This window comes from Lemur catta, chromosome 14 (genome assembly GCF_020740605.2).
Source record: "Lemur catta isolate mLemCat1 chromosome 14, mLemCat1.pri, whole genome shotgun sequence".
Lineage (NCBI taxonomy): Eukaryota > Metazoa > Chordata > Mammalia > Primates > Lemuridae > Lemur > Lemur catta.
In genome coordinates, this window is record NC_059141.1 from 13,749,046 (window position 1) to 13,871,559 (window position 122,514).

The 122,514-nt window shown below is 38.3% G+C and overlaps 2 protein-coding genes across 9 annotated transcripts; one reads left to right on the forward strand and one right to left on the reverse strand.

The window, feature by feature from the left end:
• Positions 1-50,229: 50,229 nt before the first annotated feature.
• On the reverse strand, positions 50,230-101,499 carry NHLRC2 (NHL repeat containing 2). 8 transcript variants are annotated; one of them, XR_006739304.1, is made up of 13 exons: positions 101,075-101,454; positions 97,744-97,896; positions 84,953-85,408; positions 82,446-82,567; positions 77,754-77,883; positions 67,265-67,364; positions 63,936-64,167; positions 63,240-63,362; positions 62,116-62,325; positions 60,817-61,036; positions 57,591-57,834; positions 57,250-57,384; positions 52,949-53,011 (listed from the first exon to the last, which is right to left on the reverse strand). XR_006739304.1 is itself a non-coding variant. In XM_045568852.1 (12 exons), the coding sequence occupies exons 1-12, from the start codon at positions 101,250-101,252 to the stop codon at positions 52,951-52,953; spliced, it is 2,229 nt and encodes a 742-aa protein (XP_045424808.1). In that variant the 5' UTR covers positions 101,253-101,499; the 3' UTR covers positions 50,230-52,950. The 8 variants fall into 8 exon arrangements, 7 of the variants coding, with proteins under 7 accessions (XP_045424808.1, XP_045424811.1, XP_045424810.1 ...); XM_045568852.1 differs by lacking the exon at positions 57,250-57,384 and having other exon boundaries at positions 50,230-53,011; positions 101,075-101,499; XM_045568855.1 differs by having other exon boundaries at positions 50,230-57,384.
• Positions 101,500-102,451: 952 nt separating this feature from the next.
• Positions 102,452-120,347, forward strand: DCLRE1A (DNA cross-link repair 1A). The gene is made up of 9 exons (XM_045568302.1): positions 102,452-103,457; positions 105,398-107,134; positions 108,632-108,765; positions 110,189-110,307; positions 111,677-111,817; positions 113,368-113,513; positions 114,336-114,490; positions 118,539-118,680; positions 119,763-120,347. The coding sequence occupies exons 1-9, from the start codon at positions 102,992-102,994 to the stop codon at positions 119,921-119,923; spliced, it is 3,201 nt and encodes a 1,066-aa protein (XP_045424258.1). The 5' UTR covers positions 102,452-102,991; the 3' UTR covers positions 119,924-120,347.
• Positions 120,348-122,514: the final 2,167 nt, after the last annotated feature.

Here is a 122,514-nt window from a genome sequence, read left to right on the forward strand (position 1 = left end):
CCAATTCCATTGATTCCGTTGGGATGAGACCAAACTCTACAGAGGCATAAACAGATAAAACACAGAAGTAGTCAAATGATTGAGCTGGGAGGAAAGAGAGAGAGACAGAGACAGACAGCAACAGAGAGACAGAGAGAGACTACAAAGTCAAGAAAATCCAAATTGCCTTTGTTTAAGTGTAGTCAAACATTTCTGAATTCAATACCTAACTCATAATAAACCCAGCCACTGAGATGTGAACCTTCTTTTTCTTCTTCTTTTTTTCCTTTTTATTTTTGAGAGCAAAGCACGTGTTTCCCCCTGCGTCAGCCAGTGGGACAAATGCTGAGTTCAAGGCAACCAAAGGACATGAACTTGAACTAAAGTTTGAAAATATAGACTGTCCTAGATAGAATCTCAAGATTAGGAGACATTTTGATATAGAGCTGAACATAAGTCTTTTCTCCTCCAAAGAACCAGTTACCCTTTGTTCTGGAAGCAGAAACGAATAGTCTATGTTTCTCAGAATGAAAAAAAAAAAATTTAAGTCTCCAATTGAGCAAAAATCATACTTTTCCCAAGACTTATTTTGGTTCTTTATCTTGGGTCAGGGAGGACATTAGACCTTGAGTTGGAAGGTACGTTTGTAAGGGTGAAGGTGTCTCTAGGGATGGAACTTGTAGGCTTTAGAGTATTCTAGAAATGCACAATGACCCTTGGTGGCTATGGGTTAACTTGTGGTCCAGTGGTACCGTGAGGGGTCACATTTAAAAAGGCGAAGGGGGCAATCTAGGAAACAGCCAGGCTACCGTCTCAGCACAGACCTTGTAACAAGATAAAAAGCGCTTTAATCACTTACTCTGCTCCAGATCTAGAATCTTCCAGGGTCTGGAATCTTCAGAATGAGGACCGAGAGAGTCTGATAGCCCAGAGGGCAGGGCTCAGCCCCAGCTAGCAAGTCAGGCTGGGCCATCTTTTAGCTCAGCCAAACTGGGAGCAGAATAGAACTTCAGAGAACGTCTGAGCCCCCTTTCTTACTTTACAATAAGGGAAAGTGGGAGCCCTGCGGAGGGAAGGTGTTTTACCCAAGGCGTTGTGGTTACTGCGTTAGTCTGGTCCTTCAACAAGCATACTCCAAGGTGAGATTCAAGGATTTTATTAGCAAAACCACGCTGAGAGTGGGAAAATGAGGAGGTACCAGGAGAAGATCACGATGCATGTCTGGTCCCTTCAGGCTTAGGAGAAGAGCAGCCGAGGCTCCCACAGTTGCTGGGCCCAGGTGCTTCACTATCCTTTGTGAGTTTCTCTTTAACCCGACCACACCTTTGCAATAGTCTCTTCATTAAACTTTCTTCCATTACCTCATTTGAGTGTGCTGTCTGTTTTCTGCCAGGACTTTGACAGATGCAAATACTTTTATCATAAGTCAACACTAGAGGGTTTATTAATTAGCACAAGGATTTTTAGAAATGATTTTTATATTGGTGAAATAAGTGGTATTCAAGGTATTAGAATTAATTGGCTAGAGTTAGTGTATAGGTACTTCTGTCCTTGCTTAGAGTATGAGAATCTAGGAAGTTCAACAGCTTATTCCTTCCGGATTGCTATTTTGGGCCTAATATCCACTAAACGGCTTGGCCTAGGAACCCTGACTATGACTGCATGGTTGAAAGTTGCCAGTAGAATACTCCTGCATTCACCTCAAGAGAATCTTTCATGCCAGGTGCTCACAGAGTCCAAAGACAGATTTCTGGGACTTTGTCAAGTATCCAGGCAGGTTGTATGACTACTTTGTTTTGTTTTGTGCCTGTTTGCTTATAAACGTTAGTAGGTGTGTCAGAATTTGGCTCAGACTTCTGGATTGTGGGGTGAGAGACCTATAGCCCTCCTCTACCTCAAACTATTAGAAGCTGCTAACACCTGAAAAAACAACTGGATAATTGTGAACCATCAAACTGGCTTAAATCAGACCACAACAGAGAGAAGTACTCCCCCTCCTCCCTGATAGGGAGGGAAGAGAATTGCCTTTCTAAACACTGCACATCCCCAAAGATCAAAGACCACAATGGCACTGCCCTTCACATATCCTTTGTGGACTGATGTGGGCGGAGGAAGGAAGGGTTTGGCCACACCTCAGTCAATGCTGGATTGGGTGCCTGGCCTCGCATTTTCAGAGGATGGGCTACATATAAACTTTGTTTTCAGCTATGAGCCCTCGTTACCAGTTGGGGCCACAAGTAGTATAATGTCTTCTTGCAATTTTTATTTACAAACACAAATTTTATTGGAAGAAACCTCCAGAGAGATCAGATGTCTAACTAACATCCTCCAATTGCAGGAGGGGAAACAGAGGCGGGGGAGGCTGAGCCACTCTTCCAAAGCCACTTTGTATTTGGTGGACAGAGACGTAACTGGAGGGCAAGTTGCCCAGCATGTCTGGTGTGCTGTGTGCTGCTGCCCTGTCTGTGCAGGGAAGCCTCTCAGAGTAAGTTTAAGTACGGGATCTTATGGAGGCACAGTCATCAGTCACCAGGCATGCACCCAATAGTTATTATGTGCCCAGGACTATGCTGTATGACATAGATGAAGAAGAGAAGATCCAGTCCCTTCCCCGGAGAGTTTACTGTCTGGTTTGGGAGGTACAGCTAACACCTAACACAGGAAACAGCTAAAAACTAGCTCACTGGAGTCGGAGTAGCTCTAAGAACGCAGGAGCACAAAGAAAGGTAATTCAGGTGGTGGTTAAGAGACCTGCTTCAGACTCAAATACAGCTGGTTCAAATCCCAGCTTTCCTTAGGCAAGTCATTTAAACTTTCTAAATCTCACTTTGCCCATCATTTAAATGGGAATAACAACAGTACCTCGGTCATAGGATAGTGCTGCTAAATGCTGAACACAGAGTTGGACAACATGGTAAAAGCTCTGTTGTCTAATTAACATCAGTCAGTTAATTTACTTAGTAATCAAAGAGGAGAGGGATGCCTTCAGCGTACGCCTTGCTTCTTATTAGGCATCACAGTGCATATGGTACTCCAGAGGGGTCCATGTGTGGGGTGGAACAGCCCTGAAGAATGCTAATTAGATGACTGAGATGACCTGCCAAGTAAATATGATCTAGAAACAGGATTAGCCAAGGGTCAACCAATTATGGCGGGATTACTCGGCTGCTGATTTGTCAGGGGTGACTGAGCGTCACACAGCATTTGCGGAGCAGTAATCACCTGCTTTCCCACACACTTCCTCAGCTGCAGCCTTGCAATCTGCCCCAAAGGCAAGCATGGTGCCAAAAATGACTAAGAAATCCGTTTTCAGAATTGTCTTTGCAGAGCAACTGCCATGCTGCTACGCAGAAAAGGATTATTTGTTCTTAGGGTTTCTGTTTGCTAATCTGACTAGCTTCACAAACACCCCAAGGTCATGTTTAGTCTTAGATCAGTCTACAATAATATCATGAGACCAGAGTGCACTCCTGTCCCGGAGTTTTTCATGAGTTAATTAAAAAGATGATCACCAGGTGATCGCACACAACCGGAACTAGAAAGAGAATGCCCGTCTGTCTAGCAAAGGGACAAACATTGCCATATAAAGGAAAATGGAGTCAGAGTTCCAAGAGCCTGAAAAGGTAACTTGGGCTCAAAAGCCAATATGATTTAAATCTGAAAGATGTTATCAACTAGAGAACAAAGCCTATAATCTGGCGTAGACACTGTAAGGAGCCGTGTGGTTTAACATTCAGGATATTAAACTTGGGCCATAATCTATTAACACCTAGAAAGAATGTACACCTTAGCACCTCCAGTGGTGACAAACCTGTGGCCTTTTAAACCAACCTGTGAAGTGACACTGTTTTAACAAAGGAAATAAGAACAAAATTTACCATGAAGAGAAATTCCATCATCCCTGGATTTGCCTGGAGAGGTCCACGACTGATCATCCACTTCTAAGGAAGGTTAGTTCAGCTTCATCTAGCCCTCATCATTGAAATTCCCCCTGGGAATCCTATTTTCTCACTTACCTAGAAGAAGGTTAATATAAACTTAAAAAAAAAATCAATGTAATAACCACTTCACACCCACTAGAATGGTGACTACTTAAAAAAAACCCAGCAAAAAAAGAAGTGTTGATGAAAATGTGGAGGAATTGGAAGCTTTGTGGATGGAATTGTAAAATGGAAAACAGTATGCAGCTTCCTCAAAAAACTGAAAGTTAGAACTTATAATAATCCAGCAACCCCACCTTTGCTGGAAAGCAGGATCTCAAGTGGATATTTGTACACCCATGCTCGCTGCAGCATTATTCTCAAGAGCCAAGATGTAGAAGCAACCCAAACGTCCACTGACAGATGAATAGATAAAGAAAAGGCAGTATCTTCATACAATAGAATATTATTCGGACTTCAAAAGAAAGGAAATCCTGTCCTTTGTGATAACGTGGATAAACCTTGAGGACAGTATGCTAAGTGAAGTAAACCAGTCACAAAAAGACAAATATTGCATGATTCCATTTACATGAGGTCTCTAAAGGAGTTAAATTTATAGAAAAAGAAAGTTTGAATGGTAGTTACCAGGGGCTGTGGGGCGCAGGGGAGGGAAGAAGGGGAGTTGTTCAATGGATATAGAGTTTTAGATTTGCCAGATCAAAAAGTTCTGGTGATCTGTTTTACAACAATGTGAATATACTTAACGCTACTGGGCTGTCTGCTTTAAAATGGTTAAGATGGTAAATTTCATGTTAGGTGTTTTTTTTAACCACAGTAAAAACATCAATGTAATAAACACATCAAAAAGCTAAGATAAATTCACACATGGAAGAATAGATAGATGGACAGACAGGTGATAAAGAAAGTATAGTGAAATGTTAATTGTATTCATAGAATCTAGGTAGTAGGAACATGGGGTTTACTATAAAAGTCTTTCAACTTTTCTGTGTGTTTGAATATTTTCACAATAAAATGTTGGCAAAGAATGAAAAAACTCAATGTAGTAATTAATATTGATACACATGCACCCTACGTATGATACCTATACTATATATATGTAGCTAACATTTGTAATTATAATTTATTTTTCTTAAAAAGAATTAAAATTCTCTGCAAGAGTAAAATATTATAAAAAATAAAAGGATGATTCTTCATTACGTTGATTTGCTCAACATTTTTCCAGCGGATGACACAAACACGTCGGTTTTTAGAAAAATCCGTTGGCATCAAATGGCTCTTTAGTGAATAGCAACTAGGCTCTGCTCGGCCCTCTGCAATCCCAGTCCTGCTCCCAGAGCTAACTGCATTGAATCACCTCTGTTTTTTTGTTTCTCGTGGTTATTTCCCTCTCTTTAACTAAAATGTTTATATCACCGTTTCTTATTTCATTGACTCCAGACATTGTCTGCTGATGTCCTGCTCTGTCGTCCACACACCATCCCCACCGTCATCCACTCCACCCCTCTCCTCCTCTCCTTCCTCCTGCTAAATGTACCTCCCTGGGTTGTGCCGCCAGCTCTCTCTGCAACTTCCGATGCACACCTAGACCACCATTTTTTGGGCTGTCAGTCATCCCTATCCTCTCTTGACTCTCTGTTTGTAATTGGGGATTTTGCTATTTCCATCCTCCCCACATATCTCTTCCCACTCATCTTCCACCCCTCAGGCTGTTCTCCAGGCCTCCACTTTTGTATTGTTACATTGATTTGAATGTGTCAAAGCGGAAAAAAAACCAAAAACCCTATAACGACTCCATGTTGAAAAATCTTGTTGCCACCCGGTGAGCAAGCACACTGCTAAGAAGCACACTGCAGGCCCCTGATAAACACCTGGGCAGTTGGGTACTGGTCATGTCTGCCAACACTAAGCTTAAAAAACAGGAACCTCGCCGTGGTCTCTTCATCCCTGGGAGGCAGATGGCCAGTTCATCATGATCCCAGGTGAGAACAAAGACCAGAAGCATTTCACGTACTTCTTTGTTATTTAAAAAAAAAAAAAAGGCACCACATCTACTCTGCATCCTTTCAGAGTCTGAAAGGCCTATGCGACTGCATTAGATTTTTAAAAATGAAATTAAAGAAATTCATGCAAGATAGAACCATAATGGACTATTAGAGGGAATTTGGGCATATTTAGGGGATGTCCTTGGCCTTGTCAGTTTGGCTGAGCTGTCCCCACTCTGTGTCTCTATTGGAGACATTGCAATGACCTGGATGGACCACATGCCTGAGCCCTGCAGCCCATCCCTCTCGAAGCTGCAGCCTTTTATATCCGGCCATGCATCTGAGCTACACACATGCTTGTGATGCCTTTCCTGAATTCTATAACTGCAATCCAGGGATTTGAGGGCTTCATTTCTCTTTGTGGTCTCCTTGCCCCCATTACCATTCCCTTACTGTCACTGTACTGAAACTCAATTCTTCTGAAATGCAGGCCAGTACACGCTACAGCCTTTCTCGAAGACGTCCAACCCAACCACTGATCTGGTAGCTATTTTCTCAGAAGCTGGTTGTTCATGAAGTGCCCTGACGTGCACTAGACAATCTCTGCGCCTGCTTCCCCCAGGACACTGCAAACAGCCTTGTCCCAGGGTTTGGTATAATGCTTTAGGAGTGTGACAGCCTCAAATCACTCTCTGACACGGCAAATGAAGTAGAGAGCCCTGCCCCTTTTTCTTATTTCCCCACAGGAGAAAGCACAAGTTCAGAGTGATCCCAGGCTCGTTTAGAGCGCAACAGCGCTGCCATTGCCTAATGGAGCTCAAACTGACCTCTGTTAATTCCAAGTCTACAGTCCTAGGCAGAATAATGGCACCACCTTCTAATCCCCAGAACCTATGACTATGTTACCTTACAAGGCAAAAGCAACTTTACAAATATGATTAATTTTAAGGACCTTCAGATGGGAAAATTATCCTAGATTATCCAGGTAACCCAGTCAATCCCATGAATCTTTAACATGGAGAAAACTTTCCCAGCTATGGAGAGAGGGAGACATGACTGCGGTTATGACATTGCCACAATGTGAGAAGGACTCGACCTGCCATCACTGGCTTTGATGGTGGAGGAAGGAGCCGTGAGCCGAGGAATGTGAGTGACTTTCAGAAGCTGGAAAAGACAAGGAAATGGTTTCTCCCCTACCTCCAGAATGGAACACAATCCTGCCAACACCTTGATTTTAGCCCACTAGGATCCATTGCAGAAGCCTGAGTATAGAACATAAATAATAATAGTGTGTTGCTTTTAGACACTAAGTTTGTTGTAAGTTGTTAAAACAGTATGAGACAACTAGTACGCTGCTCTAGTCCAGATTAGCATGCCCTCAAAAGATATAAAAGCAACCAGTTCCTCATAACTACTAGACACTTGAGAATTGCTTATATGTTATGTATGGAGAAATCTCAGCTACCTGGGACTCCTGCAAAATATGTCATGGTGATACCTGAGGTTTTATATAGCTAAGGATTTACCCATTTAAGACCCAAAACATTTATTTTAAACATTTTGTTAGATGAACATTTTTAACCTTTAGAAAGATTAAATCCTTTCTAAATCAGATAGATATAATATGTATATTATACCTCCATATATATATGTATCTCCATATATATCATATATGCTTCCATATATATCTCTGTATATATGGATTATGTATATTCATATATATATTCCTTTCTGCTTAAACAGAATATATTAAACTTTATTTAACATTTCTGTGATATGTGGGAGAACTTATTTTGGGCATTAATTACTTTCCAATATTACAGCATTGCTTTTGGGGATCACTGACTATCAGAAAACTACCATATGTTGCAGATTTTCTGGAAAGTTCCCAATTTTAAATATTCTGTCCTACTTTCCTTATTCTTGTCAGACTACCTTTCCTGATTTTTCGCTAGGCACCATGGTGCCTATAGCTGTAAGGCTACCTGTCCCCACAATGAATGTCCTCAAACTACCATCTAACAGGAAACCCTAAGCATGTGTTTGCTTTGAATACATTTAAAAGAAATAAAAATACTTTGCAGCTTCCTGTTTCTTGGTTTTTAACCCTAATAATTTTCTGCACACATTTTTTAGTTAGTAAACTCCTAGGCGACTGGCATGGCAATACTAGGTGCCTGAGAAGTCAACTGACTCTGATGTCAAGCAGGTTTGTAGTAGCTGGGCAGGGACGATAACTTGGAATCCCTTAGTTTCTGTTCTTGGACCTGCTGGTGGTGGACCTACTACCCAGCTATCAACTTAAGTAGCACACCCTGCATCTCTCTCAAGGAGCCCTTTAAACCAGACTGCAGACACCAACCAAACAAGCTAGCACGATTACGATCGCCCTCCTCAAAATCATGCTTCCTTTCTAAGCCTGGTCTCAGAAGATCTAAACCAACGTAGGCCTCCAAACTGTAACCATAGCCATCTTCAAAAGGAGTGTGAGAAGTTCCATTTCTTAGCGGTCCAGCTGCAGCTGCTGAGGTCACCACCTGCTTAGATGACTGAAACAGGGGGCTCCTTTCCAGAGGGTGAGGTGGCTGGAACCAGTTTTATACAAGCTTAGTGGCTTCAAGCTTCAGACTTACTTGATTCACTGAGACACCCCTGTGGTTGCTAATCGCACTTCATGCAAAGAGGTGTCAACAAGCCTGTGGGTACAGAGCTGGTCTTTTCTGAGTTTACCCAGCTTGGTCTAGAGAGGGAGGGGTGAATGTGTGTGCATGTGCACGTGCATATTTCTGTATATGTGTGAGTGTGTGACTGTGTGTGATTGTGTATGTGAGACTGTGCATGCTTGTGGATGATTGCGTGTGTGCATGCATGCGTGTGCATGTTTCTGCATGTTGTGTGGATGTGAACTTGGGTGGGATAGTGTGTGTGTGCATGCGTGCACTGTGTGTGCGTGCGTGCATGTGTGTGCTCATGCACACCACTGAAGGAGAAGCAGGAAGGGGAGAGATGGAAGCGCAGAAGGAAAAGAAAGCCAACAGGAAAAGGCAGAGAAATAGACACATGGAGGGACAGACACAGAGGGACTGAGCGAATGGAAGAAGCCAGGAGAGGGAAAACAAGTGACAGAGGGCAAAGGTAGAGAGAACAGAGGGCAGAGAGTCACAGATAGAGCGCAAGACACAGTGAGGGAGGGACTCAGAGGTCCAAGGCCTCCACTGTTTCTGACTTTAAATGCCCCGATAGGGGAGGCTGGTGGCCTCGGAAGCTTCTGAGGGGAGTGATGTCATCCCCTTGCCAGTTTTCTGTCTTGCAGTCACAGGATCTGCTGTCTTCATGCCCTGGTGCCCTGGCTCCGACCCCCACGGCCCTGGGAGATGGTGTGGTCCAGTCATATCTAAAACCTCTTTGTCAAGCCTGTGGTTTTATTTTTTTCTAAGAACTTAGCAACATCAAACAAAGGAAGTCACGCTTGTTCTCTGCCTCAGTAAGGTAAACAGTCACTGCCGCAGCCCAGGCGCCTCCCTCCCAGGACACACATGGGTGGGGACAGGGGATTGCGGGGGGCCTTGCGTTTATGGGGCTCAAGGGGCAGGGCCTGAGACCGAGAATAATAAAAGCCGAACCTGGGACTTAGTGCTGAGCAGCGAACAAGGAGCGGCCTGGACCTGGGGAAGGGCCCCGGCTCTAGGAGGACCCTTCTCAAGCCCGTGGGCCAGGAGGCCAACCGCTGCAGGTGACAGGAAGCACTCAGGCCCCGCTCCCCACAGACCTGCCGCACGACTTAGCAACACAGCTTCCCTTGCAGGTCTGGGGCTCTTCCTGTGCACAAGAAGAGGCTGTACTGGCTCCATGGTTTCCAAAGTGCTGTGGGGATTCCAGGGGTGTCCCCGGAGCCCCTCAGGGACGGTGGACGGAGGCGGGGAGGGGTGAGCAGGAGTCAGGTCTCCCCTCTGTGCTGACCCGAGCGCCTGGCCTTTCAGACCACAAGCCAAAGCAGATGTGAAGACCCCGGATGTGGGTGAGCTCCACCTCCCTGCCAGTCCGGCATTTTATGACCCACGTTTCTACAACAGGTGGGGAGTCAGGGCTATTAGGACTCTGGGACAGAGTTGACAATGAACTTCAGTACAGGAAGAGGCCCCTCTTCGTGTGCTTAGGGGACCTAGACGCTCACTGGCTGGCCCCAGCAATGGAAATTCACCTGTAGAGGCTGCCTCCTTGGGACTGCGGCCCGTCTGCACACAGCTGCAGGAAGTTGAAGGACATGGCCCACCCTGAAGGGCATGGCCTTGTCACCCTGGAATTTCTGGGCTAGGCAAATCATTAGTTGACATAGTATTCAGCCATAAAAAAACAGAGAAGCTACTTCCTTGTAGTCAGTGCTACCTAGAAGATTACAAATCCCGTGAAAAACCAAGGGGAAACCCAGATGAGATGACTCGTAGGGTCAGAAGGTCATGTTCAAGCTCCACAGATGGCAGTGGCCCGGCCTTCCCCACAGTGGGCTCTGTTTTGTGTGTCCAGGCCTTCCAACTGGTCCAGATTGGCTCTGTCCTTCCACACCTCACTGTGAGCTACCCACTTTGTCAACAAGTGACTCCTGAGCTGCCCCATTAATGTCACAGCAGACTGGTCAGTGCATGTTCTGGAAGGATCGGAAAGCAGGTACAACAGAAAAACCAAACATCCTCAGCTGAGTTCTCTTTGAGCTCTTCTCCTGGGGGGAGAGTGGGGACGGGCAGGCACCTACCTGTCTGTGTGCTCAGGGGCTGGGAGAAGGCGTCCACCGCCAGACTGAAAAATGACCAACTACTCAAAAGCCAGGTGGACCAATCTGCCGAGTCAGTGAAATTGCATCCTGTTCCACGCGGAGGGTACAGCAAACACAGATGTACACAGCAGAGCAGCAATTACATCTCAGAAGAAGATGCTAAACAGTTTGAATGCCTGCCTGGTGCCGATTCTTATCAGAGGGATTTTGTGGTGTTGGGTTTTCCAGGCAGTAAACTTGTGTGCTGCGTTATTTTTCTCTAACTCTCACAAAGTGCTGTGTCCTTATTTTACCACGTAGCTGGTAATATCTGTGTTGCCCTTATGTAAATCATTAGCTACCTCAAACCTCAACCTCAGTTCTCCCACTGGAAAGTTCTTTGCTGGAGTTGTCTCCTAGCCAGGGAAAACGCTTCAGAATTGGACCGTAGTTTATTTCTGTTTCTAGGAGCAACCACTGCAGATTTCTAGCGTGTGGGTGGTTTGCATACATGAGTCATGCAGACATTACGTTCTTCCAAAAGAGCCGGCCAGATCCTTTTACCAGGCAGGGCTCTCGTTCCAAGCTGCTGTGACCTGCGAGGTTAGCCCCACTACTGCAGCCGGAGGCGACCAATGAGGAGGCACAGAGGCCAGCCCCGGTGCCTCAAAGGACAGGGCGATTAGCCTGTGGAAATGCTCCAGGGGCCCTTGTGCCTCAGGTCACAGCTCAGCTTCACCTGAGACCCATCCTTGGCCCCTCCTTCCCTCACTCTCCTGGAGGTTCCCCCTGAAGGGCGCTCCTGGATAAATCACATGCCCCTAAATCCCTGTCTCGGGCTCTGCTGGAACCTGAACTAGGACAGGAAGCAGGTTCCTACATCAACGGTCCTAAGAGCCTGGCAGTCCAAGGTCTTTTGCCCTGTGTCATAGACAGCTCCCCTAAGCCAGTCTGGTTTCTCTAGTTCCCTTCAGAGCTCTGCCTGGTGGCGGGTGACGGAGGTGCCACTCTGGCATAGAGCAGGGAGACAGCAGGTCGCTGTAAAGTGTGCTGCCAGCTTCGGTGGAGTTCTTCCTAGGGTGTACCCGCAAGGCAGAGTGCTGCAGACCTGAAGGCCACAGCTCAAGGTGACGGACGGAGACAAACCCACCGCTTTGCGCACACATCTGAGGGGCAGCTCCGGATGGGTTCTCCTTTACCGCATGACGGCCGTCATCTGAAATTCCACTTTTAGAGATTTGGTCCTTTATGTTGAAACACAATGTGACTTATTACGCTGTCAGCTGTTAGCAGTTTCATATGAATTAGTTTGTCCCAGAGTCCAATGTGACAGCTGGTCCGGGCCGCGCGGGGTGGGGGCAGGGAGGAAAGTTAGGGCCAGAATAGAAGTTTGGGTGAGGGCACCAGTGCCAGGCGCTGGGGTGGCGGGAGGGGCCACAGCCAAGGTCTGGCTTCTTCCTGGGTTTGCTGGTGATGGTGGTGACAATGAGCCCTTTTAAACTTCTCCTTCCCTATTTCAGAGTCACACACAGTGAGGGACACATAGTAGGACTTAAAAATGCTTGCTGCTCAACACAAAGGCAATACTGAGTGATTCCATGTACACCAGGTGTCTAGAGTAGTCGAACTCACAGAAACAGAAGGCAGAATGGTGGCTGCCAGGGTCTGGGGAGAGGGAAATGGGGAGCTGTTGTTTCATGGGTATGGAAAGTTCTGGAGGTCTGTTTTACAACATCATGAGTATACTTAACACTACTGAGCTATATACTTAAAAGTGGTTGATGGCAAATTTTATTTTATGTACATTTTATCACAATTAAAATGCTTTTTTTTTTAAAAAATGCATGCTTTTTAAAGACAATTTGGGCTTTTCATATTATATAGTACATCCTCAGGAACTGTTTGTTGACTTATTTGCAGAACACATTTTTTTTTTTTTTTAAATCTTCCAAACCTAAAAGAAAAGCTCAAAAAGAAAACAAAAGAAGCAAAAAGGGCCTGAAGACTCTCAGCAACCCTCTCCCCAGTTCTCCCAGATTCCAACTCCTCCCATATTGGGCTGTTCCCAAATCTGTCTCCTCCCCACCTCCAAACCCGACCCCACCTTGGCCCTGCCACACTCCGGGTCTCTCTGGTGCTTCCCTCCTTCCAGGTTTCACTTCTGCCTTCTCCGATGTCAACCCTCGCCCTGTCCAAAGCCCGTCTTCTTTCATTGCCATCTTTCTCACGGCTCTTGGTGGTCTTGGCGCTCACTCATCACGTGCTAGCACAGGCCCGCAGGCCAATTTGGGGGTATTTACTGAATTCTTCTCGGCCAGGCTGGAGGGCGGGGGAGGGTGGAAATAGGGGCTGTAGGGGAGGGGACAGTGATCACACTTTCTAAGAGACAACCAATACACTTCCTATACAGTAATTTTCCCCCTATCAAATCAGGGCATTTATCCTTTATTTCTCAGATTTTTATTTGTTTGGGTCCTTGTTCAGATATATTCTCATGAAGTGGTGGAACGCCATTTAGTTTACCTAGTTCAACAGGCATTCTTGGAACCCGCTGGGTACAAGGTGCCATTCAAAGGGTCAGAAATGACCCTCAGGGTGCTTATGGTCTGGGTAAAAGGAAACAAAAGGTACATGGAAGCCTTCTTCCCAAGTCACATGTAGCCTGGTGACTCAGTCTTAGAAGCTCTCATGAAGCACACGGGGGTCTCCAGAACATATCAGGTTGTGAGAATGAGGCTCTTTCGCCCAGTGTTTCCCCAGGAGGGAGGATCTAAATGGACAGTTAAGACTGGACAATTCCTCAGTGTGTAGGGGAGTGCCTCGTGTGTTTTAGGACATTTAGCAACCCTGCCCGTGGACACTAAATGCTGGGAAAATCTCCCAGCCCTTTGTTTCAGGAGTCCTCCTGAGGGTCCCAAACATTTCCATATGTTTCCTAGGGGGTGATGTCGCCCAACTGAGAACCACTGAATTATGGGGTATGTATAGACCTCTCCCCATACATTGCTTTCCAAAGGACATGACCCTAGGAACTGCCCCACAACTCTTAGGCTCCAAATCCAGAACAAAGATGAATAAGAGGGGCTTGAATATGGCAGAACGAATGCTTGGGAGACACAGGGCTGTGCTGTGGGTCCTGCCCACCCCTCACCAAGTCTAATCCACAGGGATTTCCAGAGGGGCCCTTGAGAGCCTGACAATGTGTTGGTGCTGTTGGGAGGCTCGGAGGGCCGCCCTCCGACTCCATGGCCTGGGGTCCAAGCCCTGAGGGGAAATCTGAAAGCAGAGATGACTAAGCATTTTGGAGGTGCTAGAGAGCGGCTGGACTGGGGGTCCCTTGCTCCCCACATCTGTGGAGACAGGAAGGCAGTGGTGGGGCTTCTGTGGTTTGAATGCTTACGTGTCCTCCCAAATTCACCTTGAAACTTAACTTCCAACCTAACAGTATTAATGTTACCGAAAACTCAGCACTTGTCCCCCAGGCTGAGGACAAGTGATTTGAGGAGAAGGAAAGAGAGATTTACTAATTTCCTGGCAAATGAGGAAAATGGCAGACTCCTGTCTTAAAGTACTGATTCCTCATCACAAGCAGAAATACAGAGCTTTTAAACGGAGTGTTTTCAGTTCTAGGCTATTGTTGTTTAACTACAATTGGTGATCCTGATCGTCCCATCTCTGCCGTCCCATCTCCCCTGAAGACAATCCCGTGACCTCTGCCCAGGAACTCCGCCAGGAACAGTTCCCTTGAACCATCTCCTGCAGCACAAAGAACAAAGGACACTCCCCTGCCCCTCCCAGCCACTGGCCTGAGACAGGGATGCAGGTTTTAGTTCCCAAAAAGAGTGAGTGAGGTTTTAAAGAGACAGAAAACATTTTTGCTGGTTTTTTTCAGGCCATTCCCTCTGTTACATACTCTCCACTGTCAATTTTACCCTTCCATATCTATGGCAGGAGGGGCCACTACTCTGCTTCACAGGGACTTTGCTGGGTCTTGTCCAAATGACAACTTGGAGGGGCCAGGAGGTGCCAGCAGCAGGAGACTGGAGGGGTAAGCTGGAGGGTAGGTACCCCAGGTTGATGAAGGGGCCACTGGCAATAGAGATGTATCTGCCCCACTGAGGGAGCTCCTCTTTCGCAGTAGAGAGGGCCCATGAGAGCATCAGCTTCAACAGTCTGCCAGGCCCAGGGGCAGGCCCAGCTCAGGACCCCCGTTGTAATAGGATCTATCTTCTGCCTCCACTTCTTTTCTCTCTTCATCCCTCCTCCATCCTCCTCTTGCACATGATCAGAGAGACAGTAAAGATCAGATGAATCTACCAGGCTTCCCACCCAAAATAGTTCCACACTAGGGAGGAAGGGAGGACATTCTATTTATTACATTGAGACCATGTTTGGGCCTCAAGAGAATGTAGACAGGCCTGGGCGACCCAGTGGCAGGTGAAGATCACCCTCACTGGACAAAATTTGAAGACATGAAGACAGGAAAAGTCAAAGTTGTGTTTTGATCATCATGCAAATGTCACACTAGTTTACATACGTTTTCATATAGATTAATTTTAGCATAATTATTCTAACTCTGCTCCACTGTGCTCTGTGTAAACTGCTTCAGGGAAACAGGATCAGCTTACTTGGTAGCAAATATCCTGGCAATGGTACAGGGTCTAGCATCGCCTTCCCCGCTCCCCAATTCGGGCAACTGGGCCGTATCAGTCTTCATTTATATGAACAGGACAAGCTTCTGTAATTAACATATTGTTGTCAACTTGGAATGTCCACCCAGCTAAAAAACGCAATGTGTAATTTAGTGTGACTGGTTTTCATTGAATGGGATAGGAAAAAAAAAAAAGTAAATTGGCGATAAATTGAGAGAGATGGCACATGGTAAAACTTTATGGAAACTGCAACATTAGCAGTAGGAGAAAGACCACCTCCCAGAGAATGCACAGGAGAGAAATTTTACTTCCTGTGAAGCTCCACCAAATGCCATGAGTGTGAGAAACTCTGGTGTGAGAGTCAGAGGTACCAGGACTTGTGCTTCCAATTCTTCTGGTGGGGCGGGGGTGGGGCGGTGGAGAGAAATGATGGAATGAGGCTGTGGGATCATCAGGGCTGAAAAGGGCCACATCAGCTCTAGGCACTCAGCAGAGTGCTGTTTGTGGTCCATGCCCACGACTTTCCATATGGCTCAGAGGGAAGACCCTGGGGGGTTTGCTGCTTTACCTTCAAGGCCAGGCCAACACAATCCCAGGAGGTCTTAAACCAGCTTGGTCATCTTTAACAAAATGCCATAGACTTGGTGGTTTAGACAACAGACATTTTTTTCTCACAGTTCTGAAGGTTGGGAAGTCCAAGGTCAAGGTTCTGGCAGGTTATGTTTCTGGTGAAGACTCTCTTTCTGGCTTGCAGACAGCCTCCTTCTTGCTGTATTATCACACGGCAGAGAGAGGAAGCTCTGATGTCTCTTCCTCATGTAAGGGCACCAATCCCATCATGGGGGCTCCATCTTCATGATCTGATCTAAGCCTAAATACCTCCCAAAGGTTTGACCTCCTAACACCACATTGGGGGTTAGGGCTTCCTCACATGAATTCTGGGCCAACACGCACAGTAACTATCCTGGGTACAGATACTAGACCCTCTGTTGAATGCTCTCTGTCCTTCACCTTCACCAACACCCAGTTAAGAATATGGGTGCTTAAGACTGAGCTGTTTCCTTTCCCACATGCCAGCCTTTCAGGAGACAAAGGGAGGCAAGAAAAAAGTCTCAGTGACACGATCGAGGGCCTTCAATTATTATTTGTTGGGGTATGTGTGTCTTGTTCCAAAAAGGATTTAAGGTGGCTTGCAAGATAAAAATCTTAGCAGTCTGAGGGAGAGATGAGGTAACAGGACAAGGGTAGGGACAAAATATAGGGCCAAGCCTTAAAATAGAAAGCAAATTAAATCTATTTTTCTTAAGCAGGGAACAGTGCCATGTTTTCTGGGAAGCCAGTGGCATTCTGTTCCATTTCTCTTTTAAATTAAAAGTTAAGTAGTGTTAGTCTCAATTTAGGGGCCTGCATTTCGATGAGTTTGTTTTGTTTTGTTTTTTGTTTGGTTCCCTGACCTAAAATCTCCATTTCAATAAGAAAAGTGGGCTCCATCACAGGCAGTTGACAGTTTTCTTGTAACTGCCTTCCTCTCGGGATCTTTTGGTGTGGAACTTGGCAACTTAGGGGTAGTAGAGGAAGTCAAAGGTTAAGAAAGAATTGGACAGCCTGTACAATACAAGAACTCCACACTTTAAAAAAGAAAATTCCGGAAGGAACATTCATTTACCTCTAGCATTTAGATGGCTCAGGGTTTAAATATTTTGCAGAAGGGAGTAAGACTAGGTAGGCACCCTCCACTAGAACTAAAAGCTCAATAAATAAAACAGAATTATCTGGATAATTGACTTGACTTTTTGCTTTGGCTGTGTAGGCCTAGTGGAACAGAGCAGTGTTTATTCAATTCCGTGATATTTTTATTTGGCGGAACAAAGGCTATCTTTTATTTCAACCCCAAGCCTTGTTTGCCAGGATTCTCTTTATTTAAATGCTCTGTATTAATAAGCAACACCTGTACAGTCTCACGAAGCATAGTCATTTTTAGCCTCCGGAGTTAAAAAAAAAAACAAAACAAAAACCAGGGAAGTTGGGAGGGAATCGCTACACAAGTATAATATTTACACTGTAGTGATTTCTCATTATCTGCAGGATCAAGTCTAATTTCTTAGCCAAGGATGAAAGAATCTGTTGCATTCTGACTCCTCTAACTTGGCACCTCACTTTTCCTCCAAAACTTCCCTGCAGTGGCCCTTGGCTCTGTGTAAAAATCTGACAGTGTCGCAGGTTTAGGGGCTCAGAGTTGCCTCCTCAGGCACGAGGTCCAGCGCCTTTGGCTTGCGGGGCCGAGTGTGACGACTGCCTCTCTGCCTCCTTGCGAGCAGCCCTCAACCAAGGGTTGGCGGCAGCTGATGAGTAAGCACCTGCCCAGCGTCCACCCCGTGCTGCCTCTCAGGTGGAATCCCTTGGGATGGTGGTGTTATGGGCTACACTGTGGCCCCCGCCCCAAAGTTCATCCGTATAATCCCTCACCCCCAGTACCCCAGAATGTGACTGTATCTGGAGATAGGGCCTTTACAGAGGTGCTTAAGGCAGTGAGGGGAGCCCTAGTCCAATCTGACTGGTGCCCTTATACAAAGAGGAAAATTGGGCACACAGAGGGACACAGGGATGTATGTGTGGGCACAGGGGAAAGGCCATCTGTAAGCCATGGAGAGACACCTCGGGAGAAACCAAACTGCCATACCTTGATCTTGGACTTCCAGCCTCCAGACTGTGAGAAAATAGATTTCTGTTGCTGAACACCCCACCCCCGTCTGTGGTATTTCGTCATGGCAGCCCCAGCAGACTGACGCAAGTGTCCCCCGTAAAGACTTCCTTTCCACTGGGACTCATTTCCACTCTTCCTCTCAACCCATCGCAGTTATTTTCCGTGGCATTCACTTGAAAATTAAACCTCCAAGCCTTTGTTCGATCATGAACCAAATCTTTACTGAGCACCACTGCGTGCTGGGTCCCCTTCTAAAGCAAGGAGGTCGCTGGACAGGAGGTCGCCGGACCCTCCGTGCAGCTAGGAAAGCGCCACAGAGCTGACACACCCTTCCGCGTCGTAAGGCTTAGAGAAGCACAGTGTGTTTTCTTTTAAAAAGTCATTGTTTTTCTGATCATTCAAGGAATTAAAATTATCAAAGAATTTGAAAAATATATAGAAAAGCATTACTACAGAAATAGAAATCTCTCATAAAGGTCATCACCTGGGGAGAACTGCTGTTAAGATTTTGAAGAATTTTCTTCCAACCTGATTTAAAATAATATATATCAGGAGTATTTTTCCATGTCGGGAAGCAGCTGTTTAAAATTATTGTTAATGCTATAACAACATTCTATTGTATAGATTTGCTTTACGGTATTCGGGTCTCCGGAGCACTAGTCATAGAAATGTCTCTTATGAGATTCGAGTTAGGGCAGCACATAGTGATAATGACAGGTTTTATTCCTAAACGCTTCCTACCGGGGATAGCCCTGACTGGGCTGCTCATAAGTGGCTTTCCAAGCACCTTCCATGAATTGGTTAATTAGAGAACAATTACAAAGAGGATACTAAAATAATGAGTATTTCTAAGTAAGAGGTACCCTTGGAAAGGAAGGTCACCCCTGCAGGAACCACTACCATGCGTTGCCTTCGGAGAAAAATGAGAATGTAATTCCTTTTGGAGCTTATGGCTGATGAAAGCCCTACGCTCACCTCCTTTCTCAGGATTTTTGGAATGAATAATTAGTGAGAAGTAGAGCGTTGCTTTTGCTTATCTTGCAACCTGGGAAGAACGGGTTGAACATGGAAGGAAGGTGGCCGAGGCAAGATGCTGGTCTTCCTTTGTTTGAATTGAAAGACTTAGAATTCTGAGAAAATGAAGTTCTATACCAGCACTGTCCAACAGAACGTAACACAAACCATATCCACAATTTTCAAATTTTCTCGTAGTCACATTTTAAAAAGTAAAAACTAATGTTAGTAACATATTCTGTTTAACCCAATATATCCCAAATATTGTCATTCACCACGTAATCAAGAGAAAAATTATTATTGAGCTATTTTATGTTTTTTGGTTTGGTTTTTTTTTTTTTTTTTCTTTTGCCATCCAGAGCGTATTTTACACTAGCAGCCCGTCGCAGTCTGGACTAGCCACACCTCAAGTGCTGGACGCCACAGGTGGCAGGTGGCCTCTGCGTGGACAGCAGAGGTCTGCACAGCAGAATTCAGGCTCAGGTGGATCCAGGCCTGAGGGGTTGTTACCTCTTCCAGGTATCTTAGAATAGAAAAGATGATGTTGTCTTTTTTATGTCTTTTAAAACATCTAGCACTCAATGTGTCTAAGTGATTATTAAGAAGTGAGTGAAAGAGAGGGAGGGAGGGGGAGAGAGGGAGACACAAGTAAATTAGTCTCAGCTGGGCAATTCTGCACACTTGGCTGACAGCTTGAATTCATGTCCCCGAGTACCAACAGTCCATCTACTGCTGACCTTGTGGCAACCCCCTGAAGGCCACCCAGCTTCCCACCCGCCCCCCTCCCCGGGACCCTGCCATTAATCATACTCAGAGAAGCCTTGCCAGGGAGAGGAGTTGCAGACACAGTTCTAGAACAGGATGCCACAATTGGCAAAGGGTTTTTCTTATCAGGCACTCACAGTCAGAGAAAGAAAGTCTCCTTGTTCAGGGAGGGTTGCTTTTGTTTGCTTTTTCTTTTCTCTTTTAGCTGAAGGGAGTTCCTGGGAAAGATGAATGCCATTGGAAGCGGAAATTCTTGCCAGTAAGAAAAAAAACCTGCCCTATGCACGCGCTTGCCCCACCCAAGCGGCCATCCCGGCTTCAAAGGACTCAGCAACTGTCCCAGCCCCTCCTGCTCCGAGCTGCCGGAGGGCCAGTCCAGGGGGAGCTGGGCCAGGCCTTGCAGAGAGGCCTGCTCACTTCATTTCCTCTCCCGAGGGCTGGGGCTGCATGTAGAGCAGCTTGGTCCAGAGCCGCCCTTGCTGGTTTGGATCAGAGATGACAAGGCAGGCCAGGGAAACCTCAAAACTCTTGGATTCTGCAGGCGGGCAGGCCTGGAAGCAGGGACTGGTGCGGCCTGGAGAGGCCTGGCGACCACCACGCCTGCAAGGAGGACCCACAGAGGCAGAGGGCCCCGCCCAAGTCACACAGCCGGAGAAAAGACAGAGCTGGGAACTGAACGTGTCTGTGACTGGCAGCCCAGCCTTTCTTCCAATTCATGCAGCACCTTTTTGTAGAAGTTAGAGCCTTTTCTGTGATTTGCTGTTGAATGTCACCGTGTAATTGTGGGTGTTGGGGTGGGGCTGTGCACTGGGAACCACAGCCAAGCCCCACTATGAGGTGGTGCTCACAGCCACTGAAGCAACACTGCATCCCAGATTTACCACTTTATCATTCAGTGAATATTTGTTGTGCCCCTACCATGTGCCAGGTACCGGGGGATACCACAGTGAACAAAATAGGCAGAAACCCCTGCCCTTGCCTTCCCCCCCAAGTAGGGGGAGCAGGTAATAAAATAAGCAAATTACAGAGCAGGCTAGAAGGTGCCAAGCAGGGAAGGGGGCATGAGGTGTATGGGGAAGAGGAGGGGGAAGGGCCACCATTTAAAATGGGGTGGCCAGGGCAGGTCTCATTGAGAAGGTGACATTTGAGCACAATCTTCCTAGGCATGGAACGTTTAGGCAAGCTCCTTAACCCTCTGACTCCTGTAAAATAGCGATAGCAATAATGATACTTAATAATAGATAAGTCTATGTGGACTGTGTACTCTGCTCCCTTCTAAATTCTTTATATGCATTAAGCTCATTTAATCCCCATAACCCTATGAGACAGGTGCTATTATTAAGCTCATTTTACAGAGTAGAAACTGGAGGCAGAGAAAAGTGAACTAAGGTTGTGTGAGGCCACACAGCTGTAACACAGGCAGGCAGGCTGGCTCCAGAGCCTGCCCCTTTGTCTGGCACCCCTGTGAGGGCTGGTCTCAAACAGGTCTCCTAGGTGGTTCTCAGTTTCAAAGAGGAAATGCCCATCTGAAAATCTAAAGGACGCCTTTCCAAGCTGAGCACAGCCCGTGACCCGTGGTTGCTCTGGGTGCGTCCATGCTTCTGTCTCCAACACTGAGAGACTAAATGCTGCCCAAACGTCTACTGTTTAGGAAGCATCACACTGGACACGGTGAAGGATAGAGAATGTGACGTCAGGTGTCCTAAGAACACAGATCTTTGCTTTGGACAGAAACCCACTAAAAAGGCAGGATGAGATGTGACCAAAAGGCTGCACAGCCAATTTCCAAGGAGGTCAGAGGGGAGCAGGCCCTGGGTGCTGGAGGCATCCCCAAGATTTGCTCAGAGGCTTGAATGTGGGGATCTTGCCTGCCGGGAGGATGTGACTTGGAAGGGAGCAGGTTGGAGGACATTGCACAGGTAGGACGGGATGGCACAGGTACGGGGTGGGGGACAGTGTAAGGTGCATTAGAATGGTGAGGTTGCTCATCAAAAACCACCCTCTTTCATATCTGTTTCCCAGAGGTGTTGCGATTAATAAGCAAGAAACTGCTACCAAATGCCGATTATCTGTTCTGATAAGGGGGTAATAGGCTGCATATAACTTAAAAAACATCAGCAGATCCAAAAGTAATTGCCAGTTGGCTTCAGAATGCAGCAGAACTGACTTTCTGAGTGCATTGCCGCCCCAGGCGCACCTCACCTTGGGCCAGGTGAGAAACCACAGCGGCCCCAAGAGAAATCCATATGCATGCTAGAGAGGGAAGAGCTGGCGGACTAGACAGAACAGGTGAGTTCTGCTCCCTTCTGTCATTTACACTGAGTGTGTGGGCTTGGGGACAACTTCTCTTTGTCTTAGTTTCCCCATTTTATAAATGCAGGATATAATCCCTTTTCTCTCCGCACCCCTGCATTTTAGGATCCAGTGCGCTGGCCCAGGTGCAGCAGATGCTGCTGGCGCTCTGCCTAAAGTCTCTGTGTGTTCACCCCCGTTCCCGAGTGCTTTGCTGCCAAAGGCTCCCAACCTGAGACCTTCCCTGAAGACTCATCCTTGGGCCACTGCAGCTGCTTGTCCCACAAGCAAAGATCTGGAAAATCCTGGGAGTTCATGTCCCATCCTGGCCCCAGGGGCCTGTAGCTAATAAGAGCCCCGTGCTCCAGGGGGATGAACCCTGTGGAAATTTATACCCCAGGGTTCTCTTCGGCTCAGGCTGGGCTGGGACTGCACCTGAAGTCACGGCTTGGCCTCTTCCCACCTCATCCTCCTGTGAACCCCACTGACTTGCTGGCTTCCCATGGGAGCACGTCCACCGTCAATCACTTGGACAGGAATCTTCTTCCTGGTCTGTTCCTGGGGAATCCAACCTAAGATGGTGTGTGATGAAAGCATTTTGAAAATTTGCAAGTAAAACATTGACTTCTAAGGAGTTACCATCTGGAGTAATCGCAGGCTGGACTGTACAAATCTTACATCTCTGAATTTTCAGGGTTCAGGACAGAACAAGAGGTCAAAAGGAGACCTGAAGCCAGTTGTTCCACGATCTCCTCGGCACACTCAGCCTCCGTGACGACCACACCCCGACTTTGTGCGTGCCGTCCATCACCAGACCCGCTGGGAGCTGTAAATTTCCTGGGCCTCTGGGGGCCTCCCTGCGGCTCGGCCTGCACGGCCCACGCTGTTTTCCACCCAGGGGTCGCCAGCTTATTCCCACTACGCTCCCACTGTGACCTTTCTCAGGGCTCCAGGAGGGAGGCAGAGTCCCGAGCATAGGACAAGGGCCCAAGCTAGAATCATCTGAGCCCCGTACAAGGAAGGCATATGCTTTTGGAAATTGTCAAGGGGACAAATCATGAACCCAGAATTTTGATCAAGGAAACTTAAATAGAAACAGAGGCCATTCATTATGGATTTAGGACTTTTAATAAGAAACACATGCTTTAAAACTAGGTCCTCAGCGTTCAGCCTTGTTCTCACCCCTACTATGGCCTGATGGGTTTCCACATTTCAGTGACCTCCATGTGAGCATGGGGACGGGATGGACCCATCAGTACGTTTAGATCCTCTGAGTTTCCTTCTTCCTCATTTAGTGGGTACATTTCAACCCCCTTTCAAAAGTAGACCACTTGAAAGACATTAATAGATACTCATGGTTACCTTATGAGGGCCAGGAGCATTGCTTTCTAACGGCCAAATTCTTCACACCCTGTCCTGTGTGCCTCTCATGCCAACAACCTGAGAAATAACACCTGTGTCTGCATGGTTGTGTATGCACAGCACTTCTAAAAATCGTGTGTCCAGCCTGGCTCCCTTGATTTTGGTAAGACAGGGTAGCCTTGCTCTGGAACTAGACCCACCCAAGGGCTGCGGGGCAGTGAGCAGTGGGGAGGGGATTGGTGAGGTGGAGGTGGGGGAACAGACCTAGCTGAGACTGGGAGGGAAGCCAGAGAGAGGCGTGTTCTAGTGGCCCTCAGTCCTGGTGGGACACAGCTTGGGGATCTGAAGGTACATAGACTTACAGAATCAGAACCACCAGGTGCCTCACCCCAACTGAGTGCTGACGAGCCTTCAGCGCTGGAGTGTCTAGCCCAAGATTGTCATGTGTCCCAAGAGGTAGGCAGGGCAGGGACAGGGAATCCAGGACCAAGAACTAGGGAAGTGTGTCATAGACGGTCATGGGAGACAGTGAGTGAGTGAGTTTGCAGAGGAGAACAAAGCCCAGAACGTGGTGGGTAATGCCACAGCAGGTTACAAAGGACAAAGCCCAGATGCCAACCTAGGAAATGAGTGGGTGGTACAGCTTGAAGCTGAGAGCCCAGGGCTGGAGCTCTTTCCATCCGTCCTGGCGTCTGCAGGCCAGGCCAGTAATGATCCTTTCTGAAGGAGCCAGGCAGGGATTGACCAGGCCTGAACTCAAACCTATGGCCATTGAGCTTTTGGTTCAATGGCCCCATTAAGTGAAACCCCCCAGGACCAAATGCCAGAAAATCCTAGTTCTAATCTGCTAAGCCTGATCAGTCTGCCTCAAGGCACCAGAAAGTTTTTGTCATGTGGGTCCCATTTCTGGGGATGAAGAAACAGGAGAAATGCACCGGATGCTTATGGAACATTTATAAAGCATGAATCTGGTAGAGGAACATAAAACACTCGATATGGCCGAAATAAATCAACAGACAGCCTTGCTCCCTCGTAGAAAAGTCAAAAATCATCTTTTTCCAGTTGAACATATCAAATTACATGAACTCAGATTCCAGAATCTCTAGGCTCTGCTGGAATTTTGTTGTAGCAAATATTGACTGACGTTGGTGGGCCCCTGGCAGGGTCTCGTCAATGTTTAGGTTATCTGGAAACTCTCACGGGCTGCAGTGGAAAGAATTACGATCCAGGAGTAAGGACACCCGGCTGGTTCTGGCCCCGACTCTGTTACCAACTAGCAGCAGGTCCTCTGATGACCCACTACGACTCACTGCCCACACCGCACCCCCGGTTCCTCATTTGTAGGACGAGGAGGTTGGGCTAGAAGATCTCCAAGGTCATTTCCAGCCCTAAAAACATGTGATCTTATCACATAAACGGGGGCCCTGTGGCCAAAATTATCTGAACTTAAAATCATTCTGATAAATGTTTTCAGGCTCAGCACTGAGGTGCATTTGTGAGATCCAGATTGGCCTCGTCCAAACCCCAAGTCTACACAAGGCTCGTGGCCTTGGGGGACTATTTGGAGTCTCCCGGCTGGGTGGAGGGTTCAGAATTCGGTGCCACTGACAATAAAGATTGGTCCCTGTCGGCCCGGATCCTGCGGTAAACACCACCTGGAGTATTTCCTTTCCCTTTTTAGCTGGACAGAGCTTAGTTCAAACACTGAGCTGGAAATTGCAAACGAAGACACAAATATCTTATTGATAGTCTGTCGAGAATATTAAAACCACACTGGCATAGCCCAAGTCCAGGCTCTCAGGACAGACGCCGAGACCCTGATCTGGAGTCCCTGGGGAGAAGCAGGACAGCTCCTATGCAGGAATCCTCCAGCAGAATGTGCCCCCATTTCCAACTGCCGCTGTCCTTTCAGAAAAAGGGGGGAGGGTACAGTGAAAGAAGTCTTTCTTGTAGGGGAATGTCATCCAAGCAGCATGACAATAGGTAGCTTTAGACACACCGTCCAGTGTGATGGGAGGGGGGACTCTGCTTTAAGGAAACACCATTCACAAAAATTTTAATTCAGAAAAGAAAGGGTGAGGGACAAGGGGATTCTTCACTCCTCTGAAGTTCACTTAAGTCGGGTGGGATTCCCAGCAGGCTCCGTCCAGGTGGAAAGCAGAAAGCAAGCCCATCTGTGTGGTGCAGCTGTCTGGATTCTTGATGTGTAGAGGGTGGCTTGGTACCAGTGGACGCTGGGCCAGGCACAAGGCCAGCCTGGGGTGGTGATAAAGGGTGACCAGCTCTCTCCAACACTCCCTCTGGAAGGCCATCCTTTTGCTGTGTCTACCATGTGCACGCACGTTCAGGATGTGGGGGAGACTTTTTTCCAGCTGTGCAAACGATGTGCAGCATACAGAGCATCCCAAGGCCAACAGAGGCTCATAAACACTTGGACACCTCATTAAATGTATCTACTCATCCATGAAGAGTCACCTGGATGTCTCAATACCACAGATAGCCCCAAAATAATTTATATCAGGCACCCATATTATTGTCTTGTATTGTTTTTAAAGTCCCATTATAGAATCACATATTTTTTAATAAGAGGTTAGTTTGTTCCCTTCCCTTTTAAAAAATTGTGGTGAAATCATATAACATAAACTTACCTTCTCATCAATTTTTTAAAATAGAGACAAGTTTGTTCATGAAAAATATTTTTAAAACAAAATAATTTTTTTTTTTTTTTGAGACAGAATCTCACTTTGTTGCCCCAGCATGAGGGCAGTGGCGTGATCGTAGCTCACCACAACCTCAAACTCCTGGGCTCAAGTGATCCTCCTTTCTCAACCTCCTGAGTGGCTGGGATTATAGGCGTGCACCACCATACCTGGCTAATTTTTTCTAGTTTTTGTAGAGACGGGATCTTGCTATTAATGTGTTGTGCAGGCTGGTCTTGAACTCCTGACCTCAAGTGATCTTCTTGCCTTGGCCTCCCAAAATGCTAGGATTATAGGCATGAGCTATCACACTTGGCCCCTCATGAATTTTTAAGTGCACAATACAATATTGTTAGCTGTATGCACATTTTTGAAGGATCTCTACAACTTTTTCATCTTGCATGACTGAAACTCGAAACTCACAGAGTAAGTCTCAGTATCTCCTCCCCCTTTCTCCCGGCTGCGTACCAGCAACCACCATTGTACTTCTTGTTTCTATGAGTTTTACTACTTTAGATACTTCGTATAAATGGAATCATGCAGTATTTGTCTTTTTGTGACTGGCTTATTTCACTTAGCATTGTGTCCTCAAGTTGCATCCATGTTGTAGCACATGACAGGATTTCCTTCGTGTTCCAGGTTGAATCATATGCTATTGTATGTATATACTACATTTTCCTTATTCATTCACCTGCTGACGGACATTTATGCTGCTTCTACATCTTCGCTATTGTGAATAATGCTGCAGGAAACATTGGTGTGCCGATAGCTCTTTGAGACCCTGGTTTCAATTCTTTTGGCTGTATACCCAGGAGTGGGATTGATGGATCATATGGTCGTTCTGTTTTTAATTTTTTGAAGAACCTCCATACTGTTTTTCATAATGGCTGTACTGATTTACATTCCTACCAACAGTGTGCAAGGTTTTGAATTTCTCCACGCTCTCCCTAACACTTGTGATTTTCTGTTATCGTTTCTGATAGTGGCCATCCTAACCTGTGTGAGGTTGATACCTCATTGTGGTTTTGATTTACATTTCCCTGATGAGTAGTGTTGTTAGTTCCTTTCCTTTTTTATTTTATTTATTTTATTCTTTAAGAATAGCATTTGCCAGTTTCCTTGGTATAAATACCATACTTCCACCATGGTCAATTTCTTCATTAAACTTGTGGAGCTGGGAAGTGATGCACGAGGACACAATTATAGAGTAGTTCCGCCATAAAGGTGCAATAGACGTAAATAAACTGGAGCACAGATTATAGTAAAATGTATCATCGTAATTCAGAATCGATGAGTTCTGGGCATTTACTACCTTTGTTTTTAATATAATTTATTTAATTGTAAGTTTACATAATTTGATTTTTAATAATGCTGGTGTTCCATAACCAGCTTACAACATTCCTGAAAAATTAGCAGTTGGTTCTTATTAGCTGCTGTGAGCCAACTCTAGTACACTATTGGCTGGAGTGTCAGGGGAGCCTTTCTGGAGAAGATGGGACTTAAGCTGGGCTTTGAAGGATGAGTAAGAGTTTGACAGGCTTGGCAGAAGGCATTCCAAGTAAGGTAAAAGCATGGCAAATGTGTGGCTAGTAAAGCAGACAACATGAGTGACAATAATGAAGTTTTCTCCTATATCTGTAATATTTTAAGTTTAATAAAGTACTTTTTAAACAAATAAAAAACCTAAAGGGGGCCGGGCGCGGTGGCTCACGCCTGTAATCCTAGCTCTGGGAGGCCGAGGCGGGTGGATCGCTCGAGGTCAGGAGTTCGAGACCAGCCTGAGCAAGAGTGAGACCCCGTCTCTACTAAAAATAGAAAGAAATTATCTGGCCAACTAAAAAATATATATACAAAAAAATTAGCCGGGCATGGTGGCTCATGCCTGTAGTCCCAGCTACTAGGGAGGCTGAGGCAGTAGGATCGCTTAAGCCCAGGAGTCTGAGGTTGCTGTGAGCTAGGCTGATGCCACGGCACTCACTCTAGCCCGGGCAACAAAGTGACACTCTGTCTCAAAAAAAAAAAAAAAAAAAAAAAAAAAACCTAAAGGGGATAGAAAGATCCACTAGGCACTAAATACATTTAATAGGCATTTAATGCACATAAAGAATACAGGCCACTGAATATTCATGATATACTAAATATACATGTCATACAAGGCACTGAATATTCATGAGGCCTTAAAATGGCCACACATTGGTGTTACCCATTCTGGCCCCATATGTTCCCTGCCAGATAAAATTCACAGCTGTTTAGCAGGCTAATTGACAGCTACAGCTGTGGCCATGTGTCCTTGCCCCTGCATCTCTGTGATGGAGCAAGTGTGTGTTACTGGCCCAGGTATTTTCTGCCTATGGGTCCCTTTGCTCAAACCTCAGCTCTGGTTCTCAGAATCGAAGCATCAGTGGGGAAGACCGATGAGGCAGAGGGAGAAACTGGATATATGAATATTGTAAAATCCAGGGCTCAGATTGTGTGGTCCTTCACTGTGGTTGCACCCTACCCCATCTCCTTCCTCTGGTTTCTTGTTTTTTAAGTTGATTTAATAAACTGTACCAATTACCTATAGCCATGTAACACATTACATGGCTTAAAATAGCAAACATTCATTATGTCATAATTTCTGTGGGTCAGGAATCGGGACGCAGTGCTTTGACGCAGGGTCTCTCCCAAGGCTGTGATCAAGGCGTTGGCCAGGCTGCAGCGGTCTCAAGGCTGACTGGGGCCAGATCTGCTTCTAGGCTCACTTAAGTGGCTATTGGCAGGATCGGCCAGTTTCCCAGGGGGTGTTGGCCAGAGGCTTCCCTCGGTTCCTACCCATGAGGGTCTCTCCACGGGGCAGCTTGGGCACAGCAGCTGGCTTCCACCCCAGAGGGGAGTGAACAGCGGGAGAGGGCGAGCAAGACGGCAGCCAGAGTCCTTCATAAGCTAATCTCACAGGTGACACCCATCACTATCGCCAGCTTCCTTAGCAGGGAGTCGCTAGGTCCAGTCCATATTCACAGGGCCGGGGAGCGGAAGGGGTGGCATTACACTGGGAGCCACTGTGGAAGCTGCCTGCCACGTGAAGTTCTGTGACCTCTGACGGAGCCTGCCCGGTAGCGTACCTGGAAGCAGTCACTGCATTCAGATAACTGCCACACCACAAATCTCACAGTCTCGCTCACTGCACGTCTCACAACAAGCTTGAGATGTGGCTACTATTATTAATTAATATTATTATCATTATAGCAGAGGAAACTGAAGCATCGAGAGTTTAAGTGATTTCTCCAACTCCACCCAGCTAGGAAGTAAAAGAGCCAGACCTTGAACCCAGATCTCCTCACTTCTAGACTGTAGCCTTTGCCCTTTGCCGTGTGGTCCTAGATTGAACAGTGTCCCCTCCAAATTCATGTCTACCCAGAACCTCAGAATGTGACCTTATTTAGAACTACAGTCTTTGCAGATGTCATTAGTTAGGTAAAGGTGAGGTCATACTGGGGTAGGGTGGGCCCTAAATCTATGACTGGTATCCTTAGAAGAAGGCCATGTGAACACACAGAGTCACAGAGGGGCACACACACGGAGAATGCCGTGTGAAGAGGGAGACAGAGATTGGTGCGATGCAACCACACGGATTGCCGGCAACCACTGGAAACTTGGAAGAGTCCTGGAAGGATTCTTTCTTAGAGCCTTCAGAGGGAGTGAGGTTCCGAGGACACCTTGATTTCAGACTTCTCGCCTCCAGAACATGAGAGAATAAATGTGTGTTGCTCTAAGCCACACGGTTTGTGTTGATTTGTTACAGCAACCCTGGGAGACTAATGCACATAGTTCCTCTCTGGAAAGAGAGCCCAGCCACAGACTTCCCTGATGTCGGCAGAGGGTTCATGGGCTGCTCAGTGTGGGTCTGGGTGCAGCGCTGCCCCAGGTTAGGCCACACCTATAGACGCAGAGGCTCTATCTAGAATTCTTCCCTTGTCTCCTCCTGGCCAGCTCACATTCTGTCTTCTCTAATTCCAAGCCAGCAGCTAGCCCAGGGCTGGGGGCGGGGAAGGGACACAGCGAGGAGATTCATTGCCTGTGATCTCAGATGAGAAACATCACAGGACACAGGCATGGGTACGTGAGATTTTTCTTCTTCCCCCATGTGACAGGCCAGAGATGAAAATCTCTCTGCCCTTCTCCCACTCATGCTCTTGAACTTGAATGCACTTGAGCAATTGCTCACGGCAGCTCTGCATGTGTGTGTGTGAGCCTGAGTGTACGTGTGTGTAGAGTTCTTGGTGGCCTCTGCTGCTCGTAATTGCGCTGGCCTATAATAAGAGGTGGAGGTCAGGGTTCAGCGGGGAAAGGGGGTGGGTGTGGTGGCATGGCTGTGGGACACGTTGTTCTGTGCATCCAAGTTGGGAGGGTCACAAAGAGGAATCAGCAGCATCGGACAAAAGGACAGGGAAGCTGAAAGGATGTTCTTCAGAGTCAATGCCACAACAGGGGCTTGCGCTCAAATCTGCAGTTTTTGAAATGCAAGAATTTACTCTTGTGAGAGGACAAATAGCTCATCATGTGAATCATGATTAAGGTTTAAAGATTTTCCTTAAAATAGGGCTCAAAAATACCTGCCACTGTCTGGTTGACCTCCTGGTGGAAGCAGCTGTATCACTTGGGTTCGCCAGGGCCCAATGACTAGGAATTCACAATTTGTGGTCCAGTGGGCTCTCAAAGGGGAGGGGACCTTAGAGAGGGTCCAAACCCACTCCTTTGGCACAGAAGCTTAGGCACAGAGAGCCACTCTAGTGCCTTCCCTGTTCTTCACCCCCCCCAAGTAGGTGGACGAAGGGCCAAGCTCTCTGTTTCTCTCCCTTCCTGCCTCTCTGCTATCTTCTTAAATCCACTTCTGCCTGCATAGTCTGTGGTCCTACGTCACCAGTAGTTCAGTTGTGGGCTCCAGTGGGGTGTAACCATCCGTCTCCCCATTCATCTATCCATCCATCCATTCATCCCTCCTTTATATAGTTATTGAGCAAACTGTTATAGGTCCACTACAATGCACCATAGATGTAGAGAGTATTAGGGCAAGATCCTTGCAATCAATGAGATTACAGCCTAATAAGACAGATAAATTTGTATGCAAGTAACTGGCCTCAAACTAAGCTCCTTCACTAGAGTATAGACCAGGTCCCCATCATCCAGTTGAAGAACTGGAAGAAACACTGTTAGTAGAGGACATGGTCAGTCTTACAAGTAGGGACCATCTGCTGACCTGTATAATTAGAAATGGATATTGGGCAACCACACATCCTGAATTTTTAAAAATAGCTCTGATTTAAAATATTCTATTCTCTTTTTAGTGCATGTGTCCTGACTGTTGGTCAGGCAAAGCTGGATGGCATGCAGTCAGGCTTTTCTGTGCCTGTTGCAATCTTCTCTGCACCTTCCTTCTCTGCCCCCGACAGATTCATTCTTTGCACTTCAATCCTGGAGTCTCCTGTTACAATGCAATGTATCTGTTCTTGGAAAGGTAACAGCCTAAGCTGTATATTAGCTACATTATCAATTACTTGAAGCCCTCCTTTGGACCAGGTACTGCCAGTGGGCACAGAGCTGCATAAGAGTGTCAAGGAGTGCTGGGCCACTGAGCTGAACGAGGTGGAACGTGATGGAGATCACAAAACGCTCAGGGGCTCTTCTTACTGCCACTTGCAGCAAGTACTGGGGACAAGTGGGAAGAAACTTGGGGACGATCCTGAGGAGCCAGGAGAGAATCTGAGACTCTTTCATCCATTTCACCCCTTTTCCCAGTGTGAGCTCTGCTAAATGGGACCTCAGTGGCTGGGGCTGAAGACTCAGACCATTATAAGCAGGAAGAGTCTTTAAAGTCTTTGCACTTTAGCTTCATAGGTAAACAAACTCCTACTCTCTCTTTTCCCAACAGCCTAGAGGGAAAATAAGTCAACATTTCTCTTTGGATTAGTGCAAACACATTTTCTCTCTGTGTGGGGACAAATGGCTCCCTGAGAGGCAGATGTCCACTTAACCATGGACACATTTAAGCAGAAATTAGGCAGCATATCAAGTAACAGCCTGAAGTTACCTAGGGCTTCATCCAGGCTGGTAGCCGCGATATGTGTCCCTATGCCATCACAGATGTCCTTGTTTCCTCAAAGACTTTGCCCTACTGGTGTCTCAATTAGATTGTCCAGGTAATTTAAACATATGTTATAGAACATGCATATTTGAAGTGGATATACAAGTTAAGATAGCTTTGTTATAAATAGACATTTTTCCTTCAATCAAACTATTTTGTCCATTCAAACACACTTTGAGCACCAACTGTATACCAAACCCGAATGGGGCTGAATGGCCAAGAATCACCAGAATAAGGCTTGATGTGAGCCTTCCGAGAATGAAGCAGAGAGTGGAGGAGGTGTTTCCTCCTCAGAAACAAGCCTTAGGGACTTGAAACCTGTTCTATAAGGCAAGTCATCAATATAAGTCTTGTGGTAAGCTCCCTTAAAGTCCATGACTGGGAACTTGTCCCAGTGCTTTTCTTTTTTCTTTTCTTTTCTTTCTTTTTTTTTTTGAGACAGAGTCTCACTCTGTTGCCCTGAGTAGAGTGCCGTGGCGTCAGCCTAGCTCACAGCAACCTCAAACTCCTGGGCTCAAGCGATCCTCCTGCCTCAGCCTCCCGAGTAGCTGGGATTATAGGCATGCACCATCACGTCCAGCTAATTTTTCTATTTTTAGTAGAGATGGGGTCTCGCTGTTGCTCAGGCTGGTCTTGATCTCCTGAGCTTAAGCGATCCTCCCGCCTCATCTTCCCAGAGTGCTAGAATTACAGGTGTGAGCCACCGCTCCTGGCCCCAATGCTTTTCTTGATTGATATTGTCTGAAACAAGGTTCAGAAAACCTTTTGTCTTGAAAATGTGTGGACCTAAGCCTTTTGCTGTGGTGCTTCAAGCACTTGATGGGCTGTGTTTTCTCCGTCTCCAATCTTGCCTGTGGATTATGTAAAAGACTTCGGAGCAAGGCCCCAAAACATTCAATGACCTTTTCCAGGACAGACAGTGAGCTGGAATGCCGAGCATTGCCTCCAGCCTCACAAGTCTACCAGGTGACAGTTCCTACCATCTTGGGCTGGGAAGGACCTAAGATGGCCTATTTTGTGCCCAGGCTGTTGTTTTTCAGATAAAGAAACCGGAGTCCAGAGTGGGTTCTTGCTCATACACAGCTATGGCATCATGGCGTCTTAGAGTTGGAAGGCAGTTTAGAGCTTCTGTTATCTAGTGTCACCTCCAGCCCAAAGGACAAACACTTCCCACACACTCTTTGCCAGGTGATCACCTGGCCTCTGCTTGCACGCTTCCGGCGTTGGGGACTGCATGATTTTTCTGTCCATTCCATTTACAGACACATCTAATTGTAAAGCTCTTCTCTATCATCAAAGGAAACCCGCTTTGCTGTTGCATCCACTGACAGCTGCCTTCCAGGGCTACCGGAACAAAACCTGGCACCTTCTGGGTCCCAGGAGGGTTGCTCTCCCCATGGCATCCCTTAACCCTACTAGCCATTTATGTTCCCTTAGCTTTAGTTTTCTTGGAGAGTGAGGTCTGGACTGGCTTTCGGTAGGGTGACTTAGCTTGCTATGTTTATTTATTTTGCTTTCATTTATTAATGATAACCATCACCTTCTATAAGTCCCATCCATTTCCCTCTCTTTTCTGAGATGCAGAAGGCTCTCATTAGAACATCAAGGAGTTCACTGCACACTTTAAAATCAGGGCCAGGAAAAAAGCTTGAGTGTGCATCTCTTGACAAGGCTGCTTAAATATAATCATAGATCTGTCACAAAGTATGCAGGCTTATAAGGGGTTGTCAAATAGTTTTCCTTAAGTGGGAGGTGTTGGAGGTGTTCTGGGAAAATTTTTTTTTAACTTAGCTGAAAAGGAACAAAGAGGAAAAAAATCAAGGACCCAATGATTGTATAAAAGTTTTGCATAGCTAAAATGTTGCAAACTTTGCTTTGATTAATGATAATGCAGAGGATTCCTGAACAAGAGAAAAAGGAAGTTCTGAGCTGTACATGTAGTAATTGGTCTTGACCTTTCCATTCTAGGAGGTTTTTATGCTCTAAACCTCATAAGGAAACAGGTGAGGTGAAGGAATGGAAAGTACTAACATGCAGTCATCCAGATCAGACCTGTCCTGCTAGGGAGGACATCAGAGGTGGCTGCTTAATAAACACGCAGGTTTCTTTAAACGATGTTCTGCTGAAATGATTCCACGTATTAAGTCGTATTCCACACCACGACTGGAGGATTTATGAATTCTTAAGTGTTAAATATATATTTTTTAAATTTATTTTTAAAGCTGTTTGAATTTGTTATCTCAACACAAAGGAGAAAAATTCAGATCTCTTTGGGTCTGCAGATGGAATCAGTGGATTGCTCCTGGTTTTCTCCGTTTCTCAGGCCATCCTCCAATGACCTGTGGACAATGCCACTACCCCCAACTCCTGCATGGAGTCCTCTCTGGCCTAAGCATCTGGTTTCTTCAAAGGCCAGCATAGACACAGCCCCATGTAACAGGATTTGGAGGACCAATTTCAGGGAGGACGTGATGTACGTGAGCCTGGTGTTGTGTGGTTCCTTGGTGGCTCTCAGACTGCTTGCTAGGCAGTTCTAGAGCCCCTGGGGCATTATTATAATAATACATTAATGCATCACCCCTTCCTTCTTTGGAAGTCCATCTCCCAAGCACTCCAGTGAATATTAATCCTTCTGCAACTGGTCCACGTAAATAAAATCTCAGAACTCTTCCTGGCTTAAAATGCACTTTCTGTTTTCACACCAGCCCGCTTCTCTCACCCCTCTTTGCCCTGAATCAGAAGCATGTAGCAGACAGATTCACAGGACTCTAAACTGCCCAAATGGCATATTTCTATCTTCTAGTTCTCCAGTTCACTTCTTCCCTTTTCTTCTTCACCACACCCAGGCTAAATGAGAGCACTGCCAGCTTACCCTTTCCTCCAAATGAGAAAGCAATCTGACCCTTTTAAATGCCCAGGGATTGTAATGGGGATTATGAACGAGCACTGCAGACATCAATTTTCAAATGAAATGTAAGAACCCTTTTAAGTGGCTAAGCCTAATTGTAGACTGAGGCAGCATTATTGGAGTTGATTTTAAAAATGAGACTGATGATGCCTCAAATTAAGTTATATTGTACCAGTACATGCAAAAGAAAGGGACATCAAAGAAAGAATCAATTTGGATGGCAAACAGAAATAAATGCCTGGCTCAGACATTGAAGACATCTGGCCTTTTGGGAGTTTGATGTTTGTTTCTTAGGTGGGGACAATTAGTGACTTTAATGAGAGCTGGGTATGGCTTTGTGATGTCTTCCTCTAACCCTACTGTGAGTCTATTTCTGAAGGCTTCTTATTTCCAGGGCTGAAAGGATGTGTTGATTGTCTAATTTGTTATTCTCTACAACTTTTTTTGGTATTTTAATAAACCAATATCTTCTTTAGGTGAGAAGTCAAGGTTATGCATGCAAAGTCGCAATTAGATTATTTTAAAGGAAATGTAGTTTCATTACTTTCCACCTAGAGCAACAGAAAATTTCTTAGGAGAGGGAAGTCTTCTTGGGATTTGCTCAAATGAGAATATAACATTTGTAATTAATGTGCCATTTGTCTTTACATGCCATTTGTCTTTCCATGGACTTTGAAGTGTTTTGAATTTATTTTCACATGTAATTTTAACACTGCCTCCTGTGATCTTTTTATACTTTGATTTATCTCTATCTAACGTATGTCAGATTCTAAATGGATAACACCTTAATAAAATGGTTTTTGTTGCCCACGATGAAGCAGTATCAGTGGCTCTAGAATCGGCCAGACCTTGGTTTGAGTCCTGGCTCACGGCGCTGGCTGGGTGACTTTGGGTGTGCCATTTAACCTCTCCTGGGTTCTGTTTCCTCATTGGTAAGTGGGAATAATGACAGGCCTCACTTCCTGGTGACCTTGTGAAGATAAGATGACCTACTGCACATAGTCAATTACAACGGGGCTGGGATTTCTGGGGAAAATGGCATGGAGAGTCTCCCATTCATCAGGCAAACGCCTGAATCTGAACAAGTTTCTGTGCTCTATACCACCCTTCCTAGGCGGAAACCAGACAAGGATACCTCCTGCTGTGCCCAGGTTTAAACCCTAAGAAAATAACAGATTTAATCTCATGGGAAGCAAGTGCATTTTGCTATGGGTACGGAAACATTTTATCAGTCTTTGGACAAAGTAAACAGTAGATGAAAGGATGTCATTTTTTCCAATTTTTCTGATGTGTAGGGTGAGAAAATTGCACTGTAAGTTTCTGAGCAGCCTTAGATGCCCCTGTGGTACAATAAATAAAACCATGCTGGTGTTTATTTGAAATAAGAGCCCTGGACTGGGCTCTCTGAACGCCTGGGTTCTAAGCTCAGTTTTGCCACTATCTTAGTCCAATCAGGCTACTATAACAAAATACGTTAGCCTGGGTAATTTACAAACAACAGAAGTTTATTGCTTACAGTTCTAGAGGCTGAGAAGGCCAAGATCAAGGCACCAGCAGATTCAGTGTCTGGCGAGGGCCTGATCCGCATATATGGATGGTGACTTCTCGCAGCGCCCTCACATGGCAGACGGGGCAAGGGAGCTGGGATCTCCAAGACATTCATGAGGGTAGAACTCTCATGACTTACGCACTTTCCAAAGCCCCCACCTCTTAATACGATTGCATTGGGGATTTAGGTTTCAACATGTGAAATTTGGAGGGACACCCGCATTCATACCATAGTAGCCACTAACAATGGGACTGTGGCTTAGCCACAAGCTCCATGGGCCTGATTCCCCTGAGAATATGATGGCTCCACTAGTCGACCCCATGGTCCTCGGGCTCTTGAGTCCACAAACCAGCTCTTACAGACTGTCATTTCCAACTTTAGGGGTTAATAAAGGCATTTGATGACAGTGTGGGCCCATGTAATGAAACCTAATTTACAAAAAGGTGTTTTCCCTCTGAGATATTTAGTCCAAAGGAAAGACCCCTCCTGGCTGTGTCTGGGGTGACACAGGCAGCCGGCCACCACCAGGGCATTCATCTGGCAGGTGCCACTCAGTGCTGTTGCCCCGTGTCAGCCTGACAGGCACTGTGGTTAAATGGGGGTCCTCTACTTGGTGAAGGGACAACTTTAAGTGAAGCCTTTGTGATCATCCATATGGCCAACAAAGCTTACTCACTGCTTGATCAGAGTGACAGAAGGTCTTTACAGGGAGTTCAGGAACTTTCCATATTTAGTTCCAAATGGCACGTCCTTGTCTCCGTGCTGCAAGCAGGCCAGCTATCTCTCAGTGGGAGCGTGTACTGCTGTTTCTTCTAGACGTGAGTTTACATGACCCTGTGGCGATTGCTCTACCTGAGAGCCGGGTCCGCTTGCCTTAACCAGAAGCGCTTAAAAATCAAATGCTGATCTCTCACTTTTAGATGAGGAAGCTGCCTTTTGCGACTTGAAAATGGGCCACCAGTTAAGTAGGGTGTCTAGTTCAATTGCTTACTTGTCAGGGTATAGATATCATTTTAAAGTGCTATATAAACAGAATAAAAGCTTCATAGCAAACCACGAGAATTTACATGAAGAATGCATTTTCTCCGCATAACTCGCTCCCCGTGCAAGCTGTTTGCCGTCTGTCTGCTCACCAGCACCCACAACATCTGCAGGAAGGACGCTGTGAGAAGTCCCAGGCTTTGTTGTCGCGATGGGATTGCTCTCCATAAAATGAGTGATTCTCTTGCTGCTCTCTGAATCGTTCTTATAATTACTCTCTACATAAAAGACTCAAGTTTAAAAGAGAGAAGGCTCTATTTTATCCACCATCTTTTTAAAGCAGAGGGTGGTGTGAGAATTAGAGTTGGATGTGAGGTTCTAAGTGGCAGAAGGTGGATGGAAGATAGTGGTGACAAAGAAAACACTGAGCTTAGGAAACGATGACAAACCGTCAATGAATCAGTGAATGCCTATGCCTATGCCCAGGCCCAGTGCTGGGACGTAGGGCTGGCCTTTGGACTCATCTTCTCAGCCTTCTCACGCAGAGCAGCCCAGTCGATAAATCAGGTTCATTCAAGGCACCACACACCTTTGCTGGGCTAGCTGAGGCCTGCTTTTTTTGTTGTTTCTTCCTTTCTCCCTCCCTTCCTTTTTAAAACCAGAATGTCCCATCTGTATTGATTTTCTATGCTGCTATAACAAATTACCACAAACTTAGTGGCTTTAAACAACACAAATTTATTATCTTCGTCCTAGAGATCAGAAGTCCAAAATGTCTTAGCGAGCTAAAATTCAGGTGTCAGCAGGATTGCAAGCCTTCAGGAGGCTCTAGGAAAGAATCTGTTTCCTTGCCTTTCCCAGCTTCTAGAGTCTGTCCTCATTCCTTGGCTCAGGACCCTTTTTGGAAATAAGATTATTCCAACCTCTGCTTCTGTGGTCACGTCTCTTGGTCTGTTGCCCAGGCTGGAGTGCAGTGGCGCGATCACAGCTCACTGCAACATCAAACCCCTGGGCTCAAGTCATCCTCCTGCCTCAGCCTGCAGAGTAGCTGGTACTATAGGTGTGCAGCACCATGCCTGGCTAATTTTTTCTATTTTTATGAGAGACAGGGTATCGCTCTTGTTCAGGCTGGTCTCGATCTCCTGACCTCAAGCAATCCTCCCACCTCAGCCTCCCAAAGTGCTAGGATTACAGGTATGAGCCACCGTGCCTGGCTGACAATACATATTTTTAAGGAAAATATTTTCCTTTGGGGGCCCAGGGCTGTCTTTAAAAGATTCCTTCCCTTCCCCACAACCTAGAATCACAATCTCCAAAGGAATATTTTAAAAGAAGGAAGTAGATTGGATAAATGCTCATGAAATTTCCTCTAGACTGTTCTTACTTTCAGGGAGAGCATAGCCTGATGTGGATTAGGAGATTATGTTCACTTGTGATAAAGTTTGAGGTTAGGAAAAGTCCTTTGACAAAGGCCAATTTTATGTCATCATTTTAATCTTTAATCTGGTTACCATATGTTGTTTCTGAAGGATTAGTTAATTAAAAGACCTTATTTTCACAAATAGCTTGACTAGCATTGGTGGCATGCCAGAAAATGAGAAAAAAAAATGAACACTCGTCAGCTGCAGAGATGTAGAGGACAATGCTTAATAATTTTTTGCTTAATAAAATTTTATTTTGAATTTCAGTATCTGTTTATTGTATATATTTAAGGTATATGAGTTGATGAGTTGATAGATTTGATATACAATACATATACACCTAAAACTTCCCTAAAAAGTAGTCTATCTAAAAATATCCATTTGAGAGGCTCAACAGTAGAGGTTCTTTGACTGTAAGGGAATGAAATTAGAAATCAATAGCAGGAATAAAATGTGGGAAACTCACAAATATGTGGAAATTAAACAACACACTCCTAAATAACAAATGAGTCAAATTAGAAGTCAAAGGAATATCAGTCAGGCACAGTGGTGTGCACCTGTAATCCCTGTTACTCGAGAGCTAAGGCAGGAGGATTGCTGGAGCCTGGGAGTCCAGCCTGGGCAACATAGAGAGATTCCATGGCTTAACACACACACACACAAAAAAGGAAAATCAGAAAATATTTTGAGATGAATGAAAATCAAGACACCACATACCAAAACCTATGGGATGCAGTTAAAACAATGTTTGAGGGATGTTAATAGCCATAAATGCCTATAATGAAAAAAGAAAGATCTAAAATCAATAACCTAAACTTCCATCTGAAGGCACTGAAAAAAAAAAAACTAATCCTAAAACAAGAAGAAGGAAGGAAATAGTAAAGATTAGAGAAAAAATAATGAAATAGAGAATAGAAGAACAATAGAGAAAAATCAATAGAGAAAAACAACAGAGAAAAATCAACAAAATCACAAGTTGGTTCTTTGAAAAGATGAACAAAATTGACAAATTTTTAACAACCAAAGAAAAAAACAAATGAGAATCAAATTACCAGAATCAGAAATTAAAGCAAGGACATCTATATCAACTTTACAGAAATAAAAAGGATTATTAGGGAATACTATGAACAACTACAGGTCAACAAATTGGATAACTTAGATGAAAAGGACAAATTCCTAGGAAGAAACTGTATTAGTTTCTTAGGATTGTCATAACACAGTACTACAATCTAGGGGGCTTGAAACAACAAAAATTTATTCTTTCAGAGTTCTGGAGGCCAGAAGTCTGAAATTAATGTGTCATACTCACTCTGAATGCTCTAGCAGAAGATCCTTCCTTGCCTCCTCCTAGCTTCTGGTGGTTGCTAGCAAATCTTGGTGCTCCTTGGCTCGTGGGAACAAAACTCCAATCTCTGACATATGGCCATATTCCCTCTCACCTTAACTTAATTACATCTGCAAAGACCCTATTTTCAAATAAGGTCACATGCACAGATTCCATGTGGAGATGAACTTTGGGGGTACATCACTGAACCTAATCAAATACAAACTACTAAAACTGACTCAAGAAGAAACAGACTGTCTGAATAGATTTATAACAAGTGAAGAGATTGAATTATTAATAGTAACCAAAAAACTACCTGTAAAGAAAAGTCTAAGCCTGGATGGCTTCACTGCTGAATCTACCAAACATTTAAAGAATTAATACCAACTATTCACAAATTCTTCCAAAAACAGAAGAGGTGGGAACACTTCTCAACTCATTTTTTGAGGTCAGAATTACCCAGATACCAAATCAAATGTATCACAGGAAAAGCACAGGCCAATATTTCTTATGAATTCTACACAAAAATACTCAACATAATACTAGCAAACCAAATCCACTAACACAAATGAAACAAATTATACACCATGACTCAATGGGATTTATCTTAGGAATGCAAAGTTGGTTTAATATTCAAAAATTAATGTGTATTAATAGAATTTTTAAAAAATTACATGATCAACTCAATAGACATGGAAAAAGCATTTGAAAAAATCTGACATCTTTTCATAATAAAGATAATCAAGAAACTAGCAAAAGAAGGGAAACTCTTCAACTTGATAAAGGGCATCTGTGAAAAATCCACTGTTAACACTGTATTTAATGGTGAAAGACTGAATTCTTTATCCCTAAGATCAGGAACAAAAATTCAGTATTGGACTGGAGGTTCTAGCCAGGGCAATTAGGCAAGAAAATAAAATAAAAGGAATTCAGATTAGAAAGGAAGAAGTAAAACTATATCTACCAATAACATGATCTTATATATAGAAAATCCCAGGGAATCCACTAAAAAAAACTATTAAAACTAATAAAAGAGTTCAGCAAGGTTGCAGGATAAATGTACAAACATCAATTTGTATTTTTATACACTTGCAATAAACAATCCAAAAATAAACTTAATTGCATTCATAATAGTTCCAAAAATACATAGGAATACATTTATCAAAAGAAGTGCAAAATTTATACCTTGAAAACTACGAAACACCACTGAAAGAAGTTTAAAAAGACCTAAATTAAAGGAGAGAGATTCCATGTTTATGCATTGAAAGACTTAATATTGTTATGATGGCACTATTTCCCAAACTGATCTACAGATTCAATAAAATCTTTATCAAAACCCAAGATGGCTTATTTAATTGACTGCAAATGTGATGTTTATTTTTGGACTCTCAAATATATTCCATTGATATATATGTCTGGCTTTATGCCAGTACCATATTGTCTTGACTGTCCTAACTCTGTAGTAAGTTTTAAAATTGGGAAGTGTGAGTCCTCCAAAATTTGTTCTTCTTTTTCAGGATTGTTTTGGCCATCTGCATCTCTTAAATTTAAATGTGAATTTTAGGATCAACTTGTTAATTTCTGTAAAATAGAATGGAAGTGGCATAAATGAAATCCTTATCTTGTTCCTGATCTTGAGGGAGGAGAAGCATTGAGTCTTTCACCATTAAGTATTATACAATGTTAGCTGTGGGTTTTTCATAGATGCCTTTATCAGGTTGAAGAAGTTCCTTCCTATTGCTAGCTTATTGAGTGTTTTCATCATGAATGGGTACTGAATTTTGTCAAATGATTTTCTGCCTCTACTGATATTATCACGTGATTTTTGGTTCTTTATTTCATTGATAGGGTGTATTACGTTAATTGATTTTTGGATGTTAAACCAACCCTGCATTCCTGAAATTAATCCCACTTGGTCATTATTCTGACACCAACTTGTGTGCTGCAGTTCAATTCTGGCATTAACCAGTCAAACTTAGTTCACATCCCATAAATTAAAGCGTATGGTCCACAACAAGACTGCCCTTACTTCAGATTAACTGGCTACATGAGAGTCTGGGGGACTTTCAGGACACCCTTGAGTTAGACAATTCACTGTAATGATTCACAGAACTCAGGAAAATACTATACTTATGATTATAGCCAAATACAGAGTCATGTAGGGTGAGGTCTTAGAGGGTCCTGAACACAAAACTTCTCCCCATGGAATCAGAGTATATCACCCTCCTGACACATCAATGTATTCACCAACCAGAAGGCTCCAATCACCATATCCAGAGTTTTTATTGGGATTTCATTACATAGGCATGATTTGTTAAACATTGGTCATGTGATTCAACTCAATCTCCAGCCCCTGCCTCCTCTCCCTGGAGGTAGGGAGGCTAGGCTGATACAACCTGGCTCAAAGCCCCAACCTTCTAAATACATGGTTAGTCTTTTCAGCTCCCATCCTGAAGCTATCTAGGGGTACACAGCAAGTCACTTCATTAATAATAGTATAAATTCAGGTGTGATCCAAGGGGCTCATAAATAAAAAATACATTTCTATCACTCAGGGAATTCCAAGAGTTTTAGAATCTCCATGCCAGGAATCCAGGGAAAAGACCAAAATCTTTATTATGTAACAATCATAGTTCTTTTTTTATACGTTGCTGGCTGGATACAGTTTGCTAGTATTTTTTATTGAGGATTTTTTGCATCTATATTCATAAGAGATATTGGTTTTGTTTTCATGTCTTGTGATGTCTTTGTCTTATTTTGGCATCAAGCTCATAGAATGAGTTGGAAAGTATTCTCTGTTATTTTCCAGAAGAATTTTGTGAAGCATTGGTACTAATTATTCTTCAAATGTTTGGTAGAATTTACCAGTGAAGCCATCTGTTCTTCATTTTTTTTTTTTGTGGGATGTTTCCTAATTACTAATCAATATGTTTATTTTTAAAGGTCTATTCAGATGTTCTATTTCTTCTTGAGTCATTTTCAGCCCTTTCTTATCTTTATGGAAAATTCTGTATTTTATCTAAGTTAAATTGTTCATAGCATTCATTTATAATCTTCCTATTTCTGTAAGGTCAGTAGTAGTGTCCCCTCTTTCATTTTTGATTTTCTATGCGACTGTTCTGTGGAGGAAGTGAGGTCAGTGCCCTGCTTTTTTTGGAGCGACAGCCATGCCTTGTGAATAGGGCACTAGGGGCAGTAGCCTCTGGTCTTCTTGGCTTGCCTCTTCTGGTGTGGAATCTCTGCCCTACCAGTGAGCTGAGTTGAGGGTGTTGGGGACTCCAGTAATCTCAGCTTGCCATGCCTGGGGCAGAACCACCACTTTTTGAGTGAGGGTTCAGCTGAAGGAAGAGAGACCCTGGACTCAAGGCTGTACTCGCCTGGAATTTAGCCTTTTCAGTACACAGCTGGGAGAGATGAAGATGCTGGCACTTTACTGGGAACTAGGGGAGAGGGAGTCTCATGGCCTTGGCCATAGCTGGAGTGGAGCTTCCATCACGTTGATCTGGGCAGGGGGAGGGAAGAAAAGTCATGGCTCCAGTGCCACATATTCTCATGGTTCTTAACAAGATTTAGATTTTCTTGAATAAAAGTCTCATTGGCTGTATGCCCTTGGGACAATTTCCAGACAATTTAAATAGGTATTTTAACATATTTTTCATCAGTTATTGTTGTTTACTGGAGAGAGGAGCCTCACAGCCCCTCCTGGGCCATTCAGGAAATATGCCCTGATCCACAGAACGTGTAGTTTAATTCTTGGGTTTATAACTTCAGGTGGCTGTGAACCGTTCATGCGGGCTGACAGGAAACAGAAGACTGGGAAAGAGGACCTAGCAGGCATACATGTGGGGTTTTAATATTGAATTGAAGAAAATGGTAAAATATGAAATGATTTAACTTTGAAAAGAGGTTAAGGTTATAAAGAACTAGTATACATGTCCACTGAAAACAAACAAGTGGAATGCTTACAAGGCAGAACAAGATACATACATTAGACACAGGATAATCTCCTAGCAGGGCTGTTAAATAACAGAATGTACTTCCCATAAACTCTGCAGAATAGCATTTTAAAACAGGCTAGATCCTTATTTTCGTATGGTTTTCTTATGAGTGACTAAAATGCAGCTTCTCTATTACCTCAGTCATCCTGGCAGAATTTGACAGATGCACTTTATTGACACAAATTATTAATATGACTTTAGTGGTTTTTTTTTTTTTTTTGAGACAGAGTCTTATTCTGTTGCCCTGAGTAGAGTGCCATGCCATCAGCCTACCTCACAGCAACCTCAAACTCCTGAGCTCAAGCGATCCCCTGCCTCAGCCTCCCAGAGTGCTAGGATTACAGGCGTGAGCCACCACGCCCAGCCTGTGAATTTAGTGTTGTACCTTTTACCTACAACACTGACTCCCAGCAAAAACACCCAAGAGCTTGTAATAGGAAGCTGCAAGAAAACCAAATAAGGCTCTTGGACACATGGATGATTATTTTATTCTTCCTCCAGAAAGTTAAACCCATAAAAGCAGGTGTTTTCTTCTACCTGATTTTTAGCAAGGCTGACTTAACTGTTCTGTATTCCTGCCCAAAGACAGGGGACGGGGTAAAGGGCTTTGTTACCTCCCTTCCAATGACAGAATTCTTAGGGCATGCCAACTTCCTGAATGTGGGTAAGCTACTGTTGTTTCCTTTCCACGATGGGCAGATAAACTACACTTTAAATAATTTATCCTCCTTATCTCGCCTACTCTAATAAGGGACCTGGTTGTGGTGTCATTTCAAATGAAATGCCAAATATAGAATAATTTCAATTTAAAGAGATAGATACTATTTAATGAAATGACTCTTTTCAAATTAAAATCTTAAACATATTAGGGGAAATGAATGCTTCTCATGTGTTGGCGGGATTACAGAATTTAGCCTTTCTTGGGGATCCTCTCAGTGATTTCTTCAATAATGAGAATTAATAGCAGACACACCATATACAGTGATCATCTGTTAGCTTCCCTTAGCAACTGAACTTAAAATATGCTTAACATATTTTTAGTCATAATTTTCAAAGTTGGATTAAAGTTACCACTTATTAAAACTGTACCCTAAGATTCACTAGAATTGTGACTTTGGGGTCACAAAGGGAAAACTAGAAAGTGCAACTGGTCAAACTGACAAATTACACGCACACACACATATACATAAATTTGGCATGCATACATAATTTAGTATATATAATTTGTGTGTGTATATCTCACAACAGAGATACAAACGTTGTTTAAAAGTTACGAAGATGTTTTCAAACTAAAAGCTGAACTATCTCAGTTAAAAGAAAGTCAACTTACAGTGTTGTGAAGCACAGCAAAATGAAGTACAGTACTCATTAATGTCAAAAAATTTTCTCATTGTAGTTTCACAAAAAATTAATGATTTAAAAACTGACTTGAAGCAATCCCATTATTTACGCTGAGGGGCTTATCCCGCTGCTGGAAAATAATTAGGCAGCATCGACATGTTACTGGACCCTGAAGAGGGTCGCTGCACGTACTGAAAGGCAGATTCCTCAGTGCAGGAGTTTGGAAATGTTCACAGTCACTTCAATGAACCTCCCTATTACCTCACTCACTGTGGTAGAATATGACAGATGCACTTTACTGACACAAATTATTAATATGACTTTAGTGTTGTCATTAGATTAGATCTGCTCCTTAACAGCTGACGAGATAAGAAACGAGCACAGAATATCAAAAAGGTCTAGATGTATTCGATGGGTCATGAAAAAAAATCTTGTAACAAAAAGCAGTACATTCCTTGGAAAATTGTTAAGACTGAGGTCACAAATCTTCAAAATAACATGATTATTGTATGTTGGATAGCCCATGATTTTTTTCATAAACCTTCATTTCAATGGAGTTTTAAAATAGCCTCAGTAAGCCTTTATATACATGAAGGATATTTCAAATATTTTTCATGAACTATTCATAAAGAAAAAAAGGGAGGGGAGTGAGTATCAAATTTGATTTTTCTCAAGATCCTTTTAGGTCAGAAATTCCTTACCTAGTTAGGAGTTCAAAATATAAATCAAATTAGCTAGGGATTGGAGTTACACAAAATTATTTCCACTAACAAGATTGCATTTCATTAACTAAAAGCATTTTAGGCCTGGCATGGTGGCTCATGCCTATAATCTCAGCACTCTGGGAGGCTGAGGCAGGATTGCTTGAGGCCAAGAGTTCAAGACTAGCCTGGGCAAGGTAGCAGGACCTCGTCTCTACAAAAAATAATAAAAAAAAAAATTAGCTAGGTGTGCTGATGTGCCACTGTAATCCTAGCTATTTGGGAGACTGAGGCAGAAGGATCATTTAAGCCCAGGAGTTGGAGGCTGCAGTGAGCTGTGAGACCCCATCTCTAAAAAAATAAAATAAAATTTAAATAATTTTCTGAGTCCTATTAAAATTCTGTGTATCTGTAAATGTACTATTTGTATTGGTTTGTAGGGTCTCACTCTAAAAAATATTATAATGTCCTAAGGCATAAATAACAAATTATTTTGAAATAAGACTAAACAAACTTACTTTTCCATATATATATATATTCCAAATCAAACTCTTAGAAAGTCCTAGAACTTAAGGTCCTCTGGTTCCATTTGTGATAAATACTTGGATCGACTACCTTACAGACTCAATTTGAAGACATTCACTGGCAGAAAACTCACTGCTCTCCATGGCATGGATAATTCAACGTTTTGAGCATTTACTAGTTGTTAGTCACTGTGCTAAGTGTTTTTCTAACATTATCATAAAATAATTCTGTGAGGTATTAATATGCAGTTGCATAAATAGGAAACCAAATGTGATGGAGATGAAGTAATTTGCTCCAGGCCATTCTGCTAAGGGACAGTGTCGGGTTAGCTGCCAGAGTTGGTGTCTTAGACACAACACTATGCTGTGTGGCAAGTTTACTCTCACTCTATATTTTTCTTCACATACTCTAAGATAACCATCATAGGCTTTTTCCCCGCAGCCAACATTTATTTATTCCATACTGTCTCTTGTATTATTCCTCATTACCCTTCTGGCTTTTTCCAGAATGTACACAAAGCAAGTCGCATCATTGTGGGAAACGAAGTAAACTTTCTTCCACTTAATTTGTTTTAAAAAATTACAATATTAATTTGTAAGAATTCAAACAATACAAAAATACATAGTCAATAAATACTAGTTCCTTGCTATCCTCTTCCCCAAATTCAAGTCTATATAGTTGCTAGGAATTTGTGTGTCCTATTATTTCTATTTTTTTCCTATTTATATTTTCACATGTGTGTATATATGTGTGTGTATATATACATGCAGGCAGTCCTTGCTTTGAACAATTCTGATATGCACAATTTCTGTTACATGGTTTAAACATTAGTCTCCAAATAACACAGTTCAAATTTTACTTAGCATGGCCTATTAAATGTAATTACTAAGTACAAATTTTACCGTTGGCTCTTCAGTCCACAAATCACTATGTAATAACAGATGTGCCCCATGATCAGTAACCAATAATGTCACTTCTTTCAAAGTCTTTCAGTGACTGGTCACTGTGCATCTGTTATTCAGCTAATGCACAGACAGCAAAGTGCATAGTCATATTGCCTTCTTGTTTCCTAGTGATAGAGCCATATGACCTTTTACAAAAATGTCAAAAGAGGGAACTGGCCAACAAACACAAAAAATACAGCAAAGAAATGAAAAGGGATACACCGGAAGTAAAATTTGAGCTGACTGCAGGAATGCTGATACTGTCACTGTTTGACAGACTCCAGATAAGAAGCCAGAGAAACTCACTTGATAAGTTCACTTGAACTTATCAACATAAATGAGGAAAATGGTTGTGATGAAAAGATGATTAACATTAACATTATCATAAAATAATTCTGTGAGGTATTAATATCCAGTTGTACAGCTGGGAAACTGAATATCATAGAGATGAAGTAATCTGCCCAAGGCCACTCTGCTGTCTGTGCATGAGCTGAATAACATGCAGTGACCAGAGGAAGTGACACTGGCATAAAACTACACATTAAAGAACTCTTAGAGATGTCTTAACAACATTGAAAGCATCAAAGAAAGAAGTGTGACATTTGCCCAGGCATAGAAAAGGTAACTTGCTCTTATTTTAAATTATATCATTAGAAGAAAGCAAGCACTGTTTAAATACTCTTGCTAAGGTTTTTGACACATAAAAACTTGAATTCCCAATATTTGCAATGTTTTAAATTATGGTGCACTAAGTATTAGCTTTACTATATTTTTCATTTCCCCATACATTTATGATTGACAGTAAGAGGGCTTTTAACATTTTCACTTACATTTTTAAAGGTCATGAAACAATCGTGTTTTCCCCATTGATTATTGAGATTCCTTTGCACAGTTTCAGCTTGAATAATTTTTGTGCTCTTGCATTACTGTGCAAAGCAAGGACTGTTTATGCACATATGTATGAGCATGCACACATATGCATAGAGCTAGTTTTAAAAAAATTAAAAATGGATATTCACATTAATCCTGAAACCTGTGTTTTTTACATAACAAGTGAGTACAAACAAGTAGATGTTTGTAATTCTTTTTAATGGCTGCATTGTATTTCATTGTATGGATGGACTGTTGTTTACTTAATATTTCCCTGTTGAGAGACATCTAAGTTGTTGCCAGTTTTTCACTATTACAATACTGACACACTTTTGAGCACATATGCAAGTATTCTACTGAAATAATTTCTACAAGTGCAACTACTGGGTCAGAAAGGTAGAAAAATGTTCAGTCTCATTGGTGGTCATGGCAATGCAAATTAACACAATGAGATGACATCTTACATTTGAATGGCAAAAATTCAAGTCTGACAACAAGTCTGTATTCAATGTTGGAGAAAATGTGGATCCACTGGTTCTCACATACTTTGCCAATGTGAACGGAATTGGTAGAATCACTTGGAAAGCAGCAGCCTACACAGCCTCTGCACTTCCCGCAGGTGGGTGTATGACTGAGCTTTTTTCATCATTCAAATTTAACTGTGAGGCTTGGACATAAAACAGGTGTTCAATAAATAGCTGAATGAATGAACTTGCATTTCTTGATTTAGTGGGACTGAACATCTTTATATAATCTCTTCTGTGAATCCCATGGTCATATTCTTTGCCAATTTTCCAACTGGGGTGTCTTCCTCTTAATAGTTATAGGAGTTCTTCACATATGATACACATTAATCCTATGTCCATTTTATGTTTTGAAAATATTTTCTTTCAGTTTGTTATATCCTTTTAACTTTTTTATCATACAGATCCTTAAAATTTTTACGTAGTCACACACATCAATCTTTATAATCAGTGCTTTTGGGTTTTAGGTCATTTTCAGGAATGCCAGCCATCCTCACTGCCAAAACTACAGGTATTTTCCTTTATCATCTTCTGACATTTTTGTAATTTTATTTTTACGGTAAGTCATTAATTCCTTCCAAATTTTGTATGTATAGTGTCAGGGAGAAATCAATTTTTGCTGTTGGTTGTTGTTCTTTTTAAATGTTCCCAGTATCATTTACTGAATATATCGCCCTTTCCCAATATATTTTCTAAAAACCTATATATATAGCAATTATGTTATATGATTTGAAGTATTTGCTTGCAGAATTTTTTTAAACTAAATATTATGCTCCCCATTTCCCCAAAGTCTCAAATAGATCATAGCTTACAGGTTTCCAAGTATTAAAATTATCTCCTGATATACTTAGAAAGCATATTAAAAACAGAAACATGGTGTTAGAGAGAAAATATTTAATCTATTTCTTGAAAAAAATGTACAAAGCTTTAGAAAAGAGGCGTTAGGTTTCCGTGTACAGTATAAACCCATTCTCACTTTCTGTGATCGTTTGTATTACACTTCTTTTGAGTTGTAAAAGCCATTGCACTCTTATTCCAAACAGTCTTGTTAACACATGCACTTGAAAAAGTCACCAAAGAATACAGTCTTGAAACAAGTGTAGAAATACAGTGTTGTATAAAAATATATTAATCTGTCTACATGAAACACTTAAAAAATGGACACCAAGTAAATTCTTTTAGAACTAGACCATGTCTAGAAATATCAATACATGAACCTGTAAATTGGATTTTCACCGTACTTTTAATCATTGGAGAAAAAAATAAATATCAGCAAATCTTTGGAATGACAGACATGAAGTCAGCATACCAGACTAACTCTAATCTCAGAAATAAAACCACAAACTTTATCCACACAAAAGACAGGAAAGAGTGTGTCTAAAATTTGACAAATTTATGAAATGTTACAATTTGAAGCAGTGATAAATATAGATAGATCTCAATCACACAGCAAACTTTGATTTGTTCATAATCCACATGTAAAGCAATGACAGCAATTACAACATTTCTAAACTGCTCTCAGTGCACCTTAAAAGTGAGAATTCAAACTTTTAAAAAATATTAACCTATGTAAAATATAGTTAGAATAGTATACCTCACAGTAGGGAGAAATTAGTTTGAACTCACATAGGGTATTGTTGTTCCCTTCCTTTAAAATTTTAGGAATTCTAGGGAAAAAACTCACCATAACAAAATTCTTCTTGTCTGTTATTTGTGTAACCATAGTTCCTCACTGAAACTTCTATAGAAACTACTATTGTTTTTAATGAGAGGGAACCCTAAGGTGTGGAGAGGAAGTGGTAATTTAGCTTTTACAGGTATATACTGATGATGAATATAATAGGCATGCATGAACAATACATTTCAACTCTATACAGAGAAAAACTTCCTAGCGTTTTGAAAAGTGTAACAAACACACCAGGTATACCTGTACATGCTCAAAGAATGAATATGTTTCTGGTGAGACTAAGAAGAATGACTATAAATTCTAAAAGCAGAAAATAGTTGCATGGCAGAGTCCTAAATTTTCAGAAAGGAACATGTCTATTTTTATCCTTCATTAGCATAATCTATCAGCTAATGTTGTGTCACATTTACTTCAACATGTATTTCCCATGAGCTTAGCACACACTAGATAATTATTCCTACTAAAATTGGGCATATTTAAATCTGAGAGCTGATTTTTTTCTCTGTTTCTCAGCATCAGATTATGAGGTATCCTTTCACCTTTCAAATGGAAATATGTAACAAGTATATTAAAACAGCAAAAGGTAGTAAATTATGTTTGTCTATATTATAGTTTTAAGTTTTCAACATTAAAAAAATATCTGACAATTTTGCTTAACGCTATATTACTTAAAACCACCAGGCCTCTAAGTTGCTGTTTAAAGAGAAAGGAATTCACACCATGCCCTGACAGCTACAAGAATGCTTTTTGGTATAAGGCTGTTTAGTGCTCATTTGTACTTGCTTAGTGCTTTTTAGTATACAGTTGCCGGTATACGTAGGGAAGTATATTTGGAAACGCTTATGATACTTTCCTTTCGGTCCTGCTGCTTTCGACAGAATAAAATGTCCTTTGGTACACTTGAGAGCGACATGCCAGTGAAGAACAGGAACACACCAAACAATGAATAACTATAACTAGGCAAAGATTCCATAACAAGTATCTAAGGTTTTCATTTTCCAACTCTAACCTTTGAAAATAATTAAACTAAACCAGCACACTAAGAAGGGCTACAATGGAAGGGGTACAATCAGAAGAGCTGAGTGGGGCTGCCTCCTGTTCCATTTTACCCAGGCTCTCTGGGACCAGATCAGCCATCTGAGAGCCAGAGACAGCTGGTCTAACCTGCAGGTCTAATATGTGGAAAGGCCAAGGTTTGTTAGTTATGGAATACATATAGGCAGATTAGTCAAGCCTCTAACTTTTAATACAATTCTTTATATTATCCTATTGCAAAGAAGTGAGAGAAAAGCAAACTTTTAACTATTCAGGACAAAATAGTGACTTATGGCTAGCAGTAATTCTTCATTTAAATAAACTATGTGCCACAGGTGGAGGAAAAGGCAATCTTGGTAATTAACAGTGAATTCTACTTTTAAAGTATGACACTATTATCACTTTCTTAAATTGATATCCATTTCCTTATGGACTTCAGGAATGGGATTTTATAACAAAATCAACAAATTATTTACTGCACCATATTACTTAATTAGCAAACTATTTAGCAATGAAAAGATGTTTGCATTCTGTATGTGGATGATCATGAATCACAATCATTAGTATGTAGCACTTTGCTTCATTCCTTTTTTAATACTACCTAATGCTGGAATAATAGGTTGAACTTGCTGAAAACTTTACTATAATAGACTTGCATATATTTGAATTATTTAGGGGAGGTCTACATACCACTGTTATTTATGAAAAAAGAAAGGAGACTATATTTCTAGAGCTCACTTTGGCTAATAAAACAAAATCTTCTTAAATATGAGTAAGATTCTTAGGGTCAAAGACAGTCCTGTGCTAAGAATTCAGTGACTCTTTATGACAAGGTCCTAATTACCTTTTGAAGATCAACTGAAACAGCACTGTTGGGACTAACACTGGAAAGCTCTTTCTTTAATACATCCACCTGCCAAGAAAAACTCTGGATAATATCTGAAATAAAGAAAGAGTGGTACATAAAATCTTTTGAGAAACAATAATTAAAGTCATCTAATTAAATGGATTTATTTAAATTTCAGAAACCATCATTGCGAGGACTTTTGGGGTTCTATGGATCAGTTGCTATATAAAGTTCTGAAATATTTATGTTTAAAAAAAAAAACAAACTACTTTGAGAGGCAATACAGCAGGGAGTTGAGCAGACTCCCATCCAGGCTGTGCCACTTCCTAAAGGTGTGCTCTTGATATGCGGCTGTAACTGCTTAACCTGTGTCTCAGTTTCCTGACCAGTCAATTAAGCAAAAATAGTATCTCTTTCATAAGGTTATTGTGAAGATTAAATGAGTTAATACATGTAAAGCACTTAGAAAAGTGCTGGCAAATTGTAAAAACTCAAAAAATTTACTGTGATTCTTATTACTTGATTTGAAAGCTTAAATTTAGCAGTTTGTTTTCCCTCTATATCTTGGAATAGAGTTAGGAATTAGGAGACCTGTGCCTGCATTAAAGATCCACTATTCACTCTTAAATCATTTGACAGAATTGAGCACCTCCTGGCACCAGGAGCCACTTTAGGCACTGGGCATTATTCTGGGATCTTTCTGATGTCACCAATATTCCAAAGCTGTCTCATCTGCAAAATGGACATAACATCTACCTGTCTCCTTTATAAAGTTATTTTGAAGCTCAAGTGAGGCAATATACATGAAAGCACTTTGAAGATTTTGTAAAGCACCACCAGAGTGAAACTTTTTGGTTAAGACGTAAGTATTCTGGTGCAAGTTGTTGGGCACAGGTAGGAATGTGGTTCAGGATGAGTATGTCTGGACCCTTTCAAAGCAAGTTTATTACCCCCAGTTCCAAAAGGTCTTTTTAAAAATTTTAATAAAACTATAAGTATGCTGCTTTATTACTACAATATTGTTTACAAAATAGTAATATGCTTCTTCAACCCCAACTCTACAGAGAATATTAACAAATAGCTGTTAGGAGAAATATTTTCCTTTAGAAATTGCAGATGCAAAGAAAATGTCATGTCATGTGTGTCTATGGGCATAAATTACCATTATATTAACTAACCAAGGGATTACCAGTTTCATTAATTATTAAATGCTTTACGAACAATATTTCATTAAATACTTATAGAAATCCCATGAAACAGGTATATTAGCCCCATTTTATAGAATTAGATCCAGGTCACCACAAAGTCCTGGCTCTTAACCACTATACTATGTTACACAATAAAAACACCAGAACAAAAAAGCCATAATCATTTCTATCTTCATTAAATCACATACTTAAAGTAAAGAGAACTGGTAGATCAAAGGACTCTGAACTATGTTCTGATCTTTGGTAATAAAAGGGACTTTAAAAAAGTTATTATATCAGTGCTTACAATTCAGTTAACTTTAAATCTTTAAAAAATTTTAGTTTTCTCTGATTTTAAAAATAACACGTTGCTTACTGAAAATAAATGCAGAAAAGTAAAATTACAATAAAAATATCCATAATTCCATCTTTCCGGAGAACCATTACAGACATATTCCCTCTGCATATATTTTTATGTAATTGTGAACTACAGAATTTAGTTAGGTTTTGATGATTGTTGTTAAACATGCCAAATATAATGACTGCACTCAAGTCTTTTCAATTCACAGAGATAAATTGCAGTAAGTGTTTGGAAGGTAGAAATTATTGTATTATAGAGATATGTATTTTCAGTATCTTCCCAAATTTTCCAACTATAGCAAAACAAGCAAAGAATAACTTATCTCCGTGGTATTAGCTCCAAAGTATATTGGCCATAAAAGAAAAGTAATTCTTGAATTGATCTTTGTATCTTTGTATGTATATACACACACATGTATATACATATACACTACACACAGATACTCTTACACACATACTAAACTTTTTTTGGCTGTGTTAGGTTTATCACTTTCTGAAGACTTGATAATACTATAATATTAATAAAAATCATATATTATTAGAACAGTTAAAGGAGAGAATTTTCTCTGCCAAAGTTAGACTTATGAGTGATTAAACTGCAATGTTTTGCCTTATGAATAGGTTAAATATTTGCTTGAGACAGAATATTCAAAATAAGCAAAATCATTTACAGGAATCATATCAGTCCTGAGTATGAATTCAGAAAAAAATTCTACCATTTGTGAAATGATATCACAAAAGGGGAAGAAAAAATAGTGACAAATAGGCAGAATAATTTAAGGCAAAGATTTCAGGTATTATGTCAAAGTGTGTATAATGCCACATTACTGGTGACATTAAGGTGACTTACACTAAAATATCACTTTTTAAACTATTACTGGACATAATAATTTATGTGACAAAAAAGGGAAAATTTAAAAATATACAGAAATCCTCATAGAAAACAGAAGGCAGATATGGATCAAGAAGTTTTTAAAATAAACTTTCTAGTGTTTCCTCTTATGTAAGAGCTTTAAGCTAGTCATAAATTCCAGGAACCTATTTATATTGCTTTAGTGTGATTTATTCAACATCATACTAATCCACGATAAATAATATTTTTAATATAAAAACCAATGTAGACTGACAGTGGGTAAGAATAAGAATGTTCAAAAAAACTATACTTTGAAAGTCAAGAAAAGTATAATCTTGAGTGTAACCTAAAACTGTGTAGACAAAGGAGAATTAATAGATTCTAAAAAATATTTTTGGATTTTCAATTTACATGAATTTACACACACATACTGTGTGTGTATTATACTGAAAATCAGATTATCCAGTATTTCTAAATTAGCAAGTTAAAAGTGTATATACTTCTTTTGGAGAGGGAAACAAACCATTTATGTCCTTAAACAGGAAATTTTTGACCCAAAATATTCTCATCCTGTCCAACTAGAAATGAGAAATATAATAAATCAAATGAGATCAAAAAATAACTAAGGCCTATTCTCCATAAGAGAATATGAACGTTACACATCCTTTTTTAACAGAACATTATTTGTCTGACTGTGAAGAGAAAAGGCTATGAGGTAATTACATATAATTTTAAACAGGATTCCTTTTAATTTGACATTTATACTTCTCTTAAAAAATAGCTTTAGTAGGTTACTAACTAAATCAAAGTCATGATTTATACAATCTCTTACTTTAGAGATTTAGCTAACCTTATGAATAAAACAAACTATGTTTCAAAACTATATTTCAAAAAACTATAGAGAAATGGGCAGATACTTTAAATCTAGTACTGATTTTGAGGGGGAGGGAAGCATATTATGCCATATTGTCTATAAATATTTATTGAATAAATAAACATGGTTCACCTGCTTTTCTAATAATCTTGTAAGCTAATTAAATCACAAATACGTTGAATCAGTTTTAGGAAAAACAAGAATAGGCTTTTAAATAGTTATAAAGATAAATTTTGATAATAAAAAAACTTTTCAATTATCTTCAGTGGCTATTTCTCTTGGGGTTTAAAAAAACCAAAAATCAAAAAATAGTATCATCAAATCACTGTTTCAGCCTTAATATTTTAGAGAATAATATATTAGGATATATATAACTATTAATAGCATGAAAGTACTTCACATTGAAAATTTCACTTTGAAGGCTCAAAAACGATTTTTAAAAACATCACAATAAATGGTAATTTAAATTCTGAATATGGGAACCAAAAAAATGCACAACCAAACCCAATAAATCTGCATTCAATGCTTACAAGTGAAATGTAAATTTCCAAAACAACATATATAACCATTTACATCAGACTCAGCTGTCACAATAAATTCTTTATCACAGACAGTAATGTGTCCCTAACTTCCTTTTTCCTTAAAAGTCATAATATTTCTGGGGATTCATTAGTTACCTGGTAAGAATGTGTTCATTCAAAAACAAAGTTAAAGGAATAGTTCTATGTTCAACTTTATCTATATAAAGTTGTAAGGCATTAATAATATGTTAAAACAAATAATTTATGATGAAAATAGATCAAAACTCTCTTAAAAATATCTCAACTGAGACAACCACAGAAGAGACTAAAGATCATATTTACCACACATGCACTCTTTTAAGCTTATACTGTGATGAAAAAACTTCTTTTTTTGGCTTACAACAGACCTTATGCCTTGAACGGCAGGTGTCCTTACACAACCATGGACTGAAGCTTAAGTTCTGTCTAAAGTTACTGTGAAATTTACACATTCATGTGTGCTATTAATAAAGGTAGAAAAAGTTAGCTGAAATACCTGGTACTATTATTAGTAGTAGTCACTGCAAATTATCTTATGATAATGTTCTCTCCTATAGTGTGGACTTCAGTCTTGTGCCAAACTGCAGCATAGATTACAATGTCATGGTCCAAATGATGATCAATGATTTAGCTAGTATGCAGCCAGAACAAAGGAATCTGTTTACAATAAAAAAGTAAGGAGCACAGCTTTATTTTAACATCAATGCTAGAACTGTGCAATGGGTGTCTTGGTATCCAGAGGCAGAAATAGTTTTCTTTCATAAGTTACAGTAATGGTAAGCATGGAGAGTGGGGGCTGTGGTGACGGATTGCCAGCTAGCTTGCTAAAACACATACCTGAGCTCTACTGGAGCCAGGCAACCTTGCTCTGTATCAGTTATCTGCAAAGGCTGACTGAACAAAATTGCCTTCATCATGCAAGCACTGCTATCTGCGCTACAGTAATAAAGAAATACACTGATAGATACAACGGCTTCAAGTGACAAGCAATCAGCAGGAATCTGCAGCGAAATTGTCGGCTGATTGGAAATGTTCTCTATGTCTCCAGATGGTATCTTCCCTTGAAGAAGCCATTCATTGCCTAGAAAATAAAAAAGTAAATTATTAAGACTTCGTAAGAAGACAAGGAGGAAATCAGAAAAATCTTATGAAGACTTTATTAATTCAATCAATAAATATTTATCAAAAGCCTCTGAGTGCCAGGCATTGTATTCTGTGGGAAGGACATAAATACAATATAAATAAGATATAATGACCACTCATGAGAAGTTCCCACTCTGAAGACCATTTTATCTAATTATTATAATTCTTCTTTTGTTTGGACACTGTAAAATAAGTTATAAATTTATTTCTATTGAAATCAAGCTGAATATTACAAATATGGCTATAGAACCCTAATCTCTAAAGTTAAAAATGAAACCCATTAAGTTTAGAAATAAACAGGACACTTAAGAAAACAGATCATTTTTACGAAACAGATAAAAGTCTTCAGGGATATAACATAAAAACTTACAAAATAAGCTTTAGGGAATACAAATGTATGTACAACTCTTAGTGACCTTCTAATGATGAATTAATTATTGAATATCCAAAAATAGTAATAAAAAAAAAATCCACAGATTTCTTTAGAAACACATACCATTGCATATAAATTCTCCATGGGCTCAAACAATATAAATACTTAGAGATTTTATATACCTCGTTTTAATACATAAAATTCTTCCTAGACTTAAATATACAGATTATCTATATAACAAAAATCTAATAAACCACTAAAAATTTTTAAGCCTAACATTAAAATTTTCTTTAAATGTCTTCACTTATCTCTAGCCTTCTCTCAGAAGGAGCATACATGTCATACGGAGGGAGGACAGACTTCCACTGACATTCAGCCTAAGAGGGTGGCAGATACCAAGAGCCAGCATTTGGGGAACGTGTCTTTAATAGAGTACACTGAACATAATCCAACGACTCATCAGTGACTCGGGGCATCTGTACAAAATCTGGGCCATCTACTGAGCGGTGATAAAATGCCACGTCTGCTCTTTAGCTTTGCTGTCTCTTTCCTCTGTTCTCAGGATGAGTCACCAGACTCAGAGTACCTGCCTCCATCAGTCCTCTGGATGTCTCCTTTAGCTTATTGCTTCTAATATTTCGTTGACTGCAAAATCAAATTTGAGAAAAAGATGTTAAATGAGAGTAAGGAGAAGGTAAAAGGTAAGAATCTGAAGAGTTAAGTGCAGAGCTTTTTACATAGAAGTGTTTAAACAATTATTTTAAAAATCTCTTTAAAATTCTTTTGCTTTCTTTGCTTATTCCTGGACAGGAGTATCTTTTATTTAATGCTTGATTTTGCTAAAGAGATTAGTAGAGAACTTCTATTTTAAGTCAAACAAGTAATAAACGGTGCTATTTTAAAATATGTCCAAATCTAGAAATAAAACAGAAAATGTTTCTTTAGATATTTTTCATATACATCACACATAAGATCTGTGAAGTTATAATGTATGTTGGTACTTTTATGCTGCCTTTTCTTGGCTTAAAACTTTCACATATTCTAACCACTTTAAGATACAGACCAAAATTCAGTTAAAAATAAATGTTTCTGTTTCTAAATAGCCAGCTAAGAAGCGAAAATGTCCTTTAACCATAAGCGTACAAATGTACTCTATAAAATAAATAATTTTCAAAAACCCTAAATTATTAGGATTCTTGCCTGAAAGCTTATTTGCCCTTATACAATAAAAATGGAGCTAATATCTAACACAAGTGATAAAACAGCTAAGTATTTTCCCTACAATCTACTTCACTTTCTTTAATACTACCTGTATTTTATATCCCAATAATATACCAATATTAATTAATTTGTGACAATGCAGAGTTAAAATAAGCACGTTAATTTGTCAACATCCCAGTTTAAATATCAATACACTGCTATTTAATTACACAGAGAAATTAAATTAGTGATTTCCAATTGATCCAATCTTTCAGACTTTATGGACACAAAACAGTTAAACTGGTAGTCTAGGACTTGCTCTGAACCTATTACAGAAGGCTGTGGAGTGGCCAGCATTTGAGAACTCTTCTGTCGACTAAGCTCCAAACATCCTAGTACTATATGGTCAGCCCCCTCCCTTGTGGGGAGGGAAAGGAGGGCTGTTTCGCCACAGGCTCAGTCAATCACCCCAGAACCAGCCTCCTAAACTCTAACTAGCAGTTCCTCCCAGCTAGTATATCAAGATCTCTTTGTTCTTGGTTTGGACCCTGAGTTAATAGTTCCAGGCCAGTAGCTGCTGCCCTGAGAATGTATGAAGGTAAAAAGGCATGAAGCTAGGATTTGGGTAATGTACAAAAGAAAAGTGTGTGAGAGGGAATGAGGGAGGAGGAGTTGGGGAGGAAACGGAAACTTGAGTGAGAAAGTGTGAAAGAGCGTGGGAGACTAGGACAGAGGAAGATCATTAGAGACAAGAGATCATAATTTAGACATTCTGGACCACTAATATCTCACTCTAAAATTATTGTCCATTATGTTAGGGATGATGGAAAACACTACTGCAAGGCAAGCAGTATACTATTACTTATCACCATTAATGAAATAAGGAGCTAGTTCACACTGTGATTCATACACATAGAAGAAAGAGAGAAATCCATACAGGGGACTGGAAGGAAGAGGTATAGAAAAAGATCAAATAAGAAGGCTCCACTTTATTTCTCTATTTCAGACTTTTTAATTCCAAGAGGGTCTTTCTGGGAACACAAACAGAATGAAGAACAAGGTTAGAATAAAGGGAAGAGGTATAAGAAAATCTATATTCTAAGAAATAGTGCTGGCAACTGACATGTAACTTCTGGTGAGTTGCACTGTTCTTTAATAAAAGCGAGGTAAGAATCCTGAAGACTAAAGACAGCTGCTAAAGTGGAGTCAGATCTGGATTCATTGTTTCACAGAATCATGCAAATCTTGCCCAATTAGAGTAAAAACATCACATAACAAATGAAAAAAATTACTAGATTGAACACTGAGAATTTATGAGATATTTGCATCTGCAGATTATTCTCATACCGTCAGCTGATAGAAACCAGCAACTGGGTGCTTCTTCAGTTAGCTTTGCTCCTGACGGGAGTTCTAATCTTAGTTTGAACTGAAGAGTCTGGCCAGGACAGGCAGTCATGGGGGAAAGCCCAATGCTTGGAGCGGATTTAGGCAGTTTGGGTAATGTCCTTTGTTTTTCTGCTGGGAATGGGCCATCTACCATAGCATTTTCAGATGTGAAGATGGGAAGCTAGGAAATAAGAAAAACTGTTATTAAAACACAAGTACTGTATAGAAACTGTAGAGTGAGAGAGCTTATGTTTAGACTTTAGTAGAAAAATTAAGCTCTGTATCAATGAAACTAATTGCCATTCTAGTCTGAATTAGAATGTGTTTAATTAGATGCCCTAAAGATTATTTTGTATGTGCAGAAACATAGTTCATCTGAGCAAAAAAAAAAATTACCAAGACTTACGAATGAGACAGAATTAAATTAATTATCCAATGGTTATAGATGGCAGGAAATTAAAGCAAAACTTTATAAATTTAAATGTAGTAGGTATACATTCTCTTACAACTTTCATTGTCAACTATAAGAAGATGTTATTCATCATGTCAGAGATCTATGTAAAGAGAAATGACACATGTTATGATAGTAACCTGTGTTTTTTATTTTAAAACCTATACCTTGCAAATAAGTAGACTTCTAGGAAAAAAAAGTCTTGCATTTTTTTCTGGTAAAAGTAATACATCAAGAGGTAGCTTGTAACAGACATTTCTCCTTGAAAATTCTATAAAAGATCATGTCTGTAGCTTTAAAAATTAATTATAACTTATGTAAGTTTCTTCCAATTTGTCTTCAATGTCTTGAGAGATGTGGCTTCTAATGCTTCCTTTGGAAGATTATTTGGTAATGGACTCACCATGGGAAACAAAACTACACATTAACCGAAGGATCACTGAAAAAATAGAAACAAAAAGCTAAAGGTACTACATACATGGTATATGTATGTAGTGTGTGTCAGTATGTCCATACACTTAAAACCAGATCTGACTACTTTCCCTTTTTTTCTTGAAGGTTCATCAAATTCTCTCCAGCTTCCATTATCTTTCTCAAACTCTCAGCACAGATGGAACTTTTATTTTAAGAATAACAGGATATCCTTAAAGCAGTCCTGCTGATCTGGATACCAAAACCACAACACAGGCATCCACTCTACTATGCTGGAAATGGCCTACCCACAAATGCCTCCCTCTGTCAGTGCTGTGAGGATCTCAGTTGTCATTCTTAACACCACACCCTTTAACTTATACTTCAAGATTACTTACCACAGAAGTCATTTTTGTTTCTAAATCCATCACTTTAATTTGATGATTATTGGTGTCTGCTACATATAACAACCGACCATTCTCTCCAACACATAAGCCTCCTGGTTCATTAAAAGTTGACTCGGTAAAACTGGAACTGATAACATCATTTGTGTCTCCAGTTCCTGCTAATGTTGTACAGTTTTTTGTTTTTGGATCCACAACTTTAATCTAAAAAAGAACAAAAATTTGTATATCTGAAGATTTCATGTTTGTAGTACGGAACGGTGTAGTATTAAGCAAATTAGAGAATTTCTGATTGCCATTAGTATTCACAATAAATCTCACAAAAAGAACAGGTATTTCCATATTTTCTTGAAAAGCCAAACATTCAAATCAGTCTTAACGGGAGACTCTATTTTAAGAGCTAAAAACTATGTAAAACCCCTAGTTATATCCTGTCTTCTAGAAGCAATCTTTCAAAAATTATTTTTGGAATTAAAAAAAATTTAAATTGTATTGCTTTTCTTCACAATGGGACACACTTTCACAACTGAACTTTCTCCTCATGAGCATCTAAGTGTTGCCTGAGGATTTGCTACCTTTCCTAAATGTAATGATTGCTAGTTAGAGCTCAACTATATTACATTTATGGTCTCTCATCACAAAGTACTGTATTAATATTTATTATCCACTAATTTTTCTAAAAAAGAAAATCCAATAAAATTGAAACAGTTAAACTGACGGAAATCTTGCTGAAAACAAAATTATTTGCTAACAGGCACTGCAACTACCCAGCAGCTCAAAAATGTTCATTTGCTAATTGACATATCAGTTTCCCTGCCACTTGCCTTCTTACTTACAGAATGTGTTACTAAGCAGCTTTGATAGGTTGCAATTCCCAACTTTTGGTCACAGATAGCAGAATTGGTTTGGTGCTTTCCCTAGTTCAGGGTATCATCATAACCTCTTAGCAAAGAAAGGACCAAGAAAAGAACAGAACAAGCTGCCATATAGTCGTCAAGGACTGTTATTCCTCTCTATATCTTAGAGTGGCAGTTGTAGGAGGCTCACAGATCTTTCAGCATTTTAAATACCACATATGAAAAGCAAGGTATTATGTATTATAATTATATCAGACTCACCTTGTGATTGTAGGAGTCTGCCACGTAAAGTAAGTTCCTTTTCTTGTCCCACGTTACTCCAAGGGGGTGCTGAAGCTTTGCATTGATTCCTACTCCATCAACATCACCAAAAGCAAATAAATTCTTTCATTTTTTTAAAAAAGAAAGAAACAGCAGTTATTACAATTTTTACAGTGCTTTGTTAGAATATAAAGTGAAAATTAAGATAGTTGTATATGCTATTTAAGTTAAAAGGGGAAAAGGCCAGATTTTCATATAAATAGGGCTGGGTACTTAGATTAGAAAAAAAATGATAGAATTTTGATCTGTATTAGTTTGTGGTGCTTTGTAGTTTTACTCACAACAGTCACACGTCGGGTCAGGAAGGGGTTAGGTCTGCTGGTCGGATGTTCTTTCCACCCCACTGTCCAATATCTAATTTATACTTTTCTCTTCTCTCCAATAATCAACATTTCATCCTCCCTTTTGCCCTGAAGCCTCAACATTTATATGCAATCAAGTAGAGTCAATTTACTTTTCTTAGATGGTTTGTTACTTGTGTTTCTTTATATTCACATTTACTTTGGTTTGACTTCCATTTTAACTCATGGATGGGCTAAGAATGATCCCTCTCAAATCTTATTAACTTTAAACAATTCAGGAAATTGCCTGCTTGGTCAATGTCTGAGCACACTGCGCAAGAGTGACTGTCATTACCATGGGATCTCTTTCTCCTCCTACGAGGTGCTTCACTGCTCCGTCTTTCAGCGAGACGGTTCTCACCGTACTGCTCTCACTATCTGCTACAAATAGGCAGCTCCAGGGATCTTCAGAGGCCAGAGAAAGGCCTGAAGGTTGGGCAAAACCTGCCTTGTGAGGATATGCATTGTTTCGATTTTCTTCATTTCCACTTCCAGCAAACCGAAGGCAAGTTCCTTTTTTTAACTCACTGAAAAAGACAAGTTCATAGGTAGAGTCAACATGTGGTATATTGCTAATTCAGTTATTAAATAAATGAATGCAAATGATTAAATCAAAAGTGATAAACATTGGAAAAAAACAAACAAATAAAACTAGTGATCTTGGCCTAGTTAAATTGTGCAAGTCAGCTTTCACTGTCATTTTTCCAATCATTAACTTATTTAGCCACTGTGTAGGGACCTTTTTACTTTTCTTTGACACACACAAACCCGAAACTACTCTCAAAGGCCAGACAGGAAATCCCTGACAAGGTTAGAATTATAAGATAAATCAGATTATTGATGACATAGCTATTTTCCCACCTTCTTGACTTCTTCTTGGCTTCAATATATTAATAATATTAGGTTCTAAAAGGGAACTAAAAAGATCATGTAGCTTTTGAAAGGTTAAAGCTTAAATTTTCATTAAAAATGTTTTGTGACTAGCAAAGGAAACTAAAGAATAGTTTCTGAAAGATAGGTCAGGCATCACCATTTTAAGAAAATGATATTGGATGATTATGCTGCTTTAATGAATTAACTGTACAAATCAATTTCTTATATACAGCAGAGAAATTTCTATTTAAAGCACTATTGCAATGATTCTTTTTATAATGCAGAAAAGTTTTACCCCTTGGTTTCTAAGTTTATGCCAGAGAGATTGTAAGGAGGACACAGTATTGCGTTATGTTGAGGGAAGGGAAGAAGCTGACTTAGGATGCAAAATGAAAGACTACATGTATATCATTTCCAAATATGGTACAACATGCAAAAGTGTAACAGTACTATCACTTATTGGTTGATATGTTCCTCATGCTAAGTTAGGCAGGAAGCAGGGGACAGAGACAAAGGAATACAGCGTGTATAAAATATGGCCACTTTTTAAGGAATTTATAGAAATAAGCTAGCTAGAAAAATACATGTACTAACTAATACGCAAAACAAATAAACTGAAAAGTAATTACTATAAGGAGTCTTAGCACTTTAAAAAACGAGTTCCCTTAATTAAATAAAAAAGAGTGAGAAACAGTGACTTTTAAAACATTAGGGGTCATTACCCTCTGAAGATCAGTAATAAATAAAGCTAATATATCCTTAAAATTAAGAGGCAGGTCAATATTATCTGAGGGATTATTTTCCTATTATGAATGACAGTGACAGCTCTACTTGTCAGGAAATCTAGGGAGCTCTTGACCATCTATGTTCAAATCAGCCATCACCCAGAACAGCATATTCTGGCAACCTCTGTTACTTCTGTTTGCTATTTACAATTATGCCTCACCAAAATCTTACTGGTAACCTCACTGTCGAGGTTATTGTTATCTCTTGCCTGGATGATAGCAATAGCCTCCTCAATGGTATCTGTCTCCAGTCTTGTCCCACTAGAGTGCTGCCAGCATTCTTTCAAAAACACAAATCATGTCATGTCCCAGCTTAAAACTTTCTAAAAGGCTTGTAGAATGTCCAAATCTCTTAAAAGAACTCACAAGGCACTGCATGATCTGGCTTCTACTGACATCATTAGTGTCAACTCCTGCCTGGAAAACCTCCCACTCTCCCTAACTCCCACTCCTCTGTCAGGGCTCAGTTTAGCAGCCTCTTCCAGGAAGCCTTCCTTGACACCTCAAACCTTAGTGACATTGGGTGTTTCTCTTACTTATATAAGGAACAATTTTAATTTAAGGCACTATTGCAGTGATTCTTTTTACACACACTACTTTTAAATTGCTTGCTGATCTGATTTTTCCTCTGTAAGTCCACTGAGGACAGCAACCACATCTTTTCATTTTATCCTTAACATAGTGAGCATATCATTGTCATCTCTATTGCCCAGCATAGTGCCTCGCATACAGTGTGTTTAATAAATAGTTGTTAATGATTAAATGTTATAAAACATAAATGTGTTCCAAAGCAACATGCACGCATATACACACTATCTGGAAAATCTGATATTTTGGATTATCTATATTACTGTTCCTTACTACTGATAAAGGTAACTGAGATGACCACTTCCTATGGTTATTTGACAGCCTTTCTAGTTTAACTTTCTATCATTTATTTATTCTGCAAGCCCTTACTGAGCTCTTACTATGACCCAGATACTGTGCTAGGTACATGGTCCCTTCCTTTAACAGTCTAGTAGGAAGGAATAGTTCAAAATAAGTGCAATCAAAAAGAGAGGGAGGGGGAGAGAGGGCAGGCAAACTTATGAGTGCAGTGATGTAACTTTATACTGGGTACAGTGAGGTCATAGGGAAGAATATGGTCACATCTGCCTGGGGTGTTAGGGGAAAGAGGAAAGGCTCTATGGAAAAGATATGAGAAACTTTGTAGACACTAACCTTTCATCTTTATAGCCCCAACAGTGGTAGCAAAGCCACCTACGTTTACTGTATATGCCAGGCACTATGCTGAGCTCTTCTGACATCAAAACAAGCCTATGACATACTATAAATAAGGAAAGTGAGGCTTAGGAAGTTAAAGTGGCTTTCCTAAACTCACACAGATAGTAAGTGGCAGAGCCAGGATTCAATCTCAGGCCTGACTACAAAACCTGAGTTATTAACCACCCTGCTATGTGGTGCTCACCTATTGAATGAATGATTGGACATATCTGAGCTATGTCTTAGAAGATAAGGGGCAGGAAATATTCCCAGTTCTCCTTCTGGATGGTCAGGAGGATTGCTCTTACCTACCTTGAAGTTAAGTATGGCCATAAAACTTCCTCTGGCTGATGAACTGTGAGCAGAAGTGATATGTGTCATTTCTGAGTAGAAGTTTTAAGAGCCAGTGAGTGACTTACCACCTCTTTCTCTCTCATTCTGCCAGGATGACTGGCAAACTCCAGAAAGTGGCTACTTCGTCAGCTGGGGCAGCAGAATAGTGCTCCCCAGTGAACCTATGTGAGTGAGCAAGAAATAAGCCTGGTTTTAAACCACTGAGAACTTGGGCTGTCCGCTATGGTAGCGTAACCTAGCATATCCTGACTAGTACGGTGCGAGCTGTGTGGATATGGTGACTTTGGGAAAGAGAATTCTGTGAACTCCAAGTAGTACAGTCTACTCAAAGAGAGATGCTGCCACTTACTTTTTCTTGGGCAGTTTGCCAGAGTCCAATAGGAGTGCCCATATCTGATGAGTGCCTGCCATGGCAATCCATAGAATGTCATCTCTTTGGACGTCTGAACCTTTATAAAAATAAATAGTCATTATTATATACGTATCTGGTTAATACAAATACTCTGTTTCAAAATTTTAAATTCAGGGAAGATAACATGTTTATAAATCATCTAATAAAACAATATTTGCAATGTTTTAAATGGTTTTTGAAAATTTTGTTTTCTTTGTGAATGGTTTATTTCTTTAGATTTGTAATTTACCTGCGACAATTTCAAAGGAATCCAAAGCAGTCTTAATAGCAATATTTACCTCTGCATCTTTGGGCACAGTGTTCTTTAAACATCTGATTTCTTATTTTATGTGACAGAAGAAACTGGCTGACACATATTCTCCAAAGAGACTCTTTGCTAGTCAAGTACCTAGAGCTAACCACCTAAGTTATAAGCTTTAGAAATAGGTTCTTTGAACAATTTCCATGAAGAAACTGTATATTTTAAGAGTTTAAGAAACGTGTATTGACACCACAGTACTAGATATGAGACTGAGACATAAAATGGCTATTTAAAAATCCATTCTTTTTCAAAAAAATATACCTGACATACAAAAGTCAGAGTTCAATATATTACAATATAGTTCTATTTGCTAAAATAATTAACTTTCTATTTTTTAAGAGACCGATGTCACAACTTATTACAATGTGACAAAGCTCTATTTCTCAAATTAATTCTACTTTTAAAATATTCAATTATTTTAATTTAAAACATGTTCCAAAGTTACTTTTAAAAGAAATTGATTGAAGCTGATGCCTCCTTTAGAGCAGTCCGCTGTCTACCATCTTGAGAGTGGACTATACTTTCTACACTTTTGTCTTCAATAAATCTCTTTGCTTCACATGTGGGGGAAAAAAGTAATTGAGATATTTTAACTAAAATAATTTGGTCAGACATATCTTATGCTAAAAGAAATATCTTCGTAAAAGGCTATCTTATTTGTATTTCCTTTAACTTCAGGTATTTTGTGTCCAAAAGAAATTTTTCTTCCTTTAACTTACATTACTTTCTAGTATCTTTTAATTTAACAATAAAACAATGATGATGATGATGATGGTTCTCAATAAATTGTGGCTACTATGTGCCAAGTACTTTATGGAAATTGTCACTCATACTTTCTTGAAGGCCCCTGGAGATAGGTACCATTAGCAGACCTAGTTTACAGATGCAGAAATTGAGGCTTAGCGAGAGGTTAAGTAATTTCCCAGGATCACAGAGCTGGTAAACATAGGAACTAGAATCTGAACCCAGGCAGCCCAACAGAAAAATCTATGCCCTGAACCATTTCACATGTTGCCTATTTCTGTGTTCTTAATTGCTATCCAATAAAATCTAAAAAAAGTAATTTATTTTAATTTACTTTTTATACTCAGGTATGTTTGTAAACATAAATTATACTAAAAGTGACACTGGCGTCCATATATTCTGGGGACTCAGTCTCTGGTTAATCACTTTAAAACTAGGTCAAAGGCTTTCCATAATTAACTTTCAACATACTACAATGTTCCTTCAGTTATTCTAGAGGCACGATCTGAGACTAGTAGAATGAATAGGAAACTTAAGCTAATAAAATATTCCCTGTTATTTTAGATATATTGACACCCAAATGAAAGGCTCAAAGCATGTGAAGCATTTAGAATAATGCTTGGAGGAGGCAACTCTCAAATGTTAGCCATTATTATTATTTAATGAATCTGGATCTTAATTTTACAACATGTTGTATTAGGGGAATAGAAATACATTTACAAACTGAACAGCTCTTGAATAGACATCAATGAGGGTAAATAGTGTGATACAATGTCTTCTACTTAATTAAGTCTGTTGTTAATTTTACAGTGAACATTAACAATGCATGTATTACCAACAGACAATATTTGATACCTAAGAAAGCATTCATTTTAGAATTATTAGTGTTAAATCTACCACAAATCTAAGATTATACACTTTTTAGCATTAACCAATGAAAATGACTGAGTTTTATGTCTCTGCCTAGTCAACGGCATTATTAACTAAGGAAATGACCAAACAAAACAAAAACCTTAGTAGGCAGTACAAACAAAAGCCATAGAAAGTCCACAAAATGAATAATCTTATTCATTTTAACTTAATTTGGAATGTTTTCCATTCATAAAATTCCAAAGCCTTTATTTGTTCAATACTTTAAAAATGCTACACAAAGAACTATAAATAATTATGTATTCAAGTCCTCTACCCAGTTCTCCCATTTCTCTGAATTGAACTAAATTATTCTTATAGTAATTGTGATAAAACACTAAAAGAAGAGGGCTCCTGAAAGCATTTCTTCATCTAATTCCTTTGCTTTGTAACCAGCTGGGTCTGGATTTGAATTCTAATTGCATTACTTTCTAATTTGTGCCTCAATTTCCTCATCTGTAAAATGAGGATTATCATCACTTATTTCGTAAGATTTTGGGGAAGAATGAGTAAGACAACATAAGTATAGTGCCTAACTTGGGGCCTGGTACATGTTAAATGCTGTTCTTCAACTTCTATACCAAGCGTGCTCTCTCCTTCCTCTTCCTAGAAACCATGTCTCCAGATCCTAGCATTCATTCAGGTGTCTGTTCAAGTTTCTTTCCTGCTCACCCTACCTAATACAACACACATGCACATACCCCGTTTTTCTCTAGCCCCTTACCTTGCTTGATTTTTCTTTGTAGCATTTATCACTATCTTACATGTTACATATTTATTTATTGCTTTATTGTCTTTCTCCTCTACTGAGCATAAGGTCTGAGGGGCCAGCACATAGCTGTTTTACTCACAGCTCTATTATAGGCATCTAGAATAGTGCCTGGCACATGGCAAATGTTCAGGAAATATCTGTTGAATGAGTAAACTTTCCTCTAGATATCACAAGAGAATTGTTCTCTTTTTTGTCATTATATCTGGAAGCCCTAAAATTATCCTAATGACAATTGGTATTTCCTAACAGTACCAATGATTCATCACTAATCAAAGAAGTCTGCTATAAATGGGAAGCTGTGCCATCATCCCCTAAAACAATGATTCTGAATGGGACTGGTATCCGTCCTAAAAATAGCTTTGGCTATTTGATAGGTAATATATTGTATGACAGTACAGTCATGCCAGAACATTCACATATGAATACATTATTTTATTATATATTTATGCTTATTTCTTTATATTTACAAATATGTAAGTATAGGTGGATTATATGATCTATGAATTTCATTTTAGGTATGGTAAAGAAGGCTTTTCATAAAGTTTATTATATGAAGAGGATTTGGGAGCTGATAGGGCTGAGAACTTTAAAGTGACACATAAAAATAAGGTCTTTCAACATCTCTTAAGCTTGTTAGCTTCCATTCCTGATAAAAACTCAGCAAACAAGGATCAGAAGGCAATTTATTTAATCTTACAAAGAATATTTACAACAGAATCTACAGCAAACATCTTATATAATAGTGAAATACTGCAAACATTCCCCCAAGAATAAAAATGAGACAAAGATACCTACTATCAACACTTGTATTTAGCACATATAGAGGGCCTAGTTTGTGCAACAAAGTAGGAAAAAGAAGCAAAAAGCCTAAAGATTAGAAATAAAACTATAATTATTAGAAGATGACAAAATTATGTACATAGAAAATCTTAAAATTTTACAGAGAAACTACTAGGATTCATGCATGAATTTTGCAATGTTTTGGGGTATAAGGTCAATAAGCAGGAATAATTTTATTTATTGGTTTATATCAGCAAACAAAATTTATGATGACATTAAAAAACATCAAAACACCTAAGGGTTAATTTAACAGGAGATGTATAAGCCCTTTATACCAAGAATCATGATCGAGGGACATAACCATAGATTTTTATAAAACTTATCTACATTGAGAAGTCAGGCCTGGCCAATGTTAAGACCTTGTAGATAAGAAGACTGCAAGGTTGACCAAGAAAATTAAAATAAAAGGACTCCATCCTTTCAGCTTCTCAGGTCATAAAACCTGGAGTCATCCTTAATTCCTCCTTTCTCTCATACATCACACATGATCCATTAACAAATCTTGTTGCCTCCTCATTCAAAACACATCCAGGATCTGGTCAGGCATGGTGGCTCACACCTGTAAGGCCAGCACTTTGGGGGGCCCAGATGGGAGAATCTCTGGAGCATGGGAGTTTGAGACCAGCCTGGGCAACAGAGTAAAACCCTGGCTCTACAAAAAAAACCAAAATATATCCAGAATCTGACCACTTCTGACCACCTCCACCTTGACCTAAGTCACCATCAAGGATTACTGCAAGGATTACCTCCTAACTGGTCTGCCACCCTGTTCCCACCCAAATACAACCTCTTTATTTCTCTTTCACATGAATGTCCTACTCTAAGAAAATCTGGGAAGGATGAGTTGGGCAAATTTAGCTCTAAGTCTTAGGAACAAAAACATCTGCTTTTCTTGGTCTGCTTTTAGAGGCTCTGTCTTGGCAAAGGAGTGCTTTGTTGGTGTGTATCTGAGTGAAAAATCAAATTTAATTCCATTATCTAGTTCTCTAAACAGGTCAGACTAGTTTAGCTCAGGATTACTATACAAAGGCAAAATCTTCACAGTAATAAAGTGTGAGCATTTGTTTCCTGGACTCTGTACTTATTTCCTTTAGATACCTGAGGAAGGAGGAAAAAGTATAGAAACAGAGGCTGTGTCAAGTCAGGATTCAAGTGTTTGGGATTTTACATACCAATTAATGATGAGGATGGTGGTGATAATAACCACCCAGGAAACTTCCTACATTTAAGGCAATGAGCTAATCATTTTACATTGATTATTTCTTTTAACAGCCTTAAGAAGTCTTATTATCATCATCTTCATTTCATAAAGAAATTAAAATTCAAAGAGGTTAATTTGCTGAAATTCACACAGCTACACCTGGTATATGAATTCATTAGTGACTGACTCCAGATTACTGATGTTTTGATAAGAATGAAAGAGCTACAGAGGTGAGCATGTGCTGTTCCAGTTCTCTGTTTGGCATCTTTTCTCCCTCCCTTCTGCCTCTGACCCACGGACTTAACTCTGGGATCAAGCACCCTACTACACTTTTGTGTGTGATCAAAAATAGGGATCTGATCAAATGTACCCATCACTTCCTCCTCCAGGATATGTAGCTAGGTTCACACTTAAGCCCTTCTCTCTCTGTCGTCCCTGGGAATGGTCTATGGTTGGATAATCTCTTAGAAGTATATTTTCTAGTCCCTTGCCTTCCCATTATTGGTTTGGTTCAGACTATCAGCATCTTTGTGAGATTTATGACAGAATTTATTTTATAGCAAACACTTACATAGTACTTTCTATAGACCAGGCACTGTTCTAAGGGCTTTATATATATATTAATTCTCATAATTCTCATGATAAGCCTTTAAGGTAGGTACTAGTTATTATTTGTATCTTCAATTTAAATGAGGAAACTGAGGCATAAAGAGGCTATGGAACTTGTCCAAAGTCACACAACTACTAAAAACCCCCTAGAGTCCATTCTCATATCCACCTTGCTAGACCACCTCTCAAGAAGTTTTTACCCTGTTCAATTGTTTCACTGAGCACTGAAGAGTTTGTTCTTGCAAACAAAATGAGTTAAAAAAAAAAAAAAAGGTGGCCTGGCATTTATAATATCTGTCAAACTAATGATAGTCATATTAATAATTTATACTGTTCATCTTGGAGTCTGGACTCTAAAGCACACAGTTGCATCACTGCGTAGGGGTATTATACCATTAATAGTTTTTTTGTTTTTCTAACAAGAATGTGGTAATCATGAACATCTCAATTTTAAATTAAGAGTGCATACAAATTGAAAATTTTTAACAAAGGACAATGCCAAAAACTAAAAAGTTTTTGGAAGTATTTTTAAAGGCACACCCCCTCATAATTATCAACAAAGATTAGAAAAAAAGTTTCAGAAACAGTAATAAAATCAACAAAATACAAAATGAAAATTACTTGAAATTCAGCTTTTAAAAATGGTGTTATTTTAAGCAACTATGACTAGAACCCCCTTAACAGCATCTGTGAAATCCTCCATCAGTGTAAATACATTTGTTTCCACACAGTCTCCAAAGCTCCTATGATGCAAAGCCTTAAGCCAGACGGAAAGCAGCAAAGTCTGCCACTTCCCACAGGGCACAGGAAAAGATCAATTCCAGCAGGGGTAATGGCAGATGAAAACATTCTCTATTGACACCAAGTAGAGGTCTTACTCTGATGGAGAAGCAGAACACTCCCCAAACCAATCACAGACACAAGATAAGGGTTTAGCTGCTAGGAAGAGGAGGAACAGGAACAAAAAGTTCCCCACATCCTTTCCTTGAGGCCTAGGCACTCTGGGTCTTCCTAAGACTGAGGCTGGACCCACCACTGAGAAAACTGTCTGGCACCTAGGCCCCTGCACTGAGGCAAAATCAGGAGGCAACAGCATCCTATCTAGAGGGATTTGAAAACTTGGCTGCACTGACGGTAACCAAACAATAATAAAACCCAGGCCCAGCTCAGCTTCTGACCAAATTGACTTAACTTCTCATAATAATGGCATAAATCTTATTTATCTCAGCCTTTATAATTCTACACAAGATGATTAACACATAATAAACAATGAGAAGACTCACATAAAAGCAAGAAGAACAACTAGCCATTTTCAAATGACAAAGGAATGAACAGAATCAAACTCAGAGATGACCTGAAATTTGGAACTATCAGACAGAGATTTTGAAACAACTATGCATAGTATGTTAAGGAATCTAGAGACCAGCCTGAGCAAGAGCGAGACCCCATCTCTATTAAAAAATAGAAACAAATTATCTGGCCAACTAAAAAAAAATATATATATAGAAAAAATTAGCTGGGCATGGTGGCACATGCCTGTAGTCCCAGCTACTCGGGAAGCTGAGGCAGTAGCATCGCTTAAGGCCAGGAGTTTGAGGTTGCTGTGAGCTAGGCTGACGCCACGGCACTCACTCTAGCCCGGGCAACAGAGTGAGACTTTGTCTCAAAAAAAAATAAAAAAAAAAAAATAAAGAATCTAGAGAAAACAATGGCCAACATACCTAAATAGATGGGGAATTTCAGCAGAGAGATGGATCTATAAGAAAGAATAAAATAGAAATGCTATATAAAAAGGCATAACATTGGAGATGAATAATCCCTTCAACAGGCTCATCAGTTGGCTAGACACAGCTGAGGAAAGATCAGTGAAGATAAATCAATAGAAATTACCAAACCAACACAAAATGAAAAAAAGAAGAGTGAAATAAAAAGAATACCATATGTAAGGGTTGCTGGATATAGTATAAAAAAATTTAACATAACTGAAGTTCCATAAAGAAGCGAAAGAGAGAAAGGGGCAGAAAAAAATATTTGAAGTGTGAGGGTTTCTTGAAAATAATGAAGAACATCACACCATAGATTCAAGAACTCCAAACAGGATAATAAAAACAAAGTTATGATAGTAAACTACCCAGGAGCTTAAAAACAAACATGAAAATAAAGAAATAAATAACCTGATACTCAGGAAAAAAAAGTATAGCTATCCATAATACAGAGAATAGAAAAACATTTTTCCAGCAGATAATCAGAGGCATTTATAATATAGTAACTACCAGCAAAACCCTATAATAAAAACAAGTCCCATAAAGCTGGGTTTTGATTAAATAAATATGAAACACATACATATACATATAAATATAAATAAATATGATACATGTATATGTGTTGATATATTTTTAAATGAATGAATCTTACTAAAATACAATTTATAAAAACAATTGTAAGTAGAGCAAATATTCTATGATCCAATTTCTCCATATTCTAACAGTATACGTTAATCGAGGATAGGATTTTGGAGCAATTTAAAGCAGTGGTTCCTAAAACATTTTGGGGTACAATATCACTTTGAAAATCTGAACAGAATCTGACCAATTTCCCCAAATCTGAAATAGAATTTCTGGGAACACCCAGAAATTTATAAATATCTTACAAAGCCTAACTACCAATACCTTGGTATATAACCCAAGGCTAAAAGTTCTTGGACTAGAGTCGTCACTGTGATTGTAGGTCCTTCACCCAGTGCTTGAAAACCATTTTCTCTTAGCTAGCATTCTACAAGGTCAAGCTTATGCGGATTCAAGATTACTCCTTTTGCCAAGTACCTGGAGTGAAGATACTTTTAGTTATAAGTTAAATGCAGAGCCATGATCTGTTAAGCTAAGGTAGGATTCACCTTCTTTCATAAAAACTGAACTTAACAAAGATACTGGTCTCAAATCACCACTCCAATTGGAACCTGAGGGAGTACTTGTCAATAGGATCAAGATTTTCCTTGGACAGCAATTTGGGTGTATGCTCAATACAGAGATAAACAATCAGAAATTCCATGCCAGAAAGTATGATTGAAAAAATTTTAGTCTGGAAAAAATTTCAAGTACTACTTCACCTCAAATAGATCTCTTTTAGTAAAGCATCCAGTAAAGTACATCCTGTTTTTAAGCAATGTAAATTCTGATATATGTGACAGCTTGAATTATTGTTCTCAACTCCTCATTCATCTGTAAGTAATATGTACCTCCACACCCTTGCCATGGCCTCATCATAGGTAAAGTGCATATCCTGTGGCTTTGAGCTTCTTTACATGATTTATTTTAATAACAGTGGGTAAGCAAGTATGACATGAACAAAGGCTTTAAATGTGTGAAACAGGGCTTACCCTCTTGTGCTCCTACTTTTTGTCAAAAGAAGAATATGCCTCGGACAGCTACTGGCCCAAGGAAGTAGACTAACAAAGGGACCCGATCTGGACCTAAGAAACAGCTTGGAACCAAATCCAGAGTAGCTCAGCCTTTATCAGTTGAACCCCCAACTCCATATGTGAGCAAGAAATAAAGGTTTAGGTTTGTATGAGTTTTAGGATGATTTCTTATGCAGCATTACTGTGGCAATTACTGACATATACAGTAGATAAAGGTTGTATATTGCAAAATGTAAACATCAATAATTAAATTACTACATGAACTACTGGGTATAAATCATTGGGGGCTCACGTTAAGGGCAAAATTTTTTTCTTCCTTGAGAGATGGTAATAGCACACCAAGGCAACAATTCTCATCTACTTTGACTAAGTTATTGACAGATATTTTCAGACTGTTTTCCTATCTATAAGATTTATGGTCTAATAGCTCAGTGGTTATCAAAGGCAAGGAGGAAGGAATGATAAGTCCTGGGATTTAGCCCTGAAATTCTTTAGAACTGCTACTACATGGTAATAAAAAGGGGTTGTGTTTTAATTGATTTTATTATTATCTCAAAATTCTCTATGTATGAGGTATCCCCTTATTGCCTGGACCTGGGATGCACTGCTCCCACTATACCACCCACCTTGGTGACCTATGAAACAACCCATAATTGTTTAGAACATAGGATTCCAAAAGTGGAATTTTCAAAAATAATTTACAAAAAATACTTAAGTTAAATACATTAAATGCAGGTAGTACCAGAAGATCATTCATTCATCTTATTACTATTAAAAGCTTTATATAAAAGTTAATCACAATGAAAAAAGCAAGGTCTCTGAATCATAACCAAATTGGCATTATAACAGAAAATTATCTCAAATGTAAAGCCATTCAATCAAGCTAGTACTTACATAGTCTTTAAATATATTAAGACCACATCTACCATTTAGTCCCACATTCTATTTTCAATATATTCTTCCTTTATTCATTAATTTGATTTTAGATATGTAATCATCTCAGTAACACAAAGGGCCAATAAAAAATAAGAGCACTAACAACAGCACTCCCGGATTTCCTTTTTTCCCCTCCTAACAGTTCCTGAGGCACTTATCAGATTTCTTTTAGTCAATTAATATAGATAATAAAGATCATAAAGATGATATAATTTTATTTTATTATTTTTTTGTTTGACCTCCCCCCAAAAATAATTTTAAAAGTCTAAAGAAAAAGCAATTGCCTCTTTGATTTCTTTTTCAAATTAGAGTAAATAAGAACATTGTTAAGTGGTATAGTTCATGAATAATCTTTTGAAGTTCTGAAACTATAATCCTTTCAATTTAAGAATATTCAGAACTACATTAATTGGAAGATGCAGCTAAGATGAAATTCTTTAAATTTGAGTAATATATACTCTACCTTATGTATAAAATATAATATGTAATATATAATATGTACTGTAGCACATATAATACATACTCTATATTACTACTGCCTTTGTTTTTACACAATTAACAAACTCTAAGCCACAGATATAAAAGTATAAAATAACTAGCAATAGAATTAATCTAAATGAATATCTCAAGAATATTTTTAAATCTTACTTTTATTAAGCAAAGTTTACTTACATTTAATATTAAAAGTTTACATACCTGATGATCCAAAAACTACATCCCAAGGGGAGCTAATGGGTTGTTGTTCTCCTTTTGCTCCACCTTCCTTATCTGTACCTTGAATTCCAATGCCAGCTACAGTGCTCACCTTCTCAGCTTCTAAGTCGATCTACAGAAATTTAACGGATATTTTATGCAATGAATGGTGACTTTTGCTTTTGTCTTTTGCTATATAAAATATTTCCAACAGAACATTTAGAACATATTTGCAGCACAATGTTTAAAAAAAGGCTAATCAACTATAGGGTGAACTTGTTATTCAAATGCACACAATCAGTTACTTTCATTCCCCTCCTGTCCATTCCCCCAACTTTCCTTACACATCTCTCTCCCATCATGCCTTCACCAGAACTAGTGTTGACCTCATCTTAACTATGAAATATTTTTAAAGAAAATGAAATTTTAAAACACAATCTAGCAAAATACATATTTCTTAAAATTAAATGTACAGATTTCAGTTATGCTAAGCTAATAACTGGCACATATAGAATTTAATATTTGCCAAGCACTGATCCAAGAGTAAGCCAACCAACCAGCTATCCAGCCATCCTCATAATATAATTTTGATATTTTAGAGGACTATGACTATGATTTTGATATTTTAGAAGACACTGAGACACAGATCGTTAAGTAACTTTCTCCAAGATCTCACAGTTAGTAAGTCAAGAATCTGGGATCTGAACCCAGGCAGTTCTATGATACTGTGTTGGCTCTACTTCATAAACTGAAAATCTAATATATTCTACTGGAAAAAAGATATTCTGCTTTCATCTCCTGAGACCCTCTTCCCAAAATTCTATCATGAAAATCTTCAAACATACAAAAAAGTTAAAAAAAATTTTATAGCAAATATCCATACACGTACCACTTAGACAGAGTCTATAAATATTTCACTTAATTGCTTTACCATATATTTTTATCCAGCTATCAACAGAAAGAAATTTTCCTTATTTCATAGATATTTTATTCCCCAAAGCTACAGCAAATATTAAGCTTTTGGAGAACATTTATATGCATTCCCTTTAAGATGAGCATGACAAGATACCCATCATCACTGCTAACACTTAAAAACAATAGAGGTACTGGCCAGCAATATAATAAAAGGAAATAGTAAGTTTAAAAATCAGAAGGGAATTTTTTTTTTTTTTTTGCAGACAACATAATTATCCACATAAGAAGCACCAAAAGTTTTCGGCAGAAAGGGACAAACTGATCCTAAAATTCAAATTGAATTGCAAGAGACCCAAGATAGCCAAAACAATCTTCAAAAAAGAAAAAACAAAAAACAAAAATAAAGTGGGAGGACTCATAGTTCTGATTTCAAAACTTATAAAAAATTATGTCAAAACAGTGTGGTACTGGCATAAGGATAGACCAACAGAATAGACTTGAAAGTCCAGAAATAAACCCAGACATCTAAGATCAATTGATTTAACAGGTTGGCAAGACTATTTGATGAAGAAAGAACAGTCTCTTCAATAAACGGTTCTCAAAAAACTGGATATCCACATGCAAAAAAATTAAGTTGGACCACCCACTTCATACTATATACAAAAATCAACTCAAAATGGATGAAAGACCTAATTATAAGAGCCAAAACTATAAAACTTTTGGAAGAAAATACAGGAGCAAATCTTTGTGACCTTGGATTTAGCAATGGATTCTTATACATAACATTGAAAGCACAAGCAACAAAAGCGAAAAATAGACAAATTAGGCATCATCAAAATTTTAAACTTTTGTGCATCAAAGGACATGATTACGTGAAAAGGCAAGCCAAAGAATCTTTAAAAGTATCTGCAAATCATATATCTCATAAAGATCTTATAACTAGAATATATAAAGAATTCTCATAAGTCAATTATAAAAAAGACAAATAACTCAATCAAAAATTTGGCAAAAATTTGAATAGACACTTCTGGAAGATATACAAACAACCCATAAAGCACAGGAAAAGATGCCTGACATGCATATCAAAACCACAATACATGTCACTTCATATCCAGTAAGATGGCTAGAATTTAAAAAATGAAAAATGACAAGTGATGGGGAGGATGTGGAGAAGTAAGAACCCACATATATTACAGGTGGGAATGTAAAATGGTGCAACTGCTGGGGGAAACAATTTAGCAGTTCTCAAAATTAAATGCAAAACACGTAACTCTACAATTCCAGTTCTAGGTATCTACCCATGCGAAATGAAAATGGATGTGCATGTAAAATTTGTATATTAGTGTTCACAGCAAGATTATTCATAATAGCCCCAAATAGCAACAATCTAAATGTCCATCAATGGTGAACGAACAGATAAAATATCATATATCCATAAAACAGAATGCTATCCAACACAAAGGAATTAACTACTGACATGCTACTTCATAGATGAACTTTTCATTACACAAAATGAAAGAGGCCAAACACAAGAAAACATATATTGTATGATTCTATTTATATAAAATGTTTAGAAAACGTAAATTTATAGAGACAGAAAATAGATTAGTGATTGCTCTGGGCTTGGGGTGGGAATGGAGATTATCTATAATTGGTTGTGAGGATGAAAAATGTTCTAAAAACAATTTATGGTTATAGTTCGCAAAATCTGTTAAATTTACTAAAAATTATTGAATTGTATACTTGAAATAGGTATACTTTATCATATGTAAAATACACCACAATGAAGTCATTTAAAAAAAAACTTGCAAACAAAACATGTTTTACAGGGTCACATACAAATAAAAAGAGATGCACAAAACCAGAATGGTTGCCTATAAGTATGTTTATGTAAGGGGAATGACACTGAGAGTTGGGAACAGGTATGTAGGAGAATTTATAAATTAATAAATTATTCTAAACAAGAGAAGGGTCTACATGAAACAATGATGTTTGTGAGCTGTGAATGTAGGAGTATAAACAGCTCAACCCTCTGCAAATGAGGTCTTAAAGAAAAATAAAACACAATACATATTCTTATATTTTTAAAAGGAAGAAATCATAATTCCAATGCTATTTTTTTAGACACTAAACTAAGTCATACAATACAGAAAAACTTCAGGTAACCTAAATTTATTGTGATTATGCTATGTAAATGCATAAATATTTAAAATGCTGCACACATGGTCAATACTACAAAATCTATTATATTCTAAAGGAGGAGAAATACAATTAAAAAGGACAAGTACTCCCTGAATATTGCAGGCTAGCTACCTTATTACTTCACTATCACTTACTATACTGTTGGATGTTTATGACACTGATGAATTATAGATGCATACAATCCCCAAAAGATAAAGAAATACTGATCTTTAAGAGTTAATAATAGGTAACCACTTCCCCAAAGTATATACCTTGGAAACATTAGTCCTTCTCATTACCATGAGAAGCTCTGCCTATAAAGGGCTCCCTGGTCAAGTAAGCTTAGAAATACCGCACAAATATCCCCCCACTAACGTATTCAACAATATGTTAACATATTTAAGTCACCAAGACTTTTCAAAAAATACATCTGTTTTAGTTTATTAATGCACAAAATCCTTTTTTCATGTAATACCTTTTTGTATTAAGAGGGATATACACTTTTGAAAACACTTCATTAAAGAGGTGTTGTTTGCTCATAAATTCATTCAACAAGTATTTACTCAACATCTACCACAGGCCAGGTCCTGTTGTAGGTGCTAGGATTTCAGCAGTAGAGAAAAGATATTTCTTGCCCTCATAGAGATTTACATTATAGAGGATATTTCATATTCTCTATATGTTTTTTCTATTATATGTATATAGGTGATAATATTGTCAAATAAATGAGGATAAATGTCAATATTGAAAAAAATAGTGAGTAAAGCAAAGAAGTATTTGAAACAACGTATTTAGACAGGATGGGTTAGATAAACTATTTTGCAAATAGATGGCAACTTAAAGACCAATGGATTATAGCCAAAAGAGCGATCAGTAGGAAATGTTTAGAATAACTGGGTATATCTACAACGGAATGTGATACAATCATATCATTCATATGACTAATCAGGAAAAAAACAGAGAAAAACCTAAAAAACATTATGTATGGTATGATTCCACTTGTTTAAAAAAGTTCTCTATGAAGTCTTTTTAATATAAATTTATTTGTATATGAGTAGAAATGTCTAAAAAAGACATTTTAACGGTGGTTGGTTACCTCTGGGGAATAGGAATTGATTATCAGGGGAATTTTTTAGCTTTGTGTATTAATTCATTTCTTAAAAACAAGAACACACATTACTTTCATAATGAGATAAAACAAAATATAAGACTAATGAACTAATAAATATTTCCAGCCAAAGCATAAGAGTTGAAGGGAGGAAGGAGTGGTATAATTTTTTTCTAGTTTGAGAAAATTTAAGTGAAAAAGAACAAAGGATCACTTTGTAAACTAGTGGTTAAGAAAATACTTCAAAATGAGGTACTTTGGGGGGTTAGGCACATGACTTTGAAACAAAGTATTAAAAAAAGAATTATGTGTTCTTCTTCTGTGGCAACCACATTCAGATACAAAGAAAAACAAAACTAAAGCAAGTAGTTTGGAAAAAAGCTGAATAAGAATGTTTTGACATACTTAAGCATCACCCTTTAGCTGCAAATATTTAATGCAGCAAATAAATATCAGTTTTTCTGATCAGAAGTATTAAAATGAAAAATTACCTTTCTTATAAGGTGGTTCTCAGTGTCTGCCACATATATGATGTTATTCATTATGGCTACACCCTGTGGAGAATTAAAAGTTGATTCTGAAAATATTCCATCTTTTTTTCCGGGGTTGGGTCCTAAAAGACAAGACAGTCATAAGACAAAACTTTCTCATTTAAAAAGTGATCTCACAAAAAAATAAAATTTGTATTTAATCCTGGGATTTTAATATAAATAACATGATACTTCTACCTAAAAACTGAAATGTTTCCCAGGATATCTATTTTTCTCAAGAGTGAATTTTTGCTAATGACAGGGTTTACAGTGTAGTTACTAGTGCACTTAAATATAGCAGCATATATCAGAAGATAATAATCGTAAAGGCATTCTAATTACCTATTACCTAGACTAGAAAGATTTAAAAATAATTTCAATCTTTCAGCAACGAGATAAAACAATTTCAAAAGATATACTCCTTTGATAATACAATGAAAATTATGACCTTTTCCCCTAGAAAAATATACACACCCCAAAATGTTGCACACCATCCTAGATCCCAAGGACCATTCCAGTGTATCATTAGGAGTCCAAAGACCTCAGGTTAACAATCCTTCATATCTACTATTTTATTAATACTTTGTCACAAAGTCCAACAATATCTCACATACACTTTAAGATAGATGAAGAGTGATTCTGGTCTACTTCTTAGCTTTTGCAATGCAGGCGGAGTTGTATAACACAATAAATATACTTGTTATTTCCATGACAGGAGACAAGCCTCTAAGTCAGAAGTTCCAAACTGCTTTGCAGAACTCTGTTGTCCTAGATGTCAGTAGGAGATGTAGTATAACATAGTGGCTAGAAAATGAACTCAAGAGCCCAACCCCAGCTCTACCTCTTCGTAGCTAATGATCTGGACAAGTTCTTTGTGTCTCAGTTTTTCTCCTGTAAAATGGAACTAATAATATATCTAACTCATAGCATTGTGAGGACAAAAATAAGTTACTATAGGTGTGCTTAGAATAATACCAGGCATATAGTGTTTGCTGTAATTATTAATATTACTGATAATACTATTATTGCTATTGATAAGAGCTCCCTGAAAAAAAAAGGGGGGGAGTTCTGTGGTCACTTCAAGTTGGAAAATACTGTGTACTATAACCCCCTCTATTCATGATATTCGTGAGACACATTAAAAGGGTAAAAGATCTGGGAAGTCTTATGATACCACCACAACAAAAATCTGTTAAATCACATCAAATCCATGTTTCCTGAGTATATATGACCAAGCAATTCTTTTTAAAAAATTGAAAAGTAACTATTAATATATCACAAGATAATAGAATTCCTAGAAATATGTTTGGGAAATGTGGCTTGCTGCTAGTTTACAAAGAATATTCACCTATACTATTTTGGAAATTACAGAATCTACTAAAAACTCTTTTTTTTTTAAAAGGCAGAGACGATAACTTAGTTTGTTTATTAATCTATATATTTTCAGCATTAAGAAACTACAATAAAAATGATGGTACCATTAATATAGCCAATCCATATAATTAATAAATTCAAACTGCTACAAGACACTTTTTGAGTAGCAATTCTCATAAATGTCTGTCATAAATCAAAATACCAAGTAGCCAAAACAAAACAAACACCACAAAACACAATATATATTCTATCTTGGTATGCTAAGAATAACATTGGGGCGTGGGAGTATGATTAGCTTATCTGCAACAGGAACTCAGATCCCCCCACTTTGTGAACTTATGTTGCATATATTACTAAGCCAGGATTGACTGCAAAGAGATGAATTACTTTTCTCTTTGACTAATATGCTACTAGATATCAGTTCAGCCTGGATAAGCAGAATTAATAGAATGTACTTAGTAGATTTTATTAATTATGTAGAAGTAACCAAGAGGCATTTTTAGATCTAAGACTGGAGAGATATAGAACAAAATCATCTACGCTCGTATGATAATATTAATGTTCTGCTATACCCAAAGGAAATAGATCCAGAAGCATGCTTACACTGTTATGGAAGAAAGGAGAGAAAGGTAAAATTATGTGCCAATCCTAGCTTATTTACTTTATAATCTAAATCTCAAGTTCATAGGGTACTGTCGGGTCTTAAAAAAGATATGGCTATATTTTGTTGGAAAGTGAAATATAATACTCCCATTTAAATGTCTGAAATTCAAAGTGTATATAATTTCTTAAGACACAGTAAGTATGGCAGTTTTTTTAAAAAAATAAGATGGGATATATAATTATACTTAAAAGCTATAACTTAACAATTTTCTCCTTTTGACCTAGAGCTTTTTGGGCATTTTTGTTTATGAGGGTGTAAAAAGAGGTTAATTCAGATACCATACTTTAATTAACAAAATAATTTTGTGGTGAATTTAAAAGTCAATACGTATCACCTTCCTATAATTAGTTCTTATTTATAAATTTCAATTTTTATATATTTACCTATTTTACTGTAAAACGCATTATATATAATTAGAAGCAAACTTTACCTCCAATGCTGTATTGAATTTGTCCATTTTTCCAAACGACCAAAATTCTATGATGTCCAGTGTCTGCTATTACCAATCTATTGGTAACATGGTCTACTGTTACTTTGCCAGGAAACAGCAATGGTGAAGGTGGCAAAGAATCTTTATACAGTTTTATCCCAATTTTATTATCTCTGATCTGTCCTCTGTCTTTGTAATACTTTAAAGCAATTGAAGTATATAAAAATAATTTATCTTTGTGTCCCTCGCCAATCAAAGAAAACAACATGTTTCCACGGGGTCCAAGTACGACCAGAGTTGGCCAACAGGAAACTTCCAGTTCTTGCCACAGGCTGGCATCCGCATCATTAACCACAGGATGGGTGATATTGTACCGAAGAACAGCACTCTTAATGTTATCCAGGACTTTTTCATTTGGAAACTTAGCCGAGTGAATACCAACAATCAGAAGACCATCTGAAAGAGAAGAATGATATGTTAAATATTATGAGATATTAAAGTTTGCATATCATATTAGGTTTTGGGTCATTTATAAATATAAGCAGTCCACAGTTTTTTTTTTAAAAGTAGAACTACATTAGTATCTCCAATGCATTTAAACACACAAAAAGATTAACACATTTAAATCTTATGATAATCTTGATTACTACATAAAAACACATATGATCAAATTCATGAGGCTTTTGCAGGATTAAAACTCTTTATGTCCTCTATCTAGAGAAAGCTATAAAAAATAGTCTTTATTTTTTATGAAGATGTTGAAATTTTTTCCATCTAGAATAAGCCCCTTTGAAATTCAGAGTTGATTATGACTGCTTTTGTTGGGTATTTATTTCCAAATTATTCTCATAAATTTTCTGACCTAACATTAACATTACAAATTAATGGAATAAGATACTTCCATAATATGAGGTTTTTTATTTATTTAAAATTCCTACTATATAGTTCTTAGAATAAAATTTCTTATAGATGGAACTGCTGAAAACTAAAAACAACATTATTTCTTTTCCCTAATCAATACATTATTTCAAAAAGTTAGTACAAAAAAAAGTAAGATGTGTTAGGCTGGATTCAGAGAAAACATTCAAATTTTACCAAGGTAACAGAGGTAACAACAGCTATGTAAATTTAAATTTCCCAACATATCTATCAAAAACTAGTCAAACCAGCATGAAGAACAAATAAAACCACACAAATCAGGAGGTGTAATCCCCAACAGCTCACCATTCTATTACTATAACTAACTCTCAACCAGAATGCATACACACCCCTCTGCTCAAAGACTAAGAAAAGTAAAAAACCAAGGGGATTATGGAAGGGGGTCAAAACTTGGAAAAGCAAACCACACAAGGGTAAGTTTCCAATTTTATTTTGGCTGGCTTTGCCCTGAGAGTGGAGCCCAGTTTTAAAATCATACAGTAGCTAAAACTCCAATAGAAACCCCATTGCATTTCTGGCCCAGAAAACTGAACAATGTGGGAGAAACCTTGAGGGGAAGAGAGTTGAAGAAGGTGATTCCTCATTTCTGAGTATAAATACTCACAAGTCTTGGTTTAACCTCTAAACTACATATGTGTGAGATAGACCCCAAAAAGTGTAGCAAATGCTTAGAGAGCTAAGAACTGAATTATTGGGTTGACAAAAGGGGAAAGAGCTGCTGGAAAATGAAACAGAATTTATAATTTGAACTAACAGGGTTGAATGCCTACTAAAACAAAATTATCAATATTCTCTAGAGGACTATAACAGAACCCAGAATTTACACACCATAACATTCCAATGTCCAGGATACATTAATAATCCAAAATTACCTGACACTCAAAGAACACGGTCATGTGACTTATCAAGAAAAAAAAAAATCAACAGATACCAATGCCAAAATAAAGCAGATGTTTGAATTAGCAAAGATTTTAAAGCAGCTATGATAATTACGCTCCATAAGATAAAGAAAAACACATATGAAATAAATGAAAAGATAAGAACTATAAACAGAGAAATAAAAACTATGAATAAAAACTAAAAATTTTAGAACTGAAAAACACCATAAATTCACTGGATGAGCTCAACGGCAAAAAGGAGATGACAGGGAAAAGGTCAATGAACCTAAAAGATAGCTCAACAGACATTACCCAATCTAAAGAACACAAAGATAGAAGATTGAAAAAAACTGAACAGAACCTGAGGGACCTGTGGAACAGTTTGAAAAGATAAAGCACTGAGTCCTAGAAAGAGAGAGACAAAACCTCATGTACAATAAATAGCCATATTAAACATATGAAAAGATGTTTACTCTCAAATGCAATTTAAAATTGTACCAAGATACCATTTCTTACCTGTTAGACTGGTAAAAATTTAAAAGTATGTCAAAACATTTTATTGAAGTAGCAGTGGAGAAAAAGAGGCACACTCACACACTACTAGTAAAAATGCAAACTGGTACAACTCTCCTCGTGGGGAATTAGGCAATACCTAACAAGACTATATATGCATTTAACTTTGATCCAGCAATCCCACTTCCAGGAATTTATTCTTAAGATATACCACCAGCAAGACAAAAGTATATCCACAAGATTATGTATTGTTTGTAACTGCTAAATATTGGAAGCTTAGATAAGAGCTTCCAATACACACAGGAAAGTGGCTGAATAAATTATGGTACACACACATAGTGGAGTACTATGCAGTTATTTTTAAAAACCAAACAGTTCTCTATGAACTGATATGGAATGGTCAGTTACATCAGGATACACTGTTACATGAAAAATGTAAAGTGTAAAAAAATGTCTAATGGTATTATTATCCTTTTTAATTAAAAAAAGAAAAGGAAATTGAAATATATGGGACAGAAATGGGAAGGCAAGAATAGAAGGAATGGGTGGATAGAACGAGTATACCTTTCTATTTAGTTCTCACTTTGAAGACCATGTTGTTTTACACACTCAAAAACAAATAAAATCAACATAGATTGGAGGGGTGGGGCCTAAAATGGAATACAAACAACTGAATTTAACTGTACTTCAAAGGAATAACTTAACTTCATGGGGGTGGGAGGGACCGGCCTAAGTAATGTTTTAATTATTTGAGAAGGACTTGAAGCAAAGACACCCCAGTAGCAATGAGCACATTTAGTTCCCACATCTTGGTTTCCCTACACCATTCCCCACTGAAAGGAATCAGACCTCCTTAGAGAAATGGCTGGTTCAGGGATAGGGCTGGGAAAGTACAAGATGAATCTGGAAATATTTTGATGTGATAAGTAAGTGTGATAAGTAAGAAGCTCAAAAAGTGATAAGGACATGTCAAAAGAACAAAGGAGATAGCCTGAAGGGGATCCCATTAGTCAGATCATGGACAATTTGAAAATCAAAATAAATAATGAAAGTAATGAATAAGAAACTACGAGTTGAGTCAAGTCCATTTATATATATATATATGTATTACATATGCAATATTTATCATATAATATACTATAATGTATCACATATATTTTCCTTCTGATCAATATACCCCAACACTTCCTTGGAGAAGTGATGACTTCAGAGGTGAGATCTGAATGATGAGAATGTGTTAAGTAGGTGATGAGAGTGCTGAAGGCGATTCCAGGGAGAGAAAACAACACTGTGTGCTTCCTGTTAATATGTTCATATAACAGGAAGCATGAAGGATAGAAGACTGCAGAAGGTACGTGACTGAACACAGAGAACAAAGAAAAGCATGGGATAAAATGAGAATAAACATACAGCCTTGTAAGTCATGTTAAGAATTCATATCTTTATTCTAAGAGCAATGGGAAGTCTTAAGGACAATGAAGTATAAATCTCAAAGGTACTTCAAACTAAACTCATGGCCCTCCCCTCCAAACATGTCCTTTCCACAGTGTTTCCTGTCACTGAATAGTACCATCATCCATCCAATTATACAAGCAATAAACCTATGTAGGGTATCTCTGTGATAAGCAATCAGCCCTCCACCATCACCCATATTTAATCCACAATCAAGTCCTATTGATCTTATCACCTATGACCAGTTTCAAATTATTATGTCTCAAGAAGCACAAGAACCTTGTCACAGATATTCTACTTCCATTCCTGTCCACCAATTAGTTATCCACCCAGGAGTCAAACTGATCTTTCAAAAAACACAAATCTGATCACGTCACTTTCTTGCAGAAAATCCTTCATTGGCTTTCCACTGTTTCTAGTAAAACAACCAAATCTCATCTCTCCAGCATCTTCTTCACATACTCCTCCTGCCTCAGTGTTCTAGCAACTTGGCCTTCCCTTAGCTTTTCAAGAACCTCATTATTCCTCTTGCTTTAAGGGCTTGACACAGTGACTCTGACTGGAATATTCTTACCCTTTCCCACCTAGTAAAACTATTCTCGTCTTTTAGAACTCAAGCTCAATTTTTACTTTCATATGAAAGCTTACTTTAATTCTTCCAGATTAAACTCCATTATTTGTCTGTAATTCTCCTTCTTAACACTAATCAGAAATTATAAAAATATGTATGTGATATTTTGATTATATGCCTCCCCGTTAGACTGTAATTCCTACTAATTATATAGGGATCATGCATGTTTTATTATTTACCAGCACAGTGCCTAGTACATAAGTAGGAAATAAATGAATGGACAGGATATAAATACTAAAGAAATTCATATATTTGTTAAATACATAAACCATTTCATATTGTCCAAATAGGGTATCTATATTGATCTACATGTAAAGACAGTTGCCATATATTTACTTCTCCCATTTTGTTCAGTAAGAACCTTAAAGCACACAGAGATTTTTCTTAAATTATACTGCTTTTTCTGTTAATCATACACAGTAAAAACTGGGCATAAAAGATTCTCCCTTTTATGACTCTTTTGCCAACATAAGGATCAAAACTACTCCACTTAAAAGAAAATATGGAAGGAAGGAAATGGAAAGAAAGGAGAGATGGAGGAGGAAGGAAGGGAATGAGCACAGGAGAAACTGTACCAAAACTTTAATTGCTTCTGAAATATTAGTAATAAAATAACTTTTTGAAATAAATAATTTTAAAAGGACTTATTTTTTTAGAGAGGTATACATATATAGATTCAACTCTATTCAATTGCAATTGTATATACTACAGTGGAAAATATAGTTTAATCACAGCCAATATGCAAGGATTGAGAAGAGAATATTTGAGGCACTTTCAAAAATGTTTTTAAAAAACCTGTAAACTGAGACATTCTGGGATCTAAAAGGTAAGGATGACTGTACTAGACAAAAAGGATGAGAAAGTCATTCTAGGCAGAGGAAACACTGTGTCAAGGTGTTAAAGCAAGAGAAATAATGATATTGAGGAAGTAACGGAAAGCTAAGGAAGCTAGAACAGCCTTGAGGGAGGAGAAGGCTGTGAAAAGATGTTGGAAAGGTAGAATGTTAGTTTTTATACTAAGAACAACAGAAAGAAACATGAACTAAAAGAATCAAAATAACTGAACACTACTAAATTGAAGCAGAGATCAGAAGCAAATTTGAAAACCAACCAAAAATTGATGTCAGGCTGTTATCCACACTAAACATCCTGAAAATCTGCCATAAACTGGCCAATATTTTCACAGTCCTTTAACTATTTAAGAACACAGAATAATAAATAGATCAACTGCTGGAAAAGGAAAATATAAAATGTGTACATAAAAGAGTTAACAGAGCAGGCTTGATTGCTATCCTTTGAAAGGCCTGCATACCAGATTGGCTCTTGGCTGGCATCTGGGAACTTAGGTTTTGGGAGGGTTTTCACCATTCCCAAAACTGATAAGAGTAGCTCACTATACCTAACCTGTTTGTAAAAACAATACCATTTATGCTGAACACCTGCTTTCCTTCTGGGCTTCTAAAATTTTGGAACATGACAACAGGCAGAAGCTGCCTATGTATATAGTTCCTAAGAAAAACGTTAGGCACTGAGCCTCTAGTGAGTTTCCCTGGTGGGCAAGATCTCAAAGGTATTGCCACAACTCCTTGCTGTAGCACATCCAGGGTTGACTCCCCTGAAAGAAGACTAGAAACTTGCACCTGGTCTCCCCTGAACTTAGCCCCATGTATCTTTACCCTTTCCTGATTCTGTTTTGTATCCTTCCACTGTAATAAAGTATAGCCATGAGTCCTCCTAATGAATTATTGGATCTGGGGGTGGTTCTGGGAACCATGACACAAAGTGAAATTATATATTGACTCATTTAAAGGCTCAGTTTCACTATAAAATTAAAAATGCAATCTCCTAATTTTAATAAAGTGTTAAAAAAGGTATATACTACATAATGAGAATACTAGCACTTACTCAGTAGTAATATGAAATTCAGATTTCAAAAGCCTGATTTAGTTACATCAGCATGTCTAGAAATCACATGTTAAAATATGCAAAGTTTTCCTAATAGACATTTTCTTACAAAATAAGAATGCTTTTCCTCATATAATGGCTATTGTGCTAAATTTGAACATTATATAACATACAATTAATGTATACAGCAGAAAAAGGTAAAAAAAAAAACAACTCAGAAACTCTCTAGTAGAAAAGGGAAAAATATCACTGAGGTACCTGTCAGTTTAATATAAATGTGCTAAATTATTATGAATTAATAACAACCTCAGGGCACAGTTACATTCTTAAAAAATGTTTAAACATCAGAATAATTCATTACTATTAAGTATCTTTTACTCTTTGCTTTAAAACTCTTTGGCATTTGTAATTTCTCAAATGCCACTGTGAAAGTGATACTGGCCCCTATTATAAAACAGAGTTTAAAAGACGTTGCACGGAGGAAGGAGATTGATTATTAAATTAGGCCTCTTTCAAAGTGTTCTGAATTAATAAGCACTTCCTCACTCTGTGGATCATTTTTGGCTTTCTGATAAAATGAACTGAACAGTCCATGGAATTTAAAATACACTGCCAAATGTTGCTTCAAGAACATAAATAGCATCGTTGCAGATATGTTCAGAAATGTATCAAATAGTAATGAGAAGACAATTTAACTACAAGAAAGAACATTTAATTTAGTGACAGCTTATTGAATTGTTATGTGATCATATCTGGGTATGTCTGCTTTTGTGAATATGAATTTAACTTATCTTCTGATCAATATAAAAATCTTTTAAGTTACCTGGGTTTTTATATAGTACCACATTATTGAAGTAATATTTCTTTGAAATTACAAGGTTGAGACCACTTAACAAGTATTTTTTTAATGCTTAAAAATTTATTCCACAAATAGTATTCTAACAGCCAAATACAGAAAAACAAATTAGTCAGTATTTTACCACCCCAAAAATGAAATATTTGGGTAACATATCATACCTAGTGATATGCTAGTAAACTAGCTTTTTTATTCCAGCAAGGGTAAGAAGGGGCAAAAAGCAATTAAAAAAAAAACACACCCTGGTTTGTAGCATTTGTTAACATCCATAGTATTAATACTCCCATTGTGGCTGATTTCAAGCTTACAATTGGCTCATAAAATTTCTTACTTATTTAACAAATGGCTCTCACCAGCTCTTAGGAGTAGTTCCAACACACCATTGACTGTACCCCTCCCAATGGGGCATAATATTGCCCTTTTAATATTCATTTTAAAAATAAGGGTTAAAAACCCATTTTTGTGTTCTTCTAGTTTTTCTTCCAGAACATTTACTATTTTAATCACTTGTAAGTGTACAATTCAGGGTACTAAGTACACATTCATAGTGCTGTGCAACCATCGCCATCCTCCATCTTTAGAGCTCTGTTCATCTTGCAAAACTGACACCGAACTCAAGGAACAATGGCTCCCCAGCCCCTGGCAACCGCTATTTTACTTTCTGTCTCTATGATTTTGACTACCCTAAGTACCTCATGTAAGTGGAATCATATAGCATTTGAATTTTTGTGACTGGCTTATTTCACTTAGCATAATATCCTCAAAGTTAATCCATGTTGTCACAATTTCCTCTTTTTAATATTCAATAGTATTCCATTGTATGCATATACATTTTCCTTATCCATCATCTGTCGATGAATGCTTGAGTTACTTCCATATTTTGGCTATTGTGAATAATGCTATTAAATATAGGTAGGGCTATGTAGATTTACTATTTCTTCATGGCTCAGTCTTGGTAGGTTTTGTGTTTTTAGGAATTTGTCTATTTCACCTAGGTTACCCAATTTGATGGTATAAAAATGTTCAGAGTGCTTTCTTATAATCCTTATTTCTATAGAATCAGTAGTAATGTCTCCACTTTCATTCCTGACATTAATTTGAGTCTTCTTTTTTTATTAGTACATCTAGCTAAAGGTTTGTCCATTATGTTGATATTTTTGAAGAACCAACTTTTGGTTTCACTAATTTTCTCTATTATTTTTCTATTCTCTATTTTGCTTCTCTGCTTGAATCTTTATTTCCTTCCTTCTGTTAGCTTTCGGTTTACTTTATTCTTCTTTTTCTAGTTCTTTAAGTTATAGTTAGGTTGTTGACTTGAAATATTTCTTGTTTTGTAAATTTTTAGAATTCTTTGTAGAGGCAAGATCTTGCTATGTTGCCCAGGCTGGTCTTGAACTTCTGGCCTCAAGGGATCCTGCCACCTCGGCCTCCAAAAGTGCTGGGATTATAGGCATGAGCAACCATGGCGGGCCTATTTTTTTGTTTTTTAATGTTAAGTATTTATAATTACAAATTTCCCCATTAGCACTGTTTCACCATGTGCCATAAGTTTTGACATGTTATGTTTTCCTTTTCATTCATTTCTAAGTGTTTTCTAATTACCCTTGTGATTTCTTCTTAGGTCCACTGATTGTTTAAGAATGTGTTGTTCTAATTACCACAAATTTCTGAATTTTCCAGTTTTCCTTTTGTTATTGATTTCTAACTTCATCCCATGTGATTGGAAAAGACACTTTGTATGATATCTATCTTAAGTCTGTTGTGACTTAATTTATGGCCCAACATATGGTCTATCCTGGAAAATGTCCCATAGGCACTTGAAAAGAATGTATATGCCCTATTGTTGGGTAGACTGGTCTGTATATGTTGGATAATGAATTCTCCAACTACTATTGTAGCATTGTCCACTTCTCCTTTCAATTCTGTCAATTCTTATTCATGTATTTTGATGGTCTCTTATTAAGTGTGTGTTTATTGTTTTATCTTCTTGATATACTGAACTTTTTATTAATATATCATGTTTGACCTTTTGTGATTTAAAGTCCATTTTGTCTGATACTAATATAGCTGGTCTCTTTTGGCTAATATTTGCATAAAATATCCTTTTCTCTTTTATTTTTAAATTATTTATGTCCTTGGATCTAAAGTGAGTCTCTTGTAACCAACATATAGTTGGATCATGTTCTTTATCCATTCTGCCAATCTCTGCCTTTTGATTGGAGAGCTTAATCCATTTATATTTAAAGTAATTACTGATATAAAAAAAAGACTTCTGGTATTGTGCTATTTGTTTTCTACATGCCTTAGAGCTTTTTTGTCCCTTATTTCTTATATTATTGTCTTTTTTTGTGTTTAGTTGATGGTGTTTCACAGGTTCCTTAGGCTCTGTTCACTTTTCTTCTTTTTTCTGTTTGTTTCTCAGACTCAATCACTTTGTAAGTTTGCTGATTCTTTTTTCTACCTGTTCAAATGTGCCTTTGAATCTCTCTACAGTCCCTGACTTATGATGGTCTGACTTACAATTTTTCAACTTTACGACAGATTTATCCAGACGTAACCCCATTATAAGTCGAGGAACTCCTTACAACTTACAAAAGGGTTACAGTTTCCACTGAATGCATATTGTTTTTGTACCACCATAAAGTTGAAAAATTGTAAGTCAAACTGTCTTAAGTTGGGGACTGTCTGCTGTATTGCCAACATTAAATGCACTTCCAATGTAAGATATTTTCAACATACAATGGGTTGATGGGTTTATTGGGATGCACCTGTATTCTAAGTCAAGGAGCATTTGTAGTGCATTTCTCATTTCAGTCAGTGTATTTTCAGTTCCAGAATTTGTTTTTGGCTTCTTTTTAGATATTCTATCTCTTTACTGTTATTCCATTTTGTTCATATACTGTTTACTTTTTCTACGTCTTCCTTTAGTTCTTTGAGCATCTTTAAGACAATTGTTTTAAAGCCTTTGTCTCGTAGATCTGCCATCTTTTTCAGGGACAGTTTCTGTTTATTTTTTCCCTTTGAATGGGCCACACTTTCCTGTTTGTTTGTGTGCCTTGTGATTTTTCATTGAAAACTGGACATTTGCATCTAATAATATGGTAACCCTGGAAATCAGATTCTCTCCCTACCCCAGGGTTTGCTGGGTTTTTGTTCATTTGTTTTTCATTGTTGTGGGGTATCTCTGTGCCAAGGATCACCCTGAAGCATAAACTTAAGGTCTTTTCAGATCTTTTCTGAGACCGTGCCTTCCCCTGGGCATGTGTGGTTAACTAAGTTTTTCTGTACATCCAGTTGCTATTGAATGTACTATTCAACATCTAGCTCCCATAAGAGGAAAAAGAGAAAATAAAGTGGGGAAAAGGGTACTAGCCCTTGTAATTCCCTGGAAGTCACTTCAGCCAGGGGAAGAGAGGCTTGCAGCACTGTGAGAAGATGCAACAACAATGGCCACTGCCTCTTTGTCTGCACCTCTCTAATCAAAAGGAGCAACCAGAGAGCAGAGCACAGATCCCTGATATTTGGAAGATAAGGTCTTTCTTGCCCACCGTGGCTCCTGCATGATATGTGCAAACTGCTTCAGGAACATGTGCACAGCTGCCTGCCGTGGAGCTAGGGTTGGGAGATGGGTAGCTACTACTGTGCTGAGAGCTAAAAGTGACCGAAATTAACATTTTATAGTCCAAGCCCTCCCCTGGAAGTTGCAAGCCCTCCAATAGACTCCAGAGTTCCAAAACTATTATATCAGATTCTGTTAGTATAACTGTTGGCTAGGTGGAGACAGATTCCTGTTGTTTCCTACTCCTCTATCTTCCCAGAATTCTCTCTTCACTTACAAAGTCTTTTACTTTTCAGAAGTGTATTTGTATGTAAAAATATTTTTCATTTTTTGTCATAATGTGCTATAAAAAGAATGTTTCCAGTAAATTGGTAGGAGAGTACAAGGATCCATTCCAGGAAGTCACGGAATTTGCTGCAGGTATGGGGTTAAGCAATTAAGTTAACCAAATAGTCCTTTTGGGGTTATCTAAATGGTATGGTATGGAAATGGTTAACTTTGAGATTCTTAACCCGGTTGGTAATGACTTTCTAAAATATAAATGTCATCATTCTATTAAAAAACAAACAAATCAAATCAAAAACAACCTTCAACATCTCCATATATCAATGGAAGAAGTCTAAACTATTAAAAATGTTATACAATGTACTTGACAATGTAGTCCTAACCTATCTTTGTCTCCTTTTACTCCTATCATGAGCTCTTATAATCTTGCCACACTAAATTATTTACCTGTTCCTGGAGCAAGAATCCTACTCTTCTGTGCTTCCATGCTTGTTTCCCTCATGCTTCCTCAGCCAGGAGTGTCCCTTCTGCCTCATTTTCATTTTCAGCTGCACTCCTGCTCATTTTTCAAGTTCTAGCTCAATTGTCTGCTTCTCTGAGAAATCTTTTCCAATGTTTCTAGGCAAAATGAGTACTCCTTTCCTCAGGTTCCATAATGCTTTTTATTCAACTTTGTTACATATTTCCTCAGCAGTTAGCAGAGTACCCTGCACATAATACATGTTCAATAAATGTGATGGCTTGAACAAGAAACACTGGCATCCAAAACCTAGGAGATAATAAGATACCCAAATTTCTTAAATCCATACAGATAAATTTTTGAAAACATGATTCAGCTACTGGGAATATTTGAGTTCTTAATAAATCTTTTGATTGATAATTTTAAGATACAATCCATTACAACTTAAAAGCATCACCTAACGTTCTACCTGCACTGAAGATTTTATCTATCACTCCTTTTTTAAACTAAGTTTGAAGATATCCTTCATTTTTGTACATGTATAGTCTACTTCCATCTTTACTCTCACAAATCAGTGATCCTATCTCTTTTTTATCCACTCCAAGACTAGAGCTTCAATTCATTTAAACCTAATTAAATGGAAACTTGAATTAATTTCATTTACCGCTGTACTCTTTTTAGAAAGTAGATAAGACAAAAAAAATCTGATAATTTTTCAAATTTCTAGAGAAAATAAGTATAATCTTACATCTTCAGAATTTGTCATACTATAAAAGAGGATTTCCTAGTGTGCTCTGAAAAACATTAGCTGCAATAAATCATTTTTTAATGAAGCAAGGTCAAAGAAAGAGTATCTTTTATAACATTTTACATTCCACTGTAGCTGATGTCATTTGATATTAATGGAAGCCTAATCACATTTCCTAGTAAGAACTTTAAACCTTTACATCACAGTGAGAAGAACATAAAATTAATGTCATATGCTTCATTTTTTTCACAGAACAAATTTAGGTAAGCCTAGACATACAAAAAGACCTTTTTTAACACCTAATCATGAAAAAAGCTAAATTTTGCCCTTATCCTCAGAGAAAAACCATACACTAAGTGCTAGTTCTTTAGACAGGCAAATCATCATCACTAAGCTTAACCCTTCATGAAAAGGCACACAGAGTCCTTAATTCATAGATTAGGGATTACTTTTAGAATCACTGAAGTCTTGCCAAATGTTCATTCTCCTATGAGCGAATGAGTCAGCTACTCTTCTAGTGCCTATGCCAGGACAGTCTGCTAGAAACTAATTAAAGAGCAGATACCTTTATCAGAGTATGTGTGTTCTAGGGCATGGAGATCAGGCAATAGGTGAAGACAGTTTATGCAGCAGTAGGTGAAGAAATCAAGGACGACCACTTTTCCACATAGATCCTTATAGACAGACATAGGCTCTTCTGTGTTCAGCCATTCTAATCCTGAAATTTATACAAAATAAATTACAATGATTAAAGGAAAAGACAAAGAGAAAATTTATTTAAAACTTTACATTAAAATGTGAGCCTTTGTTTTTTCTGTGACTAATGTAAATAGTCAAACACCTTAAGAGATGCTAGCATTATATGAAGGCTGTGGCAGTTGAATTAATTTTTCTGTTTAAGAACGCTTTTCTATCAATAAATAAAAGAAATAAAAGACATGATGTATCTTCATGACTGTGACATAACAGGTATTTGTGATTTGAAGGAAAAGACCAACAAGGCAAATTTGTTAAAATTAAAGGCCCAAAGAGAAAAGAAAGAAGAGGATGGGGGCAAGGGTAGGCAAGCCAGAGGGGTAGAGGAGGGGAAAGCTGCTATTATGATGTAGTCTGCAAAAATAACAAGAAAAAGCTACTAAATTCTTTCAGAAATAGTATAACAGTCTGTCTGTGAAAGTTGGTAAAAGCAACACACCCAGGCAAAAAAACTCGGAGGAAATAACCTATATTGAGAGAATCTGATTACATAAACAATTAGGTATAAAACGGCTATTGAGAATGCAAATCAAGCTTAAAAACAGAAAGACATGACTAAACATCAAAAAGGAGCAAAATGTATGGAAGGATAGACATACAAAATGCCTAAGCAAATTTCATACAAGAGAAGAAGCTGAAATGTTCTGGATTTGGATAAGACCCTAAATACAAAATATTTTAAATGCAAAGTTAAGCAAACTATACTATGATTGCTATAGATTTCATGGAGGCAACACTAATATGGATGAAGAATGTGTTCCCTTCCCTCCAAACAGAATCTAATTAATCTGTATTTTTATAAATCAAAATTTATAAATACTTGACTATGATTCAAAATTTTAACTCTGTACTATAAAGATTTTGTTAAACTAATATTAAAAGCACTGCATCCCTATTTAAACAATTTAAGAAAATAAAGATAATAAGTTTGTTTATAAGTAAATAAATGCAGCTATTAAAACTATTATTTACACCTTGAAGCAGGTATTTGGAAATTACTGTTTACCAACTAAAAACCAAAATTGGGTGGAACAAGTAAACAGTAATGACCAACAACAGTAACTGGAGTTACTCAATTATAACAAAATTCTAGGAAAAAAGCCTGAAGACCAAACTAGTATTTCTGTCAGTCCAAACCAATGAGGTTTCAAGGTACAGTAACCTCTTAAATATCCATTTTGATAAAATGTTAATTATCTACCAGATCAAGTGATCATACAGAACTTCACACTAACTAATGTATATTTCATATCCTACCTGCAAAATATTGATGAATCTGTGCCTTATGACTTCTCTGTAAATAGTCAACAGTGACTTAGATTTGGAGGGATGGAAAGAATGATTACTTTTCAGTTATTTATTCAGTGTTAGGTACTTACCAGGCTTCATAATAATAATATATTTTATAATAATAATTACAATGAATACAATAAAAAAGCTTCTAACATTTAGTAAGCTTTCCTATGAATTAAGAATTTTACATATTTTACCTCTAATCCACACAGTAACCCTGAAAGGTAAATACTAGTTCCATTTCACAAGTGAGAAAGTAGGGCTGGAAAAGTAAAGTAACTTGCTCAGAATGACACAGCCAACCAATTGAATAACAGGGACTTAATTCTAGGTCTGAATCTACACATTATACTGCACTGCCTCCTGTAAACATGTGTTTCTTCTAAGAAATGAACAAAGCATACAGGTTTTGAGATAGGTATATATTTGTGACTTCTTGATTACAGCTAACTGATAAAGAAGCCAAGAAAATACTCATTTTTAGCATTCTGTCCTCAATAATCAGGTCCAGTAGAAAATCAGACTATGTCAAATACAAACCCTAAATATTTTACTATGTGTATTACTTACAAGTCTCAGAAGTCAAAGTTCACTGTAATAAAATACACTCACTATAAATACAACCACTAGAAAATAAAAACACTTCCTCCAACTTCCTCCAATCCTAGCTGATGACCCGCTTGTATATAACAGTAATTACTATATAACTACCTTCTTGCAAAACTTCTAAAAAATTTATATATTTGTATATATGTACATAATATTTTAAAGTTTTTTGATGGGATAAGCATTCATGCCCCCAATTCTTTTGTATGAATTCCACAATATTTCAAATCCAGTGTAAGATTAATAATGGAAAAAATAAGCACTTCTCAAGGCAGGTGTAAAAGGCTTGGAAAGACACCCAAGTCTCTGTTGTCATGGACAGGTTCCCATTTACCTCCCATGAGATAACTGAACCCTGCCACATCCAGCCAATTAACTATACATGTGGTTTCACATGCCAGGACACATGCCAACACCACCAGGCAAAACAACGCCACTCCCATCCAAAGAAAGCATAATATATAATACATTTTCATTTATCGTGGCAAGATGTGCTTCACCAACAGCCCTGCTGGGAATGTCTATTCCCTCACATTCCAAACGCTCACACAGCAGGGATTCAAGCCCTGGAAATAGGTAATAATTGATCCAGATTTGCAAAATTGTAAGTTTCACGATTTTGAACAGAGAAGTGAAGCACGGCTAAGAAACCAGGAAATCTAAGGTCTGTATGATCCAACTCTAGCAGTTATTGGCTATAAAGCCCAGAGCAAGTTACTTAACCACCATGTGCCTCAGTTTCCTCAAATGTAAAATGGGAATAATAAGAGCACCTCACTGGGTTGTTGAGAGGATGAAATAAGATAGTATCTCTTGAAGTGTTTAGAACTGTGTGTGTCACATAGAAAGTTACCAATAGATGTCGGTAGGATGATGCAAAAAGATGACCACGGCGACGACGCTGGGGAACCAAACTGAAAGGAGAGGGCTGCGTGGACGTTTCAATCATTGCCAACCAGGACCACTAAAACATTTACGGAGTGTTTACTTAGTTACCATCAGGCCCGACCAGGCCTCAAGATACGGAACAAGTATACAGGTCCCCGCTCTCCAGAAACCCACCGCCTGTAGCCACTTGGGGACACCTGGGAATTGCAGAGCGCGCGAGCCTCGGCTCAGGTCCGGCGAAGGCCCCGCGCTGGCGACACCACCCCGCCTCGCCCACCGATTCAGGGGAGGGCGCCGTCCCCGAGGAAGGGGAGGTCCCAGGAGGGCTCCCCACCCCGAAGCCAGCCCCTCACCTTCCGGAAAGTCAGGCACTGACAAGTCTTGTTCCCAGCCGTCTACCTTCTGCACATACTGGTAGACCAGGTCGTCCTTCTCCTGCTGGGTGACGGCGTCGAGCAGGGCGTACTCCAGCGAGGTCTGCGCAGGGAGCAGGCCCGACAGGCCGCAGCCCCGGGCCCTGGGCGCCGCCATGTTCTCTGCGGGCTCCCGAGGCGACTGCCGGGCCCGCGGGAGAGCTTCCCTGGGGGAGACGGAACGTTTACTGTCCTTGGGTTTCAAATCGGCGCATTCACTTCACCCTCCACCAGCCCCACTCCACGGCAGCGGCACTTTTTCCTTTTTTAAATACGCCTCAAAGCCAGAGTCCAAACCGTCGCAATTCCCGGGCACGTAATTAAACTACCGCCCCAACCCACCCCGCCCCTCCGGGGTTCCCTCGCCGCGGCCCAGCCTGGACATTGAGAGCGCCAGATTCAACAGGGGACAGGCCTCTGGGACTGGGTCCCGGCAGCGCTAAGGAAACCGTTCCCCCACCCTCCACTTTGAAACTTAGCGCGCTTTAGCACAAAAATGAAATAAAATAAAATAAATCCGTAGGACTTAAAAGGGCACACTATTTAAAGAAAATTATTTTTTTTTAAGTCCCGCTCTTAAACCAGAATCCGCAGATTCGACACGGCACTGGCAGCGGGAAGATGTTCCCGCCAAGACACTAAAGGGTAAGGGAGGGGAAGGGCTATCCTCAAGGGAGAAGGCTTATTTAAGTTGGGAGTGACTGGCCAGTGGCTCCAGTTTACACACAAGTACAGCGTTTTGTCACCCGGGGAGTGCTGAAAGTGCGGGCGCGAATAGGTTGTTAGCGGAGCCAGGGGTTGGGGCTGTGAGGGGCGGGGGTCGTGGGGGGAGCGGATGCAGCTGGAGCTGCTCCTGCGGGGGCGCGGGTGGCAGGTGGGCGGCGGCGAGGGTCCCTGAGGGCGGGCCTCAAAGACTTCAGAAGGGGAGGCTCTGGCGGCTTTTTTGGAGCTGACTGTGCTTAACCTAGAGAGGGCCAAGGCCCTGCTCGCTGGCCTTGCAGCCTCTAAAGCCAAAAGAGAAGGTAGCGGCGGTGGCAGGCACCCGGCAAGCGACTTCAGTTTTGAGGCTAGAGAAGAGAGGGCTAGCCACCTTAAGGACAGAACACCTTGGTGGTCAGGAGTAAGGAGGGTGACCTCAGTACAAGCATCATTTCATATATTCGAACTTTTTTTGTTCACCGTGTAGGGTTTATTCGTTGCTGCTGGAGGAAGATAATGGACTGACCCAGGAAACTGAAGTTGTTGAATATCCACGAGTCATGGATAAGGGCAATTACTTTTTATTTATTTATTTATTTTTTTTGCGAATTACACACCTCTTTCACTAGTTTTACTGGTAGATTGAGGTAGCCATTTAGTGTTTGGAATTCCTGCTGAGCCACGTGCCCCGGGGACTGTGGTTGGATTTGTGAATTATGTGGACAATTGTCCACTTCAAAGAGAACTGAAAAATAGCTTCATAACCGTTTTACAAAGCTCGTTCGAAGAATAAACTGCTGAACTTATTTTTCCCATTAGTGCCTAGTTTTCAAAGGATTACTGATTCTTATTTTTATTAGGGCCTGGAAAAGGCTGAGATCCCTGAATGAAATAGCCACAATCAAAAATTTCACCCCTGTGATAGGTTCTCTTAATTTTGTTGTGGTATAAATGGAACAGCATGTGTTCAGGTATGAGGTTTGCAGCTTGTCAATATATTCATTACCAGAGGTGTAGATTCCCATCCAGTTAGTGTGTTTTTTTATTACTTTTGTTTTTCTCTCAGCAAAAATAATTCCGTTTAGAAATTTTGTAACAAGAAATGAACTCTCAATTTACTTAAGATTAACGCCTCTTTAACGATAAAATCATTTTGCCATGTTAGAAGACACCCTTTTAGAAGAAGACATTTGGGAATACAAATCTAAAAGAAAACCAAAACTAGTTGACCCAAATAATTGCTCTGAAAATGTTCCAAAACCTGTTGGAAAAGCAAAAGAGGGAAAATACCAGTCAAAACAAAAGAGAAGCAGAAAAAGAACCGTAGAAGCTAAAGAGGAGGCAAAGGACCATGAGATGTCCCCTAGAGCAGCAGTTTGTCAGGCTTCTGTAGCTTCCAGTCAGAGTTCAAGTTGTGGAGATGGTAGTCAACAGTCTCAAGACAAGGAGACCACTCCAGGAAAGTTGTGTAGAACTCACAAAAACAAACACGTGTCTCCAAAGATACGTCCAGTTTATGATGGATACTGTCCAAACTGCCAGATGCCTTTTTCTTCATTGCTAGGTCAAACACCTCGATGGCATGTCTTTGAATGTTTGGATTCTCCACCAGTCTCTGAAACAGGTAAGAGTACAGAAAAGGTAGTAGTTTCTAAATAATCTAAAAGGCCTGCATTAGGTTAGACATATCAATTCAGTGAAAGGAGCAAGGCATGCAGTAAACTAAGAGAGAGATAAGACCCTGTGATTAGACACCATACCAGTCAAGGGTATAATTGTAAAGAAAATTGCAGGCTCGAAAACAGTTTAAATGCATTTTATTATTTTGTGAAAGTTCCTAGACAGCTCAATTATTTTTCATAAATGTTAATTGAACCTTTACTATGGTAGGTACTTTCACACTGTTTATTTTTACTTGTGTATCACCATATACAATAGGTGGTATTGACATTTTATAGATGAGGGTTCTTAAAAGTTAAATAACTTGTCCAATTTGTTATCTTTTATGGAATTATATAGAAAAGTATATATATAGTCTGGTTTCTAAATATGGTTATGTTGTATTCATCATGCCAATGTACAGGAAGAGGAACTGGGAAAGAGTCTTAGGTGATTAAGATTCTAACAAAAATGTGCCAAATGATAACAAAAATAATGCTATGTTTTTATTTTTTAAAATATATAATAAGTATTTAACATGTAGAAAATCCTACTTGGAATATATGAAGAATGTGTTGTTGTGATGATTTGTGTATTTTAAAGCTATTTTATATACCATACATAGATTTCTAAATCTGAAAAAATTCAGTACAGGAAAAAATAATACTCAATATGGCTTTCATGTTAACTATGATTCAGAATACATTTTATTATTAACCTCTAGTTATTTTAAAGTACTGCGTGGAGATAGAAAACTCTTTTTAAAAAAAAATTGGCATTAGCCTTTCTCATAAAAATATAGCAAGTGAAAACCTCAGTAATGTCAGTAATTTGCTTTTATGTGACTTGAAAATCAGAAATGGAAGTTGGAGTCCATGGTGAGTACCTCAGGGTGAAATTTCTTATAGATGAAGCCACCTTGAAAAGATTTGCTTTTGATTTTTCACTAATTAAATTCCTTTGAGTAGAATCTCAGACTCTTCTTGAAATGAATTCCATTCTTTAACAAATACTATAATTCTATTCTATAACAAATACAAATGAGGTGGTTTTAAGTTAGGTTTTAAGCCACAAACTCTTCTAATTTAATGTAACATCATTTTAGGGTGGCAGGAGAGTATCATTTTTTGATAAACCTGGAAATTAACATATACAGGGATATGCCAAGGTGGTTTACAGAAAATTTCTCAATCATAATAGTATGACAGGGAATAGTTTCCAAATTATTAAAGCCTTGTTATTAACCAGTTTTTCAAATTGAATTTTAAAGTCTTGAACAGAATTTAAAATTTGTTCATTGTATGAATAGCTATAAGTAATCTTACTGAGATTGTTACTTTTTTATTGTATACAATGTGAATGTTAAATAATGGAACCTAATTTGATAATAGTCATCATAAATCTTTGTTGCTTGATAAGATAAAAATGGGTAGAATTTTATTTCTGTGAGAGATACACCAGTCTTCGTTATTCTTTATTGCCTGAACAATAGTGAATTAGTAAAATTAATGGTGTCAAGTTTGTAGCATCCATTTAAGAGATACTATATAAACATGACATGCATTTTCAAGGGCCCCACGTTTGGAGGAGTTACTTAGGAAAGAAAAAAAGGTGTTAGTCTTAAAAAAATTTTTTTTGAGGAAAGATTACTTGAAAAGAAATTTAAGAGAGTATTTGATTTAAAATTAATAACCAGCACCTTGCAAAACCATGCTGGATTAAGTGTTGATATTTTATGCTGATCTTTTGATCTTTGTGCAGTTAAAAATAGCTATTGTCCTAAGGCCTCGAAGTAGGACTGACTGATACTTTTTTCACTTGCCTATTAATATATAGTGCTAATACTGTCAAAGTTTGATTTATGCTTTGATCCTATAATGCTTTTTTCTTTATTAAAATTTTCAGAGTGTCCTGATGGTCTTCTGTGTACCTCAACAATTCCTTCTCATTACAAGAGATATACTCACTTTCTGCTGGCTCAAAGCAGGGCTAGTAATAGTCCTTTTAGCAGCCCATCACGTGCCTCAGGTGGTAGTTCCAGTGAGAATAATTCAGGCTTTCTTTGTAGCCTTGAGGAAAGATGGCCTCTGTATGAGAAACAAACTGAGAACTTAAAAGCTATGTCAAACAATTCCTTGTTGAAGACTCAGTGTTTAAGAAAATCTCAATCTCAATCTCCAGCTGAAACCAACAAAAAGATTTCCTCTACTGTAAATAGCCAAACATCCCAGCGAGCTCTACAATTTACAGAATTTGTTAAGAATGACAAACTGGTAGGAGTTGGTTTGCCTCTTGCTGATGACGAATTAGATAGCCAAAACAACTCAGAACCCGTAAATTTGCCATTGCCAGAGAATGACTTTAGCGACTGTGAAATCTCCTATTCTCCACTTCAAAGTGATGAAGAAACTCACTATATAGATGAAAAGCTGGATGATTCACAACAGGAACTATTTTTTACCCAAAGCTCAAAAGATGACAGCCTAGAAGAAGACGACCATAGGTCTACTTTGTTTGAAAACCAACAAGGTCCCTTACTGCAGGACCAGGAGGAGAGCTGCCCCAAAGTAAACGGCTTCTTAACTCAAGATAAGTATGATGAAGAACTGTATAAATACAATACTCTAAATGATTTGTCTAAACTTACTTCCCAAAATAATGAGAACATTACTTCGTATTATGATCCAGCATGTACTGGTGGTGATTTTATGTTGTTTCCACCTGCATTAGCAAGGGAGCTTGCTGCTTCTAATTATAAAGTAAACCCTTATGAGCAAGAATTTCTCCCATCTCAACCAAATAAACAGAAACAGATCATTGAAGGATCAGCTGTTTACAATCAAGTTTCTCTTCCATTAGTTACCAGCGAGATGTCGAAACATTTTGAAAGCCAGGAAGGAGGGTATATTTCTTTCCATCCAACCCAAAGTAAAATTAGAGAATTAGCTAGTGAGAACCTCAATGCCAAGAACAATACTAACTCAGCAAGTTTCCACAGAAAGGCATTAGCTGGTATGCTAGATAGTAAAGTTACAGTTTTAAATACAGAAAACTTTTCTGGTGCACCTACTGCTTCTGAGTCTTTGAAAATACTGCCTTCTGGTCCTAAGTGTAATGCAAGAAAACCTACCAAGGTAATGAAGCAAACAGATATAGGTGTATATTTTGGACTACCACCTAAAAGAAAAGAAGAGAAATTGCTGGGGGAAAGTGCATTAGAAGGGATAAACTTAAATCCAGTTCTAAGTCCTAATAAAAAGAGGTCCTTGCAGTGCAAGAGGAAAGCAGAACAATCTTTAAGTGATTTAGAATTTGATGCAAAGAATTTAAGTGAGAGTCAGATTTCTGTGGAACTTTCTAGTGAGAGGTTGCAGCGTAGAAGAAAGAGACTTAAGAAATCAAATTCACTGCCGGAAGGAGCAGGAAGAGGTCAGAAGGAAGACAGCAGGAAGAGAGCAGGAAGGAAGAAGTCAGATCACCTTATGAACAGTGCAGAATCTGGGACAGTCAATTTAAGTAAAGACAATGCCTTTGTAAAATCAGCTCATGGTGGGCTGCAAAGAAGGAACAAGAAAATCTCAGAGTCATCTAATGTAGGAGAATTAAGAAAAAAGACATGTCCGTTCTATAAGAAAATACCTGGTAAGTTGAATTATCAATACTAAAAATACCAGCAAAGACAACTTTTTTGAACTTTGTGTGCATTGTCCATGGGGTGGGTGGATGTGTGTGTATGAAACAATTTTTTGTATGTGTTTCCTTTTGGTTTTTATGATACTTCATGAGGCTTTAACATAGATTTGTTTTTTTCCCATTTTATTTTTTTTTTGCTCCATTCAATTCAGCAAATTTTATTAAAGATGTTCTCTATATAAGTTACTGTACTGGTTAGGTAGACAGTACAGATTACAGGAAGATTAGTAAGAGTAGTAGGGATTTAGCTTAATACAGAAGGAAAAAAGGCATCTCCGTAAATAAGTATAAAAGGCAGTCTCTAATCACTTGTGAGAAATACAAAATACTAAATAGCTTTAAAGAAATAAATGTCACAGGTAGTACATATCATAATAAATGCCAAGCATTTTAAAACCATATTAGAACTTAGCTTCTCTGCCTTTTCATATTCTTGTAATTTCTCATGCCTTCACTGATGAGTTAGTAGAAAAATGTGCTGTGAAATGAATTGTGTTGAAGAAATGAATAACTCTTCTGAAAAGACTATAAAATAAAGTAGAATAAAAATAAAGCAGCCAAAATATTATTGGTTCAGAAAATTTTTAAGTGCTTTAGTGATGTTCTAGGTCTGTAATTTGTTCAAAATATTTATGTAGAGAACAGCATTTCTATACATCATCGCACCAGTTTTGTTTTTAATAATTATTTTGATGAATTTTCTGTACTTTAAGTGAGCCTAAAACTAGTATGCCATGTGTTGAGAAGCCTCAATAGAGTTGTGAAATTATGCTTATTTACTCAAATATCACCAGTCAGCACACTTGGTTATTTCTTGTGTGAACACATTTTAAAACAGTATTTCTCAACCTCTTTTTCATCACTACTCCTCTAGAGAGCCCTTTTTAGGCACTTGTTTTCTTGTTTGCCCCCACCTTCCAATCCCAATCTACAGTGAAATTCGAAGGTGGTAGATATGCTGTTTATCTTTTATTGTACCATGGCCCTTTGGATGGCTGCAAATGTTTGAAATATGTGAGGTTACTTTGGCTTGCAACCTTTGCTCCCTTAGGAGGATATCAATATCACCTCCATAGAGAATTCAGTTTTAGAAGAAAGCTTTCTCTTTTTGCTGTTTTGCAGAAGTAAAGGATTTCAAGTACCTGGTAAATATTATGAAAGTATTAAGTAAAACAGTAATTGGTATATATTTTAATTTTTTTTTTTTGATGCAGTTACTCACACAAAAAAGTCTCTCTACTAGGATATTTAGTAGAACCTGATAAGACTAATTCTTGTCTCTAGTATCACCTTTTGCTAAAATTTATGTGGCATAAGTTTTTACATTACAGTTAAATGGGAAATGAGATGTGAAGAGGATAAAGGGTTCACTATTTGTAACCGAATCAGATATCGTTTACTTTGTCAGCTATTGCTCAACCTGCTGTGTTGGTATTGTCATTGCAGGAACCGGCTTTACAGTTGATGCCTTTCAGTATGGCTTGGTTGAAGGTTGCACAGCCTACTTTCTCACACATTTTCATTCTGATCATTATGCTGGGTTGTCTAAGCACTTCACATTTCCAGTTTATTGTAGTGAGGTAAGTTTTAGTATTCTAAATCCTGACTGTAGAATGCTGCAAATTTCTAAGCAATTTGGTTAAAAAAAGAATACTTAAAACTGTAAGATCTCTTCTTCTCATTCTACCAAAAAAAGAGAAAACAGATTCCACATCAGAGTTCTAAAATTAAATGAGTTAATGTCAACAGTTACAATCAGTTTTTTTAAACGTATGTTTTATTACATGGAAACAATATATAAACTATTTCACAATATACTTAACCCCAAGTTTCATTCAGTAAGCATTCATTGAATGCCTAAGTGGACATACTAGGGAAAAATACAGTCAGCCCTTCGTATCTGTGGTTCTGTATCTGCAGGGTCTGTATTTGCAGCAACCAATCGGAAATACTCAAAATAAATAAACAATAACAATACAACCATAAACATAATACAAATAAAAATGCAGTCTAACAACTATTTACATAGCATTTACATTGTATTAGGTATTATAAATAACCTAGAGATGATTTAAAGATATATAGGAGAAAGTGCATAGGTTATATGCAAATACTGTCCCATTTTATATAACGGACTGGAGCATCCCCAGATTTTGGTATCCTCAGGGGTCCTGGAACCAATACCCCTATGATGTGGAGGGACAGGACTGTGTCTAACTTCAAGGAGCTTATAGCCTGCAGAGGAAACATAAATAATAACCACAATGGAATTGGTGTTATAATAGAAAAATGAACAGAGTGCCTAAGAGTAGGGAGAAGGGAGTGCTTTACTCTGTCCTAGGCTAAGGTTAGAGACAGTTTCATGGTGAAAGAGATAACTTGACCTAATTATTTAACAGGTAAACATTTTAATGCCTATTACTAAAGGCTTTAGGTAGAATTTGTTTTAATAATTCTCACAGCATTCTTGAAGTGTCGGCTTTTTATTAATGAAGCAACTAAGGTTTGGAGATGTTAAGTGAATGCTCCAGGTCACAGAACTAGTAATAGCAGAGTCCGAATTTGAATGCAGGCTGGTCTGATTCCAGAACCAGGCAGAGGAAAGAGCATTCCAGGTAGAGAGTAGAGTTTAGATAAAGGCACAGCCACCTGGGAAAGTTGGTCATTCCAGACACTTCACATAATTCAGAATGGCTAGAACTCAAGACAGGGTATAGCAGGATACAAATCCACAGGAGTGGGCAGGGACCACCTCACCAAGGGTTTTGTATGTCATGCTGGGAATGATTGACTTTGACAGGTGAGAGAGAGTCAGTGATAGTGTTCAAGCACAGTAGTGACAAACTCACTAGAGGAACTTCTTCCTTGCATTGTGGACGGTTTATTTGAATATAAGTGGAAAAGCAGGGATGTTATTAAGATGCTGTGGTGCTAAAGTAGTATGAAATAAAATACTTATTTAGTGTTTTACTGTATCAGCAATAAGTACATCCTGTTTTGCAGATAACTGGCAATTTGTTGAAGAACAAGCTTCATGTACAAGAACAATATATCCATCCATTGCCAATGGACACTGAATGTGTTGTGAATGGTGTCAAAGTTGTTTTGCTTGATGCCAATCAGTAAGTATTAAAGTCACCTTAATAATAGCCCATTTTTAAATATTCAAAAGGAAAGCACAATTGGCATGGTTATTTAAGAATATTTTTATTAGAACTAATATGCTTGCTGTTTCTTAAAACTTGAGTAATATATGTTTCTCCTTTTGGAAAAAATAATGTACCAAATTATAGAATAAGACATTAAATGTAGAGAGATCATCTAAATGTTATTAATCTAACCCATTTTTTTATCTAGTTTAAATTGCTAACACTTGACATATGAGACTCATCTTTTAAAAATAATGTTATTGTTGCTGTTCTTTGCAAGATAACTTTTTGCCATTTTCTTTAATATCATTTATACAAATTAACAGTTTGTACTCCATTCAGATACTAAAGCGTTTTTTTCCTCCCTTTAAACTAAGAAATTTTATAGACTTTAGGTACTAAAGATTTAAAAGATTTAGATACTAAAGATTTTTTTTCTTAGAGGCGATTTCCATTTTTCCCTCTTTTTTTTATGTAAAGTACTGTCAGCATTTATGTTGTCAAAACACAACTATCAACTATGCTTTTTTCTACTTTTCATAGAATGTTTAGCCTTCTGTACCATAGAGATCATAGGTGTTTAGGAAAGAAGTTAGACTAAATCTAGATTTCTTAAAATCCTGGCCAATGCAATTACGTCAGGTTGCCTTTTTTAAAAGTTTTTGTCTGCTAACTTTGCTGCTGTTTCTTTTTTTAATCACCAATTTTAGTTTTGATTTTTTAAGTAAGGTTTATTGAGATATTCACCACAGATCACACAGTTAACATAAATATGTGATCAAACTAGTATCTCAAAGCCCAGTGCCTCAGGCATATAAAACACCCTTATCAGACAGAATATTGTAGGGCTCAGAGCTCATTTCCTAGGAGCCAGCCAAGGGCCAGTCCTGAAAACAGGCATTTCTTGGTAATGTGCGGATGTGCAGAGTTTAAGAGTAACCCAGGCCTGCTGAGTTTTTTCCTGAACAACAGTTCTTTTTTTTTTTTTTTTTTTTTTTTGAGACAGAGTCTCACTCTGTTGCCTGGACTAGAGTGCAGTGGCATCATCGTAGCTCACTGCAACCTCAAACTCTTGGTCTTAAGCGATCCTCTTGCCTCAGCCTCCCCAGTAGCTGGGACTATGGGCATGTGCCACAACGCCAGGCTAATTTTCTATTTTTGGTAGAGAGGGGGTCTCGCTCTTGCTCAGGCTAGTCACCAGTTCTTTTTTATGATGTTCATTTTCTCTGTAATACAATACTATGTCATTGTGGTGAACTAGTAAAGTGTATTTACTTGTTGATAAACTTCCTTTAGGTGCTTTGCCTGTGTTAAGAATATTCCTTTGAAATTTTGTGTTCAGCTGTCCAGGTGCTGTCATGATCCTTTTTTATCTTCCTAATGGTACTGTCATATTACATACTGGAGACTTCAGAGCGAATCCCAGCATGGAACGTTCTCTTCTTGCAGGCCAGAAAGTCCACATGCTGTACTTAGACACAACGTAAGACAGAATTTCTTTGTTTGCTTCCTTTTCCCACTGTCACTATTTGCTCTATGTATTATGAATAATTTGAGCATTTGCTTAGGTAATCAAAATGATGCCTTATTGCCAGTTATTGTTTTAAGGCTATTTATCAGAGGGATGCTGTTTGAAAAAAATATACTTGCTTAAGGTCAAAGTTAGGATTACGTGTCTTAACTGACTATAGCACAATTTTTTTGTGATTTATTTTTGAAAATATGTTTATGAGAATTCTGTTACTGAAACAAGGAGTAAAAATTTCGGAGCAAGCTTTAGGAAAATACCTTTTTAGGTTGCCATATAACTGTGAAGAGAAAACAGGCCAAAATGTGATTCTGTTTCTGAATATTCAAAGTTACTTTTGTTCTTTTCTCAAAAAAGTAATTTATAAGGGACAGCTCTGAATTCCAAAGTGCTGTAAATATAATGGTATAAGCCATTATATTTTTTTTACGTATTTACTCTCAGCTTTATTAAGATATAATTGACAGATAAAAATTGTATATATTTATGGTGTACAATGTGATATTACCTCACCAATTTGTTAGAAATTAAATATCTCAACTATTTCAACCTATTTCAAGGAAAAGTGTGTTTGGATGGAATATTATAGTAAAAGATGGTCTTTCCACAGCCAGTTTTCTCACACTATGATTAATTTTTCTATTCTTTTATATGTACTTTAAGTACTAGATAAATTATAATAATAAGTAAAAATATTACTTAGTTCTATATACAATTATGACTTTCTTTGTAAGTTTTTATAGGAAAAAGGACTAAGCATTCTTTCTTCTTTTCTGGTGGTTGGCCAGCAAAAACAATTTTGAAAATTGGAAAAATATGTTTTTCTGGTGTTTGTAGTTTATTACACTTTTAGTGAAAAAGTGCTTACTTTTCATCTCAAATATATATTGGTAGTAGTCTAGGGTTAATTTTTCACTGGGCATTACTATATTGAGATAGACTCAACTGGATCTCTGTGTGTATGTCTATATATTTCTGTGTCTATAATATATTTCTCTATATTTCTGTGTCTATAGAAGGGATGATATCAACCATGTGAATATTAACTGATTTAAAACTATTAAACTCATGTGTAGTTTCATTATTTTAAGTAGTTTTTATTAAATCAGAATTCTTTAATACAAATATCCTTATCAATAGAATTTTTTTAAATAGTGATTGGGATTAAAGAAAAGATATTGAGGTTTATAATTTATAACTAAAATAGCTGGCTGGCTAGAAATATTCTTGGAGGGAAATAAGTCTTCAAAAAGGCAATTTCTTTAAGGATGATAAAAGAAATATAATGAACAAGGTAAATTGAAAACTTATAATTCCATCATAAATTAGCAATAACTTGTAGCAAATAATTTTAACCACAGGCGGTAAGGAAACTCTTGTGGTGTCAATGTACTACACTGCCATTGTGTGTCATTTGCTAAAGCTTGTTTTCTTAAGTAACATCCAACTTAAGGCTATGGCTTTCTTACTGTTCTTTGAGTAGGTACCATGTTTCCATATTACAGATACTGTAGCCCAGAATACACCTTTCCGTCTCAGCAAGAGGTTATCCAGTTTGCCATCAACACTGCCTTTGAGGCTGTAACTCTAAACCCACGTGCTCTTGTTGTGTGTGGCACTTATTCTATTGGAAAAGAGAAAGTCTTCCTAGGTGGGTGGTAGCTGTATCTAATTTACATTAATATATTATAAAGATCAGATTCTTCTTGCATAAAGCCCTTTCTACTCTTGCATTTGATAATTATGTCCTGAAATGATTCAGTATTACCTTTGATGTTGAAGGAAAATTTGATAGTTGGATATATTTAAACTTTGAAAAGCTTAACTTTATGGAAACATTTGATAATATGTGTTTATCTTAGCCTTTATAGCTCTAAGAAGTTTATAGAGTGAGTGTCCATGCTACATTATTATTTTAATAAACATTGAAAGATGACTAATGCATAGTTGTATTAGTATATTCTTTGAGAATAACTATAATATCAGTTAATTATTTTAGAGAACAGTTTTAATTTTTGTTGCTAAATGTTTTCTTGATGTATAACTATAGTTTGTCTAGGTAGTATTATACTATTTTGCAAAGTGCTTTCCATTTCTTCTTAAGTATGGTCACATTATGTCAAACATTAGTATATGAAGTGATAAAGCCAGGGTTTTAACTTCTCCAAATTTAGTTCCTTCCTTTCCTCTACCGCTATCCGTACATTTTTGTAGTTTTAAGTAATAAGTGGTAGGCCTTTAAAAATAAATTGTTTGGCTTTTACACAATTTATTTCACACAGTTAACCAACGAAATTATTCAGCCTTTTTGAGATATATTCAGCCTTTTTGAGATAGATATTACAGTAAAAGTTTCAATGTTTTGAATTTCCTTTTATTTGGTAAATTCTTATTTAAAATTTGATTAAGCTATAACTTTATTTCTTTCACAAACTGTAATTTTACTATTTTTAACCTTTTCCTTTGCCTATAGCCATTGCTGATGTTTTAGGTTCAAAAGTGGGCATGTGCCGAGAAAAATATAAAACATTACAATGCCTCAATATACCAGAAATTAATTCACTCATCACTACAGACATGTGCAGTTCATTGGTTCATCTTCTCCCAATGATGCAAATTAATTTTAAGGTAAGCATTCAAGAGATAAATGAGGATGAACTGTAATCTGATGATTTGTAGACTGAAATCCCATTTTACCAGCATTTAACTTAGAAGAATTTAATTACAGTGGAGTCACTTACAGTAAAATTTTCCCTAGAAAATCTTTTAAGGGGAACTTAAGATGTTTTTAATTTTTCCTTATGTGCAAGTCTATAGAGTAATTCATATGCCCACTGGGAATTTAGGAACTAGAGAACTAACATAGAGAAAGAAACAAAAATAGAAAGTGTGCAGCTATCTGGTCATTCAAATCTTTCATTTTTAAGATCATTTTCCAGTTCTTTCTGAGTGAGTGGGGAAATGAGTAGAGAATTCTAAGGGGTTCTTCATTTTCTTCAGGTCTATTCCATTTTGCATTAATATTAAGCCTCTGTAACACTGACATATGATATGTTGAAAATTTACTCGTGGGGATTAAATGAAATCGTGAAAATATATCCTAAAAGGAAGTTCTAGCATTAGTTCCCAGGTGTAAATTAATATACCTATGATGTGACCTCACCACGATTTGAGGGCTTATTTTTCAGATTTCTTCATATACTAACTAAGATTTATTCCATATACTAACATTTTGATACCTGCTAATAGGATACATAAAACCTGTATATTTAAAACAATTCAGTACATAATGCAGAACATGGTGTATTTTGGTATAATGTTCATGAAGTCAAAAAGAGTGAATGAGAGATGAGGAAGTGGAGACAGGAAGCCTAGAGCATGGCTTTGAAGAGGGCCTGGATAGGTTGATACCCAATGGGAGGGGAATTGCTTATCTGTTAACCAACAGATATGAGGGTTTTTGTATTGTGAAGGATAGGGAGAACTTGAAGGTATACAAGATATGGGAATAAGTGATGAAGTAAGGTTTCCAAGGGGAATCTGAAACAGAGATTCATCAGCTTTCGGCAGGAGAGGGCCACCTCTTCCTCTCTGACAATTCTCTCACAACCTACCACTTTCCAGACTGTGTGTTCTGATACAAATGGCCTGGCTGCCTTTTAGAGATTATATATTTACAAATCCAAACTTAAACCAGCTTTACCAGATTTAAATCTTCAGACAACTACAAACTCAAGTGAAGTTCTTTATACAGGAACTCAGATTGGTTTTAATGATTCAGAAATGTTCAATCTGATTATTTTTTTTGAGAAGTAGTGATCTGGAGTCATTACTATATTTTTAATAGTCAGTAAATCTATATTTTTCCACATCTGGGTCCTTTGTGAAAAGATCAATCTGTAAGGCTCTTCAGTGATGATGTTACAATACATGACGAGAGTTAGAAAAAGCTAAGAAAGGGCAGATGGTTTCCGTTAGAAGAGATCCAGAAGGTGGGCTTTATGCCCACTAGGCTGTAAGCTTCCAGAAGGTGAGGTCTGTATCCTCTTGCCCTCCACTCAGACGCTAGTGCTTGGTATTATACTGGAACAGATATTTACGGGTATTGCCTTTGGTAGTCTCTCTTCTTCCTCCATTAAAGTGACCAGATATCGACCACATATTTTGAAGATTTCTTGTCTTCAAAACACAGATGGAGCAGAAGCTGATGGTTATGTAATGCTGTATTTTGGTTAGCACTTCATAGCCAATTTTTTACAAGTCAGAAGGAGTTTTGTTGCATGAGAAGTAATGATTTTTTGTGAAAAGGTAAACCTAATACAGTTTTCAGAGTATCCAAGGCCTGCTTAAAAGCCTTCAAAATGCTATAAATAATACCATTCATGCTGTCTAGTTCACCACCACCTCTGATTTAAACCTAATTGATTATGGTAAAATGTTATAACAGTGATGTTACAGATGATTATTTGCATACTGAGAAAATAATTTTAGTAGCATTGTCAAAAGCATTTTTCTCACAAACTGGTTACCAATAAACAGAGAGAGACAAGTCATAGATCAGGGATTCCATGTTGATTAAATTATTCTTAAGAAATTTCCTCATGAGAGTAGTTCTCAAATTGTGGTTGATGGATGACTGGTGGCTGATGGCAGTCTTTTCATAGGTTCAGGTTAGATGATAATGTCATAAGTTCTTGTTTGTGGTATAGGTAAATAGTTTTTGTGGTAACTCTAATTTGTATCATAAAAAGCAAAAATTAGTTATTTAATTCTCCAGGGTATTTTCACAGAGATGAATAGGAATGGATAGATTTGATGACATACATTGAAAGTTGGATTCTCAGTTTATGGTTTACACGTGTAATTGCTCTAAGCCTCAGTTTCCTATTATTTTTTTGGGGGGGAGAACAAAGCCAGGAGGAATAGCAATTAAACAAATAACGGCCGGGCGAGGTGGCTCACGCCTGTAATCCTAGCACTCTGGGAGGCCGAGGCAGGTGGATCGCTTGAGGTCAGGAGTTCGAGACCAGCCTGAGCAAGAGCGAGACCCTGTCTCTGCTAAAAATAGAAAGAAATTAGCTGGCCAACTAAAATATATATAGAAAAAATTACCCAGGCATGGTGGCGCATGCCTTTAGTCCCAGCTACTCGGGAGGCTGAGGCAGTAGGATCGCTTAAGCCCAGGAGTTTGAGGTTGCTGTGAGCTAGGCTGACGCCACGGCACTCACTCTAGCCCAGGCAACAAAGTGACACTCTGTCTCAAAAAAAAAAAAAAAAAAAAAACAACATTAGCTAGATCCTAGACTCAGCAAGACAAAAACTTGAAAAGTAACAGAGCCAGGGTTATTGTAATGGAGGCTTACTTATATATCAATAACTTAAACTTTTTCCAGTGAGCATAGTAATTGGTAAGAAATAATGACTTTATGGTAGGTATTCTTGTATGGACTTAAAATTAATCAAAGATTATTGTTTGATACAAAAGAAAAACCAAAGAATTGTTATCAATTAATCAATGAAATTAATTTTTTTATTCATTCTAAGCCTTTGAAACTCTCGGTTTTAGTCTTAAGACCAAAAGTGTTAGATTTTTTTGTATCTCTTGTGCCATTATTATCTTTAATGGGATTTCTCTTATCTTTCAAAGATTGAACTTTGGTCATTGATTTTATAAGAGTTTTATTAAATGTCATCATTTATCATGACATTAGTTTGGGGAAGTTCTGTTCTACTCAAGACTTATAAGGGAAGCATATTAGTTTCAATTGTAGTGGCATGAAGAGTTTTAAAATTAATCCAGTTCAGGCTGGGCGAGGTGGCTCACACCTGTAATCCTAGCACTCTGGGAGGCCAAGGTGGGAGGATCGCTCAAGGTCAGGAGTTCGAGACCAGTCTGAGCAAGAGCGAGACCCCGTCTCTACTAAAAATAGAAAGAAATTATCTGGACAACTAAAAATATATATACAGAAAAAATTAGCCAGGCATGGTGGTGTATGCTTGTAGTCCCAGCTACTCTAGAGGCTGAGGCAGAAGGATTGCTTGAGCCCAAGAGTTTGAGGTTGCTATGAGCTAGGCTGACGCCACGGCGCTCTAACGCGGGCAACAGAGCCAGAATCTGTCTCAAAAAAAAAAAAAAAAAAAATTAATCCAGTTCATGTTTAAAGGGAATAAACATCTGAGAAGAATGTTACTAAGCATAATGTATATCTGTACTGAGTATAATGCCATTTTATAAAGTTATCTCTTTCTATTCATGTGTCAATTCCCTGCTGGTATATATGTATGGAGGTATGTTTGCAGTGATGTTTACCAGTGTTAGTATCTCTGCATAGTAGGATTTGGAGAGTAGTTTCATTTGGTTGGGTTTTTTTGGTAGCTATCTAAATTATAATTTGTTTATGTATAATTGCTTATGTTTAAAGTTGCCTCATCATATTTTTTTCAGATTGCACTTAAGCTTGTTTAACTTTAGATAAGTAAAGAAGAGAAAGATTTTAGATATTTTTTTCAGTAACTTTATTTTTTAGAAGCACGACACTAGGTTGTTGCAAGCTAGTGCCTGACAAGGGAAAATTCCCCATGACTGTGCCAGTGTAACATCTTTAATCATTCTGTTTTATTCCACATAACCCATCACCATCAACCATCAAATCAATATGCTATTCTTATTTTACAGGGTTTACAGAGTCATTTGAAGAAGTGTGGTGGGAAATATGATCAGATTTTGGCTTTTCGACCTACAGGATGGACACACTCTAACAAGTTAACTAGTATAGCAGATGTTATTCCCCAGACCAAAGGAAACATTTCAATATATGGTATAATTATTACATTTTCTCACTTTTAATGTTTATAATTTCTTGACATTTTTAAAAGGCGTTGTAAAATTGAGATCCAAGAAACACAGGCAGACACCAAAGAACTTAACAATTCAAGAGTTTTCAAATCTTTCTACAACTCTAAACCTGTATCTAGTCCATTGTAAACAGATATAAGGAGCTTGGCTAGTAGATGGGCATTAACTAATACAGACCATTTCACTTGCGTGATCAACGATATTTAGAGAAAACTGTAGAATCACTTGAAAGGAGGGGTACTGTGGTTGTATACTGGAAGGCTAGGTGACTTGTGAGATGGGAGCAGGAAGTTAATAGATTGGCCGTGATGACAGCAGGAGACACAGATTTGACTCTGAAGTGTTCATCCCTTGGAGGAGGATTAGCAGTGCCCTCAGCATTGGCTTACTACCGTGCTGGCTGCTGGCAACATGTTTGGTATGTCACTAGCCCTGTGACTTACCCTTAGCCTCTAAAGACTCTGCTCACTCAAAACAGGACCCCTCCTCCCTTTCTCTGTGGTACTTGAGCTTCCATAAAGATGATAAAGTAATTTTTAGGATTTAATTTTTATTTATTTATTTTTATGTGTACAAAGTTTGAGGACTGGAATATGCTTACTTGCCCTGGAAATCAAGATTGTCCTGCTTGTTGTTCTTCACATTTTACTCATATTTCTTCTAGATTTTCCTGAAATCCATAGCCAAGCAAAATGTCTAAAGGGAAGAATTGTTAAAAGAAGAAAATTCTACTTAAATAGGACTCTCTAGAAATGCATATTATTAAGTGTATAGAAAAGTAATAGATTTTTAATGTTCCAAGTTTTATATAATTTTAATGTTTCAATCTTTATTATCTATAAAAGATGTCAACAAATTTTCTTATCAGAACTAAGGCACCAAGGAGTTTTTAAAAAAAATACCCTGGTGGGTATTGCTCAATGGTAGAGCATTTGACTGCAAAAATACTCTGGATTGCTTTTCTATTTTATTTCATTTTATGCTTGTGAATTTTTTTATTGGTTTGATTTTTAGTACACAATTATCTTTTCTTTGGTATTACAGGAATTCCTTATAGTGAACACAGCAGCTACCTAGAAATGAAGCGCTTTGTCCAGTGGCTGAAGCCCCAGAAAATCATACCTACTGTAAACATTGGCACCTGGAAATCTAGGAGCACAATGGAGAAATATTTTAAAGAGTGGAAATTGGAAGCTGGATATTGATGATACCTCAGAAGACTCAGTATTAGTTAAGTACCTTAGATATAGTTTGTTAGTAATTAAGTCTATAGTGATATGAAATAACTTTACGTGAAAAACCTCATGAAGATTGCTCATATAGTTTATTTTCTCATTTACGTTTGAATAACATGTTCATGGTGCTGAACGCCTCTCAGCATCATCAAAGATAACTGAGACTGTGTCTCCCTGGTACCCTTAATTTCTTGCCCCTCCCCTCAGGGAGGCAGTTATATTTTGCATCAAGCCTTAGGGGAGGAAACAAAGGCAGGTTCAGGGACCAAAAGGATTCACGATAATTGATAAACTAGATTGAAACATTATGTATAAGTAATTATGTATCTTTAAAATTATGAGATAAAATTTTTATATGATATATATGACTAAATAAAAATTAATATAAAATTTGCTTTAGTGTCTTTGGTGGGGTTTTTTTGTTTGTTTTCTTTTTAATAGACTTTATTTTTTAGGGAAGTTTTAGGTTCATAGCAAAGTGGAAAGTAGAGACATTTCCCGTTTACCTCCTGCCCCAACACATGCACGCCAGAGTGGTTTATTTGTTACAGTCAGTGAACCTATATTGACATGTCATAATCACCCACAGTCCACAGTTTACATTAGAGTTCACTCTTTTTGTTGTACATTCTATAGTTTGACAAATGTATAATGACACATATCAACCTTTGTAATGTCATACATTTTCCCTGTCCTGTAAATCCTCTGTGCTGTGTTTATTCATTTCTCTTCTCCATAATCCCTGGCAACCAGTGATCTTTTTGCTGTCTCTGTAGTTTTGCTTTTGCCAGAATGTCATCTAGTTGAAAACATATAGTAGGTAGCCTTTTCAGATTGGCTTTTTTCACTTAATATGCATTTAAGGTTCTTCCATGTGTCCTTATGTCTTGGTAGCTCATTTCTTTTTAGTGCCGAATACTGTTCCATTGTCTGGATGTACCACAGTTTGTTTATCCCCTCACCTACTGGAGGACATCGTGGCTGCTTCCCAGTTTGGGAAGTTATGAATAAAGCTGCTATAAACATCCATATGCAGGTTTTTGTGTGGGCATAAGTTTTCAACTCCATTGGGTAAATACCAAGGATTGAGATTGCTGGGTAGTATGATAAGAGTATGTTTAGTTTTATAAGAAACTACTGTCTTCCGAGTGGTTGTGCCATTTTGCATTCCCCCCAACGATGTACGAAAGTTACTGTTGCTCCACATCCTCACTAGCATTTGTTGTTGTCAGTATGTATAACGATTTTTAACTGCTGTTTTAATTTGCATTTCCCAAATGACATATGAGGTAGAACATCTATTCATATGCTTATTTGCCATCTGTATATCTTCTTTGATGAGGTGTCTGTTCAGATCTTTGGCCCACTTTTTAATTGGGTTGTTATTGTTGTTTTATTTTGTTTTTTGAGACAAGATCTTGCTATATTGCCCAGGCTGGAGTACAGCAGCTATTCACAGTTGTGATTATTGTATACTATGGCCTCAAACTCCTAGCCTCAAATGATCCTCCCTTCTCAGCCTCCGAAGTAGCTAGGACTATAGGAACGTGCCACTGCACCCAGCTATTGTTGAGCTTTAAGAGTTATTTATATATTTTCTATAATAGTCCTTTGCAATGTCTTTTGCAAATATTTTCTCCCAGTCTGTGGCTTGTCTTCTCATTCTCTTGACAATGTCTTTTGCAGAGAAGAAATATTTTTTGGTTTTGTTTTTGTTGTTTTTGGGACAGAGTCTCCCTCTGTCACCCAGGCTAGAATGCAGTGGCATCATCATAGCTCACTGCAACCTCAAACTCCTGGGCTTGAGCTATCCTCCTGCGTCAGCCTCCAGAGTGGCTGGGACTACAGGCATGCCACCACCATGCCTGGCTAATTTTTCTTTTTGCTTTTTTTTTTTTTTTTGTAGAGACAGGGTCCCACTCTTGCTTAGGCTGGCCTCAAACTCCTGACCTCAAGCAATCCTTCTGCCTCGGCCTCCCAGAGTGCTAGGATTACAGGTATGAGCCACTGTGCCTAGCCCAGAGCAGAAGTTTTTTTATTTTAATGCAGACTGTCTTATTATTTCTTTCATGGATTATGACTTTGGTGTTGTATTTAGAAACTCACTGCCATACCCAAGGTCATCTAGATTTTGTCCTGTGATATCTTCTGTGAGTTTTAGTGTTTTGTGTTTTACACTTAGATCTATGATCCATTTTGAGTTACACCATCAGTGAACAAGTGGAATTTGAAATTCAAAACACAATACCATTTACATTAGCACCAAAAAAAAATGAAATACTTAAGTATAAACCTAACAAAATGTGTATAAGACCTTTATTAGAAAAACTACAAAACTGATGAAAGAAATCAAAGAACTAAATAGAAATATTCCATGTTCCTAGATAAGAAGACAATATTACTAAGATGTCAGTTCTTCTAAACCTGATTTATAGATTCAACACAATATTAATCAAAATCCCAACAACCTTTGTATAATTGTTTGATTTTCTGTATACACAGTCATGTCATCTGTGAACAGAGAGGTTTTATTTCTTGATTCCCAATCTGTATACCTTTTA

Excerpts from the sequence above, each read along its gene's own strand:
- NHLRC2 (XM_045568852.1), bottom strand. The coding sequence starts at position 101,252 with ATGGCGGCGCCCAGGGCCCGGGGCTGCGGCCTGTCGGGCCTGCTCCCT. Across the intron at positions 85,409-97,743 it reads ACACACATACTCTGATAAAG|ATGGTCTTCTGATTGTTGGT; the intron begins GTATCTGCTCTT and ends CTTCTCTTTCAG. Across the intron at positions 57,835-60,816 it reads CTGGTTTCTATCAGCTGACG|GCAATGAATGGCTTCTTCAA; the intron begins GTATGAGAATAA and ends TTTATTTTCTAG.
- DCLRE1A (XM_045568302.1), top strand. The coding sequence starts at position 102,992 with ATGTTAGAAGACACCCTTTTAGAAGAAGACATTTGGGAATACAAATCT. Across the intron at positions 110,308-111,676 it reads GTTTTGCTTGATGCCAATCA|CTGTCCAGGTGCTGTCATGA; the intron begins GTAAGTATTAAA and ends TTTTGTGTTCAG. Across the intron at positions 113,514-114,335 it reads AAAAGAGAAAGTCTTCCTAG|CCATTGCTGATGTTTTAGGT; the intron begins GTGGGTGGTAGC and ends CTTTGCCTATAG.